This window comes from Lampris incognitus, chromosome 3 (assembly GCF_029633865.1).
Source record: "Lampris incognitus isolate fLamInc1 chromosome 3, fLamInc1.hap2, whole genome shotgun sequence".
Classification (NCBI taxonomy): Eukaryota; Metazoa; Chordata; class Actinopteri; order Lampriformes; family Lampridae; genus Lampris; species Lampris incognitus.
This window is the reverse complement of record NC_079213.1, coordinates 93608272-93752450: the sequence shown is the minus strand read 5'-3', so window position 1 is coordinate 93752450 and position 144179 is coordinate 93608272. Positions and strand designations below refer to the sequence as shown.

The following is a 144179-nucleotide window of genomic DNA, read 5'->3' as shown; positions in this document are numbered from 1 at the left end:
ACAATTTCGGGCAATTTATTTTGGGTCGCCCGCCCCCCTAAAAGGGGCCCGCGAGTCCAAGGTTGTATTTATAATTTTAGAAATATCTTTCCAGCCAAGTGTCTGATCTGTGCAAGCCCCAGGAAAAATGCAACAGATCACTAAATAACGTGATCTTGGGTTCTGGCGACACATGTGCGAATAAAAAGCTTCATTTTCCATAAATGTATGCGGCAGTTCACTTTCATCTGATTCGATACAGTTGTCCCGATGAATCCAGTGAAAAACAAATTAATAATAATAATAATAATAGTAATAATAGTAATAGCCCTCAACTATGAACTAGTGAGGAGGTCCCCGGCGGCGATCCACCGGCTAGGGGCTCATTCCCTGTTCAGCAATGCCCCAAATGAAAGAATATTCCCTGGACGTGGAGGGAAGACCCACTTCAAATACAGCTGCTGGAAGTTCTAATGACAGCGAACTTCTTTTACGTCTCCAACTCTTATTCGTCCCGTTTAGAATCGACCAAGCTGCTGAATATCACCCGAGGATAAAAAAAAAAGGAGAATGGAGCCGGTTGTTCGTCGCTGTTTTCTTTCTTTGCTTCTTTCTTTTTAGTCCACAGGTTTCTGTATTCCGTTTCTTTGCAGTTTCTTCTCGGGGAGCTCACCTTTTTAAGACGCGCAGGGCCAAATAGGAACACATCCCAGGAACTCCTTTGAATACGTGCAGGAAAAACGTGCAGCGATAGCTTTTCCCTACGACCTTCCTCTGAACTCCTTCACCCCCGCTGACCACGCCGCGGTCGAATGAACGCCCATAAACAAAAATTAGAAGAAGAAAAAATGGAAAGAAAAGAGAGAAGAAGAAAAAAACTTGAGGCGAACGTCGCTCCCGTTAGCCGCCGTGCAAACGATTTAAAAAAAGAGAGAGAAAGAAAAAAGAAAAAAGCGGCGGCATTGAAGCACGTTGCTCTGAAGTGAGAAAACTCCACCACGCCGCCCGTTTCTTTTTTTTGCCAGATTAGCTGGAGAATCGGCTAGCAATGCTAATCCAAAACAAACCGAGGTTCCAGGGTCGGCGATTGATTTAAAGTGAGTCTCTCCGCCTCCGGCAACCTAGCTGATTGAGGTATATAGAAACGTAAAAGACGGTCGAGTGTAAAACTTGGATCCCCCGTATAGCGGCACCTCTCCCGCAGGTTCCCCCCGTTTCGTTTCCTCTGTGTGTCTCCACCAGTAAACAAGTCCTGCCAGTCAGCTGGGGCGTACGCGGACTGACGGAAACCACGGAGCGGATCGTTGCTAACGCGCCGCGGCGGCACGGATCCGGACTGGGCGCTTACCGGCAGGCCAACGAGCTTCTGTTAGACCGACGGCCTTTGTCAAGCAGATATAATCGTAAATCAAGAGGTATCCCCTCCGAGATTCAACGCAATTTCATGCGAGGCCGTCTGTGTGTTAAATGGACGGCCTTTGCTCGGAGAGTTTTGCAACGCAAAACTCGATAAAGATCCCTGCCCTCGTTCTCCTATGGCCTTCGGCGCTCGGGCTTGCACACTTATTAATCGCTGGGTGGGAAGGCTCTCCAAATAAACTCAAACCAATTGCTGTCTATGTATTTAATAGCGGAACGACGGGTGAAAAATTGTTTATTGAAATGTTAAAAATTCAGACGTCACAAAACTAAGTAACATCCAAACCAATATTCGGTGGATATTAACCTATACTTATAGAAAATGAAACAAACAGAATAAAATGAATTTTTTTGGGGGGAAACCCTATTCAGTTTCATCCCCGGGATTTTTTTCTCTTTACTGATAGCAGTGAGATTATGGGCATACTATATGTACAGTGAGAAATGTAAATATTACATACCAGCCCAACCTTGCAGCCAGGAAATACCTGCACGCAGCCAGGAAGGTACACATATATAGCTCCCTTAGTTTTGCATAACAAACATCCTTGTATTAAACCTGCCCTATTGATGGGATTTACCTGCACAACTTATTGTCTATGACACTGACGGGTTTGCTTTCTCTTGGTAGCTCACGATAGAAACAGCACAGGGCATTTGGCACATTTGCCCAAAACTGAGAGCTATTAATAAGAATGGAATTCAGGTTTGTGTGTTCAGTAGGTTTCATATTGTGCTATTTTCTCCTTAACTCTATGATCTTCTTAACTTTAACCCCCTCTCGAGTTACTCTTTGGTGCGTTAGACCTGTTTCCTTCCCTTTACTGTAAGTGGTAAGGGTTAGATAAATGGGTGAATGACAGTATCCCACTAACCTACCTAGACACTGCTGTACACAGCACCTGTGTTATAATACTCATACACACTTCCCTGTTGTATTACCAACCTCAATTCAATAGGTGGCGCTGAAAATAATTTGAACCACTTCACTCCCCCTAGATGTCAAATGGGGATAAAAAGGGCACAATGTTGTGAATAAACATGATTAAATCGAAACGTACAGGGGAGAATGAAGCTTGAAAAAAAAGGCCACGTCAAGTAGAATAGCCTAATATGATTCTGTCAGCCGATGCATTGGTTGCAGGAATTCTTTAGCAGAAAATATTTCACGCAGAGTGCATTTAAATAAATTCAAATTAAGGATGGGGTTTCTCTTCCTGTTGCTGTCCTACATGCTTTATTTGCCAAAACACGGACAAGGCCTTTATTTGAAAAGCACATACTTTTATCTCCACAATGTAGCAGAGATACAGTGTAAAGCACCACTGAAGATAACTGCTATTTTTCTGTTGGGCTAATGGTTGTTGTTAGGGGTGAATGGCTCTGTAATGTATATGCTGCTTAAAGAGACTGTAGACAACTTTCACCCCCCCCCCCCAGCGTTTCCAAGCGTTTCTTATTGTTTCTGCCGCTGTTGCAAAGACAACGGGTCGCTTTCCGTTTATAAGCAGCCTGGCTACTGTCCCAAGCGAGAAACAACCGTAAGAACCCCAATTTGAACTAGAAACCCCGATCTCAGTGCTAACACCCGGTAGTATTAAAAAGTAAGGCAGGTTGTGTTATTTACTGATCCAGTAGAAAAATTCCATCTAAATGTCGGTTTGGAACCCTCTCAAGTCCCGGGTGTTGTATCGAACTTTGTTTGCCTGTCGAGATCTGTTTCCCCCTAACCAGAGTTAGATACAACACCGGAATGCTTGATTAAGGTCAACAAAAGCTTATCCTAACGCTTATTTAATCGTAACCGATAGCTAACCTGTTTCCATTGCGAACGCTTTCGCCTGGCTGGGGGAAACATCTCAACAGGGAAACAGAGTTCGGTACTACACCGGAGCCCTCTCCATCCGTCCATTCGTCCGATGTTCACTTTTGTTTTACCTGTTTCTATCACTCTCCCTCTTCGCCTTCTTTGCCTCCTCCGTCAGCGGGGTTCTTTCTCACACTTGGGTTGTTCCACCGTCCACCGTTTCCGCTACTGCGGACAACAAAAGCGATATTCTCTTCCTATTTTGGTTGCGCAATGGTTGACGCACTTCCTTTGTGCCGTAAATAGAGTCTTCATTTTCCCACGAGATCGCACCTAGCTCCATGATACCTTGCGTGAATTATGGGCCCGACTTCCGGCGCGTCCTGTCACTGAACCGGAACCGGCATTTTCCATGGTAACGTACTTTAACCGTTTTAGAGCGAGCTGGAACAAATCTCAACACCGATTGTATCATTATTCTATAGCCATTACACTGTCCAATCAACATCAGTCCATCCATCCATTATCCAAACCGCTTATCCTGCTCTCAGGGATGCTGGAGCCTATCCCAGCATTCACTGGGCGGCAGGCGGGGAGACACCTGGACAGGCCGCCAGGCCATCACAGGGCAAAATGTGATATGTGATATTTTCTCAAAATAATAAAAAGATAGTAAGTGAAAAAAATGTTAAAAACTAGCTAGCAAAAAAAAGGACAAAGAAGGAAAAACATGAGTTTAAACAAATAAAGTGATATTGTTCCACGTGTCAAAACATCAACACATTATTTTACATCTAAGAGTGCTACACACAAGCAGTTGTGTGTGTGTGTGTGTGTGTGTTTGTGTGTATGTGTGTGTGTGTGTGTGTGTGTGTGTGTGTGTGTGTGTGTGTGTGTGTGTGTGTGTTAAAAATTTTAAAGGAGACCTATTATGCAAAACTCACTTTTTCAGTGTTTTTGCATTTGAGTCTCTGATGGGCCTACTAACACACAAACTTTGAAGTAAAACTACCCAGTTATTTTGTTGTGGGCAGCCAAATTGAAAACTTTTGAAAAAAGTTCAGACCCAGCAAGCCGTTCAAATATCCTTTCGTCCATTACGTCATGGAAGGAAACTCATTATAATAATCCCGCCTTCAGTTGAATATCTCCACCCACCTGCCCTTGCATGGCTATATTGGTCGACATTTATTGCAGGTACCGCTAGCTAGCATAATGTCTTCGCAGGGAAAATGCGCTGTTCTTGGCTTTATAACCCGCACAAATCGCTACATCGGCTCCCAACCTCAGAGGGCAGAAGAGCTGAGTGGATAAAGTTTATTTTTGATGGCAACGTTCCCGCTAAAGTTGGCAATTAACACTGTTAGTGTGTGTCGGGTTTCGGCAGGTTTTCAGGAGACTGTCGATTTTCAATGTGAGAGCCAGGGGATGTGTCGGCCGTACCGCGGGTGCTCTGGCGGGGCTGCCTACACCATACCCGGACTCGCTTTGTGTCTTTGTGTCTTGATCAGTGGGCTAACTTCACTTAACACGCCTTCGGAGGGCCTCCGCCGGCCTGCTTTACCGGTGTTCGGGTGGTCGGTTCCTCCGGTCTTGCAGAACTTTTTTTTGTTTTGTTCTTTGCAGTGCTGAGTGGGAGGGGCTCTAGCGCCTATATAGTCCTCTCCGTTGCGGCGCTCGTCAGCTCTTAACGGCGGGGCTCAGCCGGACCGTTTGTCGCAGTTGTTCTTCCACGACTCCCGCCGCGAGGTCCAAGAGCTCGGTGTGTACCTCGCACACTTCGCACTCTGAAGCGCACGCTTAAAAAAATAACTCCCGGGTCTTTTTTTTCTCCTCAAAGCAAGGGCCGAACTCCCAACCGGTGTTTATCGAACACGGCCGCGGGGTCCGTCACCTACCCGTCCCACCACCAACGGGGCTGAGGTTTTCGGGTCCGCCCAGCCCAGTCTGTTCAGCCGGGCTGAGCGACATGAGGCTACCTGGTCGCTGCCAGTAGCATATGCTTGTCTCAAAGATGAAGCCATGCAAGTGTAAGTACACACGGCCCGTACAGTGACACTGCGAATGGCGGTATACACAATGATTGATACAAGTTATTTTTCACACTCAAAGAAGATCCTCAAGTATCAGTCAACTCGGTGGAGCGGATTGAAGAGGTTCTGTTTACATCTCGTTCTCACCTGGGAATGACATCAAGGAGTGGGACGTGGGTGCAGCAGCTCATTTGCATCAAATTAGCATATGCTCAATCCGAGTAATCTGAACAGAACAGGAGGTCAACAGAGGGGTATAGAAGCATGCTAGAACGCTTAATTTGAGTGGTATTTTCAGCAAAAATACTCAAAGACATGTTTTGGAGACCCCATAAGACATATTTAATTGTTGAAAAATAGCATAATAGGTCCCCTTTAAAGGACCTTGAAACCCAATAAGCGGCCCGCGGGTCAGGTGCGGCCCACGAGAGCCAAATGTCTGGCCCGCGCCGCCCCATTGGCACTAACGCACCTGTCATAACGGGAAATAAAGTGCGCGCTGCTCTACTTTATTTTGACCTCATCCCACACCGTACACTCGACCAAATGCTTAATGTAAACAGTTTCTTTTAACTTCTCTAAGGTGCATTGTCAACACTTCACCATTCACAAACCAATTGCATTATATTTCACGCTGTAAGAACACTATGAATTCTGTGAATAAACTTTGAACTTGAACTTACACATGTAGAAATGACATAGCATTACATAGTGCATTGTCTCCGTCCTATCACCATGTTGTTGTTGTTTTTAACAATGAATACGGAGCAGTCCCACAGTCTTTTACTTCATAATGATAAGTTGAAGCAAAACGTTGTCATCTACTGTCACTTTAAGTGTGTTGAAGCTGTATCATTTATCAAGAGCTCCGGGGCACAACTGGGCTGTTTTTGCCTGATCCTGGACTGTTGATTATACAGACTGGAAGTTATGAAGACATTCTGACAAAATAGAGAGGGCTCAAGGTTTACCACCATGAGCAACCCTTCCCATCGGAACTGGCAGAGAAGCAGCAACGCTTTGATTTTAGAGCCAGATGCCTGAGCTCTTAACTTTCCCAGTTAAAATACATTTTATGTTATCTTTTCATCTTTTAATTCTCAAGTTATTTGGCAACCAACAAAATGAGACATAAAATACAAAAGTCATTCTTTTCTGGTCTGCACAAATGGAGGGGGGAAAATAATGCTCAAGGGCAGCACAGAAGTATTGGGGTGATTTCTGTCTGGGTGTGAGTGGTTTTGTTCTAGCCCAAGCACGATGATGATAGGGATTAAGTGCAAAACAGTGTACAAATCACGTTACTTACCTCTCGTCATTGTTGACTAATCTTCCAAAAAAAAAACAACAGTATAATCTGCAAACAATTAACAGAAACACCTCAGAGCGGGTAACAAAGGATCAAACAAGCTATTCCTTTACAACAGGATGCTTAAAGACTTAGGCTCAAACCCAGGTGATCACACAGCTGGTGACTTTTGCATGCCACTACTTATTAATACCTACGAGTCTCACAAGAAGTTTTCTAAATCCTTTCAAACACATTTCTGCACTGACGGAACCCAAGTTGGTTTGTGCTGTGGCTTATGGCCTCCATGGAGCCCAAGTCCATTCAATACCTTGCTGGGCCACCCGTCTGCATCAGCCTACGGGCACTCGGATGACACATTACAGTTTTATAGGGGAAAGGAACATTTTGTCACAATTGGTATGCAGAACAAAACTACAAACATATGGTTGATGGATTCCATTTATGTAGCACTTTTCTCGCTACAACAGCCACTCGAAGCGCTTCACAATCAATGAGTGCTTCACACACACACACACACACACACACACACACCAATGGTGGTGTCAACCATGAAAGACAACAACCAGCTCATCAGAAACAGTTGGGGGGGATAGGTGTCTTGCTCAAGGACACCTTGTCAGTTTTTGAAAGGAGGAGCCCAGGATCAAACCAGCAACCCTCCAGTTACCAGACGACCCGCTCTACCTCCTGAGCCACCGCCGTCCCTTTAAGCACGTATAGGTGCCAGCGTTTCTCCTGCCCCACCCAAAACATATGCACACAAAAGCAAACGGACACACACATGCACACATGCACATACACACACACGCTAAACAAAATGCAATCCTGCTCATTTTGCCTGCAGAGGCTTCTGCTGCAGCCTGTAAATGGGAGGATTAATACATATGAATGGAGGGAGATTCTCTCCTTTGTTGGTGTGGAAGGCTCAGTAATTAGCTGCCTGGGGAGCTGGGAAGCAGGAGCCTCTAGTTAGCTTGTGTGTGTGTGTGTGTGTGTGTGTGTGTGTGTGTGTGTGTGTGTGTGAATATATATGTCCATCGAGGGGGTGGGGTCATGAGCTAAACAGACAAAGTGTTCCTGGATTATCCACTTTAAAAGGCACCCTATGCTAGTGATGTACTCTTTCAGTGCGTGCTGTTCCCGCACTTCAGGCCCCTGCTTGTGGCTAAGGCAAACAGGCAACAAAAAGGGTCCTTCTCTCTTTCTATCTCTCTGTATCTCTCTCTCTCACTCTCTATTCTCCGCTCTCCCATCACATGTCCAACATGCTATATTTGCAATTCGTGCGCCTTCCTTCGCTCATCCTCCTAATGACAGCACTCTTACGATACTTTGATTTCCCTTGTTTGGAAATTCCTTCTAATCTCTCGGTCCTCCAAAGCCAGAAAAGGAGGCAGGACTAGCGACAGAGCAGCCCCCCCCCCCTGCTTCTGTCAGGCATTCAGCGTCTCGCTCCAGGACACCTCAGCTAAGAGGATGCTGCACAGTGGCGACCTGAGCCCAAAATGGACAGAAGGTGTTGAGGAAAAGTGTCACCCGAGTCGTTTTGTCTGCCCTGCATGGCAGTTGGAGGTGAGGGTGCACCTGAGGACACAGAGAGAGAGAGAGCACCGTCTAATACATTCACAGCCCTAAGCTGATTTCAAAGACCAATTTTAATAAGTAAGATTAGTGTGTGTGTGTGTGTGTGTGTGTGTGTGTGTGTGCGCGCGCGCGCGCGCGCGAGTGTGCACATGTGCATGTATTTGATTCAATCCTTAATTACTACAACCAGAACATGATAAGTACTCGTATCGGAAGAACCTTTTTTGGTCAGTGCCAGCAACAATACAGAGAGAGACAGACAGACAGACAGACAGGGTGAGAGTGCTCTGTCTCTTCCTTTCACGTGGCGGTGCGAAACACACGAGTAAAAAAAACACAGCGCTTGTTTTGCGCGGCTTCAGACGGGACATGCGTGATAGTGGGTGTGCGCACACGTGACAAAGGAAAAGGGGAATGGAGCGACGTGCTGCCGGATACACGACTGATCAACTGCAAAAGCTTTATCTGTGACAAGAGGAAGTTCTTGACTACATCTGCACAAAAGAAAAGAAATACTCACATGGAAAAAAACAGCAACTGTGTAATGTATCTTTGACAAGCGACCGTGGTTATGCAATGCATTTTGCAAAAACATATCCCAAGTTCTCGTGCGTCCTTCTTGCAGTCTTCTTGCTTTCACTAAAAGTCTTCCAAAAGACTTTATTAAAGATAATTTATGCTGCAAAAAAAAATCTAACAGCAACAGATTAGAGACAAAAAACCAACAAGCTCTGCAGCTGTACCCTCTATACAAATGTGCCAACCGTCTTTGAACTGAATTGAAATTGATGAGTTTAAAAGACTATGTACTGCAGTATCTTGTTCTAGACTAGACTGATGCTGTCAGATGCTTTGTCAGTGGGGCACACGTACAGCTGCTGTGCATCTCTAATGACGTTTTCAACTAACCCAAACTGAAGTGAATTGGATTGAATCGAGTCGAACGGAATCGAATCGAAGTGAACTGACTGGACTAAACTGATTGGACTGGGTCGAATCACGCCGATGTTGCTCGCGATGATGGAGGTCACGTGGGCCGACCGCGTGTCCGACTGCGTCAAACGATTCAGCCTAGGGACGCGGGAGATGATGAGCGCTGACCACAACGTCGACACATATCAGACTAAGCCATGGAGGAGGAAGGCTAAACACCCTGGAGAGAACATCACGCATGGCTTAACACTGTGATTATGTGCCCTATGATGCATACAGAGACCCAATAACACTCACGCATAAAACACACCACCCGTAATCCACGATGATGACCGTCCCCTTTCAGGTCATCAGATTGATCGGCGGAGCTCCAAATTTCAATCTTTTTTTTTTTTTCATATTCTCACACTTACTCTCTTTTTCTGTTGCTCCGTCTCTCTTTGCCCACTCTCTGATAGGTCAGCCCTGCTCTTAATGGAATTGTTACCAGGGTTATAGTGGGCCAACCATAAAGCGGCTTGATGTGCATCATGGGGGATTTGTGAGTGACAGAGTACATATGTCCATCAGCCTTTCCGCGGATCAGACATTGAGTGTGCGTTCGCCCTCCTCACCTCTCCACGTAAATAGAATATAATATCCTTTATTAGTCATGTTGTACATACATACAAATGAAATGTACCCTCTTCATTTAACCCATCCTAGCTGTGTAGCCAGGAGCAGTGGGCAGCCGCCGTGCAGCGCCCCGAGGTGGGTGGGGGTGGTGGTGGTGGTGGTGGGGCTTTTGCTGATGCGTGAAAGCTGATGTTATGGGATGGATTCTCCGAGAGCGACATCTCGTCGTCCCGCCTTCCGGTGGATGAAGAAACAATCCTTCATCGTGACCTGCAGAACTTTGTCTCTGTGGGGTGAGGATAAAACACAACAGAACCTCTACGTATGCATGTGTATACAAACTCCAATTCCAATGAAGTTGGGACGTTGTGTAAAACATAAATAAAAACAGAATACAATGATTTGCAAATCCTTTTCGACCCATATTCAACTGAATACACTACAAAGACAAGATATTTAATGTTCAAACTGATAAACTTTATTGTTTTTTTTATTGCAAATATTCACTCATTTTGAATTTGATGTCAGCAACTTGTTCCAAAAAAGCTGGGACAGGGGCATGTGCACCACTGTGTTACACCACCTTTCCTTTTAACAACACTCAATAAGCGTTTGGGAACTGAGGACACTAATTGTTGAAGCTTTGTAGGTGGAATTCTTCCCCATTCTTGCTTGATGTACGACTTCAGTTGCTCAACAGTCCGGGGTCTCCATTGTCATATTTTGCGCTTCATAATGCACCACACATTCTCAATGGGAGACAGGTCTGGACTGCAGGCAGGCCAGTCTAGTACCCGCACTCTTTTACTACGAAGCCACGCTGTTGTCACACGTGCAGAATGTGGCTTGGCATTGTCTTGCTGAAATAAGCAGGGACGTCCCTGAAAAAGACGTCGCTTGGATGGATGGCAGCATATGTTGCTCCAACACCTGTATGTACCTTCAGCATTAATGGTGCCTTCACAGATGTGCAAGTTACCCATGATGCCATGGGCACTAACACCCCCCCATACCATCACAGATGCTGGCTTTTGGACTTTGCGCTGATAACAGTCTGGATGGTCCTTTTCCTCTTTAGCCCAGAGGACACAACGTCCATGATTTCCAAAAACAATGTGAAATGTGGACTCGTCAGACCACAGCACACTTGTCCACTTTGCGTCAGTCCATCTCAGATGAGCTCGGGCCCAGAGAAGCCGGCGGCGTTTCTGGGTGTTATTGATATATGGCTTTCGCTTTGCATGGTAGAGTTTTAACTTGCACTTGTAGACGTAGCGACGAACTGTGTTAACTGACGATGGTTTTCCCAAGTGTTCCTGAGCCCACGTGGTAATATCCTTTACAGAATGATGTCGGTTTTTAATGCAGTGCCGCCTGAGGGGTTGAAGGTCACGGGCATTCAATATTGGTTTTTGGCCTTGCCGCTTACGTGTAGAGATTTCTCCGGATCCTCTGAATCTTTTGATGATATTATGGACTGTAAATGATGAAATCCCTAAATTCCTTGCAGTTGTACGTTGAGAAACGTTGTTCTTAAACTGTTGGACTATTTGCTCACGCAGTTGTTCACGAAGTGGTGACCCTCACCCCATCCTTGCTTGTGAACAATTGAGCCTTTCGGGGATGCTCCTTTTATACCCAATCATGACACTCACCTGTTTCCAGTTAACCTGTTCACCTGTGGAATGTCCAAACAGGTGTTTTTTGAGCATCCCTCAACTTCCCCAGTCTTTTGTTGCCCCTGTCCCAGCTTCTTTGGAACGTGCTGCGGGCATCAAATTCAAAATGAGTAAATATTTGCAAAAAACAATAAAGTTTACAGTTTGAACATTGAATATCTTGTCTTTGTAGTGTATTCAATTGAATATGGTGGAAAGGGATTTGCAAATCATTGCATTCTGTTTTCACGTTTTACACAACGTCCCAACTTCATTGGAATTGGGGTTTGTAAATGTATCTCCAAACACAGGGATAAAGGCGCGATTATTGAAAAAGCTCAGAGATAGTTTGTGTGATATGTGGATATGGAAATCAGATTGTAGAGAATTGAGGGGGCCGCTGGGAGACCCGGGTTCGCGTCCCGGCTGCGGCGGTTAGTTTGATGTCATTTTTAGAGATGTTACTTAATTTTCTGCCTTTGAGCAGAAACTACAAGCTCGGTAAGTAACTGGTGTCTAAATGATACGGCTTGTAAACGACGTCTTTTATCCATGTTCCGGTACCAGTGGAGGTAATTCTCCAACTGTCCTGCTGATGGACGGAAACTTAAACAATGTCCTTTGCGAGCAGAAAGGTTACACTTCCTCTTGTAGGGAGCGTTTTGTTAAACCAACATGAAAAGGACCACTCGCTCTTTTAGTTTATCTGTCCATTCAGTTGTGTCCATCCTGAGAACTGGCTATTGTTTTTCCTCGAGGCCCGAGGTGTCACGGGCGCTGCGCTATCCAAAACAAACAGACTGAGAGATGAACACAAGGTTAGATGGAGCTCTGCATCCTTGTCATGAGACTCTGAACTCTGAGACCCTGCACTAAACCAAGCCCCCCGCCCCCATTATAGCCCGGCCCTTTTATAACTTGTGTGTGTGTGTGTGTGTGTGTGTTGGGGGGGTGCATGCGTGCTCTACCTCGGTCGGTGTGTGAGACACTTAACCCCGGGTCACACACACATCCCAGGGAGTCTTGTTTTCCCACACATGGACAACAACACTCTTATCTGTGAACAGATTAGACTGTCAAGGTCACTTCCACTGACCACTCCTCTCTCTCTCTCTCTCTCTCTCTCTCTCTCTCTCTCTCTCTCTCTCTCTCTCTCTCTCTCTCTCTCTCCCCCTCGCATTCCCACACAAACTCTCTTCACACCTGCTCTCCTCCTTCACCCTCGCCAAGGTTGAGTCACCTTCTTTTGTCTGTCCTTGCTTTCCTCACCTCTTTCTCCTCTCCCTGTTTTGGCTCTCCCACCTCTCGCCGCCCCCCTCCATTTTCATTTTCTCTTCCTTCTCTCCTATCCCACCATCCACCCCCCCACACCCCTCAACTCCGCTATATCCTCGGCTCCTTCTTTTTGGCCGGGTCGGACGGCGAGTCAGCCATACAACCGCGAATGTCGCTGAGTGATCGTGTTTAGAATGACTGACTGACTGACTGAGCAATCATGTTTGACATGATTGGGCTGCTGGATCAGGTGACCAACGGCGTCAGTTACACGACTGGTCGACAGATGCTAGATAGTACTACTGAAACCTTCTCCTGGCTCGCCACCTTGTCGTGGTGGAGAAGCTTGCATGTACCAATGATCCCAAGAGCTATGGCGTCCGGAGCTTGGCTCCTGGTAGGGTCACCCAAGGCGGATAGGTCAAGGGGGAGGGTCCAGACGAAGCGCAAGCCAACAAGGACCTCAACGCCGGAACTGGCGGAAGATGTCTCCAGGTCACAGCGGCAGTGAAGGCGGATGGCTGCAACAGAGAGTGGTCCCCAGTCGTCTTGGTTCTCCATGCCATTGGACTCTGGCCGCCCCCTGCCAAGGACCGCGAGGTGGTTGCAGGCGCATCAGCCACTCCACGTAAAAAGCAGTCACGTGCAAGTGTCCTCCCATTACGCGGCTCCAGGATCGGCCTCTACGCCCACCTGAGGACCCAGAGGGGGGACGGTCATACTCAACCCATACGTGACCGCCGATGAATGATGACGACTACTGAAGAGCTAAGAACGAAATATACTGCTGCTCTTTCCACACCTGGTTTCGCTCTGTAACAGTCCAGCATAAAGCGGAGTAGGAGAGAGAAAACAGCTCTCCGTGTGTCGAGAGGCATGCGGGAGAGGCACAGCCAAAGCACCCCTAATAACAATCACTCTGACACTCAATACCGAGTCTTGAGAGTGGGAAAAACGAGAGACATCCGCAGACAGAAACAGATGAAAGAGGAGGGTACGTTAACACACAATTATCTCCACTAGGTGGTAGCCTGGAGGGGGCAGTGCATCTGGTTCTGTGTGTGTGTGTGTGTGTGTGTGTGTGTGTGTGTGTGTGTGTGTGTGTGTCCATGTGTGCGTCTGTCCGCAGCTAATCTCGCATACTACTGGACCCATCAGCCTAATATTTTTTGGTGCACAGTTATGATTGTAGGATCAGAAACCTGTCGTGGTTGTGGTGATACAAAACCTTTGAGAAACGTTTGTTCTCGCTGCCACCGCTCCCTTCACTCTCCAGCTCGCTCGACCAACACACCTCTCCGTCACAGCGAGCTAAATCAACCGTAGATGTGAGTCGCGCATGCGCACGGTTGACTTCGATTAGGCAGCGACAGTGTCAGAACATCCGCGTAGGAGTCCTGAAAGTAAGCGAGAAGTCAGTCGTATTTCGCAAGTCAGCAAATCATCCACGTCTGATCTCAGCACAGGAAAACTGGAAGAACACTGGATGAGCCAAAAATAAGAAACTTCTGTCTTTATTTTCATAAATGCCGGTAAACCGTTGACGTTCGCCCATGGTCGACTCTGATCAGGCGGCGACGTGATCAAAATGTATTAAAAGAATTTTGGATAATTCAAAAAATGCGAAAGTCAGGGTCGTAGCCAGGACTTTTTTAATGGGGGGGGGCAGCTAGGGCCAGCCAATTAATTAGGGTGGCACTTGTCAAAACTACTATTTAGTATCCTAGCTTCCAAGTGCTTGTCAGAGTGCCTGCGCTTGAGTGTCGCGCTGTGTCCCAAGCTGTTGATACACTGAACATTCCGTGCGGCTCAGTGGGTGGTCCCTTAAAAACAGCCCATTGGGCTCATAACTTTAGTGGCAAAGGACAAGACTTAATAATAATAAGCTAATAATAATAATGCATGTATTTCAGCTTCCATTTGACTGTTTCTGTGCAGGCGTTTTTTTTTTGTTTACCCTCTCGGGACAGGGGAAGGGGGGCGGGGGGCCGTGCTCTGACCAATGGGGACCGTGCCCCCCCCTGGCCACGCCCCTGGCGAAAGTTATAAAGGAACAACTTCCTCTAGGTTACAGTCAAAACCAGGAGTGTTGCATATTCTTGTCGCTGCCCGATCTGAGTCAACCGTAGATGTGAGTCGCACATGCATAAGGGCACACGGTTTACCCAGCTTTATTATATTATGACAATAAAGACAGGGTTAGGGTTAGACCAAAATGGTCGCATAGCAAACCTTTTCTTTTTGGAAAGTGCAAGTTCATATTAGACATGGTCGCATTCATGCGAAGGTCCGCCTGCGTGTCCACAGACTGACAAGCAAAATTTTTATAAGGTAGATTTTTTTTTTAGCTTGAGCGCTACATATTTACTTTTTTTAAAATTTCCCGTTCAATCGACTTGAGCACTGTGCAAAAGTCTTATAATGACAGGGAAAATCACAGGTTTGTCTGTCCATGTGTGCGTGTGTCTGCCCGCTGCTAATCTCGCATACCACTGGGCCTGTCAGCCTAATAATTTGTTGTGCACGGTTATGACTGTATGATCAAGGACCTCTCGTGGTTGTGGTGAATCAAAACCTTTGAAAAAGCTGTTTCATACCGCAGTTGAGTACTAACTCCTCGGCTGGTTTTTCATCCAAGTCCAAGCACCAGAGAGGAGATACGCCTGGCGGAGATCTGCACTCCACTGAGTGCACTCTTCTAGCTCGAATAGTTATATTTGCAATTCAGTTAAGTTCTCTTTCCAATCAAACATCCGAGATATGAGTGGAAAGTATTGTTCTTGCAAATTTATAGTCTTTTTTTTTTTTTACTCGGGCGTAGCTTTACCATGTCATGTGATATGCTGCTGGGATCACAACAGGAAATTGCAAGATGAACATTTAATATCCAGGAATTCCCATTATAGACACTACCACTGAGTATCCCTGTAACAAACAGGCCACAATTTTGAACACTGACCAAACACGGTCCAGCCTTAGTCTAGGTTTTGACCTAGTCTTGTGTCTTGCTTTCTCACACGTGATGTCGCTAGTCTGTGCGGGGCCATGCGAGCTGGGGAGGGGGTAAAGGATTAGTCTCATCATTGACATTGACAATGACAAGTTACTGGGGAAAAGGAAAAAGGAGAGAAGGGGGAGCTTGAACCAGTCACCCTTCCTGAGAGGATGTGTCCATGACAGCCTTAGCTGCACACCGAGAGAGAGAGAGAGAGAGAGAGAGAGAGAGAGAGAGAGAGAGAGAGAGAGAGAGAGAGAGAGAGAGAGAGAGAGAGAGAGAGAGAGAGAGAGAGAGAGAGCACAAAAGGGGGGACAAGGCAAGGTCAGGTCAAAGTCACTTGTCTCGGGGGAGCCGCGTGCAGCCAGCAGTGAAGCTTCAGGAAGCCACCGTGCGCTGCACAACATCAAAGTCTGACTCCTACGCGCCCCCCCTCCTCACACTGGGAACACGAGCGCAGTTTTGCTGCATCCTTTTGCACGTAAACGTGTGCACGTGCTCAAGCACATGCAGGACCAGTTCAGCGTAAAGCCGTTCCCGTACTGGCGACAGCAGAGTGAGCCCGCACTCAGGTGGACACGCTCCTCTCTGCGTGCTGCAGGTGGTGCTCTTTGTAAAAGTGGAAAACTTGTTGCAGTGTTGTTGTTGTTATTGTTTTTTTTTAATCTGTCTGTATTCCCGTGACGCTGAAAACTGACAGCGTGTCTTACGTGTCTTTCAGGTCCATTTAACGGTCACGTTCATCCCAGATCTCACCCTAACAAGACTCGTCCTACCCCCCCCCTTTTTTTTTCGCCCCAATTGTATTTGGCGAATTACCCTATTTTTCCGAGCCGTCCCAATCTCTGCTCCACCCCCTCTGACGACCCGGGGAGGGCTGCACCACAAGCCCCCCCACCATATACGTGGAGTCGCTGCTTTTCACCTGACAGTGAGGAGTTTCGCCTGGGGGGATGTAGCACGTGGGAGGATCACGCTATTTCCCCCTGGTTCTCCCTCCCCCTTGAAGAGGCGCCCCGACCGACCAGAGGAGGCGCTAGTGCAGCGACCAGGACACATACCCACATCCGGCTTCCCACCCGCAGACACGGCCAACTGTGTCTGCAGGGACGCCCAACCAAGCCAGGGGTAACACCGGGATTCGAACTGGCGATCCCCGTGTTGATAGGCAACGGAATAGACCACTACGCTACCCGAATGCCCTATCCTATCCTTTATGGGGCAGCAGTGGCTCAGGCGGTAGAGCAGGTCGTCTGGTAACTGGAGGGTTGCTGGTCCGATCCTCGGCTCCTCCTGGCAAAAATGTCGAGGTGTCCTTGAGCAAGACACCTAACCTTTAACTGCTTCTGGTGAGCTGGTTGTTACCTTGCACGGCTGACATCACTATCGGTGTGTGTGTGTATGTGCGTGGGTGAATGTGAGGCATTAATTGTGAAGTGCTCTGAGTGGCTGCTGCAGCTGGAAAAGCGTTATAAAACATGCAGTCACTTCAGAATGACAAAGCATTTGTCCTTGGCATGGAGCAAACACAGGGGACAGCATAAAATGTGTCTTGATGAATTACATTTGCCGAGATTCTGCAAGAGGCTGATATCAAATATACGTAATGAAAATATTGATCGAGATTAAAGTCACTGTTGTTGAGCAATTTTTGCTTTTTGCTGAATTATCAGTGATTTCACATCAAAGCACGTTGTGGTATAACGTCACCATATCTGAGTTAAAGCTGCATTAACTAAGCCACGGGGACAGTCCTACTTAGTAGCTCCAGGAACCTTCTCCAACAATAACTTTGGTAACTGGCAGCAGTCACGCGAATTGGTTGCACCTAAATGAGAGCATGTAGGGGGGACAATGCAGATCATGCTGAAATCAACAGCCATGAACCTTTACAGGGTATGACTTCGTGTGAACCATGCACTACTAAGCAAGTCATCACCGATTAGTGGGGGGGGGGTTATGTTTCCCCTTTTTCTCCCCAATGGCATCCGGCCAATCACCCCACTCTCCCGGGCTGTCCCGGTCTCTGCCAATCCGGAGGCTGCAGACTACTCTGATACACGTGGAGTTGCCAGCTGCTTCTTTTCACCTGACAGTGAGGAGTTTCGCCTGGGGGGACGTAGCGCGTGGGAGGATCACACTATTCCCCCCTAGTTCTCCCTCCCCCTTGAAGAGGCGCCCCAACCGACCAGAGGAGGCGCTAGTGCAGCGACCAGGACACATACCCACATCCGGCTTCCCACCCGCAGACACGGCCAACTGTATCTGTAGGGACGCCCGACCAAGCCGGAGGTAACGTGGGGATTCGACCTGGCGATCCCCATGTTGGCAGGCAACGGAGTAGACCGCCACGCCACCCGGACGCCTCGATTGGTGTTCTCTGACCTCTGACCTCAACTGGAGAATGTGCTTCAAAATATGTGGACTCGGGGGACTTTAACTAAAATTGTGGCGACAAGGCTACAATGGGAATTGAATAACATATGAATAATACAGAACACACGTGTGATGAAAGATAAAAATGAATAAAACTGATCATTCTCTTCCAAATGCAGTCACCTGAACAGACGTAAGCAGCCAATGCGGGTCAGAGTGCAAACCGCGTTGCTCTCTGGCACACCGAGTCCAAAACGGGCGAAACCGGACAGACTTAATTGCTTCCTAAGAGTCAGGCTGGTGCAGGAGAAATGCCACGGCATTGTGTTCGTGTTTACAGAGGAAAGCTGCCCAGCCTCACACCGCCCATCCTGGACGCTGCACACCCCCACGTCCAAGGTGAGAACCTATTTTCTTCTGCGAGGATCAAAGACAAGATGGTGCCATGACACCATCAATTACAGGGCAGCGAGAAACCAAACATGCCTGCTCGTCTTTGCCAGTAACCCTCCACAAAACTACCCCCCTCCCCGAACAACATCAGTAGCGGCGTCGCTGTCAAGCAAAGCAAATCTTTGATTGGTTTCCTCTTCCCTCTGCCTGCTACTATTGTTACTAACCGTTTGAAAGGGAACCTAAGCATTCGTCTACCCCCCCCACCCCCCATCGGTTCATTAACAGTATGCCGTGTGTGTTTTATTTGAGTGTGTGTGTGTGTGGGGGGGGGGGGGGGCTAAAGAAGAGGACGAGAAGGAAAGAAAAGTCGGGCATCGAAGAAGAGCAGAGTGAAGCTAGCGGCCGGACAGACGACTTCCATAACAGCTTCAGACTGTGAAAAGACGAGGCACCATGCATATAATGATTGAAACTTGCAGACGTCTAGTCTTTGCAATCTCAGAGGTTAAAAGCGTTTTTTGTTGTTGTTGGTGACCAGCTCGCACTGCGCGAGCGTGTTAAGACTCGTCTAGATTCGAGTCATAAAAATGAAAGAGGTTTGATATAGTCGTGATGGCTACGGCTGGTCGAAGGCTCGATCGGCAGGGGAGCGATTTGAATCTGCAACTCCCCCACACCGCAAAATAAGGCATGCCCACTACCCAGTGTGGCCTTGCAGACTGGTGCAGTACTCATCGTGATCTTGAAATCAGTCGTCGAGGCCAAATCGGGGTTATAATCAGCCTTTCAAAACCATCTAGTGTGTTCTTAGATAGCTGCTCTGTATTCCCAGGGCCCATTTCCAGCCCCAGCCCCGGGGATATGCTACTACAACATCCTGCACTTAACACGCCTCAGGCCTGGCTGACCACGGCCCTGCTCCTTGACCCCCAGGGGAGGGGGCGGGGCTCCACACGCTGAGAATGGGAGGAACTGGGGACTTTATTGTGTCTCGGACTTCCCAGGACGGCAACAATAAAAAAAAACAACGTTTGTTTATGTTCTCACATGGACAGCGATGGGGAAGTCGGGGATTGAGGAAGTGGGACAACTGTAAAAGTTCAGTGAGGGGTCTGGGAGTCAACAAACAAGCTGCGGCTCAGACTTATGCAAGGAAGAGTAACATGCAATGTCCTTTATTTTGCTGTGCGCTAGTGTGTGTATGCATAGGCCTGCATGTGTGTGCGTGTGCATTTGTGTGTGTCTGTGTTGAATGCATGCCTTAAAGGGGCCTGCCGTGTTAGAGTGCAGCGTGAGTAGTCACTATAAATAACTCCTGTTTGGAAACAAGGGAGAAAAATAGCCCAAATTAGGACATCAGAATTCAGAGTGTGTGTAAAAATAACCAATCACATTAAGCACACTGGCTAAGATTAGATTGGCGATGATTAGGGACATGTGGTATCTATATCAGTGGGAGATCTACTGGCTCTCTTTAAAGGTTTTATGTTTGTTATGCTCAGGTGCTTGTGTGTGTGTGTGTGTGTGCTTCTCCTGGATTGTCACCTTGTCGTGGTGGAGAAGCTTGCATGTGCTAATGATCCCAAGAGCTATGCCGTCTGGAGCCTGGCTCCTGGTAGGGTCCTCCAAGGCGGATAGGTCAAGGGGGAGGTTCCAGACGAAGCACGATTCAACAAAGATCTCAATGGCGGAACTGGCAGAAGACAATGCCAGTGAAGGCGGATGAAGGCTGCAACAGAGGGTGGTTCCCAATCGTCTTGGTTCTCCATGCCATTGGAATCTGGTCACCCCCTGCCAAGGACCGTGTGGTGGCTGCATGCGCATCAGCCATGCCACGTAAAAAGCTGTCACGCTCAGGCATCCTCCCGTAAGGATACCCACAAGGACCTAGGAGGAGGACAGTCATACTCGACCCCGAGTGACTGCCGTGTGTTTAGTCTGGTTGACTGATGGTCATGGGTGAGCACTAGCTGTCCCTCAAAGTGGCAACCACGGTAAGATAAGTCTTCAACTTCCTTCACTCTTGTGTTTTCCTTCCTGGTCAGCAATATGGATATCCTGTGTGTGGTCTCCAACTCGAAATTAGATTAGCATTTGTCTCATTGATAAGGACCATTTCACTAATCTGGACATTCTTGAGTTACGGTCAACAGTTCTGCCACTGCTCCCCCATTTCCACTCAAACAAGAGAGCATCATCAGGCTTCAACCATCCCAAATCAATGCCAACGTGTGCAATCCCAATCATCAGACATCCTGTCCACTTTCAGCAGTCGCGGGTAGATTCTCTCTGTAGATCTTTGGCCGGGTAGTAAATGAAAAACGATCCAGCGCTGGGCTTAACCTGAACCACAGCAGGTCAAGGCTTTTCACAGTGTTCCTCCTGGTCCTGCGATGTTTCATTCAGATGAAGCATTTCTCTTCTTTAAGGGCTTATTGTGTTCCGGCATGAGGGAGACAGAGCGAGGACATGAGCAGAGGGGAGAAGTGAGGGGAGAGAAGAGCAAAAAGAGAAAGTGCCGGAGGAAAGGAGAACAGGTGGGGAGTGACAAAGAAAAGAAGCGAGCGGCTAAATAATAGATAGGTTGAGATCGACGGAGGAGCATGGCCAGAGAGATGAGAGGAGAAAATGGAATATGATCTGATTACAGCGGTGGTGGTGGACTTACATCTGCCTGAGTTGATGAGCGTGATATTTACTGAGAAGTGCAATTTTTATGGGACGCTGACATTTTCTCATCAGGCTGTGTGGGGAAACTCAACCAGGCAGCAGCAATGCAAGCCTCCTCGCCTGGACTCCACCTGGCCCTGATGCCTGGATGGCTTTGGTACCCTGTGGAGGTCAGTGCCATGATACTGGCTTTCAAAAAAATTATAGCGGAGCAGCTTTACTAAAGCTCAGCTGGAGGATTCTGTCTTCAGGCTGTGTGTGTGTGTGTGTGTGTGTGCGTGCGTGCGTGCGTGCGTGCGTGCGTGCGTGCGTGTGTGTGTGTGTGTGTATGTGTGTGTGTGTGTGTGTGTGTGTGTGGTAATAGCAGGTCAGCCAACAAATATGACTGTGGCTTCTACAGCCCATAGTCCACTAAAAGCAGCAGATTAGGTTATATCTCAGTGTACACGGAGACCATTGCTCCCCTCTGTAAACTGCTATTGTGCTCATATCTATTATTCATAATATCAGTTTATAACTTGGTGATTTGCCACTACCCCCCGTGTTTGAGTGTGTGTGTGTGTTTCTGCATGACTGAGAGCACTAAACTAGCCTTTTCCAATGCTAACGCCTCAGCAACAGGAGGTGGTTTATTGCAGCATAGATATGGTAACCATTCTATAGGTTCTCCTGCTGCTACTATGAGCCATTATCAAAGCCCTGGGTGTGAGAGGCTGCAGCTGAATGTCATGCAAATCCAACTGTTCACTGTGCAGGAACAACAGGGCCATTCCCTTCTCTTTGGATTCATATCGAAGTAAAGCAGGTCTGCAAGATGGAGTGCACAAAATAAACGCATAGAGAAGAAACAGCAATCCTCCTGAATTATTAGTCTTTCGCTGTTGCCCTGCTTGCTGCAAGAGCTTAAAGTCAAACCAAAATTGAAACACATATTTTATGACATCTTTCTATTGAAAAAATATAGAAATGATAGAATATACTTTTTTCTATGTCTCTTTTTAAAAGGGCTCAGCTGATCAGCTCAGCGGATCTTTTCTGATGCTCTTGATGTCGTCAGACACGCTCATTGACATAAAGCCTATCAGATCATGCATCCATCCATCCATCCATCCATTATCTGTGCCACTTATCCTGCTCTCAGGGTCATGGGGATGCTGGAGCCTATTCCAGTGTGTGTGTGTGTGTGTGTGTGTGTGGGCCCTGTGATGGCCTGGCGGCCCGTCCAGGGTGTCTCCCCGCCTGCCGCCCCATGACTGCTGGAATAGCCTCCAGCATCCCCGCGACCTATCAGATCAATTCGACAAAATACGAAACCTCGCCCACTCTCACTTATACTTGTCAATCAAAAGTCGGTTCATGAATATTAATTAAGCAACGTTACACCCGAGGGTGTGCTTTACCGTCAATACTGGCACGAGAGTGATGCAGTCAGGGCACAAGGCGCTTGTGCAGTTTCATAAGCGTCACTGAATTGATGCTCGTTGGTTTTTCCTCCACTCCTACAGCGGCAGTTACCATGTTGCCATGGAAATATGTATAGTTCAATTAATGGCAGAGTAATATTTATAGTGATGAGGCAGTTTTCATTTGCGCACGGCTAAGTGTGTTGCCATGGTGATGTTTTATTGTGTCATGTCCACGGTTATGTTGTGTCCACGGTTTTGAGGCATGAAACGTTACACTTGATTTCTGTTTTCAGTCCGATTTCGAATGATTGTCCTTCACAATGCAACTAAGGTAAAAAAAAAAAACTCTTTTACACATCAAGACCCTCACAAGTGGGCTTCCTATCTCCCCCACCCCTTGGTTAGATGAAAACATGACAGACAGTTGCATAACAAAGCACAGGAGACGGAGAAAGAAAAGAATCAATAGTCAAGTATGAAGAGCCGACATCGGTCTGACAGCCAGAGAAGCCACATCACCATTGATTTGGATCAGCTGAAAAACGATAGATTAGAAAGGAAGGCGTCCTACGGTTTATCCCCCCCCCCCCCCAAGTATGGTGCACACAAGAAAGAAAGTGGAGGAGAATATGAGTGTAGGAAGAAAGAAAAATCACACAAAACTACACAGCAATAATGATTACGTTGCTCAGTGTTCATACAGTCCCCGTCATCCACATCGTGGCGTTTCCACATTTATGGCATCCCCCCCCATTAAACTTGTTCCGACAAAGTAAAAACACCGTCAACAACCTCGACTGAAACACAAGCTCTCCCTCAGAATGCCACACTTTTATATTTTCAATAAATCAGAAGGCATCTGGTTGGCCTTGACATACCAACTCCTACGTTCTCCGATGCGGACAAAACATCTGACGGCTGACGTTGGAACTGCCCTTGTACAAATCCTTGGTCCTGTCCTCAAGGACTCAAACCTCGTTGATAACCAGGGTATTTTTCAAGCCATAGTGGCAAATATTTGACAAATTTCTTTTTGCCGTGTCGTTTTTGGTCAATTTACTGAGTTTTGACAGCTTGCTAGAAGAAAACAAAAATCCCCACAAGTGATGACGTTAACACAAACACACACACACACACACACACACACACAAACATCCCTAATCTGTGTGACCCTGAGGAGCCTCCCTAGTTCCAGGAGAAGCCTTGCACCTGCTCTGGACGTCTGGGGCCTCCTGGGGTTAAAGCGTTACGCCCCCCCCCCCCCCCCAAGAGCTGCTCCTGTCCCCAAAACGCCAGTTTTGCTAAATCATACCCCACAGCCCAGCCTCAAGACTGGCCCAGAGCCTCCTCCACCACCTCGCCCGACCCTGGCTTCCTACTGTATTCTGCACATTACACCCCTGACTGGGTCTGGCCCCGAGGCCTCCCGCCCTACCACGGCACCAAGCCCCAGACGGAGGCTCGGCGCCGACACCCAGCCTCCGTCTAAGGCGCTCAGAGAGAGAGAAGATAAACACCAGGATTCAACCCACCTGCAACTATCTCACGCCTTAGCCTTCACACCGCATTGTGTTCTTACCTATCTGGTTTGAGGGGAAATGCCCGGGGTTAGCCGTGTCACCTGTTCGACAAAACTACAAAAAAAAATAACCCTCTGTAAAACTGCCTTTCCCCCTTTCCATTCCCCGCTGGGTTAATGGTGGTATGTGATGCACTTTAATCAAGGAATGTTGGTACATTCATTCATTTATTATCCAAACCCTCATCCTGCTCTCAGGGTCGCGACTGAATGAATGTTAGTACACAGTGTAACGATCACGTACGTGTAGACTCGCTAGCCCAGGGCTAACGGGCCGGACCCTTAGTCGACTCGTTAACGTAGTCGCCCGTGGTGCGGGAGACCCGGGTTCGCGTCCCGGCGGCGGTTCCTGGCTGCCCCCTGAATTCTGCTACATTGTTGTCCCCGTGTCTGTATAGGTTTCCTCCGGGGGCTCCGGTTTCCTCCCCAAGATATGTAGGTCAGGTGAATCAGCTGTACTAAATTGTCCCTAGGTATGAGTGCGTGTGTCTGTCGGCCCTGTGTGATGGCCTTGCAGCCTGTCCAGGGTGTCTCCCCGCCTGCCGCCCAATGACTGTTGGGATAGGCTCCAGCATCCCCGCGACCCTGAGAGCAGGATAAGCGGTTCAGATAATGGATGGATGGATGGATGGTGTCAGAAGTGGGATGGTAAGACCGTGAGGCCATCGGAAGCGCATGCGCCAATAGGCGTGAGGGAGTTGGTATGCTGAAGCGCGGGGATGTGCTTCCCGAAGGAGGGGGGTAGTGTAAAGACCACGAATGTGTAGACTCGCTACCGGTTGGCTAGCGGATCGGATCCTTTAGTCGACTGGATAACGTAGTCACCTGTGGTGCGTGAGACCCGGGTTCGCGTCCTGGCTGCGGCAGTTCCCGGCTGCCCCCTAAATTCACTGCAATATTAAGAAATCTCTCTCTAAATATCTAAATTATCATATTGCAGATTTACACAACAGCTGCTGTGCCCTTGGCTGCAGCAGCACTCAGTCCGAACCACTAAATCCAGAACCCCTCAAATAGGTTTTTAAATACACGTGGTATATAAAAAAAAGAACTTTCACGGTTAAGAATACGCAGCCCAGGCGTCCGGGTAGCGTGACGGTCTATTCCGTTGCCTATCAACACGGGGATCGCTTGTTCGAATCCTCGTGGTACCTCTGGCTTGGTCGGGCGTCTCTACAGACACAATTGGCCGTGTCTGCGGGTAGGAAGCCAGATGTGGATATGTGTCCTGGTCGCTACACTAGCGCCTCCTCTGGTCGGTCGGGGCGCCTGTTCAGGGTGGAGGGGGAACTGGCGGGAATAGCGTGATCCTCCCACGTGCTATGTCCCTCTAGCGAAACTCCTCACTGTCAGGTGAAAAGAAGCGGCTGGATACTCCACATGTATCAGAGGAGACATGTGGTAGTCTGCAGCCCTCCCCGGATCGGCAGAGGGGGGTGGGTGGCCAAGTACAGCGACAAGTACAGCGACCGGGACGGCTCGGAAGAGGGGGATAATTGGCCAAGTTCAACTGGGGAGAAAGGGAGGAAAATCCAACAAAAAAAAAAAGAAGAAAAGAAAAGAAAAAGAAAGAATACACAGCCCTACGGCTATTTCAAAAGTGATTTTTTTTGGAAGCACCCTCGTCCTCCTCCCGCACCCACCCACCGACAGGATGGTTGCCCCCCACCGGACCCCTTCACACACCCCCACCCCACAAACACGCCCTTCATTGAAAATACAACACATGCTCTCTCTCTCCTCCGGCTCCATGCAGCATAACGCAGCTCCAGCCTTCATTCCTGCCCGCTGGGAAATCCTGAGCCACTAAAAGGTGAAAGAGCGAAGCACCAAGAAATGAAAGCTCTCAGCAGCACTACTGGGGCTCTATACATCAAAGGCTAAGCAGGAGCCAGCAGGGAGGTTTGTCTTTCACCGGGGACTCTTTCAGCGCCGCGCTGCCTGACAAATAGGCTGGAGGGTTCAGTGCATTAACCCACATGTTGACACTTGGCCGGGAACTCTGGGGGGGGGGGGGGTAGAGGGCCAACAGGGGGGCCCGCTCTGAATGACGTTAGCTCGGATCTGCTAGGTGCGCGCACGTACATTCACGCATGCGCAGACAACACACGATACCGTTCAACATACGCTGATTATCTGGGATTTTCAGCTTCCCGTTCCACTGAAGGAATTATGGGATGTAATTTTCTCCGGTTAACCAGCCGCAACATTTCACTGCGGCTGTTCCGACTCTAGCGGAGAAGAGGAGACGTGGTCCTTCAAGGAGCTGCCCTCAACAGGTGTGTGTGTTTGTGTGTGCCGGTCTTGTGCTGGCAGCTCTGCAAGAGTACAGCCCTCATTAGGGTGTTGGGTTAAGGAAGAGGCACAGACACAACACAGCCACACGCTCACACAGAGGCGGATTTCTCTCAAGAGAAACAGTAACGACAAAACCAAAACAGAGAGACATCAACAGCACCTGTGCAAACGAGGGAGTTGGAGCTCGACACCAGTTCACCCAAGTTCAGGAAGGGACGACGAGACAGACACACTGGCGGACGTGGGAATCGGCACTTCTAACACAGCTGCCTTCACCTACAACGAGCATGGGAGTAACGTACGGTGTCGTGAACTCTAACATGATAACACATGCAAGTCTTTAGACTGCAGAAAACGAAACACTGTCATGATCATACCAAAACATCCCTGTTATACCTACACGCAAAGACGCTGGTTCTCATGACTGTGATTTTGGCTTGTGTGTGTGTGAGACAGTGACTCACACTAATAACACAATCTTAATGGCAGCAGTCTTTCCCACTTCCGTTAGATCATTTACATTAAGGCACGTACACAAGTTTGGCAGAAAATCACCCCTTTGCGTCGTCAAGGCAGAGCAGGAGAGAGAGACAGAGAGAGAGAGAATCTCCCTCTCTGTAGGCAACCTAAATCCTCACTATGGCTCCAGCCAGAAATGAAATGAACAGGACCGGCGGAGTGTTCTGGTTATTTAAAAGCCGCAGTGCTGCGCCGAGGAGCAATAGAAGATCTCTCCTGCTTAACAACTCGCGCTTCTGCTCCACGCCGAAGGATCAAACCAATTAAAAGGACTCTGCCACACCAACGTGCACATGCACAACACGCGCGCGCGCACTTTCACTCACACGCACTCGCGCGCGCACACACACAATCCATCTTGCACATCTGGAGATACCTGGCTAAGATAAGACAGCAGGGTGTATCCGGGATCCGGAACACGGGGGGGGGGGGAGTCTTAACACATTTGATAAGTATTCAGGTTATTTATTAAAATAAAACCTTTTTCAGTCCAAACATCATTCATGAATGCACAGGGTTCAACGCTAAATCGGAGCCCCGTTCCCACGGGAATGGAGAACATGAAGGGAGTCATTCAGGTTGATTGGGTCAAAGGTCAAACCCAGTGCACCCACTAACGGGCCTCTTCCCTGAGGTGTGTCCATACTGCCTGGGAGATCTCGGGTGACGGCGAGTGAAGACATACTCAGCAAGCTCTGTATAAATGCAATCCATCCATCCATACGTCTGGAACGTAAAATTGCAGAAACACTGACAAGAATACAGCATGAAAAGTGTGTGTATTGTGTATATGTGTGTGTGACTTTTGCAAAAACTCTCATGGTTAACAGTCTGTCTTTTCACAGGTAAAATGAAAATAATGGTAAAACCACAATGAACATGATACATCACACCACCGAGAAGTTTCGAGGGAATTTTGAGTTGAAATGACAATTTCCCCTTCGGTGGCTCTTCAGCCCCAGAGAACTGACCATACGTCTCAGGAACTGGGGGCGACGGGGCCGATGACTGCGCCGCCTTTGACACAACCTCATTTGGTCTCCTGGTGGCCTGCATACCTCAGCTTCCGACAGGCAGAAATACCCTCCGGGGGATACGAAAATACACAAGCGGGCAAGCCAGGCCTTGGCCCAACCAGCAGTGAGGTGAGGCGGCAGCCGGGGAGAGGGGAGAGGGGAAGGGCCAAGGGGCAGAGCGGCAAGCCTGGGCAAGCCAGCAAACTACACAGCACTCAGAATAGATGACAACTTGCACTTTAGCTGACAGCACAGGAGAAACAGCAGATCTATCGTAAAGAAAAGAAGACCCCCTAGAAAACTTGTCTTAAGAACCCAAAATAATGCAAGCACTGACGCCTAACATTTTGAAAGCCACCTTAGGGGCAAACAAGATAAGCTCCCCAGAGCAGATTACCCTGGGTCCCATGCAGTTTTGCGCTGTACCCAGTTCCTTTTAGCCTGATGCCTTTATTTAGCCATACCTCGATCCTCAGATCAGTTCTAAAAGGGTAGTGGGGTTAATTTGGGATTCGTGACTGTTTCAGGTTATTGAGGTCATCGGGGTTATCTGCCACTATGCAAAGGCCACGCCTGACACACACTGGCCACTCAGTGTCATTGCATCAGTGAGTCCCTCATCGACAGGGGGCGCTACACAGCCATTGTTACATGTGTCGAGGGAAGAAAAGGAAATGTCAGTGTTTGCCAGTCTTCCACATCTACAAGAGACACATACAGTACATACACCTTCTTTTCAGTGTTATTTGAACTTTGCGTCAAGGGAAGGAGGGGGATCACTTACAGTCCCCACGGGTTACTTATCATCACAACGACAATCATCGTTACTTATCATCACCAGTGCGACTGTCAGGATAGTCACACCAGGCACCACAAAATAGGCAAATCAGACCACCGTTATCGCATGTACATTTGCACAGACTCACCAAACACACATAATTCAAAGTGACTAGGGGGTGGAAGCTTAAAGGGCAGGTGGACTTAATGTAGTATTGCTTCAATCAATGGGGGACAGACAGACAACATCATGTTAACGTTTAACTTATCAACGCTAAATGTCTACAGGTGTGTACTAAAGGATGAAAAATGCAACTAGGTGATGTTCGCAAATCAATCATTCAACCCACCAAATAACATTTCAACTCAGTGGAACAGTTCAAGTTTTTGCAGATCACCTTGGTTTGCACATGTGATTTCTAAGCCTGTTTTAATATAATTAAGCGATGATAGCGGATTCGCAGAGCTTCCAGTATGATGATTACACGATTCTTTAACGGTGATATTTGGCATTTAACCTGTAGGGAAGGACAGGGGAAGAGAGTATATAGCTTTTAGCCAAAGAAAAGTAGAATTAAGATGATTAAAGGCTCTGATTTCACTTTGTTCGATATTAAGACTACGCTTCAGCTCTCAAAGGCCCACTGTCATTGCCTCTATAAACATCTATAACTTGTGTCTTTATCCATGCTCAACAATCCAGGTAAGAAAATCACAGAAAGTTGATTCAGTTCATCTGGACACAGCATTTATTGAGAGAAATGTTTCATCAGTCATCTAAGTGACCTCTTCAGTCTCAACTGACTGCAGGTATCCCCACCCTTATAAACAATACAGTGGTATAACGATAGAAAACAACGATCCATTTCATATGCAAACTGCTGTGAGCATTAACTAGTTACAATGGCCATGTGTACTATTCAGAGGAATAGTTGCAATCACATCATTGTAAGATGGTGACAGATGTACTCTTAGCCCCCTCAGTTCAGGGACAGTTGTTCCCTCTTCACATAGATGGCCTCTTGGACTCCCCGTTCAAACCAGCATTCCTCCCTATCAAGGATGTGCACAGCCTCATCCTTGAAAGAGTGGCCATTGGCCTGTAGATGGGTGTAGACTGCGGAGTCCCGGCGTACACTATATTGCTCTGTTTGTGCTGGGGGACCCGATCCTAAGGGTGGACAATTTCTGGCACAATGTGTTTTGGGGTTTGAAACCATCTGAGATGCAGTGTTTCGAAAATATGTGTCTCAACTGCTCTGACACTCCCACCACATACAGAATCACCATTGGTTTACACTGTTAAGTGCCAGGAGGATTGCAGTGACTTGCACATTGGGGAAACCAAACAGACGCTGGCCAAGAGGATGGCACAACACAGGAGAGCAGTCTATACCCATCTACAGGCCAATGGCCACTCTTTCAAGGATGAGGATATGCACATGCTCGATAGGGAGGAACGCTGGTTTGAACAGAGAGTGAAAGAGGCCATCTATATGAAGAGGGAACTACCATCCCTGAACCAAGGGGGGGGGGGCTAAGAGTACATCTGTCATCATCTTACAATGCTGTGATTACAACCATTCCTCAATCCTCTGTGAATAGTACACACTGCCATTGAAACTGTAGTTAATGCTCACGGCAATTTGCTTATGAAACCAATCGTTGTTTTCGGTCGTTATGCAACTGTATTGTTTATAAGGGTGGGGACACCTGTAGTCAGGTGAGACTGAAGAGGTCACTTAGATGAGTGATGAAACGTTTCTCTCAATAAACGTTGTGTCCAGATGAACTGATTCAACTTTCTGTGATCTATAACGTATTGCTCCATAAATGAGCATTATTATCAAGGGTCAATTCTGGTCCATTTTCAGAAGGGATACTGATGTTTGCAAAGACTGCCTGCATTTTTAACAATTTAACTTTAGCTTGTTAAAATGTATAATATCTAAAATTCCAAACCTCTTCAACAAGCGGCTCGTAACCGATTTTGAACTGGCTGCTACCAAACTGTAATGAAACACATACAGGCACATTGGACAGACACGTGGGCTGCCAAAGTTGTTACTGCTCTGTTAACAGTGGAGGAGATAGAAGCAAGTGTTTGGGATTGTGTGCAGTCATCATCTGAGCTTGGGGAAGATTCGGATGAAGAGGATCATACTGATGAAGGTGAAGGAGACCAGGATGAGCATCAGCCACAGGACCCAGTTGACAGACTTTTTGGTGTGCTGCTCGAGTCGCTCCGACTCCGTCTTGAGCTTCTCAAAGTTCAGGTCAGCCTGACGCATAGACTGGCTCAGTGTCTGTGAGTAACAGCAGGCATGAGCGAGAAAGAGAGAAAAAGAAATGGGGATGGGATAATGACAATGCACAAGACAACTATCAACATAAAGTCTACATAAAAAACACTTGTTTTAGGCTTTCAGATAAAAGCTGATGTAAGGAATTTTGGATTTTTATTGCCTTTGCATGCCACTGGACAAAAGTGGTAGTATTTCACTGGAGGAGGGACTCCATTCTGTATTAGTGTTGCCTCTTGTTGTAAATATCTACATTCACCCTCCGGTGGCTCGTGCGCTTGTTATGAAGCCAAGAGACAGAGATGCAGTAGTATTTTGGAAAAACAGGTGTTTTTAAGATATACAGCAATGAGATAATGCATCTCTAACTGCAGCTATGTATCCCATCTGTGTGCCATGAATCAATTTGCCAGATTTTGCTGGGAATCTGACACAGACAAACATTTGAAATCATTTCACAGCAATATTTAATGTTCTCACTGATAATCTCATTTGAATAATTCCATCAAATAGATGTGCCAAAATTAAATTGAGACAGCAGGCGTCCGGGTGGTGTGGCAGTCTATTCCATTGCCTACCAACACGGAGAACACTGGATCGAATCCCCGTGTTACCTCCGGCTTGGTCGGGCGTCCCAACAGACACAATTGGACGTGTCTGTGGGTAGGAAGCCGGATGTGGGTATGTGTCCTGGTCGCTGCACTAGCACCTCCTCTGGTCGGTTGGGGAGCCTGTTCGAGGGGGAGGGCGAACTGGGGGGAATAGCATGAACCTCCCACGCACTACGCCCCCCTGGCGAAACTCCTTACTGTCAGGTGAAAAGAAGCGGCTGGCGACTCCACAAGTATCGGAGGAGACATGGTAGTCTGCAGCCCTCCCCACATCGGCAGAGGGGGTGGAGCAGCAACCGGGATGGCTCGGAAGAGTGGGGTAATTAGCCAAGTACAATTGGGGAGAAAAAGGGCATGGGGGAATCCAAAAAAAAAAAAATTAAATTGAGACTGATAAATAGTCAGTGAGTAACTCCATGTGGCAGCTTTAATTTAATTTGCCTTTTACTGCCAGCTGGTGGATAGAATCAGGTGAGACACGTCACACTTCCAGAGGAGCAAAGAAGTATTTTGGAACTGGAAAGCAGTGCCAAAAGCAAATTAAGCTAACGTTATCCCTGCCCCTGATTTTTCAGTACTCTAAAAGAGTGAAAATATCCAGTGTTCAATGCACATACATAAATGTGAAGTCAAAAATTCCAAGGTGGAAAAACAGCTACAACCATACAATTTTGGGAATTTTTCTTTGCTAAACAAAAAAAAAAAAAAAAAGGTGCATCCATCCAGTTGGTGGTTACCTGGTTGTCCTGTTTGATGATGTTCTGGGCAGCCAGCGTGTTGTTCTTCAGGTTCCTGGCCAGATTGAGCATGTCCTCAGCCAGCTTCTCCTGCAGGTTGTGGTGGCGCTGCAGGACAGCGTCCAGCTCTGCAGCAGACTGCCGCTCGTCCCGAGGCAGCCCTCTATAGAGGGCCCAATAGTGAGATTGTGATTTTTTGGGGGGGGGGGGGGGGCATATACCTAATGCATAGTGACTTTCCATAAGTGCAATAGTAGAATACGTGTCAATTCTTACATAAATGACATTAAAAAGGGTTTATGTGTCATCTTTCAGCTTTCCTGAAGCATAAAGTAACTAGCTGATATTTGTGGGGGCTGCCGGGTGGTAGTGTATGAAACAATAGAAATAACTCTCACCACCCCCACTTACCAGATTTCTGCGTTCAAAAACAGCAGAACTGGTCCAAGTTCGTTTTTGTTTTTTTGTTCTCATTTGAAAGCCCAGCCCCTCCCCCCAAAATGACTTTGCTCACACTCGTAGTCCTCAGAAAACTATGTAGTGATCATAGAGAACTAAGATCACCTGAAGGTATATGAAAACGGCAGATGTCAGAAAATGTGCAAGGTATCAGCCACCTTTTGCTATTTGAATTTCTTTCAAGTGGTAGCTGTTATTACTTGTTATTGTAGCTGTTGCTCTACAATAGAGATCAGCACACAGGTAGAAATTATACATAGCCAGTTTAAAAGTAAGCTACTGTAAGAAGGGACCATGTTAATTGAGGTAAAAAAAAACAACCTCTGTGCCATTAAAATGATTATGATGGAGTGCCCTCAATTATCATTCTTGTATTATTCCTACTATCATAGACATTCATTTCAACAAAATATTTTCTAAGCCAGAAGTCAGAGAGCAAAGGGTTAAATATGTGACGTCAACTGCAGATAAAATCGTGGAACCACTGCGCAACAAATCGGGAACCCAGTCAAGTCTGATGAACTGAGACCAGCTGACTGGCACACCGCCTGAATGAGGCAGATTTAATAACGTTAACAGGGAGTGTGTATTTGGCTCTGAAATATTCTGAGGGTTTCTACAAATAGTAGACACCTCAACTCTGTCTACGTGCTGATGTCACACTTTCACATAACTATGCGTAAAATATTGAAGATGTCATAACAACACCGGTAGATATCGACAAGAGATAATGCTGTAAGTTTTTACCTTCTGTTTCGTAAGTCTGTTTCCGAGATGCCTAGAGAGGAAAGGAGAAAATTACCCTCTTAAAATTGATTCTTAAAAAAAAATTAATAAAAATAGTTCTCTACAGAGATATAGTTTTCAACGGCCATACATAATTATGGAAATCATTGAATAGTGAAGAGCATTCTTACCTGTGCCTGAAAGCCCCTGAGGACACACACACAAAAGGATGAGTACTGATCGGTTTACTTGATATCAAATTAAAAATAAACCAAGGTATATGCAAAAATACCCAGTTTTCTAGCTTTAGCTTGTTACAAGTACAGTACCAAACCAGTACAAAACAAAGAATAGTAGTACAAAAAAAAAATCAGACTCACCATTTTTTATTAAAAAGTACAATCTACAATTGATGCACACAGTGGCTGACACTGTTTTGGTCCGACTTCATAAACGTTTGTTTTAGTTGTGAACAAGTTTCTCAGACAAATACACTACGGTGAACTGATGGCGAGATGTATCATGTTTCTTGTGCATGCTTCTTTTCATCCAATTGGCAATGACTTCTCCTAGTATGAAGCTTTGGTGGATAAAGCTTGCACCTTATCTAGATTTACTTAAAGACCAGTATTGTGGCCCATGTGCAGGGGTCTTCACCCTACCGTGCTGAGTAGCTCATTCCTCATCTCCCCTGTACACCTGGCCTTGGTTTGCATGTGGACCGTCTTTGTGGCAGGCATTCTCTCACTGGCTATCGTGGGTGTTCGCCCAGGAGCAAGGAACTGATTGGCTAAGGCTTTTTCTGTTGAGGAAGACTGCACAAAGGAGAAATGCGATAGGAAAACTGTCTGGGAAGACATGGATCACGGGAGAGTCAAAGGACTTATATAATTTTATTTTTTAAATGGGTTATAGGATGAATAATTTGAGTAATGACTAGGAGATACAGCGTACAGCAATACTGTTCATAAGACATTTTCAAATAATGATGTGGCAGTAAAAAAATTCACTTTATAATATCAAATCAAACGAAGAGAAATACAAATGTAATTGAGCGATAACCATTTCCAACTGACCAGCTTCTCTGCCTCTAGTAGTCCCTTTAGAAATTCAACCTTTCTTGTGTAATCTGTCAGCGCTTCTTGTGTGGGTTTGCTGAGAAAAGAAATAACAGTGATACCACCACTGAGTGACAGTACCATTAAAGACCTGCATTGATTCAAATGGGCAAACATGATCAACAAAACCTATTTCTGGTCACAAAATACTGAAAATATTTGTGAAAAACAAAATACTCTATTTGCAAGAGTCTCATTTTGCCTTTGAGCTGTAGACCTAAAGATTGTTAACATAGGAGAGGGAAAGGTAAGACTGTCAATCTCCGTTAATAACTTGTGTGGATTACCTTGGGTTCTTCCTCAAAGCCGCCAGCATCTCCTCCAGTGCACCGACATACTAGATGGAAGGAATGAAAACCACTGTGTGATCATTGCTACTCATTCCTCTACACTTTGACTCATGTTCAATCATTTTCCTAATTTGTGTTAAGCATGTCTCTAATCAAGACTAGATTTTTTTCTTCTTAGTGTATGGCAGCATTGTTTATATCAAAGGGAGCTTGCAAAAACAAAGTCTCTTTGAGAGCAACCCTTTGTCACAGCTGTTAATCATCACAAACAGCTAAGATACCAAATGAGAGGGGGGGGGGAACAGCCTCCAAATCTAAATTCAGATATAATACAATTGTTATGATGTCCAAGCACATCGTCCCTGACCCTGAGCCGTTTCCTCTCATCACGTAATCTTTTCGGTAAAATAAACGGAGTTAACAAATATTACCGACTAAAACTTCACCACTGAGGTACATAGTGGGAACATTTTGCCAGATAAGGGCGTACTAAAACGCAACACAGTTTAATTTAGCTAGCCAGGTTTCGTGACGTGGCTCGTTTACGCTGCAGAACTGACAACAAGGCTTTTTGACAGTCATGCCGGGTTTGCTTATGAGAGGTTAGCACCCGCATGCTTCGGATAATGTCATTTATTACATTTACATCGTTACCTTGTCTAGTCTCCATTCCGTCTCTCCGCGTTTCTCGGACGCTATGGATTCGCAACGAGACAGCAATCTGATAAAATTGATCTCTAACCGAGACGAAGCCATGTTTGAAAACGACTTCCGTCGTAGGGGAATGACGTTATCAAACAGGACTGGCCGCGGAAGTGGGCGGGATCAAACCAAAGCCCGCCTGCAGAATTTAAATCCCTTATTTCTAGCGATCACAAATGCGTCGACAGCAGCCCTGGATGAAATAATGAAAATGTTTATCGTTGAAATGACCGATAACCGATGAACGCCGATGGTATTAAGAAGTATTCATTAATTATTGTGAAGTTATGCTAACAAAACAACTTACACGCCAGTTTACTATTAAAAGCTCATTCGATTACAGGTCCCCCCCCCTGCAAAAAATGTAAAATTCTGTAACGAAAGTTGGCTTTTCGTCTTTTTTTAATAATTATTATTTTGACACGTGCAATCTGGGAAAAAAATTATATGTACGCAGCCAATCTGAAAATTTTACAAAATATCCAGTGACGAAAAGCTAACTAAAGACAAACCAATGAGATGATTTCTGCTTTAATCCATTTTCCAAGGAATATTCTTTTTTATTTTTCATTTTGTTTTAATCAAACCTGTGCTGTCAGCAGGCTTGTCATACGAAACAGGAAAATGTATGTCAGTGTGTGCTAGACAGAGTTCCTGCCTCCTGGTCTCCCAGTGGGCTCGGCGTTTCTCTGGGGTTACGGTGTTTTGCGCCAGGGCTGTTCTTAGGCAGGTCACATGTCAAGCTCAGCCCACAGTCCCAGCTACATCAGCTGATAGCAGCTGATCTCAAAGAGAGCCTACAGCAGCTGATGGCTCAGCTGATTCCCTTCTATGCATCCAATCGGCAAATCTCATTTATACATACATGCCTTATTAAAACTGCTTTAAACTGCCTACTCTTCCTGCTTCTTCTGCAAGCTACTTTGCAACCTGCCTCCACCCCAGCTCCTCCTTTTCATGCTGTGTCTGACTTGATCAATGTCATTACTGTTGTCTACTCTGTTCTGTACAATACGGTGGGGGGGGGGGGGGCTTTGCTGCTGATCTCCCTGCAGGTAGATCCCAGAATAGTCATACCGCAAAATATAACTTACTGCAGATGACAATAAAAGTTTTCTTTGACCAAGTGGTCCTGACTGAAATTCGCCATTTTGAGCATTTAAAAAAAATTTTTTTTAAGTCTGACTAAATACCTTTTGGCAGTGTAAACTACTAATAAGACACGTTAGTCCCTAGCTAACTAGTCTGACCTTTTAGCCGAACGGTTAGTGATGTCGTCTTGTGGTGCAGTACACCTCGTGTCGAATCCCGCGCCGGGCAGGAAAATAACCGGTTACAGCAGCAATATATTCGTGTTGGCACACAAATGTTTTTTTTTATGGTGCGGAGGATGCAACCTTTGACCAGAGAGCTTGTAAAGTTAGGAAAAATTAAATATAATGATCACCTGACTGATGACACAATGAAAAAAAACCCCCAAAACATTAAAATGGCCATGTGAAAGGACAGCGGTGAGATACTGAGGAGCAAATAGACCTTACTTACAGCAGCTATATGATGAAATCAAACATTGTTGGTACTCTTCACAACCCAGCTATGACGCTTACCTGCATGTGAGATACCGGTCTTCTGCAGGGATTGGGTGATACTGTCAGTCAGCATGACAGCATGGAATAAGGGGCTCTTACACTGGCTCCTACTCTTACTACACAGATGTTGCCATTATTTGTTTAAGAAACAACGGAATCGAGGACAACACACAAACTTGGCGTTTATGTTATCAACAGAGAAGGAACTGGATTTGTAAGTCCTGAATGAATCCTGATTCAAATGTTACTGGCCTGCTGGGTGAAGCAATGCCCTCCCAACACCCTTTCAGATTTGTGCAGATTCTGTGGACAAAGTGAAACACAAGACAACCAAACCTGCAGTCCATGTCAGCATCACGATAACTGCACCTCTATTTGCATGGAAAATACTGTAATGTCAGACATTTTGATCTTTTACACGGGATGTACGATGGCTAAACCAGTAAAACCCGTAGATTCCCAGCCGAGATGAAGATCTCAAGAGGCAGCAGCAAAGCTCTTAGCATGAACTATCGTTTGGAACTGTATTGGTATAACTTGCTTTTTGTCTACGATTTAATGACTTTTATGTGACCTCACTGCTGATGTCATTAAGTCAGCTTGTTGTCCCAGCTGGTCATGACCACAGATCTCCTGTTTTTATAGCGGAAAGGAAAGACAATCAACACACTGTGAACATGGTTCATAAAAACAAAACGGTGTGTGTTGATTGTGTTTCGTGGCAAACATGGCAACTTGTAACAGTGAAATCCCTGAGGAGAGGTGCTTGTTTCCCCTCGCATCATTCAAAACGGATCCCCTCTGGTGTCCGGGTAGCGTGGCTGTCTATTCCATTGCCTACCAACACTGGGATCCCGGTTCGAATCCCCGTGTTACCTGCGGCTTGATCAGGCGTCCCTACAGACACAATTGGCCGTGTCTGCAGGTGGGAAGCCGGATTGTGGGTATGTGTCCTGGTCGCTGCACTAGCGCCTCCTCTGGTCAGTCTGGGGCGCCTGTTCAGGGGGGAGGGGGAACTAGGGGGAATAGCGTGATCCTCCCACGTTCTACATCCTCCCGGTGAAACTACTCACTGTCAGGTGAAAAGAAGCAGCTGGCGACTCCATATGTATCGCAGGAGGCATGAGGTAGTCTGCAGCCCTCCCCGAATCATCAGAGGTGGTGGAGCAGCGACCGGGAAGGTTTGGAAGAGTGGGGTAATTGGCCGGGTACAATTGGGGTGGAAAAAAAGGGGGGGGGTTGAGAACTGAGATATAACAAAACGTTCAAGCAAACTGAATTTTAAAGATAAAAACAGCATCGCAGGTGATGCAAAGTCAAAAACACACGACACAGTGGTTACAAGCATCATGTACTTTATTGTCCTGTTAATAGTAACTGTTACAACATACATCATTCAGTCCCAACCACTCGCTCCCTGTTAAACATCTACACAATATCGTCCTCATACTCCAAACAGACAAACAGCATTCAACAGCAGTGTGAGAGGAACGTTAGTATTATGTATCATACACAGTGGGCCAAAAAACACCATGTGTCAGCAGAGTCTGCAAATTATGGCAAGTTGCGGAAACTGCCATCCCCTTGAAAATGGCAGGTACAGTACAGCAGGGCGAAGCGATGGTCATAATAAGAGAGAGAAAGTAAGGTCAAGGCATTTTGGGCTTTACAAGACATTTCGTTGCAGCCCTTGTTCCTTGGTCAGGCAGGTGTACTCTTCAATCCTAGGGAAAAGTGGCATGTGCTGCTCCCATTTCCCTTTGCTATGTAAAAGCAAATTCGTTTTGTTCCATTCTATACTGTGTTGTGCAGCGGGTTAAAGTTGAAGGAGTGAGACCGTTATGATTAAGGCAACCAGAACAACATTCACAATGTGTGCTTGTGTGGGTGTGTTAGGTCCTTGTTGTTCCAAACTTGAGCCGGTTCGGTATGAGAAATACTAAATGAGCATACAAAACTTTCATCCCCAAACCCCGGTTCCAAAAAGATTACAGGTAAAAAGAACCAATAAGTCTGGACACTGTCAACTTACAGTACAAAGTCAAGGCACTAGTCTACATTTCAATGAGCACACTGGCTTGACTTGCTCATTTGGAGAGCTAAAGGGATGGGAAGGTGCAATTATGATCTGCAATGATTCCTTGAATTAGGACAAATATGTCTGTGGGAAAAAATAAAAAACAAAAAACAGAGAACAAAAATACAGGTCCATCAGGTCCATTATGAGGCCGACATAAATACGGCCCACATCCAACTTAATTTCTTGATAGTAACACAATATATTAATAATGATAGAAAAAAAAGTGCTTGGAGACATCATGTCCTGCTATGTTCATTGTCAAAGGACAACAAGAGTTTTAACAAATGCACAGTTCCTCGATTAGCTCCCGTGATGACAGCGACTATAAAAGCCTCCATTTTGTCTCTTTACAGTTCTCCTTTGCTGACCCAATATAGATACAGTGTACCTTATGTTTACTCACGTCCATTCAATACCATGAAATCTCTACTGTGGTCCCTTTGTCCTATTCCCTCCTGGCTCTCTAAAAGCCATCTACTTCACTCGTCATATGTGATATTTAGACATGCTGTTTTGTTGCATTGTTTTTAATTTTTTTTATTCAAGTTCCTTTTCTGTTGGGCTGTCTACTGGGAGACATTTGCCAGCCAGTCTCTTCATTTCTGTGAGATAGGCCTTTCCAATCCTTCCCTCGTCAGACCTCATCCTCCGGTATGTCTGGCTCAGAAAACAGTCTCTGGCCTCTGTTGGGGGAAGTTTGTCTCTGTGATTGCTACGACTGAGGAGAAGGTGTAACCATGGAGATGGACGAGGAGGAGGTGGAGGGGGGACAGGAGGAATAGGGTGACATGTCACAGTCTGGATTTTCAATGTACAGGGACTGAGTGCCGTCTTTATGGCATCCAGGCCGGCGCCTAACCAACTGTTTAAATCCTCGACTTTCAGGATGCGTAAGGGCACGTGCCGGGCGTGAGGCAGGAGATTGGGAGCGGGTGCTCGGGAAGAATTTGGCTGTGCCCGGGCTGATGGGGATGCGACGCTGCAGTGGATGCCTGGAGGAGGCACTGGAGAACACTGAGGTGGAAGAGGAGCAGCTGGACACAGAGGAGGAGGAGCCAACAGGGCTGAAGTTTGGCAGGCAGTCACGCCCATCGGGGGGTTTAATTCGTAGCACCAGGTCTGAGGGTTTAGGAGGGCAGGCTGGCTTGGATCTCTTCAGCTGGGGGCAAATTCGTCCTGGAAGAAGACAGAGGAAGAGTGGAGACGAGAAGAAGAGTCAGGAGGAAGGCAGGACAACTATGCTCTTCTCGCATAAACTCAAAAGAGTTAAGCAAAGCCATCCTGAAAGGGCGAATATTTACAGAAGACCATGCAACCATGTAAACCACCAAAAGCCGTGTTCACTGATCAAAATAAAGCCAAGCATTTTACTTTTTGTTGAGAAACACTCCAGTCTGTTGGCCCGATAATTAAGGAAAGGTTCCATGAAACTGCTTTATTGCTTTGCTATGGTGTTTCTAGTGTTCAATTAGTTCACTTTGGACAAAGATTTGGCATGCTGCTTTGTGACGGACATGCATAATTAGACGGCGTTACACACACACAGACAGACTGACACAAACACACGGCCGCTGTTCCTCCAACCTACTTCGCTAAAGAGTAGACAGCCACCGCCACCATCACCATCACTGGTCCAGACCTGCACCACAAAAGACAGGAAGGGCCCAAGCCAGCGGACCCATGGACTGGTCAGAAACCCACAGGTGAGTGAGAGAAACGGTTAGAAGGAAGTGAAGGCCAAACTGGACCTTAATACTGACCTTCGGTCTCTGAGCCATGAGCAGAACAGCGCTGTTGCTCCTCCAGAAGGCTCTCTGAGCTCAACGAGGCCTCGGAATCAAGGTTCTCCTGGTCGGAGCCAGGCTGCTCCAGCTCCGGCAGTCGGTACGCCAGGTCCTCCCTAGATGAGGGGATCAGAGAAATATTAGCAGATAAACAAGCTGAATGACAGATATAGATATACTGGAATGAGATTGAGATATTTGTGTGTGAGTGTGGGGGGAGGCAATGACAGTACATGTTCACGCCACAAACAGACAAAATGAGACCATCCTTACTTCTTCTGCTTAAAAGACTTAATGCTTTCCACCAGGTTCTTCTCAGCTTCTGTGTCAGAGTCCAGAGGCTCCTTCTTCGGTACCACACTCAGATCCGAACGTGCCTTCTCATGCATCTGCAGAAATAGACAGACCATCACACAAACTTGTACCCTGGACTAGAGCTGGTAACAGCAGAGCTAGGTCAAAACACAGTTTACTTTCTTATAAGAAACCTTCCTCCCTGAATGTTCACCTCACTGGATGGGGTACTTTATGATAGATCTGAAAAAGTCCATTAGTTATAATTAAATAATTAAGAAATCAAACGTGATTTTGACCCAGGCCTGAGCTCTGTACCCTTTGTTAGTTAACCAAGAGGAAAAGAGGGGGGAGCAAGGTGGATGGTGCCTGTGTCAAGTCATGCAATTGCAGCATGTCATTCTAGCAGCCCTTCTGTGACACACGATAACATTTCCAAGAGAAAAGGGGAATAGAGATACAATGACATGAAACTACTGAACGGCATCATTCACATCCTCCCATTCAGCGTACAGAAAACCTTCAAATCCAGTGCAAGTTTAGATGGACAAACTGCCAGTTTTGAATCATTTCAAAGAGCTGTTTCAAGACTCAAGGTTAGGAAAAACAAGTTAAGACTCCCGCAAAAACTTTGCTGCTCTACAGCAGAACCTTCTATGTGACTAGCATGGCATTCAAAGCGCTACATTTGTCTTACCACAAACTACCCATTTTGTGTCAAGTCCCACAGTATGAACCCAACAGCGTCTCCCGCTAGGTGATGCTATGAGAGTCATGCTGTGGTCTCCGAAATGTCAAGGCAACTACCAAAGAAGTCAACCGAGAGTCACCTTTTAATTACAGCCTTGCATTTAAAAAGGATAACAGAAGAAAACAGATTAAACCATCACATTACAAACAGAACCTGAACCACAATAGGATAGTCATGCACAACTACCAGTTAGTAAGAAAAAGGAGTCAGCAAAGGGGGAGGACAACAGAAGGGGGGGAGGGGAGGACACAGGTCACCCATTTCTACATGCCATGCACAGACACTGCAGCATGGCACACACACAAAAATACACACCACTACATCTACTGGAACTACTGGGAGTGCTTGATGCTGAATGATACATACCACCACTCCTTTGTAAGGAGCTGAGAACCTGAGAGGTAAATGCCAGTAGTGCTAAAGAGAGACAAGGAACATTGGCCATGTTACCCATGTGACCACAACAGCAGCAAATACCTAATACTAGGATGGACATGTTGATCTGATCATGATCCTCACAGTGACTACACAAGGAAGGAGAGTTGGGACAAGGACATGGTTAAATAAATCAGTTTTGTATGAAATGAAACTTGATGAGTTTCAGTTCCATCCTCAAATGAGGCTGCCTCTTGTAACCTGAGGCAAACCTCTCATCAGCTTTTCACTGTTACTTTATGCCCTGAAGCATCCAGACCACACTGGAGCAAGCGAGGCAGGTCCAGTATAGGTCTTGGGACTCTTCCTTACCGTGTTCTGTCTCTTGAGTTTGAGCTGGTTGAAAGCCAGAGTCTCGGCATACTCAAGCTGCTCTATCTCCTCCATCTTCTCATTGTAGCGTCTGATCTGCTCATTAATCAGAATCTCCACACACCTGCAGAAGGACAAGACAACACCTCACGTCACAGCAGCAAACAGTATACAGTGATTATGCACATGTTGTATTGTGTTATGTGATACAGTGCAACATGTGCACTGAAGTACAGTGGACAAAAAAAAAAGACAAAAAAAAAAAGACAAAAACTGAGCATTAAAAAAATTAATCTGCAATTTATATGAATTTAATACTGAGCTCAGCTCATCCCTGGCTAAGATTTATAAGACATATCTTAAGTCTATGTGGCTATGGCGGCCTTACGTGGTGGTTTTGGCAACGTCCTTCATGCTCATCAGTGGGTCAGCACTGTCTGGGCAGCGCAGGATACAGGGGGCAAAGACTATGGCTAGAGAGTTAGGAGACATGCGATTGTGAGCCTCCTCTTTAGACACTCTGCAAGAAAAAAGCGTAAATAAATAAATAAATTAAAAAAAAAAAAAAAAACCACATCTTTAGACAAAAGAAAAACAAGTTAATGATAATCATTATAGCCGTTATAATCTTTATTTTGAAGAGCACTTCTCAAAAACACAAAGTATACAATTCTTATAATACAATGTAAGCACAGATGGCCTCACTGGAGTGAAAACTCCACAATCTTACAGTGCACTGAGATAAATGAGACAGCACTGACAGAGTCCCTACCTAACAAGATGGAAGATGAGTCTCTCCAAAGTGTTAAAGTTTGGTGTCGGGAGCTCCTCCAGCACCTTGTAGATAGCATGAAGCTGTTCTTGCTTCTCTGGAAGCTCTACACAGGAGAAAATAGGGCATAGTTTGTAATTTCTTACAATTTATAATAAATAGCAGTCTACCAACTGTCAAATTTTTTTGATTTAAAAAAAAAATTCTTGTTAAATAAAAAATATTTTTACAGTCACTTCCAAAGTTTGGCTTCTTTTATCGACTACCTAACACTATAGTTAACAAAACACTTGAATAATTACTCATAAATCACAGAAAGGCAAATTTTTAGGAGAAAAGCCCACATTCTCTTTATTAATAAACACTGCAACCTAGTGGACACAGATGTCCTTACCAACAGCACGCAGGAAGTCATTGTAATGTGTGAAAGTCATGAGGGGGTCAGGCAGCTCTCTCAACCACTGTTTTACCAGGCCTGTCACCGTGTGGATGGGGTAGTCCTCTAGGCAAATTGTATGGGGATCTAAACAATAACAATGACATCACTGACACAAAATCAGCAAAGAAACCCACACATAATTTAATATGTGCATTTAGGAGTTAAAGTACGGAGGTTATCTTTAATTAAACAAATTAAATGGGATGGAGCCGTTCATTTGAAATTTTGTCCAGAAAAAAATTTTTTTTTTTTTGGGACACTGTCAGTCATTATTATGTCAATGGGACTAACCAGTCTCCAGGCGCTGGTGTAGCTCCTTCATTCGGTTGGCAGAGCCAGACTTGCGGTAGATGCCCTCGGTGTAGAGGCCATTCATCTCCACGTGCTCCAGCATCATCTCCAGTACCATGGGCAATGGGTTCTTGTCGCTGATCAAGTGGCACACACGCACACCAAAGTGCTGGCCCCCGGACTCCTCGTCGCTCTGGAGACAGAACCGGACAGTACTTATCAGCCACTTACAATCGCTGATACTGTAAAATACAATTATGTTCAAATCAAAGACACTTGAATCGAGAATGTTAGCTACACCCTTCTAACTCAGAATACAGATATAGAATAAACCTTTACAATTTAAGTTCTATTTAAAGTATGACATCAACGGGCACATCAACCCACACCTTGATTCAAATGTGTGTCTTCCCTACTTTTCCCGATAACTGACATTTACCTTTTTGACACAGAAGGTGGAACAGTCAGTGACGATTTTGCAAAGGCACTTCTTGTGGCATACCATTTTGCAATCTAGAAAACAACAAGTGCATAAAGAAAAAATCACTAAATTAGAACAGATGTATGACATTTTCAGGTTTTGGGGGCGGATTTGAACACAGATGAAAAGAACAAAAGCCATATTTGAAAGTAAAACTCACAGCTACACATGTAGGCCTTTTCCATGCCCCAGATGTAGGAACTGCACTGGTCACATGACTGCATGATGTTGACCTGATAGTTGCTAAATACATGGTCCAAAGGGCTCTCCATCTATTGAGACAATCAAGTCAATTAATTATGATGCCTGATCTATGATAAGTTGCCATTTTGTAGTTGGCGTTTCTATAAGTAGAGGAAGAGAAATCAAACAGGTCACACTCAAAGCCACTCTCAATGTGGCATACTTACACTCTTATCTTTTTTCCGCCTCTTTTTCCTAGCTTTAGCAGGCTGAAACACAGAAAGCAGGAGCGTAAACACACTGGTTATTCAATTTATTTGTGAACTACTTAACTAATTAAGAGTAACTGTAAATCTGAGTGATTGTGTCTGGACTGTGTTGCCTCACCTTGGCGGGTTCAGCCTCTTCCTTCTTTATTTCTCCTCTGATGAAACCATCTAACACTGACTGGAACAGGTTGACCACCAGCTGGACCTCGCCTTTCTGCGTGTCCCCCGCAAGATGAATCACTCTATTCTGGTAACCTTTCATCAGACCCTTGTAGCCAATAGTGAGTTTCTGGTTAAGGTTAAGCGAGAAGAGGATATGAAGAGGAAGAGGGAGTGGAGAGGAGAGGAGAGGAGAAGCAAATGAGAGCAGAACATGGAGAAGACAACAGGTGTGTGTGTGTGTGTGTGTGTGTGTGTGTGTGTGTGTGTGTGTGTGTGTGTGTGTGTGTGTGTGTGTGTGTGTGTGTGTGTCTCTCTCTCTTTGCATGGACTCACTGGAAGCGAGTACATGGCCTTGACGGTCTCTCTGAACTGCATGGTGGCTGTAACAAAGATGGCTTCTGTGGCAGACAGCTGCTTTCCTCTTGAGCGGAAGTCATTCACCTGCACAGACAAAGGCAGAGACCCATTGACAAAACGCACACACTCACTGAACTGCTGAACCAAGAGCTGTTTATTCCAACAATACTGAAGCCATGGTTCCATCTAAAGATTAAACAAACCTTATGAGTCTGGTTGAAAAGATGAAAATATTCAAATGAGACTCAAAACATATTTCTATTAGCGCCTGCATTATCTGGTTTGGATTTAAATGATCTCCCTGTGTTCAGGAAAAAAATCGTAAAAGATAAGGTTTGACAACATTTATTTGCCACTGGAGAAATTGAAATGACTCATTGTTGTTGTTTGATGGGAAAGTTAACTTTTCCCACCTTAAGTAAATGTAAAAATATCCCCAAATTCTGGATTTTTTATTTTGTTGCCCTATATTTTGGTGTTTACAGCCAGCTTTTGTTGTTCCCAACTTCAAATTAAATGAAGAATAGTTTGATGGAAATCTAAGAGATGTAGCTTTTCAATTTTTCATTTATCTTTTTTTTTTGGAACATACCATTCCCAGTGATATCTCAGAGGATGTCAAATTTTTTTCGTGCTTCAGCCTTTCTTATCACCTCCATTACTACTACTAGAGGCCCCACACAGTGCAGTGCTCAGTGTACCTGGTTGCCCAGAAACTCATCAAGGTGCCGTAGCTCATTGGTGTTTGTGATCTCTCGGTCCAACGAGGCATTCCACTGTTCAGACACCCGCGTGGCTCGGCTGATCTTTATGGTGGGGTTGCGGCTCAAACCTTTACCGGGGGGGTCCCCGTGTGACTGAGAGTGGGAGCGAGATGGGTGTCCAGGAGCGGGGGCTGAAAGGCAGGTCATCACAAAATGAGACAAATTCTTATGTACTTTTCAATGGTTTTATTCATTCGCTTTCCACTTCTCCTCTCAATCTAAACTCGAACCAACGCAGAATGTTCTGTATGTGTTGACAGCGTAATGGAAACAGAATCCTGAGCACCTCCAAGTGCTGTTGCCATTGAGTGTGATCCAGCACAGGGTCACTGTTTACCCAGAAAACAAACAGCATGATTAGTTAAGCCTTTGGAATAATAATAATACACCTGTGTTTTCTTTTCATGTCTCACTCCTACAGGCGTAGTGCGGCAGTTTGCTGAAGGCTCTACAGTGAATTACACAAGTAATGCACCTTTGATTCCAGAGTAGGTGGGTTTAAATAAAGCTGGAGTCGCAGTTTTGACAATTTCCTCCTTTACAGTGAAAAGGGTTTCCATGTCAAGAACAAGTCATTCCCCCAAAGACTCACATCCCTGTATCAACATCCTGTAAAAGAGTCTACACAAAAAAACGACACTCTGACATTTCTAAATGGTGTCTCCTCCCCGAGCCCCAGATGCGCAAATCTCAAATCTTTGACAGGGGGAGAGCAGCACATATGGACACCAGCACAGTTTCCCTCTGTGGAATAATTACCTTCCCCTCCGACTGGCTTTTCATTTAGGGCCTGAGCCATGGTCAAATCTCCATCGTCCGGAGTCTGGGCCTCCTTGTGAGGTCGCTTTTTCAAGATCCTGCTCAGGAAACCTGATGACCTGCATGACACACAAACACAAACCACGCTTTTAAGAATTGAACAGAGGAAAGCAAAAACAGAGTTCAAGTTTAATAGCATGATCTCATAACATTTGTGGACTTGTGTTCAAGCCACGTGCAGGGACACATTTGATTTTCAGAGTAGACTCAATTTCTAAAGGCAGATAAAGTTTTCTTGTCTTAATTGTACAGTATTTTCTTGGTGAGAGTATGACAAAACAGATAGTGTACATCTAACCATAACTGAGAGGGTAGGTATATGGTCTAACCCATGCATTGAGTATTATTCCATTATTCTAGTCTATATTATTGAGAGAGACTCTGTCCTTACAGTGCCCCATATTCACACTCTGCTCCAACTGAATCACCATGGCTACAAAAACAAATTAAAACAAAGCATTCCAGTTGATTCCTCCGTCTGATAAATCTCTGGGCCCATCGAGTGAACCTCACGCACTCATGCATTTCTGGAGCACGAGCCAATCCATTCAAAGTAAATTCAGTTATCAGGAATTTCCGCAATCATGTCTCTTTCCCAAAACAAACCGTCTATGTAGCTACATATATGGTTAAGGGAGAGTGTGCGTAACGCCACATGATGGAGCCAGGGCATGTTTGATTACACAAGAAAAACTGTTTTCCCATGAGCCATCTGGCTGAGACAGACCTCCTAGCAGGTTAAGATGCGACAGTCAAGGATTTATCATGCATGGGTTTCCCTCACAATGCCATCCTTCTACAACATAAACGTGCCCCAGTAACTTGCTATAGTGCCCAATAACCACAGTATAGACACAGCAATGACGAAATAAGGCTTCAGTTGACTCCATTATCTTAGAGTTACGATATTTCCAAAACAGTACAACAGCCTATATGTCAATGGATGTGTAACACTTGCTGCTGCCTCTTGTAACTCTCCACAACAACTATATGTAGTGCCATCACCAGCATTGGTGAGTCCAGTTTAGGGCCAAGGCAAGAGTACCTCTCAGGGGTGGATGGGACGGCAGGGTCCTGGTGACTTGAGCCATCTTGGTGCCTCCTTCTGAAGGAGCCGCCCTTCGACCTGTCAGGTTGGCTCTCTGTAGGGCAGAACACCTGTATAGCAAAGAACAGGGCCTTGTTAAGGAGGCGCTGAATTAGATAAGAATTAGATCTGGAAATGAGAAATTCTTAAAGACACCAATAAAAAGCTGATTTCTGGGAACACTTTGGCTTAACAAGAATTTACATTTGAACATAAAAAGACTAAATGGTTAATTAAAATGCATTTACAGTATTACCTCTCTAGTTGATATGGCACCAGCGCCCTCAGATCCTGGAGACAAGCTGTCTAGGGATGAGGAAGCGGTGAAACTCCTGCAGATAGAGGTACGGAGATAAGATTCAAATCCACTGATGATGAAGAGGTGGAAACACTGGTGTCAGTTACATTAGCAATTTTCTACACACAAAAATTACACACAAATGTTTGTAACTGGAGATCTAGCACATCTCCTCTAGCAATGGTCAAACACAAAAAAGTATCTGGAGCTTAAAATAGAGGTACATGTGATGATGTGACAGACAGAGAAGGCCTACTGTGAATGTTTTTTCTTGCGATGTTCAGTGGAGTGTGGCGGTGGGGGGCTGATGTTCTCCATGCGTCCGCCATCATTCTTCCAGTCCCTCCACTTCTCTGGCTTCTCCTTTATCCCTCCAGGACGGCGCTGCAGGGTTGGTGCACCTGCGGCTTCCCCGTGGCCATTCCTCTCAGCACCCGAGTCGGATGGCTGCAACGCCAGCGTAGACGGACGAACAGGACCGACAGGAGAAGGAGGAGAAGGAGAATTAGCGCCATTCTTCTTCTTGTGCACAAATTCGTAGTGATCCAGCTGTTTGCTTTCTGTCCGCTCCTTCTGCCTGGCGGCCTGTTGGCTTTTGCCTCTTGGCGGAGAAGATTCCTCCTTGTCGATAGCTGAGGTGGAGGCGGCTCGTGCAGTCTCCCTCTGGTTGTGCTCCAGCCCCCTCCGTCTCCTCTGTTCTCTCTTTTCCTGGCTCCTGGAGGCTTGACCCTTGTGGACCGGGACAGGTCGTGTCCTTTTTTGCTGCTGCTGGGGAGGCATGGGGATAGAGCCTGGAGTGGCGTGGTGGGTAACTAAGCTCTTTTCTGGAGATGGGGGAAGCACAGCTACCTCGGAGTTCACCCAATCATCAGGAGTGGCTGGGTTCAATTCTGACTCTCTCAGTACCTGATTCTCCACATCTTCCTCCTCCTCCTCTTCCTCATCCAGCTGGTTTTCGGTGCCAGTCAGAGTACCGTTGGTCTCCATGTCAGATCTAGGGGATGAAGAGTCGCCGCCATCCTCCTCCTCTCCCAGCCCTTCATCCTCCTCATCCAAGTCTTCTCTTTTCATTTCTTCCTCCTCTGGTAAACTGGCTGCAGCCTCTCCATCCTCTGCTCCTTTCTCCTCCTCTGTCCCCAAGGCAGGGGTGCTATTCTCTTGTTGGCGTTCATCCAATGTCTCTTCTGTGACTAGTTCGATATCTGGATCCTCCCTGGTTTGAGGTTCTACCTCCACGCTGTCTGCTTGCTTTAGCCTTGCTATCTCATCTTCCACTGCTTTCTCCCTTGCTTTCCTCTCCTCCTCCTGCCGTAGTCTCTCCTCTTCTTCCTCTCTCACTGCCTCTTCTTCGGCCTCCCTTGCTAGCCTGGCTGCCTCCTCTTCAGCTCTCCTCCTTGCTTCCTCCTCTTCTGCTCTCATACAAGCCTCCACTTCCTCCTCCTTTTTCCTTCTCTCCTCACGCATGGAATGGCACCTGTGCAAAAAGATAGTAGAGAAAGGACTGTCATACATCCTTATCTTGATATGAATATTAACACTGAGCAATACAAAAATCCTTTGGCCAGGGTTTCTTACATTACATTTCAGGTATCTATGATTCATTATCTATGACAATTCTGTAAACAGAAATTCATCACTCATCTGATTTATAGATGTTTCAGACATACTTTTAACACTATACCGAATATAAAAAATCTGTGCTGGAAACAATCTGAACACAATCTGCACAAGTGTCTGGGTGTTGTTACCTCCTGCGTGCCGAGTGCCCTCTGACTAGGGCTTGTATCTTAGTGATGCCTTGTCTATGGTGCTGGTAATGTGCCCTCTGCCTGGATCCCCTCCACATGGCCTGGATCAGAATGGCTGCTCGCTGCCTCCGATCCTCTTCGTAGTACCTTCGCCATGAGCGCTTAAGGGGGGAGCAAGAGTGGCTGTTAAGAGCACAGTACATGCCCATTCTTCTAAAGAAACAACATACATTGAAACATAAACAAAATTAATATACTGATTTAAGTATTACTAAAAGGGGGCAAGCAGTGATTGTGGAGATTATAGAAGTGGATTTGTGAGCCCATGACGGCTTGTTTGAATCTGCTGGCAGTCCGAGAAAATCTGGTTGGGTAAAGCGAATGGAAAATGCTAATCGCCTTCTGCCATAAGACATAGCTAAAATAAAGGGAAATTGTTAAGAGGTGTTGCTGGGGAGACTGTTCAATAGATTCACACTATCCTGAGTGTGTTCACCATGTTGGTGTGAAAACTGAGGTTAAAATGGACCCCCCCCTTTTATCCCCAATTGTACTTGGCCAATTACCCTATTTCCCGAGCAGTCCCAGTTGCTGCTCGACCCCCTCTGCTGATTCGGGGGGACTGCAGGCTACCACATGCCTTCTCCGATACATGTGGAGTTGCCAGCTGCTTCTTTTCACCTGACAGTGAGGAGTTTTGCCAGGGGGACGTAGCGTGTGGGAGGCTCACAGTATTTCCCCCAGTTCCCCCTCCCCCCTGAACAGGCATCCCGGCCGACCAGAGGAGGCGCGAGTGCAGTCACCAAGACACATACCCACATCCGGCTTCCCACCCGCAGACACGGCCAATTGTGTTTGTAGGGACGCCCGACCAAGCCGGAGGCAACACGGGGATTCGAACCAGCGAGCCCTGTGTTGGTAGGCAACGAAATAGACCACCATGCTACCCAGACGCCCTTCTCAAAAGTTTATTGGCCATAGCAAAACTACTAAAGGAGGTGGGACGTTTTACAGTTTTGCAAATTAAAGTGGGTTGGTGGCCACCAGTATTTGGTTGCATTGGGAAGCTCAATACAATGCAATTTACAATAAATTAAAAATTCCCCAGACAGAAACGTTAAAAACAAGCCCTATATTGTTGATTGTTATGTATCGCTACCTGGATTAAGGTGGCTGCCAGCTTCATGTCTAAGAAATCCTTCCTTTGCAGGTGGGCTCTAAACCACCGCTGTAGAAAGATGATTTTACGCATCACATCCTTGTGCAGTGTGTCCTGTAGCTTCTGCCGCTCCGGCTCTTTCAGGTAGACCTGTATAGAAAGTCGCAACAGGGAGGGGACAGTATGAGCTGCTATGCACCAATAATGCTGCAACAAAAACACATCTCACATCATGGCACATTTTACAACTCACAACCACGAGTATTAGCAGGAGTTTGTTGCCAACCTTAGTTTTGCCTATTTGGTAGGTGGTGGGGTCAAGGCCCATCTTCACAAACAGCAATGAGATATCCTCTTTGGAGACTTTAGAGTTCTGGGGCAGCAGGACCCTGAACTGCTCTATGAACTCCTGGAGGGACAAGACAACAAAATTATATTTAAAAAAAAAACCCAAACTAAACAGGCTGGTGAAGGGAGTTCTTTAAATCTCAATGAATCATTTGTGGCAGAGATGAATAATAAAATGAACAGTATGAGGATGGACATCACTGTTGAAAATGAGGTGCAACATAATTTTCAAGAGTACAATGCATCATTGCTACATGGGGTGTCTGGTAGGCCAACCTTACCTGGAATGTGAACTTGGCTCCGTAGCCTGACCTCCTGATGCGTACCGTCTCCAGCATGCCTGTGTAACGCAGCTGCTGAAGCACCAAGGCCTCATCCAGAAACATCTCCTTCTGCTCATATAGAATGGCATGGGAAGCATATTTGTTATGTTCTTACCAGCTGTTAAAATTTCCTTTATTGCTCAAAATCATCACTATGATTGAGAAGGACTGAGCATTTACAAGATGTCCTTTTATATCAGCATTACATTGTTAGGGCCGAGTACTGTTTAACATTTTGTGTTAACTGTCTTTGATTTTATACTTTGATTGATACTTTGTATGATTTTGTGTACTTTGTGTGTGTACTTTGGTGATACTTAATAGCAGTTCTAATACTAAACTCTTGTCACAAACTTTCGTTGTTGAATGACAGTACATTTTATGACATACTACAGTAAAATTACTCCGTTTAACATTTGCATCGCCGTATGATTTCCGTCACAGAAATCCTTCCTTCAGTAAAATTGTAATTAACTAGAGAAAACAGACTTTTACTCTGATAGTTAAACTCCAGAATTTGTCCTTTTTGATGCCTTTTGATAGCTTGTGCAGTCTCTAACATAGTAAAAACATAACTGGTACAGTATTTATAAATCAGTTTTTCCAATTACCAGTTATTGACACTGGCAAGTCCTTACCTTTTCAGCATTGGAGCGAATGCAGCGGATGAAGAAAGGCTCTGCTCTTCCCAGTGTTTCCAAGAGTTTGGTCAGAGAGGCCTGAGGAATACAAAAGAGGTCTCATTGAATGTGTGAGATCTGTTGGAAGATACAGTTGATGAAAAAGAGTAAGGTTTTTACCGTATATTGGGAAAAAAAAGGGATAGTGGTCTGCACTCAAATTGTCTAAAAGAAGTGTGTGTGTGTTTTGTTTTTTTTTAAGGATAGAGCTCCATCCTTTATTCCTCATTCTGTTTGATATACTATGTGACTAACTGTTTTCAAATAACCAGACAAAGTACAAGGTGGTTCTCTTCATATCTTCCATCCATCTGTCCAAGTCGCTTATCCCAACCGGGGTCACGGGATGCTGGAGCCTGTTCCCATTGGGCGGCAGGCGGAGAGACACCCTGTACAGGCCACCTGTCCATCACAGGGCCGACACACACACACACACACATTCACACCTAGGGACAATTTAGTATGGCCGATTCACCTGACCTACATGTCATTGGACTGTGAGAGGAAACCGGAGCACCCGGAGGAAACCCACGCAGACACGGGGAGAACACAGGATGACCCGTGACAACCCCCAAGATTGGACTACCCCGGGGCTCGAACTCAGGACCTTCTTGCTGTGAGTGACCACGCTAACAACTGCGCCACCATGTCGCCTCTCTTTATATCTTTATTAAAATTTATACTGCAAATAACATTGTGGGGTTTTATTGTAAGGTCACCTGAAACTGGGCGCTGATGCTGGGAGTTTTCTTCTTCTTGTGCAGGTGGAGAAGAGACTTGGTGGTGCGATCATGTAGCGTCAGGCCCACAATGAACTTCAGAGACCGGGAGTCAAGCAAGTGCTGCAGGGAGAAGTTTAAACACCACGTCATTTGTGTTCAGTCATCGCTTTACATAATACTTTGTGTTCACTAGGCCACCACCAAGGTGTTTTACACTGTCATGGATGATCGTAACAGTGTGAAATCTTCAATTGAAAAGAACTGTCAAAGTATACCAAAACCTGAAAAACATTTTAATTATCATAGTAAGGGCAAGTTAATGTGATTATAACTGTAATATCAAAGTATCATTAGTTTGTCTCTCTCTGAATAAGAGCTTGTCTCACAGTTACCAGGTTTACCTTAGGGATGATCTGCTTCTGTTTGGTGTTCTTGTTTTTTCTGTGGAGGAGGGGGGGGAGTAGATGAGTGCTGAGTTAAAAAAAATGACAGAAGTAATATGCCTGAGGTTGGAGGATTTGGGAGGTGGTTAGTAAGGTGGGTGAGACTTCATCATGCGCCGTCGGTCAGTCAGGAGATGAAGGTTTGGACCTAGAATGATGGGATGAATGATGGAGAGAAGCATTGTTTGAATAAAGGAGAGAGGAAGGATGGTGGGGATGGGGGAGCCAGTGGGGAGGTGGGATGTGGAATACAGCCAGCCAATCACTTCCACCTCCATACAAACAACCGATTCCTGTTTTCATGCGCTGGCTTTCATGACTAGATGAGGGGCTTTCCATTACAGTGTGGTTTATGATTCCACTGTTGCCATGTCTCAAACTGCACATCTTACAGTACACTGCGACATGCTTAATCACCACTCAGGCCAACTTCAGACAGATGCTCTCGGCCCCACATGCCAACACATTCCCGATGTGGACTATTTTGTTCATGCAATAGCTAAGACATGCAGCTAAGACAGGCGTTATACCTTCAGCCTTCAAAATGGTCAAAATATTTAAAAAACACAACTAACTAGGTAGAATATTTTATGGTATTCTTGCAATAGCAACAAACTAAACCCACAAGCAACAACATTAACTTTTTTCATACGCTAATGCTACCACTGACTGTTAACCACCCTTGGTTATAGTCTTGGCTTCACTTCCTGGTTTGTAAGTTTTTGTCTTTCATTTTATGACTATAGCCTGGGTTCCTCTGTTGGACCTTTTTTCCAGCTGACCTTGCAAGGTTCAGTTGTGCTGCTGTTTATGAACATGTGGTCATCAACACTGCTGATCTTTTGCCTGTCATCTATACAAAGGGTGCATCTAAAACCCTTCAATAAGTCTTAGCATTACATGAAATGACACTTGACTTCAATTGAAGCTTTTAATATGCAACGGTAACTTTTAAAAATATTCTGAGGGCTGGGCTGAACTAAACTGGTCTGTTCTAGGTCAAGATGGACAAGGAAAGTCTGCAATAGCCTACACAGATGCAAACAAGCCACACTGGGCTCAATTGAGCCACGTCAGAAGGTCATAAGAGCACTAGACTAGACTAGACTGGACTGGAAAGGAGGTTGGGGTAGTGGTGGTGGTGGGGTATGCCTGGTCTGTCTGCTGGCAGACTCACTGGAGGATGTGTCGAGGGAAGCGGAGGCGACCCAAGGACTGCAGCAGTCTGCGAGGATCCTCACCATCCAGCTGCAAGTCCTTTATGGAGCTGATGATCTGAGCATGCATGTCCCTAATCACACATATACAGCAATAGAGAGGAAGGGGGGGAAAGGGTGGTGCGGAGGGCAGGAGTAGGAGAGAGAGAGAGAGTGAGAGAGAGAGAGAGAGATAGAGATGGAAGGGGAAGGGATGATGGGATGTTTTAAAAAAGGCAAAAAGAAGAAAGGAAAAAAATATAAAGCAGGTGTGAAACACCAATGTTAAGACAACCTGGAAGTGAAAACATAGATCGCCACCAAAGAGCCCCGTTACACAGGTGAGGAGCAAATGCTACAGGATGGTTGAGAGTCTAGAGCATTGAGAGGAACTTCAACTCCAACAAACTCAGGTCTGCTCCTCAGGGAGAATAATCCACTTTGGGTTCTCTCGCTATTCACGTTTAAACATAGAAATGACACCAACACAACAGACCACTCAACCATGCTACCTTGTCCTCTCTAAGAAGAGTAAAAGTGAATGAGAGAGTGAAAGTGAGAGAAAGACAGACGTAGGAAGTAAGACTGGTACATGGTGGTTGTTGAGGAGTATTCACACAGACAGCCTTGCCAGTGTCATGGTGAGCATGCAGAACCGAGCTGAAGCTCAGTGTGGTGGGCCATCTTGTCTCCATGCTGGGGTTGTTACTGGCTGTATGTTTGCTATCTGTTACCGGGGGAAGCTGTTTTCACTTGTGGTACTTCAGTAGGGACTGGTGTTATTGGAAGTCAGGGTTCCTTGATTGGGAGTGGGGTTACATTGGAAACTGGGCCTGGTGAAGTTAATGTGGAGCGGCTTTGAGGTCTCAGACCCAAGTCCATGCAATGCTGGTCTATACTTACCCCATTACTGATCATTAACAAAGGGGAGGTCAGGCAGGAGAGGAATGGGTAATATGTGAATGGCCACATGAAAGAAACCAGACCTCAATATTTGTCTCAGTGTTTGCAGATCTGAAAGCGACTGGAAGCATTTAAGCTGATATACAGTGGCTTCAGAAAGTATTCAAACCTTTCCCTTTTTACACACTTTATTGTGTTGTAAATTTAATTTTAAATGGATAAAATTGGCATTTTTGCCCATTAATCTACACTCAATAACCCATAATGACAAAGTGAAACCATGTTTTCAGACATTTTTGTAAATTTATTAAAAATCAAAAACGGAAATCTCTCATTTACATAAGTATTCAGACCCTTTACTGTGGGACTCCAAATTGTGGTCAGGTGCATCCTGTTTGCTTTAATTATCCTTTAGATGTGACTAGAACTTGACTGGAGTCCACCTGTGGCAAATTGAATGGACACACCTATGTACAGTGCATCCGGAAAGTATTCACACCCCTTCACTTTCCCCACATTTTGTTATGTTACAGCCTTATTCCAAAATGGATTAAATTCCTTTTTTTTCTCATCAATCTACATACAATACCCCATAATGACAAAGTGAAAAAGGTTTTGTAGAAATTTTTACAAATTTATTAAAAATAAAAAACTGAAATATTGCATGTACGTAAGTATTCACACCCTTTACTCAGTACTTGGTTGAGGCACCCTTGGCAGCGATTACAGCCTCAAGTCTTCTTGGGTATGAAGCTACAAGCTTGGCACACCTATATTTGGGGTATTTCTCCCATTCTTCTCTGCACATCCTCTCGAGCTCTGTAAGGTTAGATGGGGAGCATCGCTGCACAGCTATTTTCAGGTCTTTCCAGAGATGTTCAATGGGGTTCAAGTCTGGGCTCTGGCTGGGCCACTCAAGGACATTCACAGACTTGTCCCAAAGCCACTCCTTCATTGTCTTGGCTGTGTGCTTAGGGTCATTGTCGTGTAGAAAGGTAAACCTTTGCCCCAGTTTGAGGTCCTGAGCGCTGTGGAGCAGGTTTTCATCAAGGATCTCTCTGTACTTTGCTCCATTCATCTTTCCCTCGATCCTGACTAGTCTCCCAATTCCTACCGCTGAAAAACATCCCCACAGCATGATGCTGCCACCACCATGCTTCACTGTAGGGATGGTATTAGCAAGGAGATGAGAGGTGCCTGGTTTCCTCCAGACGTGACGTTTGGCATTCAGGCCAAAGAGTTCAATCTTGGTTCCATCAGACCAGAGAATCTTGTTTCTCATGCACTGTCAACAGTGGGACCTTATATAGACAGGTGTATGCCTTTCCAAATCATGTCCAATAAATTGAATTTACTACAGGCGGACTCCAATCAAGATGTAGAAACATCTCAAGGATGATCAGTGGAAACATGATGAACCTGAGCTTAATTTTGAGTGTCATAGCAAAGGGTGTGAATACTTATGGATATGCAATATTTCAGTTTTTTATCTTTAATAAATTTGCAAAAATTCCTACAAAACCTTTTTCACTTTGTCATTATGGGGTATTGTGTGTAGATTGATGAGAAAAAAAGGAATTTAATCCATTTTGGAATAAGGCTGTAACATAACAAAATGTGGGGAAAGTGAAGGGGTGTGAATACTTTCCGGATGCACTGTATATAAGGCCCCACAATTCACACTGCACGTCAGGCCAAAACTAAGCCATGAAGTCCAAGGAACTCCTATAAATCTCCGTGATAAACTTGTGGTGAGGCATAGATCAGGGAATGGGTATAACATCATTTCTAAAGCTTTGCGTGTTCCCAGGAGCACAGTGGAAACAGAAAATGTTTGGAATCACCAGGACTTTTCCTACAGTTGGCTGTCTGGCCAAACTGAGTAACCAGGCAAGAAGGTCCTTGGGTCAGGGAGGCGGCCAAGAACTCAACAGTCACTCTAACAGAGCTTTGGAAGTCTTCTGCAGAGATGGGAGAACCTGCCAGAAGGACAACATCTCAGCACTCCATCATTCAGGCCTTTATGGTAGAGTGGCTAGACCTAGACGGATGCCACTCTTGAGTGAAAGGCATGCTAAACAGCATTTAAAGGATTCTGAGAACATGAAAAAGATTCTCTGGTCTGATGAGACAAAAGTGAACTCAAGGAAGAACTCCAAGCACCACGTCTGGCGAACACCTGGCACTGTTCATCATCTGGCTAATACCATCCCTACGGTGAAACATGGTGGTGGCAGCGTCATGCTATGGGGGTGTTTCTCAGTGGCAGGGACAGGGAGACTGGTCAGAACTGAGGGAGGGATGAATGCAGCAACATACAGAGGCCCTTGAAGAAAACTTGCTCCAGAGTGCATGTGACGGTTCACCTTTTAGCATGACAATGACTGCAGCATACAGCCAAGACAATGCTGGACTGGCCTGGGGACAAGTTTCTGACTGTCCTTGAGTGACACAGTCAAAACTCAAGACTTAAACCCCACAGAATATCTGTGGAGAGACCTGAAGATGGCGGTTCACAGACACTTCCTATCCAATCTGACGGAGCTTGAGAGGATCAACCAGAAAGAAGGGGATAAACTGTGGAAATCCAGGTGTGCAAAGCTTGTAGAGACTGACCCAAAAAGACTTGAAGCTGTAATTGCTGCCAAAGGGGCTTCTACAAAGTACTGTTATCCTCTTTCAATGTTGTATTTTCTAAATTGTGTACACACAACATCCATTGCACGTCTGTCCGTCTTGGGAAAGAGATCCCTCCTGTGTTGCTCTCCCTGAGGCTTCTTCCTATTTTTTCTCTCCGTTAAAGGCTTTTTTTTTTTTAGGGAGTTTTTCCTTATCGAGGGTCTAAGGACAGGATTTTGTACTGCTGTAAAGCCCACTGAGGCAAATTTGTGATATTGGGCTATACAAATAAAACTGACTTGACTTACTAAATTAAGGGTGTGAATATTTAAATAGAGATTTCCATTTTTAATTAATAAATTTGCAAAAAATTCTAAAAACAGCTTTCACTTTGTCATTATGGCTTATTGAGTAAAGATTGATGGGCAAAAATGGCAATTCTATCCATTTAGAATTAAATCTACAACATTAAATGTGGAAAAAAGTGAAAGGGTCGGAACACTTTCTGAAGCCACTGTCACCCCAGGGTGCCTAGACTGGAGGTGTTTGACTTATGATGCAAGTATTCATCAAGATCAATCCAACAAAGGCATTTCAGATCTGAAAATGAGACGGGAGGCTATGTTTCTGAAAGGCCATCATTTGGTACATTCTGCCTGGCTTGGTTCAATTCTGAGAAGGCTCACATATTGTTCTATTTTACTAGAGGCCTCTGTGTGTGTATGTAGATGAGGGTGCATTTCCAACACTCCTTGTCAGTAATCTGGGTGGCTAATGAGACCAGGCCAATGCAAACACTTTCCTTCGCTCTATAGTAAGAATAATATATGTGGGTAAAGAGAGATTATTGTGGCTCCAAGTAACAGAGTTTTGCAGTGATTACAGTGATAGAAGCCACTGTTCCAGGGGCTTAGATAAGCCCCTGTTCCAGGGGCTTAGATACAACAAGCATATACGTATACTTCTATACAACTCACTTGCAGTAAAACAAAATACTACCCATTATCTGTTACATTTACAGAAGCGCATTTGTGTATTGACTATCTGAAACTCTTAAAAAAAAAAGAAGAGAGATTAATGAACATCTGTTTGACAGACAACTCATCAGTTTCAAAGCCGCTGAGCTATGATTATGTGCCTTTTTTTAATGTGAGCAAACTCAAAATAGGAACAAATCAGTATCTACCACCCATAAAAAACTACATCCCTCCTGCTTGACCTCATGCCTTTAGTCCCTTCTCCTGTCCTCCAGTTCACTTACTTCTTACTCTCATAGCTAGCAAAGATGTCTTCCAAGGCCTCTAGAGGGCGCTCCTCTGAATGATCAAAGTAGAAATCGAGCACAGAGGCTCGTCTGTGGAGGGTAGAGGAGAGAACCGCACACCAGGGTCACAGAAAGATGGAGAAAAACAATGACTATGGGCAGACTGGATAAGGTGGGAGAGGATTCACATGTCAGGATGGTGTCACGAAGGTTCACAAAACGCAGGACGCAATTACTGTATTTGGTGTGTCAATCACAGTTGAATCCCCTCTCACCTCTTCCTGTGCCACAGGGTGAAAGGCCCAAAGTCCACCTTTCAAGTAGAAAATTTTCTCATGGATAGAGAGCACCAATAGTGGAAAGGTGCATGCTATAGTTGGAAACATCACCAGTTCAAGATGGCAGAATGTTTGTTAATCCCTATGAAAACGATATTCCTTTTGTACTACAGTGCCGAGCATTATGGTAATAAAATATTGAGTGAATAGGCCAGGTTCTTGAGCTTTATCTCCATAGGTGCTGTGGGAGCCAGACAGTGATCTAAGGGAAACTGGCAGTTTGCCTTCAGGGCAAAGACACCTGCCAAATTCGTGTCACAAGTAGAAAAACAACAAGAAAGTGAGAAGACCATATTAAAGTGTTTTTCTTCACACACACACACACGCACGCACGCACGCACGCACGCACGCACACGCACACACACACACACACATATATATATATATATATATATATATATATATACATACATACACACACACACACACACACACACACACATATATATAAAACTTTGTTAAAAGAAACACTCAATGGTAGGGAAAGTGCTCAATAAATAAGGAGCGCCAGCTGATGATTGCTTATGGCATGAAACATGCTTGTATTGTCTCAAAGAATTTACTTGACTCACTGAATTTTATTTATATATATATAGCGTTTTTTCTTTTTGGAAATCATCAATGGTGTTGATAAAAGTGCTCAACAAATGAGGAGCGGAATATCAAGATATATATCCAGTGATTCGAATAAATTCTTTAACAGACAGTACAAGCCTGTTTCATGCCCTAAGCAATCATCAGCTGTGTCAATGTGATAAAACAACAATGTTTTATCACATTGGCAGCTGATGAGTGCATCATGCACGAAACAGGCTTGTACTGAAATGTATTAGTTTTTTCCTACATCTATCTTAATATTCCGCTCCTTATTTGTCATTTTTTGAGCACTTTTATCAACACCATTGATGGTTTCCGTAAAAAAGCACTATGTATATCCATCTATATCTATCTATCTATATATATATATCTATATATATATAAACACACACACACACACCCATCCATCCATTATCTGAACTGCTTATCCTGCTCTCAAGGTCGCGGGGACGCTGGAGCCTATTCCAGCAGTCATTGGGCGGCAAACATCAGACGCCTTATGCCTCCGTTTCCCAGCTAATTAGTCCCTCTGAATTACTGGTGTGTGTGTGTGTGTGTGTGTGTGTGTGTGTGTGTGTGTGTGTGTGTGTGTGTGTGTGTGTGTGTGTGTCTAGTCTTACTTGTAAATTCTCTCTACAGGGGCATTGGACCTTTGAAGCTCTCCTAATGGAGTCCTTGAGGTACGGCGGACAACACCTACAGAACACACAAACAGAAATGCAACTAACTGTTGACAGAAACAACAACACACTTCTCAAAAGTAGGTTTTCTGTCAGGAAAAAGGCTAACTAGGGACACATGACTACAATCATTTTTCTTGTTTTGTTTTCTGTCTTTTTGTTTAATCTTGCTAATCCACATTAAAATAGTTGCCTACGTCAATGGGCCACTTCTGACAGTACCAAAATAGTCTGAAAGAATGAGGCTTGCAGGAAGAAAAAAAAAAGACAAAAAAAAAGACAAAATCTCCTAAAAGCCCTGGGTTTCAGGCCTGTATGACCCTCAGTGCCCTGGTGTAAAAGACTAATTACCAAGGAAAGAAATTTGCAAACTGTAATTCTCTGAAGCCATGGCATACGCTGCACTCTGAAAGCCTTAGCCATCTATGGTCTTAACACATACTTTATATCACATTCCACAGTGATTTTCTAAAACTGACTTGCAAAAACTATGAGCAGTGCAACAAAAGTCAGAGTCAGACTCGGGTTGAAGTGACTTGTGTGAAAGGGATTGTTTGTGTTTTTTTGACCAGCTGTAGTAGGACAATTCAGACGAGTTGTCAATCACAGCAAAAGTTATGAGACAATATAAATCTTCAGCACCCTTTCAATGCATTCTTTGCATTGTGTTGGTAAAAGCCACCCATCTGGTTATAGCAAATGCCAAGGCTTACTTGCCAATATTATTAGATGCAGATTTGGGATGATTACACTACACTGACAGTGTACCTGCAGTTTTGGAAGCCCAGCGGCGGCCAGCCTCGTTGAAGGCAGCCATGCCCCTAACAGTGGCACGCAGGATGCCCCACCGAAACATGGCCACCGGGTCCATGCCGATGAGCTGGCGTACGTATGCTCGGTCACTGCTCCGCAAAAGGGCCACAATGTCTGGACGCATGTGGTCTGTGTTCTTCTCCCGGAAATCCTGATGGATTCAAAAAACATGTGGGATGTTCACAGACACCAAACACAGACACACACACAAATAAAATGGACCAACAAAAGTTCTTAGATCTATTTTAGGGCAAGATGTCTAAGTAGATGTAGTTACAGCCAATGGTTGTTAAATATCCCACAGGTTTCCCACAATTCCTTGACCCAGGCACAGTCTCAAGTGTTCCTCCTTACCTTGAGCTGATACTTGACCTTCCCAGCAAAGTGGCGGATGACAAAGGCAGGCTCCATGACCGGTGTGGGAACAAAGTACTTGTTCCCTTGGTGCTGCTGCTTGAACTTGGCCAGTAGGGTTTTATCTGTGGCATGGGGAAAACTGGAAAATAAAAGAAACAAAGAGAAGGGAAGAGAAAGAGGTGGTTGAGGGTACAGGTGGAACGTAGGAAAAGGGAGGCCGGGGGGAGATCAACAAAAGTGCTCTTATTGTTTTCAATCTGGTTCAATAAACAATTCACTAATCTTTGTTTCTCCCCTCACTGCAATTTCCAGGCATAAATCATTCCATAAAAAAGACACCAACACTAAAATGTCAAACAAAAACCGCAATTATGCTAACCTCTGGAGACACGGTCCCCATACTGCAGCCAGTAACAAAAGGAGAACCCTCATTATGACGTTCCCACTCTTACTCAAAAAAAATTTTTTTTTTTTAAAATGAAGTCTACAAATGAAGACGAGACGACAAAAACTATATGATGTAAAAAATAAAGCTTTTGTCTTGCTTACTTGCTCTCCTCATCCAGCAGGTAGAGCAGTCCAGTGGGCTTCTTGCTGATTAGGTGAATACAGCCAACGTTGTCTGTGTAGTCAATGTTGTGCCAGGTAATGCCCTCTGCCTGGTATTCTTCCTAGAGAACAGGATAGAACATTCTGGTAAAAAAAAAAAGCTAGGGATATCATAGAGATTAATGCTACATTCACAATAAAACTATGGTTTAAAAATAAACTGACTTTTTTTTCGACAAAAAGTCTATCAGACCAATAGAGCTCACCTGCTCCAGTTTGAATATGTGCTGGTTAAAGTAATACTGCAGCTGCTCATTAGCATAGTTGATACAGAACTGCTCAAAGCTGTTGGTCTCAAAGTCCTCAAAGCCGAAGATGTCCAGGACGCCAATGGACAAGCACTGGAAAACAAAAAGAGGACTTAAAAAGCACTAAAAACCAACCATATAAGGAATACATGACAATTTTCACCTCAAAGATGTAAGCAGTACAATGTGCAACTGCCATGTCAAGGGAGTTGTGTTCAAGGGTAAGGTTGGTTCATTATTGCATCTTAATTTGGATATTCATGTTTCAATCCACTGCTTAGGGCTTAGAGAGCACGCAGGTTCCATATAGAACAGGAAAAGTTGTGTCCTGAAAGGGTAACTCTTATTACTAATTACTTTCAGGATTGTTTTGTATGTGTGCATGTGTGTATCTCTCACTGGAACAGATTCCTCCATGTCTTTCTTGTTGAGGAGTGCGTGATTGATGCGCAGGACGATCCAGTCAAACAAGGCGCTGTACAGAGATTTGGCCATGGAGTCTCTGGCTGTGATAGCCTATGATAACAGACGAGAGGGAGAGAGTCAGAGAGAGAGGGAGAGAGAGAGAGGCGGAGAGAGAGAGAATGGTAGTTACAACGTGATCTATAATCTTAGAGAATAAAGCTTAATTATTGACTTTACAGGATAGAGACAGAGGAGCTGGTATATGATATGAAGCTGAATAAGACTGCACTGAAAAAATGTAGGAAAAATGTGGAGGCAGTTGTAGGATGAGGAATCAAGATAAAGAGAAATGGCCAGTGCCTTACCTCAGTGTGGCTGTAAGGGAGAATCAGCTTGTCATTGACTGTCACTGTTTTCCTCTTTGTCAGCGCCTCCACCAGCAACTCTTCCTTGACCTGAGATGGATTGTGCACGTTAATACGACAGACACATCAAGTCAGACAAGCAGGGAGGGATAGGCATGCTCATGTACACTGAGGAATGCATGCAAGCACGCACGGTTAACACACACAAGCACATTACCTTTAGCAGATCAGAGAGGGTAGCCAGAACCTCTGGGGGGCCCACGTCCAACCCCTCGTCCCGGCCTGTTGACTTCCTGCTGTAGGTGACATTTCCCAGGTACAGAATGGCCGACAGCACAGAGAAGATCCTGCATTATGGACGCAGAAGTTTGATAAATATGCTGATGGAAAATAAAGTTATGTATTCGCATGAGGTATGCAGAAACTATGCTATATAAATGCTTTCACTGCCCACTTTGTCTTTTTTTTGGGATCCCCCCCTGCTTTTCTCCCCAATTGCACCCAGCCAATTACTTCACTCTTCCGAGCCATCCCGGTCGCTGTTCCAACCCCTCTGCTGATCCGGGGAGAGCTGCAGATTATCACATGCTTCCTCCGAGACATGTGGAGTTGCCAGCCGCTTCTTTTCACCTGACAGCGAGGAGTTTCGCCAGGGGGACATGGCGCGTGGGAGGATCACACTATTTCCCCCCAGTTCCCCCTACCCCCTGAACAGGCACCCCAACCAACCAGAGGAGGCGCTAGTGCAGCGACCAAGACACACAGCCACACCCGACTTCCCACCCGCAGACATGGCCAATTGTGTCTGTAGGGATGCCCGACCAAGCCGGAGGCAACACGGGGATTTGAACCGTCAATCCCCGCGTTGGTAGGCAACGGAATAAACTGCCACGGCCCCACTTTGTCTTTTTTATGCCTCACTTGAATATCCCATTATCCACAGCACATGCCTTTAAATGAACCATATTTGATCTGGCTCATTTGCTAAATGTGCAGTAAACTCAATGGAATAATTATTATTATTGTATTAAGGGTATATCTGTAAAATAATTTTTAATCTGACCACTAGGTCCTTTTTCATAAAATCATTATTTCTGGTCATGTGACTAATTAACCAAGTAATCTGAATGTAATGTATTGACTGGAAAAAAAAGGTATCAGGTCAGATTTTCTAGCATGTTACTTTCTTTCCAGTCAAAAGAGATTTTCTGTACAATCATGCTCATGTTACACACTGCATTTTGAGTGTGTGTGTGTGTGTGTGTGTGTGTGTGTGTGTGTATATGTGGGTTGGTCTGCTCACTGTCTCTTGGTGGCAGGGAGGAAGCCAACCATCTCCATGGCCTGCTGCAGCCTCTCAAAGTCATGGCGCAGGTCCTCCTCATCTTCTATCTTGAAGTTTTGCTGCAAAGGCAGTGGGCAGAACAGCGACATAGGGAGAAGAAACCGAGGTGTTGAAAGGGGCGAGTGCAAGTTAAAGAGAAAGAAGAGGGAATCAGAAACCCAGGCAGGAAAAAAAAAGAAAGAAAAGAAAACGTAAGAATTTAAGGCCATAGAAGGATGGGGAAAAAAAGAGTGATGAGGAACATGGGGTGGGGTGTGGGGGGTAGCAAAAGAGGAGACACAAAGGGTGCTTGATTAATATGCAGCGCACACATGAGCAGGAAAAGGGAAGCTGGGAGCATATGCAGTCCATTCAGCGGCAAGACAGTCACCCTGAATACTAAGCCCTCTCACACTGAACAACACGTTCACCTTCAAGGTCATATCGCACATACACACAAACACAACAACAAATTCAGAGAGAACACAATCCAATCAGGTTTGCAAGAGTCTCAAGAATGTTGTGCTAATCCAATTTGAATAAATGGCTTTAGTAAGCTCAATTTTGTTTTAGTGGACACATTCAGATGGGCATTTACTGGCGCGCTGGACACAGTGAATGGGATTCAATGAATATAAATGAGATGAAAAGCGGCAACCAAAGTCAGGCGACACAGAGACGAGATGTGCAGCGGTTGGATTTTTTAGCCTTTATGCTAAAATGGCCTTGGTCCTGTAAATAAGTTTTAATGGGACAGTGCCATACCTGCTTGAGGTAGAGGTAGTCTTCGGGTGGCAGCAACTTAAACTCCTTCCGTTCCTCCTCGGACGCTCCCAACAACAGGTAGTAAAACACGTGGTAGTTCCTGAAAATGCACAATGCACATCTTCTTAGGATACTTCACATGTATTGTATTCACACCAAGTTAAAACAACTGCAAAGTGTTCCTGACGCTGATGAACCCATGCCCTTCAAACACTTCAAATAACAGAACATCAGTGCTAGTTTGCATCACTAGCTGGTGAACAGCAATCAATGGATGCCCTGTGTTTTGTTTTTGTTTTTTTTATTTTTCCCCCTTTTTCCCCCAATTGTATCTGGCCAATTACCGCACTCTTCCAAGCTGTCCTGGTCGCTGCTCCACCCCCTCTGCTGATCCAGGGAGGGCTGAAGACTACCACGTCTCCTCTGATACATGTGGAGTCGCCAGCTGCTTCTTTTCACCCGACAGTGAGGAGTTTCACTCGGGGGACGTAGCACGTGGGAGGATCATGCTATTCCCCTCAGTTCCCCCTCCCCCCTGAACAGGCGCCCCGACCAACCGGGAGGCGCTAGTGCAGTGACCAGGACACATACCCACATCTGGCTTGCCTTCCCGAAGACACGGTCAATTGTGTCTGTAGGGATGCCCGACCAAGCCGGAGGTAACACAGGGATTCGAACCGGAGATCCCTGTGTTGGTAGGCAACGGAATAGACCGCTACGCTACCTGGAAGCCCCCGGATGCCCCGTGTTTATAGTAACCAAGTCCAATAAAGACGTCTCAATTGGTTAATAATAAAGTATGTGAAGTCAAAATCCTGCCTGACAGCATTGCACAACCAGCAAAGCTACCTGGAAGCAGACAAGGTAGATGACTTTTTATAACGCTGACATCCGTTTTTCCAGACCTGCTATCAGTAAGCTGGTAGGTAGCTGGCGGGGGAGCCTTTGTTGTAAAAGCACATAACAGTAATGAGTTTCCATGTTTAACGCTGACACACAATGACATCATATGGTGGACTCACTCCTGAACCAGGCTGGCAAGAGTCACTGTCAACAGTGAGTATATGATGTCATTTACTTTAGGCTGTGCACGTTATCGATGGCCCCCAGGTTAGATGAGTAGGTCTTTCAATCGAAGAAAAGATCTATGGGAGAAACATGTAGTGACACACTCCTCTCCCTGAGAAGCTACATTTGTAATGCCCATGAGCAAGGCACTTCAAGCATATCTGCTGCAGTGAATCTGCTCAGTTGTCAAAGGAAGCAGCTTTTGGTTGTACTCCTTGGCTCCCAGGTGTGCATGTGTGTGACTGTGTGAACGAGGTAGCAGGGTGGTGTTGTAGGAGAGCATGTGTGCTCAGCAAACCCCTCCCTGGATAAATAGTGGTTGAAAAAACATACGAGTTTCTCATATACATGTACATGTCATGTTTGACATTTTATCATTTCTGTGTACAGAGTGAGATCAGAGAGGCTTAGAGTAAGGAATAGCACCAATATATTGGTTTATTGATCCCAACAGGTAAATTCATACTTTGCTCCACTCCTCCACAGGGAGCAGTATGGATTCAGCGTCTTGCTCAGGGACACTTCAGCAGGGCGGATGCTTATCAACTGAAGGGTTAAAATCTGACAAATGTTTTGTCTCACTCATTGATATCACATACTGAAATATCGATTAATAATGTTCCGGGACACTTGTTCATGACCCCATTCATCCTGACTCACACCATTGCCTTATGATCATGCACCTATTAGTCACACTGGCAGCAACATCATCAATCAAGCCTTTTCAAAATATCAGTATTGGGTTCTTTTTTTTTTTTTGGATCCCCCCCCTTTTTTTCCCTCCCCAATTGTATCCAGCCAATTACCAAACTTTTCCGAGCTGTCCCAATCTCTGCTCCTCCCCCTCTGCTGATCCGAGGAGGGCTGCAGACTACCACATGCCTCCTCCAATATATGTGGAGTCGCCAGCCGCTTCTTTTCACCAGGGGGACATAGTGTGTGGTTGGAGCACACTAATCCGCCCAGTTCCCCCTCCCCCCCACACAGGCGCCCCAACCGACCAGAGGAGGCGCTAGTGCAACCACCAGGACACATACCCACATCTAGCTCCCCACCCGCAGACAGCCAATTGTGTCTGTAGGGAAGCCCGACCAAGCTGGAGGTAACACGGGGTTTCGAACCGGCAATCCCCATGTTGGTAGGCAACAGAATAGGCCGCCATGCCACCCGGATGCCCCAAAATGTCAGTATTAAACGCGAGTTAAAAAAAAAGCTCACATGAAGTGGATGTGACTGACAACACTACCAATGGAAATATTGCAGAACAGAAAATTTTTTTTTTTTTGTAGTGACACACTTGATGCTCACATCTCACACAAGCAGGAGATTATGCTGCATAAAAATAGGGCAGACCAAAAGCATGTGACCTTCTGAACCCACAAAGTGACATTCCTCATGTGACGATGACTCTTGTTACTCCACACAATGCACGTTTCCAGCTGCTGAGTGATCAGCATCGCATTGGTGTGACGATAACCTCCTCTCCGAGATGCTAACTGCCATAACATTAAAGGCACCAAAGACAGTCTGCTGTCTATGTAAACATGGTGTAGTTTGGCAATGTGGTTTATTCAGGCTATAGTGTACAGGAAGCACTAACTGTAGCAAGGAGACCACCATCTGTTTTAATCCATGTACACAACAAGCAGCGTCATTCACTGTCAGTCTGTCAGTGTGCAGCAAATCATTGAGCGAGACTCTGAACTCCAACCCGCTTACACCTAAACCAGTGTCTTTGCCTCTCACAACCCAGTATCGGCTAATGAAAACAAACTGTCCTAATAGAAATGCCTCCCGCTTGGTTTTGTGTGTGTGTATTTAGGGTGGACATCAATAGTCCAAGGCTAGACTAGGCTGTAACCTTCAGTCAGATTTGATATCTGAGCATCAAAGGCTCCCAGGGGAACCTTCCCTTGTTTGCTCAGAGGGCCCCCTGAAGGTCAATGCAGGGTAAGGGGTCATGACCCCTGCAGTTGCTCCTTACCTCTCATTCTTCTCTCTAGAGACTAGACGAGACTTCTCCAGGAGATACTTCTCCACCACAGCCCTGAGAGAGAAAGACAGACAGAGACAGAGAATAATGGGGCCAAGGTAAGGGGGTGGGTTGCATAAAAAAAATTTAAGTGAAGAGAGCAAAGAGCAAATGAGCATCAATCATTCAACTTTTTTTTTGTAAATATATTTTATTGATTTTCAAAATTTTATCCCACAAGAATTACAAAACATGTATGACGTCAAATCAACTACTCATCCCGCAGATACAAAGTATTATTCATCACATGTATTAACAAATTGAAAACCCCATTCTCACCCCTACCATCCTACCCCCCCATATGGGGGTTATATTTTCCGTTTCCCTTCTTCCTTGTCCTACATACTTGGACTGGTTTTCATTGAGAAATGACTGGAGGCGTGGTTAAGCAATGTTTATAAGAGGACGTCACTGTGAGGTGCAGGTGCATCCCCTGGAGTTAGATAATGGCAGCAGTTTGTACAATACGCCTCAGGATACGCCATTTTGAACATGCTGTTCAGGACACTACAGGTTCACACCTTTCCAGCTCAAGGACTTTGAAGAAAACCAACTTTTTTTTTATTTTTGAGGTTCTGTCCACCATCAACCTAAACTTAACTAAAATATCAAGACGGAGTCTGCCGCTTACGGGAGCTGAAACCCACGCTGGGGCCTTGTCGGAGGGACCTACTAGCTGCTAGCCCGCTACCTTGGTAAACTAGCCCACCACCTGGCTATTTCCCTAATCTTGGAAATCAGTCCTTCTTTCTGTTTCTTCCCATGTTTCTCGTCTTTTCTACACACTCCAGGTTAGGACTAGTATTGCATGCGTAACACTTAATCCCCTAGACCCGACTAGTCTGTAACAGTGTGTGTGTGTGTGTGTGTGTGTGGGCGCATATATGAGAAAGTGAGCTGCTAATGAAACAATGGGGAAGGGACATGAGGGCAGATGGTCTGGGCAATAAACAAGTGAATAAGTAAACAGAAGTGGTCAAATGAATGGTGTAGCAATAAAACAACATCACATATCACCACACACACACACACAACTGCAGACACAAGTCTGAATATGATATGGAGCTAATTTGATTCGTTTTCATGAGGACAGGAAATTCTGTGTTTTCAGCAATTCGTGACACATGATTCAGCATTCATTCAGCATTTTTTATTGGTCAAATGAGAGAAATGAGGGAATGGATTACTACGGTCAGAGCGTCACAGAATTGTATATAGACCTGGTTTTAAACCACATCCAGTAAATACCTGCAAAACTGTATGTAAACTCATGTCCATATGAGTGCAATTTATCTTGTGGGAAAAAAAAAGAGAAGAAGACTTTGTAGTGTCCAGGTTGGAAGTAATTTTAGTCAAATTCCAGGATAATTTCCAGCAGGTTTAACAGGAAAAAGACAAAGACAACAACAGAAATAGAAGAAAAAACAACCAGTTTGGAAGGAGAAAATTGAGAAGGAGATTAAGAAACTGCGGAGACAACTACCACTCCTGAGTGAAGTTGAGAAAAACTCCAACTTCAAAGAAAAAAAAAGGAAACTAATGGAACAAAAGCTCAACATCAAACAGAAGAATGATATACCAATAGTCAAAGAGATGCTAAAACAACAGATTCAAACAAAGGCACAGAAACTGAGGGGATTCAATAAAAGGAGCAAGTTCTTTTGGCAAAACAAGATCTTCAAAGAAGACGCAAAAAAATTATATCATGAGCTGAGCAAGAAGAAGATAGGTGTCAATGAACCACCTACAATCAAAGCAGTTGAGGAGTTCTGGAGTAAGATTTGGGAGAACAACAAAAGACACAATGAGGTAGCCACATGGATCCAGCAACAACAGGATCAATACAAACACATACAGCACCAAGAATGGTCAGACATCAACACCACCAAGACCACTGCTGCCATCAACAAGACCAACAACTGGAAGGCACCAGGGATAGACAGAATTGCCAACTTCTGGATCAAGAACGTGCCCAGCATCCACGAAGACCTCGCATGGGCTTACAATGATATCATCAAGAATCCGAAGAAATGTCCCAAATGGCTCACATGGGGAACCACGTACCTGCTCCAGAAGACAGAGGAGACACAGAACCCAAAGAATTACAGACCCATCACCTGCCTACCAACAACGTACAAGATCATCACCTCCATCATTACAGAGAGGACCTATAGCTTCCTCAACAAAAACAACTTGTTACCAGCAGAACAGAAGGGATGTAAGAAAGGTAGCTATGGATGCAAGGACCAGCTACTCATCAATAAAGCCATATTGCAAGAGGTCAAATCGAAGAAAAAGAACTTGTCAACAGCATGGATTGACTACAGGAAGGCATTTGACAGCATGCCACACTCCTGGATAGAGAAGAGCCTCAAGATCTACAGAGTCTGCCCAACAACTGTCAAATTCATCATGGAGAGCATGAAGACCACCCTGAATCTCCATCATGCAGAGGGGTTGTTAACATCGAGACTGATCAACATCAGAAGCGGAATCTTCCAAGGGGACTCACTATCACCACTGCTCTTTTGCCTTGCACAAGCACCCCTCAGCAATCTACTGAACAACAGCAGCTATGGGTACAAATCACAGAATGGCAAACTGACCCACCTATTCTACATTGATGACCTCAAGACATTTAGCAAGGATGACAATCAGCAGAAGGGTCTACTCACCATTGTCAAGACCTTCAGCGACGACATCAAGATGGAATCTGGAATCGACAAGTGTGCCAAAGCCACTTTCAAAAAAGGAAGACTTACCACGACTGCAGACTTAGACCTTGACACTGACACCATAATCAAAGAGCTAGACCAAGATAGCACATACAAGTACCTAGGAGTGAACGAAGCAAACGGCATACAACACTCAACCATGAAGGAGAAGATCCAGAAAGAGTACCACAGGAGAGTGCGTATGGTACTGAAGAGCGAACTCAATGCGACTAACAGAATTGAAGCTATCAACAACCTAGTGATACCTGTAGCGACGTACAGCTTCAACATCATCGATTGGAAACTGAACGACATCAAGAGACTAGACACCAAGACAAGAAAGATGCTGACCATGGAGAAGACGCACCACCCAAAAGCAGATGTCGACAGGCTGTACCTACCAAGAGCTTCAGGAGGACGAGGCCTAGTCCAACTCGAACTGACCTTCAAGACTACCACTATCGAGCTGGATGCATACCTGACAAAAACAGATGACCCACTCTTCTGAATAGTAAAACATCAGATCTACTCCATCAATAAAGAAGCTGCACAATTCAAGAAAGAGCTTGATGTCCCAGAAACCCCACCAACAGAAAATGAGGCAACTACCATCTATACCAAACGAGTGAAGCAGAAGGCAAAACACCATGGCCAGCGGCAACTGCAAAAAACCTGGGAGGACAAAGCAATGCACGGGAAATACCCAAAAAGAATGAAAGATGCAGACGTCGACCAACAAAAGACACACCAGTGGCTGAGGAGCACCAGACTGAAAGCAGAGACGGAGGGCCTGATAATCGCTGCACAAGACCAGAGCCTGGCAACCAGATCCTATCACCATCGCATCATCAAAGATAGAAAAGACCCAAAATGCAGAATCTGTGGAATGTATGAAGAAACCATCAACCACATTGTCTCAGGCTGCCCAGAACTGGCAAAGACCGAGTACATGTACAGGCACAACAAGGCAGCAGCATACCTGCACTGGAAGATCTGCAGGAGTTACAAGATCAAGACGACTGAGAAGTGGTACGAACATCAGACAAAAACGGTCACTGAAACAATGATGTCACCATCCTCTGGGACATGCCCATCCACACTGACTGAGAGATAAAAGCCAACAAGCTCGACATAGTTATCAAGGACAGGAAGCAAAAGAGCTGTATGCTCATTGACATGGCAATACCATCCGAAAAAAAAACACCTCAGTGAAAGTCACAGAGAAGCTGACCAAGTACAAAGACCTGGAGATTGAAATCAACAGGATGTGGGGAATGAAGACCGAAACAACACCAGTGGTCATTGGAGCTCTAGGACTCATGAAGAAGGGAATGGAAAAGTTCACCAACCGTATCCCAGGAAACATCAACATCAGTGCAGTCCAGAAGATCGCCCTACTCGGAACAGCCCACATATTACGACGAGTACTGTCAATCAAGTGACATCTACCCTATAGTTCCTCAGGTCCATAGTTTGGACCCGGCTCTACAGGATGTAAAACAGGAAATGTGAAAGAAATAATAATAATAATAACCCTTAGAAAAACAACAGGGTTCCTGCAGCTAACGCTGCTTGGACCCCTCATAAATGACACTGTGGACACTGTAGACACTGTGATTGTAAAAGTGCCCTAACAAGGAAAGCGGGTCATTGTCATGGTCCATTGCTGGAAGCTGATCTAATAGAAAACAGTACCTGTTTAGAGGAATGTGAGCAGCAGCCTAATTTCAGCCAAGACCAGAGGAGCCTACTGACCTGCTGGCTATGTATCTGTCAGCAAGTACTACAGTGGGCAAGAAAGGTCTCACAACAGGCACAAACACACAGGCACACACGCACACACACCATGTGCTTCCTATCCATGTTAAATCAGACTTCAAGGTGCTTCTGCTGACTTACAAAATACTAAATGGGCTTGCCCCTTCATACTTGTCTGATCTCCTTAAACCGTACAGTCCATCTCGAGCTCTCCGCTCTCATAATACAGGTCTCCTGTGTGTACCTGAAGTTAAAAGAAGTCAGCTGGTGGCAGGGCCTTTTCCTATCGGGCCCCGTTCTTGTGGAATAACCTGCCTGCTGCCATCAGACAATCAGAGTCTGTTGAGTCCTTTAAATCCAAACTTAAAACTCATCTTTTTGCCTTAGCCTACAATTAGTTGCCTTTAAATTGAGTACTTCACAACCTGTATCGCATGGTAGGTACGTTTCTGTTTCAATGAATTTACCAACCACTGTTCTGCTGACAAGATTATAGAGCATATAGATTGACTGTTGCAAACTGTTCTCTTCTCTCACGTCTTTTCTCTCTCTGAATATCTTCTCCTTTCTCTTCTTCTGTGTGAATGGTGTGATGTGAGTCTCCCCTGTGTGCAAGTGTAGTCTATCCTTAATTTATATATCTTATAAATTCATATAATTTTTTTTATCTTGTTTCAGTGTTGTATCCTTCTCTCACTACAATGTATGACTAATGGCTTTTCTCCCGTGTATGTGAATGGTGTGGTGTGATTCTCCCGTGTGCATGTGTAGTCTGTCCTCCTGTCAGGTCTACATGGTGATGCTGGTCCTGTGGCTCGGGTCCTGGGCTGTTCCAGTGGCATCTGGACACTTCTTGGCATCCTCCTCATCATATTCTTCATCTCTCTTACGAGTCCATTATAATTCTGTTATCCGGTTTCAGTGTTGTATTGTGTAAATTGTGTAAACACAACATCCATTGCACGTCTGTCCGTCTTGGGAGAGAGATCCCTCCTCTGTTGCTCTCCCTGAGGTTTCTTCCTATTTTTTCTCCCTGTTAAAGTTTTTTTTTAGGGAGTTGTTCCTTATCCGATGCAAAGGTCTAATGACAGGATGTTGTGTTGCTGTAAAGCCCACTGAGGCAAATTTGTAATTAGTGATAATGGGCTATACAAATAAAATTGACTTGACTTAAATTGGCGCACACACACACACACACATCAAACTAAAGTAACTGGAGAGTTAACAACATAATGTCAACTCTAAAGTACAATTACAGACAAGCTATTGCACAATTTCAGCATGCACAAAAATACACATGCACCCCCTCAGTCCTCACACTAACACACAAACTGTTTCACACCGCTTCCAAAGTGTGTGCCATGTCCCATTTTCTCTTAAATCATTCAACTGAAGCTTGCACCATCCCCAGTGAACAAGGATTAACTGGACAGAGAGCCACAGTGAGAGCGAACAGGAAAAACATCCTGTCTGTCAGTCCTTCGGTCCACTCAGAGAGCAGAGCAGAACGCTGGTCAGTGCCAGTCTCCCCTGTGTTAATCTCCTCTATAGACTCTCTGAATGGCTGCCACCAGAGATAGAGAGATAGACAGGCAGCTTTTGTTGAGTCCGCACAGCAGTGCTACAAGACCAGAACGGAGAGTGTCCTTTTGCTTTGATGCAGTGTGCAGGACGCTTCACCAGAGGACGAGAAGCCAGCCCCGGCACTTAAAATGGTAGAGGACTGGGTGAGGTGTGTAGTGTCCGATTGTGTGCACGTGCTCGTGTGCACACATGGTTGTCTGCCTCAATCAGCCTAAGGGGGTTCACTTAATAGCACAGAAACGCATCAGCCAAGTAAATTCAACTATCCTTATTGGATTATGGACCCCTCTCAGGTAGTTCAATTCAATAGAGGATGATGAAAACTGGTGCTATTAAGGCCTAATCAGGTTGGGGCCGCCCGCTTACCATGAACTCATGCTGAGTAGCTGTCGCCACTGGCATGTAGATGCTTCGATTAGAGTTGAAGTGTGGGCTTAAATTTCTGGTATGGCATGTGTAACTCATGCTTATAAATTCAAGTAGTAAAAAGTGCTTTGTTAAAGCAATCTCACTCTGTCAGTCTTCATAAATCAAGACGGAATAGTTCTTTTTTTTGCATGTTTTCCTTTGCGCTGTACCTATGGACTATTCTAAACCTAACCGTGTAACATGTTTTTTTTCAATATATTATATTGTGCAGCTGTTCTCTTCTCTTCCTATGCTAAGGAGGAAGTAAGGAAGTAACACAGCTGACGTAGCTTCTAACGAGAGACTGACTGCTGAGAAAAGAGAAGAACACATCAATGGCTATAGGCTATAGCCCACACACACACATACACACACATACACACACACATGTGCACGCGCGCATGCACGCACACACACCGCAGTGTATATGTGTAGAAGGAACACAATAATGACCTTAAACAGAGAATAGAGGAAGAAATTAGACTATAGAGAGGAAGTACGCCCCCATGACAGGAAGCGCAGCGCTCAGGACAAAAACAAGCGGCTCAATGAAATGGCCATGTATGATATAAGAGTGAAGATCAGTCCAGTCTATGTGTGAGGGTACACAGGAGGTTGTTGAGGATGAGACCCTGGTTTGTACACACACAAATGCACATGCAAAGAAACAAATGCCCCTTCACATTTATACAGTTCACACACGCTGTTCATTACTCACCCTCGAACCACCCCGCTCTCAAGGTAGTTGACTTGGATGAATTTACCAAAACGGCTGGAGTTGTTGTTGTGGGCCGTCTTGGCGTTCCCAAACGCCTGGTTGAGGCAGCAGCACAGACAGAGACAGAGAAAGAGACAAGGAGAAAGATTAGAAAGGTTAGTTTCTCAAAGCAAAATGTCATAGGTAAATTCAAACAATCATTATTTATTTATTTGTTTATTTTATTCCCCCCCCTTCCCTCCGAATTGTACTTGGCCAATTACCCCACCCCTCCAAGCCGTCCTGGTCACTGCTTCATCCTCTCTGCCGATCCAGGGAGGGTTGCAGACTACCACATACCTCCTTCTATACATGTGGCTAGCTGCTTCTTTTCACCTGACAGTGAGGAGTTTCACCAGGGGGACGTAGTACGTGGGAGGATCACGCTATTACCCCCAGTTCCCCCTCCCCCCTGAACTGACCAGAAGAGGTGCTAGTGCGACGACCAGGACACATACCCACATCCGGCTTCCCACCCGCAGACACGGCCAATTGTGTCTGTAGGGACGCCCAACCAAGCCGGAGGTAACACGGCAATTTGAACCTGCGGTAGACAACGGAATAGACTGCTATGCCACCTGGACGCCCCACACAATCGTATTCTAAAATCACCCACCAATTCGACTTTAAATATTTTGGTGTGGAGGGGGAATGTTTTTGTACAGCTTGTCCCTCTCCACAGAAAACTCAGAATGAGAAAGGTTGGCTGAAGGACCGCACTTGTGATGTTGACAAGAATCAAGTGTCTTGCTTCAGGAAAAAAAGCTCGCTGTGACAGGGGCTTGAACCCAGCCCTCCTCGGTGAAGGATGGTCTCCTTGATGGTGCTTAATATAATGTCCTGCTGCCCAAAACCAAAGACTAAATGTCTCCACTTGGTCAATCTTATCCCAATATAAAGCTGCATTCTAACATTAACATCTGCAAACAAGTATTCAAACCCAGGTTTTCTCTGTCACCTGTCACTGAGTTCGGGTTAATGAGTACGAGGTGATGTAACCAAGTCCATCCAATAGCTTTGTTTTTCACATATCAGACCCCGGCATGAAAATTCAACAGTACCACAGCAATGCCTGGCACTCAACAAAAAAACTGATTACCTCACCTCCCTATTCTTTTTATCCCTCGCGCTTTCCTCTTTTCATTTATCTTTTACCAAGTGGCTCACGGAGGTAATGGATTATGGTTTGAATGCAAGTGTGACAGCGCTTCAGACAAAGAGGAAAAAAAGTGCAGTGCGAAAAGCTTGACCATGCAAAGCTTTCAGTGCAGTGCTGTCTAGAGTGCTGCACTGAAGAACACAACATACTTGCATTTAAAAAAAAAACCTTCTATCAACGTCCTTTCTGAAGCCAACAAACAACAACAACAACAACAAATCACCATGACAAGAAAAAGCCCCTTCAGTTCAGGGGTCAACACTAGATGAAAGCAGAAGCCGGGACTGATTGCAGCAGGGGGCAGATAATGAGTGTATGCGAGTGTGTGTGTGTGTGTGTGTGTGTGTGTGTGTGTGTGTGTGTGTGTGTGTGTGTGCGTGCGCGCGCGCACGTTTAGGAGTCTAAGAAAAGGCCGAGCATCTGTAACTCGTTGTCCCCTCTTGCCCTCCTCTCATCGTTCTTCCATCCATCTCCTCCCACTTTGTTTTTCTCTGTGCCTTTATTTTCCTCTTTCAAACCAACTCATTCTCCACTCTCTCTCTCCCCCGGTGTGTGTGTGTGGTGAGAGAGAGAGAGACAGAGAGAAGGACATTAGGTCAGTGATGATAAATGAGGTATGGAGAGCCTATCATTAAAGCAGTGTCAGACCAAAAGAAATGGAGACGACCAGGGTCTCTCCCCAGGGCCCATGCAAACACCAAGCCCAACCACCAGGACTCAATGAGGGGCCCTGTTTACTGCACCGACACTGTTGGAATGGCTCTTTTTTTTCTGATACACACGCTCGCAAAGGGTAAAGACAGACACACATGCGCGCGCGCACACACACACACACACACACACACACACACACACACAAACAAACAAACAAAAGGCCATCACGGAGGAAGTTGGTGCATGTTAAATAGGAGCCACATTGTGTGCTCAAAAGCAGTTGCAGGGTGAATTTGATACAGTGGAGTGTTAGGGAGATCAGAGGCATGCAACCATGCAAAAGCATGCACACACACATACACATGCACACACTCACATACACATACAAAGAATCTGATTTGGATTCCTTGGAATGAACCGTTGACCTATTTCCATTTCTGCTGATCCACTAGACCTGCAACTTTTGTGTTAGCTGTGTAGCTCTTTTCTTCCCCCTTTTTACTAGGTTTTTTTTTGTTCTCTTTGTACTTAACACATTTTTCAGTTCCCTAAAAAAATTACTCAGCACTGACTTTTACCTTGGGATACATACAGCACTAATGGTACTGTATATCTAACAGTGAGTGAGAGTGAATCACAGCAGTTCATTATCCAGGGATTATGCATGTGTGTGTGTGTGTGTGTGTGTATGTATATATATATATATAGTATATATGTGTGTGTGTGTGTACATACACACAGGGTGTTGTGATGCGTCTAGTGCAGCAGTGTGTAGTTGGAGGGAAGGTGCATGTGTTCTTCCAACCCGCTTGTGTCCTTCCTGCCCTTAGCTTGCTGCCGCTGGCTAGCCTTTGTGGCGAATAGGGAAGCATCATAGCGTGTAAGCCTTCCCTTGCCAGTACATAGCCTCTCCTTTACCAAGACTCCTGCCAGGCCTCCCCGTGGCCACACGTGGTAACTGGGGTCTTGCGGCCCCAGGCTAACTTGGCAGGGGATCTCGGAGCAGCAGTGGGCCCCAGAGATATGGTGTTCAGGCCCACTCTGGTGGACACGCCCTGGCACCTATCAACCACTGCCCCGCTGCCTTGTGGGTGAGTCTGGAAGACATAAGGCTAAGGGAGCTTACCCCAACAGAAAAGCAAGCTGTGGCGGCACGCTTCGAGGCGGTTTCCGAAAAACTGGATTTCCGGCAGCCCCCTGCAGTTGTGTGGAGGTACCGGTCGTCTAGGGATCGCCCTTGCCATTGGAACCATCTCCTCTACAATCAAGTCATGTGGCGTTGGGAGAAGCGCACCCCCCATGCCACTTTAAAAACCATCTCTGCGCAGGTATCTTCTGCTATCTGAGTCCTCAAAGGACCCACAAATAGAAGAAGATGGTCATCATCGGGCACGATGGACAACCAGCAAAATATATATATATATATATATCTCAATAATTATCAATAATATATTGATATTCCGCTCCTCATTAGTTGAGCACTCTTATCAACACCATTGACGGTTTCCGGGACCCCCCCCGCTATATATATATATACATACACACACACACACACACACACACACACACACATACATGCATATACATACATACATATACATATATGTGTATGTGTGTGTCTGTGGCTAATCTCGCAAACTATAAGACCTGTCATCATAAATTTTTTTGTGCACAGTGACGAGTGTATGATGAAGACCCTTTCAAAACCTTCAAAAAATGTTGGTTCTCACTACTGCCGCTCCCTCTCTTCATTCACTCTTTGGCTTGCTTGACCAACGCTGCTCTCGTCACTGCCTGATCTGAGTCAACCGTGCGCATGCATGACTCACGTCCATGGTTGACTCGGATTGGGCAGCGACATGATCAAAAGAGGGGTCCTCCCTATAGTCCCCGGGTCCTATGTTCCCCGCTTTGTATGAGACCGGGGAATATCGGACCTTTTTGTATACAGAGGGCCCTATATTCCCCACTTTTCCCCAAAAGGGTCCTATGTTCCCCGTTTTGTATGTGCAGGGGAACATAGGACCTTTCTTTATAAAAAGGGTCCTATGTTCCCCTAGGGCACCCGGGGAACATAGGACCCTTTTTATAAAGAAAGGTCCTATGTTCCCCGGTCAGCAGGTTTGACGCTGTTTGGCGCAAAAAGTGCATTTTAAATAATGCATTTTTTAGGGCAGATTATTAAGAAGACAATGAATCATACGATTTCTATTTTTATATCACAAAAACGAATTCACAAAGTCCAGGTTGGCTAAAGTATGTGGAAACTTTCGACACTAAACCAATTTCAACTTATTAGGCTATAGCCTATATTTGGGCGCATAACCCACCCCGGTAGTTCTCTGATATTTATGCGTGAAATGTGTCACTTATCGAGGAAAATGCGCCTTGCCGAGTAGGTGAGCTGGCTCGTCTGTGTCTGAATGTAATATAGTAAGCCTGTGCTCCTTGGGCAATTGTACCCGGGCGTAGCTCAGTCGGTAGAGCTCTCGCCTATGGATCGCAAGGTTGTGAGTTCGATCCCGGGTGCCGCCAACTCAGCGTATGAGTAGCACATTGTGCGAGAAGTGCTGGGAGCTGAGGATAGGTGTTGTGTTCCGTCCTCAGCAGTCCATCTCCCAGAGGTCTAGTGCATTTGTACCAGGGATAGACTCCTGCGAAAGCTGGCTGATACCGACAATAGGCCAATTCCGACCCACTTCTTCTATGTTCCCTAGAAAGCCGTCGTTCCCATCATAACCACACCAGCTTATTGGGAAAAGCATCTGACAGATATTAGATAGAAACCATCTGCTCAGTAAGGCCCTTTAAGCATCATAATTGTAATGATAATAATAATAATAATAACATAATAATAATGACAACAATAATAATAATAATAGCCTAATAATAATAATAATAATAATAATAATGATGATGATGATGATGATGATGATAATAATAATAATAACAATATAGCCTTATATTAGAAATGCTAAAAATTGGATAATTGAAATATTTATAATTATAAAGTAGGCTAATATAGCATGGTAATAACAAAATAATAATATCTGCCTGGTCTCTTAAGATTCTAAGATGCTGTCTGCTACAGAAATAACGGGACATAGGCCTAGGCTAATGAATACGCCTTTTTGACAAAATATGAATGAAAGGCTAATCAATAACGCTAAAGCTGAATCACAAAACACATATTGCTCGAAAAATAATTTATAAATAGCCAAATGCACACATGATTTCGAGTTTGGAAATATTTAAAACTTGTCGTGGATGTGTGGTCATCTGCACGCAAGTTTCCTGGCGTTCTAAACCACATGATCAAAATTCACCAATGTCTAAACCGCCTGCCAACTTGCAACAATTTGCAATAATCGGTTGTTATCGGTGATAACTCGTGGACTCACTGTCATGTGCTTACTAGCCTACAAGAAGACAAACAATGGCGATAGTTATTGATGGTGATCGAGGGGGCAAAGTGTTGGTACATGAGAACTTCAGATATCAGAAGCACCGCACCAATCAAGACACCATTAGATGGAGGTGCTGGAGGTGGAACTGTAGAGTGCCACTGATCACAAATAGATTTGAAGTGGAGGACGTGGATGCTAACATTATTGTGCACGATGTTGGGGAACACGTGCATCCCCCTGACGGAGAAATGGTGCACCGTGCAGAATTCCGACAGGGGGTGATTGCAGAAGTTGCGAGGGAGCCAACAGTCCCAATCAGAAGGATCTATAATGCGCAAAGGGTCCTGCAGCATCGGCAACGTCAAATCCAAGGTGGCGGCGACAGACCACCACCACAAGGATTCCAGTCTGTAAGGACTGTTATGGCCAGAGCACGCGCAGCAGTCACGCCCCCGATTCCAGCTACACTTGAGGATGTCGTCATCGAAGGTGCATGGGCTGAAACATGGGACAGGGAACAGTTCCTCCTGCACCAAGACAATGAGTGGGCTATCGCTGTGTTTGCCACAGAGGGAAACATCAGGAAGCTGCGAGGCTGTGGAACCATATATATGGATGCAACGTTCAGAACGTGCCCCCGCCCCTTCAGCCAAGTTTTTACAGTACTTGGAAACATGCATGGCTTCGTTATCCCTCTTGTGCATGCGCTGATGGGCCAGCACACAATTGGGCACTACCGGCAGGTGCTCGATTGCATCAAACGGGAAACCAGGAGGATTACGCAGCACCACTGGGCACCTCAAAAGGTCATATGCGACTTTGAACAGGCGCTTATCAATGCGCTGGAAACAGAACTTCCAAAGGCACAAGTGAGTGGATGCTACTTCCATTTCAGTCAAGCCCTGTGGAAGAGGGTGCAAAGACTTGGACTGACTACTGCATTCCGGGATGACCTTCAGTTGGCAGCAGTCATCCGCAAGGTGATGGCACTCAGCCACCTACCACTGGACACAGTTCAAGGCAACTTCGCCCTGCTCGTTCACCACCCAGACACGAGGCGCGTCCAGCGGGACCATCCAGAGCTGCAAGACTTCCTGCAGTATGTCGGGAACACATACGTCCACGATGGAGCCCTCTTCCCACACCCAATGTGGAACGTCTATGCACGCAACATGGAGCAAAGGACCAACAACCACGTTGAGTGTAAGTGACTAAGACTTATTTTCTGATTTATTGAATAATCAGCGAACAGACTTTATTTTTGATGTGTGGCCCATAACACGCTTAACATTTTCATGCGACACCACAGAAGCGTGCAGGCTATGATAACGTAGGCCAATTGTATGATTATGGTTGTGTAAATTAGGCTATACTGTTTTTAGTTGATTATTTGTATCATTATTTAAAAAAATAATATAGCATCGGTGTAGGACTCACAGTCAACCATTGCTTTGGATACTCTTAAAGCTTGATGAATCTACATTGTTTCCATCAATTAGCTGTGGAATTCACCATAGGCTATGTGTTTAACTTTCATTTTAAAAATCAATTTAACACAATCCAGCATAATTTTTGGAGGTCTACATCACACAAAGGCCTACACTCCTAAAGCTGTATTATGCATTCATGTTTATCAAGCCACTGTCAACATGTTCAGCATATTCACATTTCTTTAACAGTTTACATGATTAACCTCTTGCTTTTGTAGCTTATCATCGCACTCTAAATGATGCGGTCCAAGTGCGCCACCCATCCCTTTGGATGTTTCTGCGCCACATTAAGGACCAGCAAACCCTGGCAGAGGAAAGGCTGGAGATGGCGGAGCGAGGAGATGCTCCCCCAAGGCGGAAGCCCAAGTGGAGGAGGTTGGAGGCCCGTTTCCTGCGGCTCAAGGGTCAACTGGATGCTGGTCACAGAGATTTGGAATCATATTGGAGGGCTGTAAGCCATCACATTTTCAGATAGGCTGAGTAGAGGTTTTAGCCCCTCTTTGTTGAGTAGCCTAATGGGCTAGGACTACTCATTTTGCTTTTTTGAAGAAGAAAAAAGCCTTAACGTTAGGCTAGTTAGGCCTTGGAGATTTTTGTTTTAGACCATGCCTTTTCTGGGGGGCTTCTGCCATAGACCAACCCTTTTTCAGCCAAGCTTTTACTAGAAGCATTTTGTTATTAATAGCCTATTATCAGTGTTACTATTGATAGTATTATGCCTGTAATTGTTATTTGTTATTAGGCCTCTTTTATAATTAGGCTATTATTATTATTATTATCATTAAAGAAGAACATCAAAGGATGTAAGGTAGCACTCATCAAATGAAAGACACAATTCTCTATTTTACCATTTCATTGTTTGGCATCAGTCAATAACTTGGCCGGGTGGTCTTCTTCAGAAACCTTAATGACTGATGCCAAACAATAAAATGGTGAAATAGAGGACTGCCTCTGTTATTTTTTTACCATTTGGTGAGTGTTACCTTACATCCTTTGATGTTCGTCTTTGATTCATGTTTTTGGTTTAGCACCTCCACAAGCCTTTAGTTTTTTGAGAAGCACATATTATTATTATTAGGCAATTAGCCTATTGTGTAAGGTAGGCGGCCCCCGTTGATGGATACTTTGTGCTGGTCCTAAATTCCCAAGTCCTGGTCTAAGTTCTCTGCCTAAAAAGTTCATCATTAAAGTCTTTTTGAAAGAAAGTCTGCCAAGTGATTTAATATGGAAAACGAACTGCAAAGTAACAAGAAAGTGGCTGAAGTGTCCAGTGCTGTGCAAATGGAACTCTGAGCGAAGGTGGAAATGGCTAGGTTATACTGGTAGGTGGGCCTACTGCAAGACAAACTTGCGTTGATTGCCGACTGTCCATGCGGAGCCGGAGAGCCAACTAACTAGGCCTACTGCAGTAAATATCGGTAAGAAATAACAATAAAGCAAATTACAGCCTCCTCTATAGGCCGAATTTGGATACGCACTCAAGGTGGCCTGCGATATACAACAGCCAACAATGGTAATACGGCCTAATTTAATCAGCGGAGGAATAGATTGTCGTAGCCTACATCTCAGCCATGACCCCAGTTTTTATTATTTTGGACCCGTTAAGGAAATAATTTGCAAAAAGGGTTCTAAGTTCCCCGGTTTGTTCCTCGATTGGCAATAGCGGGGAATATAGGACCCTTTATTTGGAAAAAGGTCCTATGTTCCCCTGGAAACAGCGGGGAATATAGGACCCTTTTTCCAAAAGAGGGTTCTATGTTCCCCGGTGTCTATTGTAACGGGGATTATAGGACCTTTTTAGGGGAAAACGGGGAATATGGGACCCTTTTTTTTCGAAAGGGTCCTATAGGACCCGGGGACTATAGGCACGGCCCCTCAAAAGATATTAATAGAATTTTGATAACCCAAAAAAATGTGAGAGTTATAAAAGGAACAACTTCCTCAAGGTTTTAGTCAAAAACAGGAAGTTTTGCATTTTCTTGTAGCTGCCCAATCTGAGTCAACTGTGGACATGAGTCGCGCATGCGTGAGCGTAAACAGTTTAGCCAGCTTTATTATATTCTGGAAATAAAGGCAGGGTAAACCAAAATGGTTGCATAGCAAACCTTTTCTTTTTGGAAAGTGCAAGTTAATATTAGAACTGGTCGCATTCGTGCGAGGGTCCGCCTGTGCATCCATAGACTGACAGGCAAGACGCTTTTATAAGGTATATTAGCTTGAGTGCTGCATATTAAAAACTCCTTTTTCCATATTTCCCATTCAATAGACTTGAGAGCTGCGCAACAGTCTTACAACGGCAGGAAAAACACTTTTTTTTCTCTCCGTGTGTGCATGTATCTGTCCGCTGCTAATCTCGCATACCACTGGGCTTGCCAGCCTAATCATTTTTGTGCACAGTTATGACTGTATGATCAAGGAGCTCTCATGGGTGCAGTGATTCAAAACCTTTGACAAACCTGTTTTATACTGCATTTGATTGCCAACTGCTCAGCTGGGTTTTTTGTCTAACTCCAAACACTGGAGAAGGGGAGATACGCAAGCAGTGCCTCCGTATTTCCCCTCCTCCCGTTAGGCGGAAAAAGGGGTGGTTTGTTGCCAAGTCCAAGCACTGGAGAAGGGGCGATATGCACGGTGGAGATCTGCAGCATGCAGATCACCAGTCTGAAATGATAAAGTGTGGGACTAATTCTTATTCTTAATTGTTAATTTAATTCATAATTAATTCTTAGTGCTTTAGTGCACCGGAAGGGGAAGAAGGATACGAGGCAGCTCCAGCTGCCTGTTAGCAGATAATGAAAGATGGTCCAAGTTGTTTGGAGATTTTCTTTATCTGTAACTAGAATCAGCACTCTTGCGTCTACTTTGGACCTGTTCAAACAAGGCTTCTCACTCAGCCTGAACTCTCCCTTCGCCCGTCTGTCTACCTGTACGCGCGCGTTTGTGTGTGTTAGGTTGTATATAACCTAAATATCTGCAAGTTGAGATTCCTCCGGCATTTATTTATTCAGTTGAGGTCCCCCATTAACATGACCAACACTACTGCAATTGTTCCAGTTTTCAGGGACAGTGTGTGTCTGTTTGGCATTGACTCTTAACATACCCCTGGCCCTCCGTTACCTAAAATGACCAAAGCCTAGGAATTATACTCTGCACAGCCTTGGCCCCTCAGCCGCTACGGGAATGCTGAACATACCAGAGCATCATCCACATTTGAACATGCCCCTCAACAGGCATTTTAAATGGCTGGAAGGCTCACAGGGTATGAGGAAGGAGATTGGTAGAGAACCCAACCACGGTTGCCATGGAAACCCGAAGTCTAATCTGTATAATGTTGAAATAGGGGTTATTCTCAAAGTGTTCGGGGAGAGAGTGAGAGACACAGACAGAGAGAGAGAGCATGGTGGGAGTGATAAAGGTGTAGGGGGGGGACAATAGGAAAGTGAGAGAAGAACAAGGAATTGCATGTATTTTTTGTGTCTGTCTGGTGTAGCTTATTTAGTAGTGTGCAATGTGCATTGTGGACACAAGCCTGTACTCAGTGGGAGTATGATGATGTACTCGGTTGTCTTGACCGATTCCTTTCTGTGGTTGGCCTGCTTCTCTTAAAAGTCCGCTGTGCATTTCCACTAACATGAAGTCAGACCTACCAGAATGCATTCTCACATCCTTATTCAGCCCCACTCTCATACACACACACACACACACACACACACACACACACACACACACACACACACTCCTCCTTACAAACCAAACCAGGGGAACATCTCCAACGCAGTGAAGTTGTTTGTCTATGTCTATGGGTTGTTTGTCTCAACAAATATGCAGGAAAGACATGAGAAAGTAAATAGTTACACACTTCTACAAAGGATGTTCTCTCCTGTTTTGTACAAACTTATGCAAACATCAATGAGCCAACCTTATGAAATGAATCGAGTTTTCGGAAAGGGGCTAAAGGAGACAACAAACTTCGGTTGTTACAGTGACTTTGGAAAACCATCCTGAGCATGGGGCTCTGGTTTAAGTATTTTCAGCTATGTGTAACGTCCAATAGAGAATGACCTACGACCTCCCTGGTGATCGGGAAAAGATTTACACAGTGGTCAGAGACATGTTACCTAACAGCGCTTAAGCTAACTACAACAGACCCGAATTTGCAAAAGAAGGGAAAAAAATAAAACTTTGCCCTGCGAAATGGTTGTTGACCGCTAAAACAGTCCCTTAACCAGTAAAAGGTTAGAGTTGTTGCCTGGGGTCTTGGCCCACTTACTATAACACAGAGGCAAGTCTAGTAGCCTTAAAGAGCCTCCAGTAAATGTTTCCACTGGTCCTGCCAAGGCACTGGCACTGAGATCTTGCCACAGTATACACTCGCAAAAAGGACTCTGAATAGTCCAACCACACCACTGAAACGAGAATTCCCACATTCATGCGGGCTGACAGTAGGGCGCGCACACAGGCGTGTACCACAAACACTCGATCGGACGTGCCCCTCATAACACTTACATGCACAACAATAACAATCATGTTCTTTATGCCCAACTTACGTCTACCTACAGCTGGATATAACCTTTAATTAAAGGGTGGAATTGGAGAACCGAGCACATGGCTAATAAACCATATCATCACTGGCACTTACAATACTGAGGCGAAACACTGATGGTACCGAGTGACAAAGTAAACACTGTTTGTTGGTGTCCCGAATGTGAAAAGGGCTCTGGTGAGTCATCACATGATAACCGAATGCAGCCACATGTGCAGACAGTTTTCCCTGTATATTTGGCCTTGCTTTAAGCCAGCTTTATAACTCGCCAACTACACTTTGACCCCTTGGGCTTAATTAAACATTCAGAAAAACCTGGTCCTTTCAGGTAACGACAGCTTCAGTAGCAGTCGGAAAGGCTGACGCTCCAATTTAAAAAAACTGTAGGTTACAATGAGCCCTGTTACGCTGTCGTTTTATTCATGTTCTGCATGAATATCAGAGCTGAGCAATAGCTGCTGTGATCTCTTTTTTCGTGGTGTGTTGTATAACAGAATGACATGGCAGCAATCAATGCTCAAAGGGGAATGAACGCTGATTCAATCAAGTGCAGCATCAGATGACGGTTTTACCCCAAGTTGCTAATCCATATGAAGGGGGGGGGGGGGAGTAAAAGGGTGAAACGAAATGCCATAAATTGTGGAAGAACAAAGCATCTTTGAACCAACATTAGGCTAGTTATCATATGACAGCCAAACTCAGTTAGCTACAGTGGAAAATAAACTTGTATCTGATGTCAGTGTAGTGGAAACGAGAAAAGGAAAAGGGGGCTGGTCTGGAGCAAAATCCACAGTAATTGCTTTAGTATGCAACTGCTGATTGAACAGTAGTACATGCTGGCTACACGGCGGTAAAGGCTGTAAAGCACAGCAATGACCTATATTGTCTTATAGATTGTGCATTGAAAATCTGTTGGCTTAAGAGTCCTGATGTAAGCACAGCATATAGTGCCTTAATTTACATCAATGTGTTAGTCCAGACAGGCTCAGCAAGCGAGGTAGCTGTGACGATGGTGGCAGTAGTACCATTAAAAGTTTTAAAGCACGTGTCTTGCTTCAGTGGCATGGCATTTTACCAGTTCTGAGCCATTTCAAGCAGCCCCACCCAGGCTTAGGAGGGTACCACGTCAAACACCAGCCTGCGGTGTGGTGGCGGTACCATGAATAGGCCCATAAGCGGCCTGCCGCTACATGTAGGCTACATTCTTGTTGCGAAGGGCAGCACATTCTGCCATGAAATATGATTCTTATCAAACTAGTTAAGTATGACTGCATAATTTGTAATCGTCTGTGTGGGTGCATGTCGATGTGTGTATGTGTGTATGTGTGTGTGCATTTGTTCTTCTGCTCAATGATTTGTGCATTAGTTGCAAGGAGTAAAAATATGCTATATTTTGCCATAGTCTTGCACTATGCCACCACATTGGGCAAACAGCCTGACCAAATATAGCCAAGGAAAAAAGCAGAGCAACCTAGACCTAACAGATAAACAATGGATCAGCAGACAAAATAGCCAGCTACTCCTCTAGACTTCCTGAACAACAGTACAATACACTGGCCTGTCCACCCCTCCTGAGGCCACTAACCCAATGGGAAAGGAGAACAACTGCTGTGACTTCCTGTGGCGTAGCCGATCTGCTTCCTGTTAAGGAGAGTTCTGCATGATATGGACTTCCTGCCTCTGAAGTAGTGAGACATGGAGGGGGCTGGGAAATCACCAGAGGGCTAAACTAAGGGGGCATGTAACCCATCAGTCATATGATGCATGTTTGTCTTAATTGTGGGCAGAGTAAAATATCGGCAACTTGACATTTACTGAATTAACATTTTTTCACCAGGTTGCAAGAAGAGTGAGTAGATAAATACACAAGAATGCTGTACATTGCACATGCTCACACACTTCCTCAAATACACACACACGCGCACACACACACACACAAGCTACTCTCACACATCCACCCTCCTCTGCAAAAAGCTGTGTACTATGCAATGATGTCATACAATTGGTGTTGTGGTGAGCGGAAGATGCAGAGCAGCTCTCTCTCCCTTCATTTACAAACCAAACCATAATAAATAGAACCAACATGGAAAACTGCCCTATTAACCTGATTCTTCCTGATTGACTTATTTTTGCATGTCATTATACTGTTTACCAAGACAATTTCACCACTGTTCATGTAAGAAAAGACTTTTACAGGCCCAAAATGTAGGCGAGACTCTTTCAGACCTTGGTTTCACTTCCCACAGATCACCAAAGTCTTTCCAATGAGGATCAACTTTGGTTCTGGTGAGTGGAACAAAGTGAAATTTGTTGAGTGCCAGATATGAAACAGAGGTGAATTCCTTTTGTGTGTGCGTTTTCTTGATACACATTTAATTTGTGCGGCCATGATGTGTGCATTTCCTGTGCAAAGAGAACAGCTCAGAGCACATTTTATCAGCAGCAGCTGACTACCCTATCATATTCACTACAGTCACAATTCAGCAATAGTGCTGCAGTGCAAGCTACATACACATGTAGGATTAACTGAGTTTACCACAACAGTAATGAGTGCTAGCATGCCGGGTGAACAGAAGCAGATATGCATAATGTAACCACAGTAGCAAGATGTAGAAATGGTGACATCAACTCACAGCCCTCACCTCCATGGAAAAAAATCTTTTGAGCATCTGGAGTAAAGATAAGGAAATATATCTGGCTCATTTTGCAGTTCCCACTCCTCTCCAAATTAAAATCAGTAATTCAATTTGCATCAGATACAGTTAAGTATCAATGACCTCAAGTGACTGACTGATAGGATGGTTCCCTCTTGCAGTCAAAAGCTTCTGTGTTGAAGGGCTGGTCTTGGCCGTAATGCCGGCTAAGCAGGCTGAGGCTCATACCAGATACATTAGACATTGTGGTTTTGAATCTTGCTCATGATTGGTGTGGCTCGTCCACACGTCTCTCTGCTATACAGTCATTAAAAAGCACAAATGACAAAGTTTTCTCAAAATCAAAATGATCAAAAATTTTGCTCATCTGCATGACTTAAATAAATGCTAGAGACTTTAACTTCAAGTCCGCAGTTAGGGCCAGGCAATATATCCAATATATCGATATTATATCGATATCACGATACAAGACTAGATATCATCTGGGATTTTGGATAACGTAATATCGTGAAACGACATATGAGTTGTCTTTTCCTGGCTTTAAAGGCTGCATTACAGTAAAGAGATGCAATTTCCTGAACTTAGACTGTTCTTGCTGTTATATTAATTGTCTCTGTTTGGACATCATATCAACATTACTAACGAGTGTTCATCAAAAATGTCATTGTGTAAATATTTTGTGAAGGGATCATAGTCATCTCTACAATATTGTCAAAATATCAGTAGAGGTATTCAGTCAAAAATATCATGATATTTGATTTTGCCGATATAGGCCAGCCCTAGCTGCACTATCGCACGAAGAATACCGAACCTTAAAAAAAAACAAACAAACAAACAAAAAAAAACAAAACACAGGGATCCAGATAGTTGTATTGACTGACACACAACCCCAGTGCATTTTACAATGCATCAGTCTTTTCTCTACAACAGAAGGAGGGCTGTGTTGCCATCAGGAAGAAAGGGCTTTAAAAAAAAAAAAAGAAAGAAAGAAAAGAAAAAAAACCCACACCAACTAGTCAGACCGGTTGAGTAGTGAAATAACCCATTTTGAGCAGGTTAGCTTTCAGGCAAGCACAGGGCCTATTTGATGTGACCCAGTTCAGGCTAAAATGCCTAATTCAGAGTGACTGGGTAATCCCTAATTTATCTGATCAACTGTGCTCTGTTGTCCAAAGAGTGTAATACAGTAAGGAAAACGTTCAGATTCCAGGCAATAGAACAGAAAAGAAAAGGTGGCGCCTTGCAGGCCACAATCTTTTCTAAGTGCTTTCAGAGCACGAACATTCAGTCTGCCAACAACACAACACACAGGAGGCTACAGAGTCCACAGTCAGTCAGACCCCCACAAACAGTGATCTCATCTCCTCAAAATGTGACCCAAGCCTGGAGAGCTCCTCTACAACAGTGGTTCTCAAGCACCCCCCAGAATTATCGGGCTGGTGTTCACTAACCCCCCCCCCCCCCCCATAGCACTGGGACATTTAACTCACAACACCCCGATGCAAACACACTGATCGCTCATAAACTGTCTGCCCGAGACTGTTCAGGGATTACTGTAATACAGTACACATGAAAGCTACCAAACTCACACAGGAAGACCATTGCTTTGCACACAGACAGAGCAACCAATTCAATTTTGGCTTTAATTAGCGTTTTTAGATTTATTGAAATAACGGCATCTCATGTGCACACACACTTTGACTCTGACAAACACAGTCAATAAAATCTATTCTAAGGCAAATCATATCACTGGTATAAGTGATGTAATGTAAAAACCATTCCCCCACTCTAAAGTATGCTATTTTAATGCATAGCCCACAGTGCTGCAGAACTGCCACCGTGGGCTATGTGCCGCAAATTGTGGTCACTCACCCATGGATGATCGGAGAGGGATGCTTGAATAGGAACGTTTAGTAGGGACATTAGTCTTTGATATATTAACTGTATAAATTATCCTTATGGCGGCAGGGTGGTGCAGTGGTTAGCATGGCCATCTCACAGCAAGAAGGTCCTGGGTTCAAACCCCAGGTTTGTCCAGCCTTGGGGGTCATTCCAGGTCATCCTCCGTGTGGAGTTTGCATGTACTCCCCATGTCTGCGTGGGTTTCCTCTGGGTGCTCCGGTTTCCTCCCACAGTCCAAAGACACGTAGGTCAGATGAATCGGCTATACTAAATTGTCCATAGGTGTGAATGTGTTGTCCCTGTGATGGACTGGCAGCCTGTCCAGGATGTCTCCCCGCAGGCCGCCCAGTGACTGCTGGGATAGGCTCCAGCATCCTGCAACCCTGACTGGGATAAGCAGCTTGGATAATGGATGGATGGACATTAACCCTGTTGTTCTGGACTGCACCTGCTATTATTCTGCTGTTGTCTTCGCTGTCGTTTTGGTTTTCTCGACAACTGTTCTTCCATGCACAATAGCCACCGAGACTGCTGGATCCCAGCGTTGGCTCTTAAGAAGCTGCCACTTCTTACGAGCCGACCCTCAGGTTTAGAACCAATGTTTTATAACACCAGAACACACACACACACACACACACGAAAAAGCTTACATTTTGACCAATGTAATGTGATTAGTTTTGAGGATAAAAAAAAACGAAATCTAAATAATGCCCAGTGAAAGTATCATGAAAGTGAAAGTAGAAAGTAAAGCATTTCCATGTCAGTATTTTAATAAGCCATTCACTTTTTAAAAGTCACTCCGTGGAACTTGCCAATAGGGAACCAAAGAGGTCGACCACTCAAACAGAGAAAAGTGCAAAGATCAGAATTTCAGAGAAAATATTACTTCCTCTGTGAAACAACTTTTGTATCATCTCAGCCATCTTGTGCTCAAGTGCGGCCAAAGCTGTCCGGTTAAAAAAAAAAAAGTTTATATGACTTTTCATAGGACTGAGCAAACTCCAACTGAACTGAGATGAACCTAGGCATAGACATATGCGAGAAGATAAGAGGTGTACCCAGGCCTTCCAGTATAGCCCAATAACCTGCTTAAAAAGCATTCCCAGGGCTGGTAATTTGGCGGGGGGCATTTTGCCATTTTAGATAGAAAGCTACGACTGAATGATTGACTGCTTCCCAATTAGATTTCAATGTCTGCTTGCTGCACAGACCCAGGCCAGAGCACACCAAACTTGTCTCCCTGTCTGTCCCTCTGACCACAGGTCTGGATGGGAGGAACCAACCCAACACTGCATTTTGGGGTGTAACGACAGAGTGGCCATCATGTCTGCCAATGGCACCAGAACTCTGCTGACGGAAGGGGAAAAAATCCCTCCATCTTCCGCTAGCTCCAAAATCCAATTCAGTTTCCAAAGACTGACAGACTGACACGCGTCAAGGGATCGGCGCTGCACACATCCAGCTGCAGCTCTCCCAAGCGGAGGCTCTCCTGTGCCGAGTCAGTGGGTTTGGACGAGAACGGAGACCAGGCACTGTTTATAGACAGACATATTGAAGGGTAGATACGCCCAGCAGGGAGGGTACTGTAGCCATTCGGCAGAAAAGTAGAAAAAGGCATTTTACCAATTCCTGTTAACTCATTTCTACTTTCTATTCTATACCGAGTCAATGAATTTGAGCGGATGTTGTTTGACTAGCCATAGTGGTCCGAGGAACAAACTTTTGCAAATCAGAGAGGTTGCAGCACTGCATTGTATGTCTAATAAACTACATTCCTAATGTGGCTTTGCAGGCTAAAGTCCTATTTTTAGCCACATTACAGAGGAATAAAACAGAACTCTGCTAGGAGGATTTACTGCCAGATTAGGACTACTGTCTTTTAGTTCCAAATACCATGGAAAATGTTTTAATTGTAACCAGTAATGAAATTTCACCTCTCACATGATTGGTTATAGTAAGACTGTATTGAGTTAGGTATGCTTCCCAGGTGGCAACAGCAAGCAAAACAAATGCACGTACACAGACTCAAAATGATGGACTTAAAACATTGTGGGAATGGAGACCTGTGCTCCACTGCATATTGAAAATCAGCACACAGCATTGTTGTGTGAGCACAAGTGTGGGCCCGAGGGGCACGTTAAACATTACGTCAGAATAATAACCCCGCTTCAGGTATAGCAGAGGTAAATTCTTCCATTACAGGGCTGAAAAACCAAAAATGAACAAAATTGAAGTCATCTCTGTTCTTAGCCGCATAACTCTGAGATTTGACCAACAAACACAAAATAAGAATATTGTAAGGGTATGGGTCTGTAGTTGAGTCATTAAGCCGTTTTCTCTTTCTTGCAATGATATGTCCAAACGGTCCTCTACTCTTTCAGGGTGTACAACCTACTACTTTATGTTGTCCTCCCTCTGTACCAGTGAGAGACTGATGATCTGGTCCACCAGCTACAATTGCCATTTCCTGACCTTTGTCTTATCTTCTATGGTGGGTTCCTTCCATCTGGAAGGAACCCACCATGCAGCAACTTCATCTTCCTTTTTCCTTTTTTCCCAGTCAGCCGCCTGTCTAAGTAGGTTTGATGTTATACTTCCTACTCTTGAAAAGTCATCAGACATGTTTTCACTTGGCACTCCCCCAAGACTGTAAACAGACAGGGAACAATTCACTTTAGGTAGGATGTGCTCATTGGGTGTTGATGTATATTGGTTGAATGGGTTCACTTGAATTTGGCCTTGCAGGTTGCCTTCAAACTGAAGGGTTGACCTAGACATCACACGTACCATCTTCTGTATTACAGGTGAGTCTTTTGTTTTTATACCATAGTCTCTTTGTGGAGTAGCCAAATTTGGATATGTCTCTGTATATATGCTGGAGGCATTACCGGGGGAAAGATGGGTATCACAGTGCATTCAACTAACTATAGTAACTAAGTAATATGCATAAACCGATCTTCAAATACTGCACAGTTACATGGAATCCTTGATGTGGCCTTGCGTTGTCAATTTATGAAAAAGTCAACAGATTCTTGGTTGTTCGCACGAGTGTGTGCATGCAACTGTGAGTGTCTCTTAAGACTACTACTACTACTTTCAGCTGCTCTCATTAGGGGTCACCACAGCAGATCATCCATTTCCATTTCTTCCTGTCCTCTGCATCTTCCTCTGTCACACCAGCCATCTGCATGTCCTCCCTCACCACATCCATAAACCTCCTCTTTGGCCTTCCTCTTTTCCTCTTCCCTGGCAGCTCCATATTCAGCATCCTTCTCCCAATATACCCAGCATCTCTCCTCCACACGTCTAAGCCATCTCAATTTTGCCTCTCTTGCTTTGTCTCCAAACTGTCCAACCTGAACTGTCCCTCTAATATACTCATTCCTAATCCTGTCCTTCACCACTCCCAATGAAATTCTTAGCATCTTCAACCTTGCCACCTCCAGCCCCGCCTCCTGTCTTTTCATCAGTGCCACTGTCTCCAAACCATATAACATAGCTGGTCTCACAACCATCTTGTAAACCTTCCCTTTAACTCTTGCTGGTACCCTTCTGTCGCAAATTACTCCTGACACTCTTCTCCACCCACTCCACCCTGCCTGCACTCTGTTCTTCACCACTCTTCTGCACTCCCTGTTACTTTGGACAGTTGACCCCAAGTATTTAAATTCATACACCTTCATCACCTCTACTCCTTGCATCCTCACCATTCTGTTGTCCTCCCTCTCATTGACGCATAGGTATTCCGTCTTGCTCCTACTGACTTTCATTCCTCTTCTCTCCAGTGCATACGTCCACCTCTCCGGGCTCTCCTCAACCTGCGCCCTACACTCGCTACAGATCACAATTTCATCCGCAAACATCACAGTCCATGGAGACTCCTGCCTGATCTCATCCGTCAACCTGTCCATCACCATTGCAAACAAGAAAGGGCTCAGAGCCGATCCTTGATGTAATCCCACCTCCACCTTGAACCCATCTGTCATTCCAACCGCACACCTCACCACTGTCACACTTCCCTCATACATATTCTTCACCACTCCGACATACATCTCTGCAGCTCCTGACTTCCTGATACAATACCACACCCCCTCTCTCGGCACCCTGTCATATGCTTTCCCTAGATCCACAAAGACACAATATGACTCCTTCTGACCTTCTCTATACTTCTCAATCAACAGTCTCAAAGCAAACATCACATCTGTAGTGCTCTTTCGTGGCATGAAACCATACTGCTGCTTGCTGATCATCACCTCTCCTCTTAACCTAGCTTTTATTACTCTTTCCCATATCGTCAAGCTGTGGCTGATCAACTTTATACCTCTGTAGTTGCTACAGTTCTGAAACATCGCCCTTATTCTTGAAAATCGGTACCAGTGTGCTTCTTCTCCACTCCTCAGGCATCCTCTCACTTTCCAAGATTGTGTTAAACAATCTAGTAATAACGAGTGCCTCGTAATACGACAAACAAAAAGAGCTATAGTTGGCTATGAGGCCTGGTTGTAAGTTACCCTGACTTGTCAACTGTAGAAATACACATGCTGTGGCCATCCAGGTACTTGTGGACACAGTCAACTCGCTAACTATGCTATGAGTCACTATCTTTATGCAATCGCGCGAGTCATACTGATTCTTACCATTTCTCAGTTGACAGCAGAGACAAGTACATACCAAAATGTATGGATGGCACCACAGCTGAAATCATTACCGGCGAATTAACAAACAAAACAGATATTTTCATTTGGTTCACTGACAACTGCAAAACATGTAGTTTGAATGAGAACGTACATCCGGGGGAGCAGTGTGTTTTACCCTGATTTGTGCAGTTTCTCCATGTGTATTAACAGTACAGTCACTCAGTCTAGTCAGAAAGACTATCTAAGAAAGACTACTGTCTAGACTCCATCTGACTGTCAGTCAGCCTCTCTATCTAGTGATGAGTTTGACTAGTATTGATGCGCTGATAACATCAACCATAGTGATAGACCAACACCATCACATTCTATTGACAATGCACTGATATTATAATATATATACAATACTAACAACAAAGTAGATTATCCAACTGGTATTAATACACTGCACTAGTCTTACATTAAGAGTAGTCAGTCAGTCTGTATGCTTGAAGCATTTCAGCACAACCATCTTGTCTTTCAGAGAGCACAGAGAGGGAAGCGGAACAAAGTCACCTGACTGAAATGTTGATCACAAAGAGATGGCGGCGGTTGGTCGACATTTTTCCCCTCAAAGTTTTTTTTTTTATTCTATTTACTAGTATGTGAACTCTGATTCAAGTAATAGTTACAACCCAAAGAATGTTGCTGCACAATAGGTTCACCCTAGAGACAAACGTTAGTACATGCATTGTAATCACAATCAGCCCGATCAGAAGTTCCTCAGAGGATGAAAGGCATCCATGTCCTTCACAAAATCAGGTTTACTCAGCAGTCCCAGATAACAAATAAACAAACAGCCTTATCACCATTCTCACCAAACTCAAGCAGCACTTTTACAAGCAAGACACAGTAAAATGGAGTTAACTAACAGTGTGAATCTCAAACCTTCCCATCTCCTTTTTCATTTCTTCTTTCTGAGGAGACGACAATCTTTCTATTTAACTATCCACAATTCACTGCATGCCCTCTCAGTTGAACGTGGGTGAAAAAGAGAAAGGGCTCTCTAGTTCCTCAGTGAAGGAAAAGTTAAATCAGCAGTTCATGCATTCGGATTCTTTCATGCAATGCTATCCTTTCAATTAATGTAAAAAAAAACCCAAATTTTGTACATTGTATCTAATGTGCATGGTTGTGAGTGTGCGCTCTTATATGTCATAGCAAGTTGAGTCATTCCTGAAGAAGAATCATCATCACTGTCTGTGTGGGCTATGACTAATCAGCAGAGCCATGTATTTCATACCTTATTATGAAGCAGACTTGACAGGGTGTGACTGTGAGCATGGCAGCTTAGATTGTATGGGCCTCTTTTTATATTTTCACCTGTTGCCACCTCACAATCTCCTTTTTCTTCTCTTTCTTGGGCTTATGCCCTAGACAGGCACTAGCTTTTCTAGTACTTTAACTTATCACATCTGCAGACCACACGTTCTCACACTAGCCCCTCTTGTAACATAACACATTTCAAACCAGGGAAACTAGCCTTTTTTTCTGCTGGATACAGGGACTTGTAGAAATCACTCATTATTTTTCAAGCCAAGTACATTTTTAGAATTTGAATTATTATAACTGTGTGATAGTTAATCTATCCTCATGGGAAAATTCTATTTTTATTTGTCCCTCTCTATGGAGGTCAGAGCGGATTGTTAGCTACAGAACCGCACCCCTGCAGCTGGTAGGGATTCAGTGACTTGCACAAGACCAAGTTAGCAGGGTTGCTGTCTGCTGTTGCTGGACAAAAACCTAATTTGTCTAGAAGAAGTATGGCCCCTATCGGGCGCATTGGCCAACCTAGAACCACTCTAGAATAGCATGAAGGTCTCCAAATGGTGCTTGGTTACTTGCTTAAGTGTACCTGTTAAGTAATGGCTGTGGCTGGTGACTTTCCCTACAGCCCTAACCCCACCTATGTCCTGTCTCACCTCCAGTACTGGTCCTGCCCCCAAAATGGTCCTCTCCACTCCACTGGCATAGCCCTTCTGGCTGAGTGCAGTCAGACAGTGAATCAGGAAGTTGGTGCTCTGAGTCTTCCCTGAGCCACTCTCACCGGAGATGACGATGCACTGGTTTACTCTCTTCCTGAGCATGGCATAATAAGCCACATCAGCGATGGCAAAGATATGAGGCTCCAGCTTGCCTAGCTGGTGGTTCTCATACATCTTGACATATTTGGGGTTGTAGATAGGCAGGAACTTGAAAGGGTTGATTGCTATGAGGATGCTGCCTGCATAAGTGTAGATCTTCTTCTTGAAGAAGCGATTACGTAGGTTGTCCAAGATGCTGTCCTCATTGAGAATGGGGAGGTTACAGAGGTCTGCAAAGTCATCTTGCGGGGGAGGGAGGAAGCCCCTGGCAGCTAGCCGCTGGGCCTCCTGTTCCTTGGACAAGGCTGGGAGGTGAACATACTGGATGGAGCCATCATTGTTCCTCTCCTGAAACAAAGGAAACCAAGTTTTAAAGGCTTTTTCCATTTTTAGATTTAGTACTTGAAATAAGGTAAAAGAAACATGCAAAATTAAATTAGCAGCAACTGCAAATTAATCACTTATTGTTCATAAAGCCTATAAAGTGATTGTTTTTGCTTACTGTGCAGCATTTCACTGTTCAAAGACACACAGCTAATGAACAAACTTGAACTAAATTGAGGTGATTAAAGGGCCCAATATAGTGTACCTGTAACAAAAAGTAAAAGCCCAGGCTCTGAGGGTGTTGCTCCTGGGCTTTCCGGGGCCACAGCAGTACCCTCTGCACTGGCAGGTCCCCGGCCTCCAGAACCCACTCCTCCCCACCACATTCCTTCACCTCTGCCAGCACATACAAACGGCCAGGGTCCAGCCCCAGCGCCAAGGCAGCATCCAAGATCACCGTGGCTGCTGTCACATCCTTCTGCACCCTGACAGGGGAAAAAAAACTGAGTGTTAAATGTAATCAATTCAATATTTCAGTAGCTCCTCTTATCATAAATTACAAGCAGAAGGAAAATATATTGAAACTGAGGCTACAGAGAAATACATCCTATTGAATAGATGGACAGTGTAAACGCTACGTAAGATTTTGTTCCATTATACACTCCAGATCAGGGTCCACTCATTATGTGTTGCTGCATCTACCTTAGGCAGCAGCAGGCAGAGGATTCAGCAGCCAGCCGTGGGTATATCTGGAGCAGGTAGGAGCGGCAATCTTGGAGGCTAGCTGCCCCTCCTCCCTCCCCTTCTCCACCTGCTCTCGTTGCCATGGTGGCAGCGCCATCTCTGACACTCATTCTGAGCCCGGGGGAGTGGCCTCAGCATGCCGCACTCACCGCCTCACTCTCACCACACAGCACCTGGAGCAGACATTCAGTGAGAGATTAGCAATAATTAAATTTACATTTGCAGGTCGATTGATGATAAATACTAACCCAACGTTGTTGTTGGCTTATGGCAAAGAGCAGACACAAGTAGGTTTACAGTTTAACTTTCAACATTGGAGAAAGGACCAATGAACTCATTCACTGCTTCCATGACAGCAACAAAACCACCAAACCTTTTACACTGAAATCTCAGCAAAGGTTTTGTTGAACTGGAAACACAATGAACGAGTCTGGACAGTGAACTGTTTCTAATATAGCAAATTACAGTTTACTAAAAGCCCAAACAATCTGCCATGGTGGCACTATGATGGCATATTGAAATGCAAACAAAAATGTCAGTTTTCAAACAAAATCCAACAAAATCCAGGCAAAGCAAGGCCCTGGCATTTCACCATGGGAATTTTTAATACTCCACGTATGTGAACTCTGCTTGGATGTTTGTGTTGAATTAAGCCTCGACTGACGCCTGGGAGTGGAAACGTGACTTGCTTCATACAACACAGGTTCGACAAATGGCCTGCAGATTTGTCATTAGTGGATTATCAGAAAGGGATGTTAAAACCATGTAGGCTAAGTTGATCCATGTATACAAAAGAAGGAAATATAAATCATTTCCTTACCACTGTGTGATGTTCAGAAGATATCAGCCCTCATCTTTGTTACAACAGTGCCTCATGTCATGTATCAGTTATCCCATTAAATCTAACTAATAGACTCAATAGATTACTAGGAAACAATCACATAAGTGTTAATCATACACAGTTGTAAAAGGCCTCACACTTCGGTCCCAATCTGTCAATCTCTTATTGGAAAGATTCTTGCATCAAAGACAGTCTAACCACAGACCGTCTTCAAAAACAGGATGTGATTAATCACACAGAATACCTCTATGTTCATCTGCCATCTAGAATTTGCTTATAAACAAAGCAAATAGCTGAAAAATCTAGTTAAAGAGTTGAGATGTGCTGGAGTCAGTGGTATTGTAAAGCTGCAAATCATTAGTATGATGTGGGTCACTTAAAAAGATGTGACGCAATGTGCCAATCTCTGTGGGTGACCAATCCAAAGACATAAGGATGTAGGCAGCATCACCGTAGAAACAACATCAACATCAAACCAACATCACAACAGATCTAGCAGGATAATGACAAGAGACATCTGAGAGAGGGCCTAACTACAAACTCTGCAGCTTGGCCAGGCTTTAAACCACAAAATGTTTAAAAGGGACACTTTGGAATTTAAATTCTCAGCTTATTATTTTTCTTTACCAGCTACTTGTCAAATTATGGGGAGAGGTTTCGGTATTTGAGGTATATTTCAGATTTTCAGTATTTAATCTTAGGAGAGTCTGTTGGCACTGCTTTCATTCCTCATTTAAACAGATGTCCATCTCAACTTGCAAGCTAGATTATGGCAATGAACCTCATCTTCTTCAGTAAGGCACAGAGACATAAATTTTTTAGGTAAAAAAAAAAGAAAAGCAAATAAGCCAAAACATTAACTATCTCTCTCCATCACGCAAAGTTAGGAGTACATAATTTCACAAATCTGAATGTCAATCTTAAACAGTGCAATATATAGCACAGTAAGGGCATTTCACTGCTGTGGAACAGGGCACATTACTTTTGACCGAGGAAAAATCCAAAGTGAATGAAACCAGAAACTGGATTTCCCCATATCCAAAAATAAACCACAGTCATCGGTGTAGCTGTAATTACACTAAAATGCATGTATTTTAACAAATGAAAGATCTATTGCTTTCAAAACCTAAAGAGCCCAGCTTGGTGACAGAAACATTAGACATATCAGGCATTTTGCTAAAAGAAATGCATTTGTTGTTGATTTGGGCGATAATGATGGCCAAGTTAGTGATGTTGCGGTGGACCACATGGTTGTCACATGGAAATATAAATAGCTTTGCCACTGAATCTTTACTCTTAACTCACAGCTCAGAGCTTCCACTCAATGACAGTGAGAGTCAGCAAAATGACAATGAAAGCAACAAAAACAGAGGACACAAAGAATGAGGAGGAGAAGGAGAAGAAGAAGGAGGAGGAGGAGGAAGAGGAGTTGTCATGGTACAGTTGTTCGGCTACAATGGAATTTGTTCTCTGCATTTAACCCATCCTATTGTACAGGAGCAGGAGACAGCTGCAGTGCCCGGGGACCAACTCCAGTTCTTTCCATTGCCTTGGTCAGGGACACAGACAGGAGTATTAATCCTAACACGCATGTCTTTTTGATGGTAGGGGAAAACTGGAATACCCGGAGGAAACCCACACAGACACTGGGAGAACATGCAAACTCCACGCAGAAAGGACCTGGGATGGCCTGGGGTTCAAACCCAGGACCTTCTTGCTGTCAGGTAACAATGCTAACCACTGGGCCACCGTGTCGCCCAACAGGCTTAAGACTGCATATTATGTATGTACCAACCTGTTCACTAACCTACACACGAAGATACAGCTGTTGGTCTCCCACAAATGTAATGAATGGCATAGTACTCATCAACAAGATGAAGAGCTTCACAGCCCAGGCCTTAACCACAGCTACTACTACTCATCTCTCCAATGGAGGATAACTCAATATTGTCTCCCTGGCAAGGTCTCAACACCAGGATCCCTCGACATCATAAGAGCCTAAAACAGCCCATTGGCAAAAAACAAAAACAAAAACACAGGACAGGGTTGTTCAGTCGTAACCAAGGACATCCCTGATTTCCTGACAGAGGTGAATCAAATTGACTCAAAGAAACACTAGGTACCTCATGAATTGAACCACAAAATAACCAAGGAGGACAGGAAATCTTCTAGTGATAAATCACATCTGATATCTGCGACAAATAGTCCATGGGCCAGAGCCCAAAATTTCCTATTTCGGTACACTCAAGGTGGCAAAACTTGCTTATAATTTTTGAAAGGATCCATGTCTGTAGATGATATTTTGGTATGATAACCATTCCTGAGTGGCAGCTGTATCACATTTATCAGCTCATGAAGTTAACCACCCCCTAAAGTAAATTGCATTTTAGACGCTGGTGCATATCCTGGTTTAGCCTCATGGTCAGGACATTTTTCAATGTTCTATAATATTGTCTTTGGTATCATTTTAAAGGGGACCTTCTTAGCTTTCATTCAAGCCCTGTTGTGGATATTTCTCACAAATATAGAGGTCACTTGAGCTCTTCAACCCGTCAATAACACACATCTTTCTGCAATGTTCGCCTAAACTATATACTTTCTTTTAGCCCTGTGGCATCTAGGAATATCAGGGACACAAAACACAAAAACTGGAATACTCACAGGACTGTAAAGATTCAGGAAATGTATAATATACCCATACTATTTCATTGTGTGAGGTGATTGTGAACCTTAAATTAGAAGGGCATTATTACTAAGAAACTAACTAGACCAAAGCCAGTTAGTCCATGGGTCAGACCAGATATCGATATCACCCAAGGTGACACAACTTCACTGGTGCCATTTTATTTGGTACACTAACAGAAGTAAAATAATACACGATAACCTTTCCAAATGAGCAGCTATTTCATTTTTCTTTCAGGAAACCTGTTTCTGTGCCTCTCACGATTGTGTATTTGCCCAGATTTTTACAAATATAGCATTTCAACACCCCTGGTACTGATTAGCCTAGCTTAAACTCTGGGACAGTTCTTAGTTGGCCAACAACCAAGGATAACCAGTACTGTGTACTTCCATTCATTGTGCTAAGCTAGGCTAACGTGCAGCCAGATAGCTTTCTACTAAACACATATAGAGGAAACTGGTATCTATCTTCTTGTCTCACTCTGGAGAAGATTGTAAGCTAATTTCCCATAATGTTAGCATGTTCTTTTAATGTATATGTTAATATGATTAGTTAAAGTGGCTACGAGGAACTTTCCTCTTGTGTTGATTTTAGCGGCCTCATGTGGACAAAATACAGCTGTTGCATAGCAACTAGGTAATGTATCTATTTGTGGCTATGTAAGATAAATAATGGTAATATGACGCTGGTGAAGCAAAGTAAACTTTGTTTTAGTAGTGTTCATACACCTAAGTTACATGTATTTGTTTGTATGTGGCAGGTGAAAACTGACTGAATATGGCCACTGGTGAACAAGCAAGTTTTTACCCAATACCAAAGCGCCCACGGGTGGAGTGCATTATCCACTGTTCTGATGATACAGATAAGCTGGTTTCACTACAAAGTGTCGACTCATGGAGAACTCTGCTCAGGGCAGCTCAGATACGAAATCATGCACCAGTTTTGAAACTGGCAAAAGACATTCCTGAGGGACAGATTCCAGCAATCTACTACCACAGAAAGTGTCGCAGTATCTTCACTATGAAACAAATTCTTGATGGCCTCCTTGCAAAAGAAAAGAAAAGTTGTGTCTCCGCTGAAGAGAAACAATCTAAGAGAGTAGCTCGACATGCTCCAAGTACATCTAGGACTTATGATGCAGAGTGCATATTTTGTCAGAAAAACAGCAAATATTCCAAGAGACAGAATACGAGAGAAGTACTGGTGCAGTGTCGAGAACTGCGAGCTGATGCAAAGATCAGGAGTGCAGCCACAAAGAAAAGGGACAGCAGAATCCTTGCCATTGTGAGTAGAGACCTTGTAGCAGCTGAAGGGCACTACCACAGGTCCTGCTATAGACTTTACACCAAAGAAGAGGTTTCCAAAGGAGAGGTTGCCAGCAATGAAGATGATGATGCTGCAGCCCAGTATGAAGCTGCTGTGAATAAGGCATACAATGAGCTGTTCCTCTTCATCAGGATGGAGCTTTTTGGCAATCCTCAAGTGATGACAATGACTGATCTCTCTTCTAGACTGGTAGCTTCAATGAACTCCCAAGGCATTGCCCAAGTCAAGGAATCAACCAAGAAGCACATAAGGCAAAACCTGGAGAGTGAGTTTGCTGGAGCCTTGCAGATATTCCCTGATGAGAAAGGAAAATTCCTCCTCTATCCCGATAACTTGTCCATGAGGGAACTTGCCAAAGAAAATCAGTCTCTCAAGAGGGAGCTGCAGACCCTGAAAAGTGTCAGTGCACAAGATGTTATAGCCAAAGCAGCCATCAAATTGAGAGCAGACATTAAAAGTCAAGATGTTCCTCAAACCTGGCCGCCTGAAGTCAAACCAGAAGCAGAATGTCCTACCATTCCAGAGTCGCTCATTATCTTCCTGTACTCTCTACTCACAGGCTCAGATGATCCTGATCATGCATCCCAGAGAGTGCAGTGCCTTCTGCAGTCATTTGGCCATGACATAGTATATGCAGTGACATGTGGAAATACCAAGCCTTCCAAGCACATTGTTCTGCCATTCAGTGTCAAATCGTTGACAGGAAATGTAGAGTTGATAAACATCCTCAACCGACTTGGTCACAGTGTGTCCTATTCACAGATGGAAGAGATCAACACTGCCCTGTGTCTCCAGAAACTCTCATCATCAGGGAGTGGCATTGCCCTTCCAGCTAACATCCATCCTGGCATATTCACAACTTTAGCCTGGGACAATATCGACCGTCTTGAAGAAACTGTCAGTGAGGGAACATCTCACAGTGTCAATGGGATTGCTGTGCAAGCAAAGCCAGTCAACCCACTTCCTGTCCAACCCATGCCCACTGTTCCCAAAACAAAGAAGAGAAGCATTGATGGACCCCCACCAATGTTACCAACTTACAATGCTGGACAACGGGTAGGGCCACCACAAAGCAAAAAGTCAGATGCCGATACTGCAGCCAATACTAAGCTTGCCAGAGAGAAAAACCTTCTTTGGGTCCTAGCACGCATGTCACAACAAGAAGAACAGTCAGTCAGCAGCTGGACAGGCTTCAACATCCTGACTCGAGGAGAGATGACGGTCATCCCCGACAATATAGGCTATCTGCCTACCATCAATGCTCCAGCGACACAAATGTCTACTGTCAACGAGGTGCTTAACCAGTCACTGAGCATCATGCAGTGCTTAGGCCTGAGGAAGATTGTCTGTGTCTTTGACCAAGCCCTGTATGCGAAGGCTGTCGAGATCACATGGAAACACCATGACAAGTTCCATGATATCATCGTTAGGCTTGGGGTATTCCACACCATCTGCACACTGCTGGCAATAATAGGAAAGCATTTCCAAGATGCTGGACTCAAAGACCTCTGCATTGAGTCTGGCATGATTGCAGAAGGCTCAATTGCTGGTGTTATGGATGGCCGCAAGTACAACAGGGCAGTGCGACTACACAAGCTCCTGTATGAGGCTCTCATGCGACTGACCTTGAATGGTTTCCTGTCCTGGTTGGAAGAAACTCACAGGAATGACATGGTTCACCTGAATGAGACACTGAAGACCATTGACAGCCTTGGGAAAGAAGTCTCACAACATGCTTTGAAGGAGGTCCTCGAGAACAGCTCTTGTACACGCATCATGGATCTATTTGAAGTCTACCGTGAGTTCCTTAGAGGTGGAAACGGCAGCCTCTCGAACTTCTGGATGTCCTATTTGGACATGGTTGAAATCTTGTTGGGGCTCATCCGAGCATCCAGAGAGGGAGACTGGATGCTACACTTGGCTAGCATTCGAGCAATGATCCCATGGTGCTTTGCTTATGACAGGATGAATTATGCACGCTACCTCCCCTACTACTACACCCAGATGTCTGAGCTGCCCATCACACACCCAGATGTGTACACAGAATTCATGGAAGGAGGCTTCTCAGTCCAACTGGGCTCCACCAATCCCTTTGGCCGAATCCCTGTTGACCAAGCTATAGAAGAAACGGTGAACAAAGACACCCAAACAGCTGGAGGGACAAAGGGATTCAGCTTGAAGCCAGGAGCTGTGACCAAATATTATCTCACAGCTGAGTATAGAAGCATGTACCTCAGACAGCTGAGAGACCTGACAGGTCAAGGCAGGTGCAAATGGTCTCATCCAGATCTACAGAGTCCAAGGATCAAGAGAGATGAAGCAGATGTCCAGTCTCTCATGGACCTTATGGAGAATAACTGGCTCAATCCTATGTCCCCTGATGAGATTGATTTGGTTAGCCTCTCCACTGGCAACATGGCTCCACCTGATGTGACCATAGATCTCTTGAGAGCTCTTGAGAAAGGAGAAGAGGCCTACCAAGCATTCCAGCAAACAAGGTTAGATGCAGACCCACCACCTGTGAAATTCCACGACAAGATGACCAAGCAAAGTCTGAAAACATTCTCCAATGTCAGCACAAAACAAGCTCATGGAAAGAAAGCACAGGATGTGGTTCTGAAGGCAGATAGAAACCTTTTCAGTCACATGATCCTGGTGGCTGAAAGCAGGAAGGTGAATCTGAAGGATGTCCTTGCCTACCCATTGGGCCCACTACCATGGGCACTGGCAAATGCTGATGGGTCCTTACGAAAAACAAACAAGGCTGCACTTGCCAGAGAGCTTGAAAAGAATGTATCTCCTGCAGAAGACATCCCAATCCCATCTACTTCCATCATTGATGGGATGAGCCTGGTCCAAAAAATGAATGGCAACAACAAAACCTTTGCACAGGTGGCAGAGTCAGCCTTGACCCAGGTCCTCCATGAGGGAGCACAGAGTGGGAGGATTGATGTTGTTTTTGATGTCTATCACCAGACTTCGATCAAAGATGCTGAACGACTGAACCGGGGTGGAGACATCACTCTCCAGTACAAGAATCTTGCAGGGGGACACCACGTCCAGCAGTGGAGAAAATTTCTGTGCAGTTCCTCCAACAAGACCAGTCTCATCAAGTTTCTGGTGGAAGAGTGGAAACTCCCACGATACAGAGCTATGCTGCATGGCAAGGTGTTGTACATGACCTGTGAGGAAACCTGCTACAAGTTGACAGAAGATGGGTGTGAGGAAGCAGCAGAACTGCACTCCACACATGAAGAAGCTGACACCCGTCTGCTCCTGCATGCATTGCATGCAGCAAATGCGGGCTCAAAGTCAGTTATCATCACAGCTGAGGACACTGATGTCATGGTGCTTTGTCTTGGCTTCCAGAAGGACATCACCTGTCCCATCTACCAGAAGTGTGGGACTCAGAACCGCACACGGTTTGTCGACATCACCAAACTGGCAAGTTCACTTGGAGACAGCGTCTGTGACAGCCTAATTGGCTTACATGCCTTCACAGGCTGCGACACTGTCAGTGCATTCGCTGGTCGAGAGAAGCTGAATGCCCTGAAGATAGTGAGAAAGCACACTTCCTGCCAAGAGACTTTTAGTCAACTGGGACAGACATGGAATGTGAGTGATGAGCTGTTCCAGAAAATTGAGCAGTTCACCTGTCGGATGTATGTTGCTAATAGCAGCACTGCTGAGGTGAACAAACTGCGTTACCAGCTCTTCTGCACCAAAAGGGGAGAGGTTGAGTCCAGCCAGCTGCCACCATGTAGAGACTGTCTCTTTATGCATGTTCAACGAGCCAACTATCAGGCAGCAATATGGAAGTGCTGTCTGCAGGCTAACCCTGTGGTGCCAAGCCCTACTGAGTATGGATGGACAGACGATGAAGGCAAGCTGGCCATTTACTGGATGCGCTCCCCACCTGCACCAGATGTGGTCTTGGAAATGCTAACATGCAAGTGTGTGCATTCATGCAAAATGCCAAGCTGCATGTGCCTGTCAAATGGACTTCCATGCACAGACATGTGCAGGTTACAGACCTGCAGTAACCAAAAACAGCAGGATGGTCCAGAACTGGACTGTGAACTTGGGGAGTCAGATGATGAGAGAAACGAGCAGTTTGATGAATGACAATGTGATGATTCTGATGGTATTACTGTGGTAGTAGTCTATTGATGCACAGGATGTTGATTCTGGACTTGGTTACCCAGAGCTTGATAACAATAATGTAACCATATTCACATATACCCATTACCCTACCCATTACCATTACATATACCCACTAATGATATGGGATTACATGTATCATTGACTAAGTATATGTAAATGTCAATGTTGTTTAAAATATTAAAATAGTTCATTACCTCACTATGGTATTCCTTTTTATCATGTATTTTGATTGTGTATTTAAACAAATGTATAGAGACCAGTTTGTGACCTAACTGGCTTTGGTCTAGTTCTCATTTAAGGCTCACAATCACCTCACACAATGAAATAGTATGGGTATATTATACATTTCCTGAATCTTTACAGTCCTGTGAGTATTCCAGTTTTTTTGTTTTGTGTCCCTGATATTCCTAGATGCCACAGGGCTAAAAGAAAGTATATAGTTTAGGCGAAAATTGCAGAAAGATGTGTGTTATTGACGGGTTGAAGAGCTCAAGTGACCTCTATATTTGTGAGAAATATCCACAACAGGGCTTGAATGAAAGCTAAGAAGGTCCCCTTTAAAATGATACCAAAGACAATATTATAGAACATTGAAAAATGTCCTGACCATGAGGCTAAACCAGGATATGCACCAGCGTCTAAAATGCAATTTAGTTTAGCGGGTGGTTAACTTCATGAGCTGATAACTGTGATACAGCTGCCACTCAGGAATGGTTATCATACCAAAATATCATCTACAGACATGGATCCTTTCAAAAATTATAAGTAAGTTTTGCCACCTTGAGTGTACCGAAATATCGTCTGGCCCATGGACTAAAAAAAGTACTCTGAGATCACAAAGTCTGAACTAATTTGTCTTCATTTTTAGTACCACCATCATAAACTAATTTGTCTTCATTTTTAGTACCACTATCATGGCTTCAAGGGACTGACTCTCAATACTTTATCAGCATAACATTTTTTTGCAGGCCAGGCCAAGCTTTAATGGAAAAGGATTTAAAACTTTTACTATTATACATCAAGTTAAAAGTTCAATACGAGTTCAATGTCCTGTTATGCCAAAGGGAACTTCCAGTGGCATCTTTTTATCATACTTCAGGGCGCCATTAGTTAATTTGACCAATCAGGAAGTTCCACAAGGCAGAAACCACGTGATCTTAGAGCAGTGGCTTTCCAAACAACACTGCACAGTAGTTAGCATCGTTAGATAACCCTTCAGACTAAATATGACACTGTAGCCTCTCAGTCAAGACCACCCAAGGCAAGACCAAGTACACACCAAGTCTTTAGGGGGGAGAGTCTGAGTCAGGACTGAGACCGAAGCTTCCTGTATCCAAGTCAACTTCAAGACTTTAACTTTGCAAATCCAACTTAAAACTGAGGGGGCTAAAACCTATGTAAAGACTGACACCAGAGCAGCGTCAGTCCAATTAAATACCATGAAAATAACTACAACAGTCTACAATCATAGCTAAAGTCGAAATTTCATGACACTGTAATATTTATGTGGGCTGTGTTTTCCCTTCGCCAAGGAAGGACTGCTTCAGATTCCAATTTCCAAATGTTTTAGACACTTAATTGATCTTCTCTGGGAAAGTTTGATATTTCTTTCAAATAAAAAAGTAACTAATACTCGAACAGTACTCAAAAAAAGTCCACAGTCAAGTCTGGGTCATTATGCTATGAAGTCCAGGACATGGACCTGAGACTGGACTCAAGACTGAGTCCATACTCAAATACTACAACACTGCAATTAGCCTTCAGGGTTACGTTTGTTGTTCATCATACTATGTCTACATACCCAAATGCGCAGGCTCACATGAGCCTCTTTTTCCTCGTCCCTATAGTATATTTCCCCATACTCAAGCTAGCAGACTGTGGCAAACAGTGGTTGCTGTGTCAGACTGGCAGCTTGGACTTGCCATTAGGTGACCAAGACAGTGACATTGAGGCTTACGAGGCTGTTACCATCTTCTCTGGCTCTGAATCAAGCCAGTCTTAGGAAGAGCCCTGAATTATTTTGGGACTGGTTCGGTAGAGCATCCCAAATGGAGCACAGCCAAAGCAACAAGGGCCAAGTTACATTGTCTGTAACCAATATTGGTGTACAACAATGATAAATAGCGTAGTTTAAGCACCATAGACAGCTGCTGGTTAAAGTTCAGGCTGATGTAGGATCACGTATTCTGACTTTGCATCAGGAATCCATGCTGTGTAAACCTTAAATCTCCCTTAGGGAAATAGGAACCTGGCCTAAATCACTGTATGGCAGGCAGACAGCACTGCTTAAGTAACCCGATCCAGAGGTCTAATTCTGTAAGCATGGGGCCGATACTCTATCATTTTTGTCATTCAAGCAGAGATGGTTTATTTTCTCTGTGTAAAATAAATATTACAGTCTGAAATATGCCAAGAACAAGAAGACCAAGGGAAAACACTAACCTCTCACAGAAGTTATTGTTACCTTTTTGTACACTTGAAGGCAAAAGGTTCTCTTTCCATATATATGTAAAACATTGTTTTAACTGGCACTTTGTAATGTTAGTTTTCTAACTATGTTTTGGAGCATTTGTATAAAATGAGGTTCTTTATAAAGCGTGTAACACGTCTTTTACAAGGTGCAAGGCAGCTAATTTAGGTCACTAGGCTATCAGGTCAAAGTATACAGTTATACCTCCTGGGTGAAAATAACCAGTTTCCCAGTCTTGAAAAAGACAGTTTTTCCCCCCCTTGACCATATCTTTTTCCTAGCATTGCATCTTGGGCCAGCACAACAAATAATCAGAACCAAGTAATCATCAAACATGTAATGGACAATCCCCCCCTCGTAATTTATGTCTGTTTTTATTGCTTACCATCGTTAGCACTCCTAAATCAAATTACCACAGGAAAACATAGATACAGACTCTTCCCCAGTTCACAGACTACCTCAACTCTATTTTCATATAATGAGGTAGATCTAGATATCTGTGTGCTTTCATTAGCGTGGTGTGATGCTAGCTAGCACAAACTGGACATTTTCCTGCTGTCAACAGACCAAAACCCCCCCCCCAAAAAAAACAAAAACAAAAAACAAAAGCACTTGATTTCTTTGAAAAGCAAAATGTAGAGATGCAGCAAAAGTAATTGGCTAGCTGCTCCCCAAAGGTAGTCTGATGCGCTCCATTTATCTATTGCTTCAAAAGTGAAGGTCATACATGCATTGAAACTAGTAAAATCCAGCGTTCTCCAGTGCTACTAATCACTGTTCTCCCATTTCTACTTATTTTTCAGTTCTCAAGCACTAGCTTCCTTTTCGCATTTCCTTGCTGATGACATAAGCTTCCTCAGCGGCTGGTCCAACTGTTCCAAGTGGTGATAATTTTCCATGCGTACATATTCAGGAAATGTGTTCAATTATTTAGCAAATGGAAATAGAAAATAAACTTTCAAGTGAAAGGTAAAAACAGAGCTGCGGCATTGCGCCTGAGAAATCCCAGCTCTGGAATCATTTAGGTCGCACTTGAGAGCAGAGAGAGAGAGAGAGAGAGAGAGAGAGAGAGAGAGAGAGAGAGAGAGAGAGAGAGAGAGAGAGAGAGAGAGAGAGAGAGAGAGAGAGAGAGAGAGAGAGAGAGAGAGAGAGAGAGAGAGAGAGAGAGAGAGAGAGAGAGAGAGAAAAAGAGAGAGAGAGAGAGAGAGAAAAAAAGAGAGAGAGAGAGAGAGAGAAAATGGAGCGACTATGGGGCTTGTCAGCTTGAGCCTTCGCCAGGCTAGCTGACCACAGTGCCCAGAAACATGCAAGCTTATAAAATGCCAAGACATGCAAAACTACAGAGACCACAGAAGACAGCATCATCATTATCCTCCATCATGAGTTCTGTCTGGTTTAAATCCATCACTCTAACTCCTCTACCGCTGATACCCCCTTAACCAGCTTCAAAAGAACAAACATAGAAATTATCTGTGCATGTGTGTGCGTGTGCATGTGTGTGTGTATGTAGGTGAGTGATTGGGTGAGGGAAACCATATGTTGCAAGAAAGAAACAGGGAAAGAGAGGGATGAAATGAGAGAAAGAAAAGTCAATATTTGAAATGAGAGATGGGGGGGGGGGGTCCCAGGAGACAATCAAGGGGATATGAAAGATAGTAAAGCTCCCTTGCCCAAGAGGAGATCCACCAGGAGGATGCCCAGCATTCCACAGATAAGAGTGGTGAATCCCTGGGTCATCTGCTCTAGAGAGGCTTAGCCTGGCTCTTTAGCCTCTCCCTGGGGGTCGACCGGTGATACTAGAGAACAGGATCACAGCTGATGGCAGAGAGAGGCCTCCTTACCAGCTTATTGTGGACAGGAGGAGGCTTTAACAGCTAACAACCTCCTTAAACCACTTATTTCCTTCAGCGAGGTACCACTCACCCACGATTGGACCCCAACTTACCCTTCTTTATCTAGTAAAGGAGGAGAGGCTTGTAAAAACGTAATCCCACGACCGCCACAAGGGTATGCGATAGGCCTATTTTCAGAATGTTGTCCAAACTGACTAGGCTTGAGCTGGCTTAATTTATAGTTGGCAAAAACACAAATGAAAAAGGATTCATAGCCTTTTTTTTTCTTCTTCTCCCAATTCAAGTCTCTCGTTTGTAGTTGTTGCCCTCAGACCACACATGTCCATCTATGAAATGCTGCAGAGATTTTCAATCCTCTGCCTCACGGGAGCTATTAGAGACAGTGCTCTGTTGGCCAATATTTCTCTCTCAGCTCACACTCAGCACTAAAAGGTAATGGACCGTTTATAATGACATCATTCATAACTGCACAGACATGCACATGTTCAAGTGCAACAGTGTGCATGATGAAATTGTGAGACGATACGCACACATGCACACATGCACGAACACAGCCAAACTGATTTCAACCAAGAACAGGCGTTACAAAAACTAAATTTTCCATTGCTAAAACTGGAGCTGTGTCACAGAAGGAAACATTTCGGGAAAAGGTGTCACGCATTGAAGAAGCACTGTTAAACTGAGGCAGAGAGTAGCTTCATTCTAACTGAAGTTGAAACAGGCAGTGGGAGAAGGGCAACTGGTGATTTCAACAGTTAGCTAGGTTTGGGAGAAGTGTTATAAGGCAACTGGGTCTTGCTCACTCTCTCCCTGCTCCATACACACCCACTAACTCACTCCTCACTTCAAATAAATAGCAATAGGCCCCACCCTGAGTAGAGGGAGGAGGACTGGGAGGTTTAAAATACCCTACTGTTGAGACAGAAAAGAAAGCCTTTGAATCTTCAGTGAGTTTCCTCAATACAGGCAATTGTTGTGATCTTTATGGCCTCCCTTTGAACAGTGTGAAAATCTGGAGTGTTGAGCTCTTTGCCAGAGTAATAGAAGCTAATTTTCCTCCTGATGAAGTTCCAGAGAAATGCATGTGTGCACACACATTAAATATATAAGCAAAAAACAGTCAGTGCTGAGACAACATTGGGCGACAGGAAGTGAATGAGCCAATGACACAGAGGCCAAAGAACTCCAACATTCATTCATTCTTTCTCTCTCTCTCTCACTCTCTCTCTCTCTCACCACAGGAAGTGAGTTATGATGTCAGCAGTGTGTCTGGACCCATGATACATTCACTCCCAGCATTCCACTTCAGCGACACCAAAGGATGCCTTGTAACCCCAGATGTTTCAGGGTGGCAAGCAACTCCTATCATGGTTATAGCTAGTTTATGAAGCTATGATGACGGCATTGTGAGTAAGCGAAGTGACTTACCAAGTGATAGTCCAACACAATCTAATACAAACAACACTGAGAAGACAGTACTTGAATTCATTAGCTTTTAAATTTTGACCAGACATATTTTCCACTTCAACGCCTAACTATCCATTATGGTTGATCTGTTATTAGCTCAGTAGTTTTCTCAATCTGACCCAGTCTGTGAAGATGATGAAGTCAGATTTAACCTTTGGGAAGAATTCTCATGAATTCAAGCAATGGAGGCTTCTTTGAAAAAAAAACCTCTGCAAAATACACCAAAGTAATGACTGTTTGAATATGTTTTACAAATTATAAACAAAACAAAAAAAAAATTCGAACAAGCTGCTGGGCAGAGTTTTTTTTTCACATTTAACTTGGAGGGAAAAGGTTTGTTGTCATTTGTTGCTTAGAAGTACATACGACCAATGCTTTTCACAACATCTGTGCAAAATCTCAATGGCCACCTGTGAGTTTCTACCATGGTGGGTTAGTGTGCCTTTCCACACTTGTCACAAACTTCTGCTGTAGACCCAACTCTGTTCACCTCCCTAAGAGAAATGGAGCTAGGGACTATTGAGGTATCCATCACCACTTCTCTCTCTCAGCCTGACCTAATGGAGATGAGAGAGGCTGGCCTGCCACCAAGGATGGCTGCATTGTCCTTCGGGGGACAGAGAGAGACAGACGGGAAATACAAATTCACTCTTTATGCATGTGTGTACATGCATTCATTCAAAGTGTACGTTCCAAGCTGTTCTCTTCCTTTGTGTCTATATGCTCTAAATAAGTGTGTTTGTGTGTATGCTCTTAGTTTCTCTGCCCTGCATGATGTCTGCATGCTTATGGATGCACATTTGTACATAAGATTGGGTGTTTATGTGCATTTGAGAGCAAGCTCCTGGTGCTGCTGAGTGGTGGTAAATCAGCCTCAGGGTCGAGGTTCTTTATGGAGAGCAGATGCATCCAAACTGACTGTTAATGGACCAGAGCCCTCCCACCAGAGCCATGTGGACCAAACAGAGACTCTTGCCTTTTGTTTAAAAAAAAAATAAAAAAACAAAAAACGCACCACCACCTCAATCATGGACTTAACTCATCGAGCAGACGCCTGCCGGGCCAGTCAGAGAAGCAGAGAAGGGGAGATGTGGAGAGAACGTAAAGGGGGGGGGGGTGAGTTGGAAAAAAAAGCAAAAGGCCCCTGAAAGCTCTTCTCCTCCCCCCAACCCTTTGAGTCAGCTCCCTGGCTGGCCAGCCATGAACAATAAAGCCAGAGCTGAGGAGCATCTGCTGCTTCTTCTTAAAGAGGGGTATAAATGGACAGAGAATCCACAGGGGACCCCCTTTTGACTTGTTGATATTGCCGTCTTCTTTCATAATATAGCCCAGGCACATGGTATAATTCCTCTTCCCAGCCACAAATAAGCTGATGGAAAAAGAACTTGAAGAGCAAGAGACATTATCAACATTCATAAACATGTTATTCAACCGGAACTCAATGCAGATAAAGACCAATGGCCTTTAAACTCATTTAGTTTCCCTTAGTGTTACTGCCTGTTTCCTCAAATACCCAAATTATAAATTAATCAAGCTAACGAACATGAATTTCACTAAAGATTAGCATGACCCTTCATAATGACTCCGAATCGATAACTTGTGCGTCATCCGGGCTGACGGCATTGATATGTCACTTTTAATAACATGCGCCTGAGTTATGTATTGACAAGCTGAGCTGGTCAGGCGTTGTTCATTTGACATCCCTTGGAGGTAGGTACGACCCTGAGTGTGCACAGATTTGTTTTAGGTCAAGCGTGGAGAGGGGCAGGGAGAGAAGGGCAGAATATAACAGTGTATTCACACTAGGTGATCCGTACCGTGCCAGTGCACGTTTGACCTCCAAAGTCCAGTTCGTTTGACTAATATGATCGCTCTGTACCGTGCTCGGGCATGGTTCAGTATACCATTCCCTGACCTGCTTCAACTGGACTCAGGCACAGTACGCATCTTGTGTGATCGCAAACCAAGCCCGAGCACCGAACTCGAGCACCATGACATCAATTATGCGACTGTCCTGTTTAAAAAAAAAAATGGCGGCACGGGCATCCGGGTGGCGTAGTGGTCTATTTCATTGCCTACCAACACGGGGATCACCGGTTCGAATCCCTGTAGCACCTCCGGCTTGGTCGGGTGTCCCTACAGAAACAATTGGTTGTGTCTGCGGGTAGGAAGCCAGATGTGGGTATGTGTCTTGGTCGCCGCACTAGCACCTCCTCTGGTTGGTTGAGGAGCCTGTTTGAGGGGGAGGGGGAACTGGGAGGAATAGTGTGATCCTCCCACGTGCTACGTCCCCCCTGGCGAAACTACTCACTGTCAGGTGAAAAGAAGCAGCTGGTGACCTCCACATGTATTGGAGGAGCCATGTGGTAGTCTGCAGTCCTCCCCGGATTGGCAAAGGGGGTGGAGCAGCAACTGGGACAGCTCAGAAAATAATGTAATTGGTCAAGTACAACGGGGGAGAAAAAGAGGGGGGAAAAAAGTAACATAAAAAAAAAGGCAGCACGATTTACTGAAAATCGCTGCTAAAAAATCTAAAAGGCATGTGAGAGGGTTGTGTGTCATCGTGCCCAAAATGACTCCAAATAAGCCACAAGGTAAATAAAATCATAAACTCCATTGTGCTATGCGAGTGTGCTTCTCTTCAACACAAAAGTCGTATCGTGATGTCGTAAGCGTGCTCGGGCCCGGAACGTTAAACGCTATGTGAGCGCAGGCCAGCGGGGGAGTGAGGAGGGGGGGCAATCTTGCTCAGGCATGGTACAAGGCAAATGTGCCTAGTGTGGGTATGCCCTCAGTAAACAGTTTGGCAAAACAGAGCTGGGGCGGTGACAAAACACACTTGTATCATGTTATCACAGTATTGTTTAAAACAAGCAGCCTAGATTATGGCCCTTTTATGAAGCTCCAAGGCTGCTTCATCCGTCAGAACTCGCCACTGATGCTTAGAGGGAATTCAACACCAATTTTAGTTGCAGCTCAATAAACTACGCCTTTATGTGTTTTTCACAGCAGGTCAGTAATCCTACACGCCTGGGTACAGCCTTCAACCCCCCCATGTCTCCACCCTTCTCCCTCAAATTTGTCACCATCTTCGCCTCGTGTGTTCTCAAACTGTACTCTCCGCTGTCCCCCCCCTCTTACCTCCTGTCATGGCACCGTCTTAGAAACACACTCCCCCATACTACTCCTGGAGGCTAAGCTGCTCCCCCACAGTGTCTCCCTTCTGACCCCCTACTTTCCGCTCCCCATTTGGCACAACTACCTTAACTCAGTCCAGATGCTGGGTTACACTGGGAGAAGACAATGATTAAAATCTCCTGAAGCCTTCGCCCTGGTATCTCAAATCTCCTTGATATTTCCATCACCCAGTCAAACCCTTCTACTTTGTTGGACCTGAAGGCAGACCCCACAGGAGGGAAACTAGTAGGGCTACCCCCTAATAGTCGTCCAAACGTTGGTCGATGAGAAAAGTCTCGGTCGATCAGGTTTTCATTGGTTGCTTAGTTGCAGAAAAAAAATCTCTGTATGAAACGCTAAAAAGGGCGTCCGGGTAGCATGGCAGTCTATTCTACTGCCCACCAACACAGGGATCGTTGGTTTGAATCTCTGTGTTACCTCCGGCTTGGTCGGGCATCCCTACAGACACAATTGGCCATGTCTGCGGGTGGGGAGCCGGATGTGGGTATGTGTCCTGGTCACTGTTGAAATAAATTAACGAAATATTCAGTTTCCTTGCTGGTTTTTCCGACACATTCAGAATCATTATTCATTACCTCTTTTGTCGGTGTTGTTAACAGGCGGCTCGCTTCATGCGTGTGCTTGTAAAATTTATATTTTAAAGATTCACTGTTATGGTTTTCTATTTCTCTGTAATGTAGCACAGTGTTAACAATGTTACTTATAACCCGATGTGAGGGTCTAAGGACAGGATGTTGTGTTGCTGTAAAGCCCCTTGAGGCAAATTTGTAATTTGTGATATTGGGCTATACAAATAAAATTGACTTGACTTGACTTCTTTCTCAGCCCTGGAACTCAAACCATTTTCTGATGCCCCCAAAAACATGTATTTAAATAATTAAATTTATATCATAAACATGCAATGACTAGTCGACAAATGGCTTGAACAAATGACTACCAGTCGAGTGGGAAAATCTTTGGTCAGGGGCAGCCCTAGAAACTAGAGAAGCTTATAACCTGGTTCTAACTGAAGCCATTAATCTTTCAATTGTCGTGGAGATCACATCCAACCACTCAAAACCAGTTGGAGGGCCCTGCAACACAGTATAACTGAAGGCTTAATGCAAATACACATGCAAAGTCTTCACAATGTGCCAGCCCTGGATGTCTACGTCATACAGGCTCTCTCCCGTGGTTGTTTCATCCAGATCTTAATAACAGGACGGATGATGCATAGTGACCATCATGGTGAAGAGAAATGCATGTCTCCAATTAATGTGATGAACTCAAACTGTAGACTCAAAGCAGCAGCATCCACATGAAATACACCAGACCAGTTGAGGCCATAGCATGTTTGCCCTAATGGAATCCAGAGGGCTGCATCCAATTGGCTACCCTAGGATTCCATGCTGACAAGCTGCGATCTGGTTGGCCATCAAGGGGTTCCATGCAGAATGTTGATGACAAGGGGTTCCGGAGTTTTCCACACCAGCCATTTCAGTCCTGGCTGATTAGCTGGAGGGGGTTGTTTTATCATGCTGGACTAATAGACTTGATTTATTTAAAACCAGGGGTGGGCAATATGCAAACAATTAAAATCCAGCATTAGAAACAGAGGATATTGAAAACAGAAGCTTCACCTCAAACCAAGACTGAAGACAGCTTTTCAGCCAAATCAATGCAAATGATAAAACCAGTTTGACTCGGGTGTGCTTTTTGTAAGCCAGACAGAAAAAAAACTGCACACTGAGCTGTGGTGGTTGCCCAGGTTGGTCTCGAGCTAAGGAAACACTTCCTCCCTTTGAGCATGAGCGTGTGCATGCACAAACACACACACACAGACAATCACACAGACACACATACAAACGCCGTATCATTTGAAGATGTGGGGCAGCTGCAGGCAGGAATCAGGAACAGAAAAACGGGAAGTGAGGAAAAGAAGGCTTGACAGAGGGAATATTGTACATGCTTGCTCATGTGGGTTATACTGCTCTAAAAACACATCCCCAACACACGACTCCATTGTCGCACTAGAACAGTTACTCTGCTACACATGCTGCACTGCACCAAGCTCATTCTCTGTACACAGCATACATGCCTTTATTGTTCCTTAAAATGAAAAATCTGTTTTTTGTTTTTGTTACAGCCTGGGTCATATTTTTGCAATTTTTCCTCATTGTACATATCAGTTATGGTATCATTTTACTGATCAATTTCATTTAGGAGCTTTTGGACACAGGAGCACTGCGAGACAGCTTTACAACGGTGTCTTATGGCACAACCAAACATGAGCATTATTTCCCATTATCATGAGCATTATTTTCCATTACATTATTTCCCATTATCTATGACTTCTCAATTGTGCTGGCCGGGGAAGTTAGTCTATGGTTACTACTACCTACAGTAAGTATAAGCTGGTCATTCCTGCAGGTTGAACCAGGAAGTAGTTCAGTAACACGACTGACCATTGTCGATAATTTCAGATATTTCAGGTAATGACCTGAAACCAAACCTGTCCTTTCAACAACATCAACAACAAACAAACAAATTAGTGCCTCAGACTGTGTAAATGAGTTTTCATTATCTATGATTTCTCAATTGCTTTGACCAGTTAGTTATACGATGAGTACTACTACCTAAGGTAAGTATAGGCTGATCATTCCTGCAAGTTGAACCAGGAAGTAGTTCAGCAATGCAATCAACCAATGAAAATATTGGATATTTTGGGTGATAACTTTTAGCTTGTACTTTAATTTTCACTTGCAAATATATGGGTTAAATTAAACAATCATGTTCAACTGCAAAAGATAACTGGGGTAAATTGGACTTGTTGAAACATGTCTGACGTTCATATTCTACTGCCCTATAAAGACACCATTGTAAAGTGGAGTCCAGCAGTAGTGCTATTTTCAAGATCTCCAAAATTATGCTGGCGAGTACAACTATATCATGACCGATATGCATGATGGCAAAAACCAAGAAATAAGACCCATGCTGCCGGGAAAAAAAAGATGTTTCCTTTAAAACTCTTGTCCCCGAAAAAGCCTGAGACAGGGGCCCATAAGACTAACCCCTTGACCTCATCACATCAGACTGATCCCTTTGGTTCAATGTGCAACTTAAGATGAAATCTGACAAAAGATCAAGCTGCAAGAACATTCAACTCAAACATTCAACTCTTTTTTTTTTAAATCAGGTATAATCCAATATACTATGCTTACCTAAAACCCTTTCAGCACCAGGGGTACATACATTTGCTTTAATGTGAGTGTCTCCAGCGGGAATTATGCCCATAACCAGTGTCAGGTTCATGTTCTTACTTCTTGAGCTACAAGACATCACTGATGTTAGTGGTGCTTAAAATCTTCAACCTGCATGGCCTAGTCTCTGTGTTGAGCTGGAGTTGACATGCAAGACCGACATGGGACAAATAGCAGCAGGAGACCTTTCCGTAAGGAGCTTGTCTTTTTGGAGCAATGACGAAGAGAGAACATAATCTCAGACCTACTCTAGATGTGCTGACATGTTTTAGATTATATCTACTGTAATCTACTGCAAAACAACTTTCCTGGGGCATGTCCTGATGATGTTTGGGTGGCGTGGCAGATTCACACATTGAGGTGTGGGCATTAAGCATCTTAGATTCAGTAGTCCTTGATGCTTTAGGTTAAAACCATGCTCCTCAAACCTCTTTTTTTTTTTTATTAAATGGCTTGATAAGAAACAGCTTTGGTGAAAGTGGGAAAACTGACGTATTGAGAATTTGTCCAGACATGCAATGAAATGAATCATGTTTAAAAATAAACAAAATTTTTATGAAAAAAAAGTCCAAATTAATAAGCCAATATGAAGATCGTATCACTAACAAGAAACTGGATTTTTTTTTTATTCTAGTTTAGTCCAAAGCTAATCAATCATACATTTTCAATCTACTGCCATCATTGTTTTGTGCGGACAATAATATCAGACATTGGGCCTCATTCATCAACTGCTTGTATGTACAAATTTGTTCTTACACACTCATGGGATTTTTTAGCCCTGAGGTTTGTCTCACAGACCACTGAAGAACCTGGGTGACCCCTGAATTTAGACACCAATTGGCTAACCCTGATGTCTTTGTAAGCCTGGGTGACTGCTGATTGCAAGAAGTAGACAATAGATGTTAGGGGGAAGGTATTACAAATAACCATCAGGCTTTGCTTCAACCATCAGGCTTTGCTTCGGTTGTCAAACAATCTCGAGAGCTAAACAAATTTCATGGGTGTGTAAGAACAAATTTGTATGTACGTACGTACGAACAATTGATGAATGAGGCCAAACGTCTCTTCATATCCCCTTTTCTCCCACCTCCACCAGACAGACACATTTGAATGATTTCCCTCAGATGAAAATGCAACTTACATATGGAGTCATTCAGCAGTGACCAGAGTCAGACTGGAAGGTAAAAATAGAGCAAAAACAAACAGAACAGCGCTGGGCCCGGCCAATAGAGGACACACAGCCAAGGTCTACTATTCCTGCCCCGCCTCCCTCTCCTTCTGCACTGTGCTCGTCTCTCTCTCTTTCCATCTGTAGCCCCCTGCCATCTCCTTCCCTCTGTGTCTCTCTTTTCTTTATTGCTGTCCCATGCTGTTTTCCTCTCTCTCTCCATCCCTCCTCTCTCTCTCTCTCTCTCTCTCTCTCTCTCTCTCTCTCTCTCTCTCTCTCTCTCTCTCTCTCTCTCTCTCTCTCTCTCTCTCTCTCTCTCTCTCTCTCTCTCTCTCTCTCTCTCTCTCTCTCTCTCTCTCTCTCTCTCTCTCTCTCTCTCTCTCTCTCTCTCTCTCTCTCTCTCTCTCATCAAATTCAGCCGCAGTCTGCAGACTTTGACTCAAACAACGTCCAGGCCAGACACAGAACACAAAGTCCACTCATAAGGCAGTGTGTCCCTATCACAATGTTCTTTACTGCTACTTTCTGGCGGAACAGTCTATCTAAAATGCAAGTAGCTGTAGCCGAGTAGACACACACACACACACACACACACACACACACACACACACACACACACACACACACACACACACACACATATAGCTAATGACACAAAGACAAAAAGGCAAACCACACACCGCACAAAGCATTTTCTGTCCTGTGAGCCAACTGGCGAACGTTGGTTAAGAGTGTTGGAGCATGCTCCAAAAATCTGTCGTGATGCTCCAGTCGTTTTAATAAGATAGTCCGGACAAAGGTCCCTGGACTCACACAAAAAGAGGCAGGCACTTTTCATTTTGTCTGAACCACTGTACTGGCATAGCATAATAACTGTGCCAGCCCTTTATTGTCACTGTGCTGCTGACTACAGCAGCTAGCCTCTAACCTGGCGTGCTCAATGGGAGCGCTTCGTCACTCCTGCCACTCCGCCTGGCTGAGTCCCCCCCCCCCCCCCCAGAGCTCTCCTTGTTGTTGTTGGACACAACACAGGGCAGGGAGGGAGGACTGCAGTGTCAACTAGTTCCTTAGATCTGTCTGCATCCCTCCACCCCAAACACAAACAAGTCAAGGCTCATTTGTCTTGATTTGTCTTGATGCTGGTAAATTTGGAGGATTGCATGAGTGACAATGTACACTGTAAGATCCTCAAAATCTCTCAGAGAAAAGGTAAAGGTTAAGACTATCGAGTCTTTTTAAAAGCTAGTCCCTTAAGACAAGTGTGCGGAACACGCCAATGGGTTGGGGATGCCTCTACCAAGTACACAAATCAAGGATCCTTTTCCTAAGATTGATCTGCACTACCTTTCACACAATAGGTATACCTCCCATCTACCTCAAGGTTTAAAATGTTATGCAACAGGTTAAATAAAAAAAAATTGAGCATGGATTTCATCGTTATTAACCTGGTAAGTGTATTTCAGCAAAACCACAGTTACTGCTAACATGTCATATACAAAATACATGTTTCTAGAGGCTGCAAAGGGTTAAATATTATGGGCCTTTTGCTAAACAAGAACCCTTGAGAAAGCATGCAGCAGTATCTAGGCTACTATTTATCTTTGTCACAAACTTTTCAGGTTTAGTTTAATAATAGAGGTCTATAACAAGGAAAACGAGTGCACAGCTCTCATGTGCCAGCAACAAGGACAAAAAGGACCAGAAAAAAAGGCTATTTGGGAATGCACACAGCATCTTAGTTCTGCGCCTTCAAAGCCTTGCCTTGTAGGCGGGAAGGCTGTGGGGTGAGGCGGCAGTGTCAGGGGTCGATTCAAATCTACTTAGTTGTGTTTCACATTCTGGAAAGTATGGCAATGCAGTCACTGTGTAGACACAAGGTTGTTACCACTATGGCTGATACAGGACTTTTTGGATTCGAAAGCAATAATGATATTTAGGAAACAAAGCTGCCAATTTAACCTGCAGATGACTTTGATGCCAATGTAATTTTCTCTCTTTATATACTGAAATTTATCTTCAAAAAAAAAAAAAAAAGGTCACTGAAAAATGTCTTGTGGGTGATTTTTTTCTGTGACCTAAAACATTTTTGGGTTTCTGTGCATAATTAAAATCAAGCTGAATACTTTTTAGTGATTTATCATAATCTGCAGCTGCCAACAGTGTTTGCACAGCCTGACAGAAAGATCTAAAAGCCAGCCAGACCTGGGAGTGCCCTCGCTTTGTACGTAATCCAGAGCCAAGGGACAGGATCACTGACCACGGAGAGGATGGAGGGGGTAGTTAAAGCACTCACCATAGCAATCAGCTTGCCATCTTGCAAACACACAGATGCACAGACACAGACACACGCCCTCTTCCTGAAGTTTACCACTCAGAGAGAGAGAGAGAGAGAGAGAGAGAGAGAGAGAGAGAGAGAGAGAGAGAGAGAGAGAGAGAGAGAGAGAGAGAGAGAGAGAGAGAGAGAACAATGCTTCAATACATTTTTTTTGCACTTTCCATAATCAGAGCAAAACAGAAAAGCCAAAGAGCCTAAAGCTCAACTTGACCACTGGGTCACCTGCTACTGGGCTCAGTAAGCAGTCATGTGGGGGGCTTATCGAAAGTCAGGCTATCTGTTGACCTAAGTGTGCTGCAGATGGTAAAACTTGGTTATGGGGGTTGTCCGGGTGGTGTAGCAGTCTATTTCCGTTGCCTATCAATACGGGGATCGGCGATTCAAATGCCTGTGTTACCTCCGGCTTGATCGGGCGTCCCTACAGACACAATTGGCCGTGTCTGCGGGTGGGAAGCCGGATGTGGGTATGTGTCCTGGTCGCCGCACTAGCGCCTCCTCTGGTTGGTCAGGACACCTGTTCGGGGGGAGGGGGAACTGGGGGGGAATAGTGTGATCCTCCCATGCGCTACATCCCCCTGGCAAAACTCCTCACTGTCAGGTGAAAAGAAGCGGCTGGTGACTCCACATGTATTGGAGGAGGCATGTGGTAGTCTGCAGCCCTCCCTGGATCGGCAGAGGGGGTGGAGCAGTGACCAAAACGGCTTGGAAGAATGGGGTAATTGGTCAAGTACAATTGGGGAGAAAAAAAAAGGGGGGGGGGGGTTTAAAAAAAACTTGGTGATGGTTTGATCAATATATCAATCTCAGGCATCCATTATTTAGAGAAATGTCACACCTACTATAAAGCCCCCTATGGGCCCACCAAAACTAGAATTGAGATGGGTGACTGCAACGTGATTTGTAAAGAAACATGCACTGAGCCACAAGATGAATCAAATGACTAGGTCTTTATTTCAACCAGTCTTCGCCTCGCGTGAGGATCCTTCCGTGATGGCACATACGTCAGACATGAGGAAAATTTGATGTGTACATTTTACCCCAACTGGCATTTGAAATCTCTAACTGTGTTCTTTAGGCGGAGAGAAAGTGGTTTGAATTGGTCTTCCATGACGCTAAAAGACCATTTTGCACATCACTGTGGAAAATTCAATAGCTTTATGTTGTGGCTGAACCTTTGATTGGCTTATTACCAAGCCTATAATCAAAAATCAAAACACCTAAATTTGGCATAATCACAATCGGGCTTGAATCAGAAACCTGATTATATTTGGACTTTGTCATAAGGCTGAATGAAGAATAGCATACAACAAACAAATGTATGTAGGCCATCCTTAAACAGCCAGTCTGCCTATTGCACACTTATACCCTATAATTATAGCAGGGCCTATTTATAAAACCCATAAACCCAGCTTTCCCACATTGAAGGAACCGAATTGCAAGGATTGTGGACCCGCAGACTTTCAAACTCCACAACGTGTCTCTCTCTCCTCATTTCTTTAATCTCTGTCTTTCTCCATCTACTTGAAGAACTGTCCTGTTTCCAGGCCATACTTCCCTGCTCCCTCACTTCTTCCAATCACTCCATGCTTCTCCTTTGCTTGCTCTCTCCGGACATCGTTACCCAACACGTCACTTCAAGTCCACACCACAGAGCTCGGCTGGGAGCTGTCATGAGAATTCAAAGCTATTTTTTCCCCTCTTCTCAGTCTTACAAAGAGACGTACCCGGGAGCATTCCGGTCACACCACTGGACTATAGTGCACATAAGTGCATTATAAGAATGTGCACATACACACACAGGCATACAGACGATACATACAATAAGTCTTGGTAGCCCTACAGCTGCATCCCATTTTTTTGTTGACCTCCTTCTCTCCATTCATGACTTCCTCTTCCCTCCCCCTTCCTACCCAGCCTGCTTTGCTAGATGCCGACGGTTGGCGAAACTGATGAGAATCGTTGCTGACTGTTTTCGCTAGTCATATGCTATTCAAATCAGATGTCAGGGTCCTGATGATGAGATAAGGAGGTGATCCTCTTTCAATGGTTAAGTGCTCTGCAAGTGTGGATTCCTCTTTCCCGAAGGGATGTTAACAACACCTGCGCTTAAACCCACCCAGAGGTTAAAAAAGACAGTATAATCGCTAAATCAGCCCATCCCAATATTCTTGGATAGTACTCTAAATAACGGCAAAGTACAAAAACACACACACACACACACACACACACACACACACACACACACACACACACACACACACACACACACAGAGGTAAGATCGAAACACAGGCCTCTACACGTCTTAGACTTCCTTGCCAAGCTGTTGGCAACGAGGCCTTCACTACACCTCAAACAATGGTAAACTTCATTCAACGCTTTGTCAAGACTTATTTCTCAACCATTGGGGTTGTTTATCTTTAGTTCACTTCAACCTGCCAAGCAAAATATGCCATAACTCAGTCCTAAAGTATCCAGACAGTTAATAAGAGGGGCCAATTTCTCCTTTTTGTCTGTGCACAAAATTACGGTCGTCCTCAGTGATGACAATAACAAATTGAATTCACAGTATCTATGCCATTTGAAGAACCCATCCACTGTTAAGGATGCATCAGAAGATGACTGTGTCAAGAGAGCGGAGATAGATAACTAATCTCCCTCAACTGCTGAGGCTGTGTTTTGCAGTGCTAAGGGAAAGCAGGTGCCTGCACAACTCCACAGGTAACCTATATTGTACAAATCCAGTGCACCAGCTGTACATGAACAGACAACACATGCTGCTAGGGGACCCATTACGGCTCACTATGGTATCTATACTCCATAGTTCAACTTGCTCAGCTGTCCTTGTTCTGTCAAATTCCAAGGCCTACCATTACATAGATTCTAAGACAGTACATCACAAAACAATGCATAAAATCTCCACTTTTCTTCTCCACAGGCCTTTTTGTGCAATTTTACTAAACGTAATAGGACACCGTCAGTCAATACTGTAACATCTGCACTTCATACAAATTTTTTTTGGATTTCTCTCCCCAATTGTTCTTGGCATATTACTCCACTCTTCCTAGCCATCCTGGTCGCTGCTCCACCCCCTCTGCCGATCCAGGGAGGGCTGCAGACTACCATGTGCCTCCTCCGATACATGTGGAGTCGCCAGCCGTTTTTTTTCACCTGACAGTAGGGAGTTTCCCAAGGGGACATAGCATGTGGGAGGATCACATTATTCCCCCCAGTTCCCCCTCCCCCTGAACAGACAGACCAGAGGAGGCGCTAGTGCAGCGACCAGAACACATACCCACAGCTGGCTTCCCACCTGCAGACATGGCCAATTGTGTCTGTAGGGATGCCCGACCAAGCTGGATGTAACACAGAGATTCGAACCGGCAATCCCCGTGTTGGTAGCCAACGAAACAGACTGCTATGCTACCCGGACGCCAACAATTTCATAACACTAAAAACAACTTTTAATTAAAGGCATCGACGCAACAATGCTTTGGTTAGCAACCACTTCCAACCCAATTTTTCATACATTAGCAGTGAGTCATTTAACAGTTGTTGTGGAAAGCAAGGCAGTTTCCATCTTATTTTAGAAACTGCCAAGACATTTGACCTGCACACACGCGATAAGATACAAGCCTAGGCTAGCCAGAGATGGTTGACTGACACTGCAACCTTCAATGTTACATGTGCTATCTCTAATGAATATAGCATCCACTCACACACACTTCTTCAATAATCTAAAAATAAACTATTCAGTGTAGTCTGAGTAAAATGCAAGACAATTCAGTGCTATGAAACTTCATGCATGACAGTCTTGACGCATGCTCAATAATCCAGGTAAGGAAATCACAGAAAGTTGAATCAGTTCATCTGGACAGAACGTTTATTGAGATACGTTTCATCACTCATCTAAGTGACGTCTCCAGTCTCAACTGACTGCGGGTATCCCCACCCTTATAAACAATACAATGGCATAACAACCAAACCAACTATTGGTTTCATATTCAAATTAACGTGACCATTAACCAGCGTGTACACTGTTAAGTGCTGGGAGGATTGCCGTGTTTTATACAATGGGGACACCAAACAGACACTGGCCAAGAGGATGGCACAACACAGAAGAGCTAACGCGTCAGGCCAGGACTCTGCAGTCTACACCCATCTACAGGCCAGTGGCCACTCTTTCAAGGATGAGGATGTGCACACCCTTGATAGGGAGGAACACTGAATTGAACGGGGAGTCAAAGAGGCCATCTATGTGAAGAGGGAACAACCATCCCTGAACCAAGGGGGGGGGGGGGTTTAAGAGTAAATCTGTCACCTTCTTACAATGCTGTGATTGCAAACATTCCCAAATCCTCTGTGAATAGTACACATGGCCATTGTAACTCCAGTTAATGGCCACGCCCATATTTACATATGAAACTGATTGTTGGTTTCGGTCGTTATTCCACTGTATTGTTTATAAGGGTGGGGATACCTGCGGTCAGTTGAGACAGAGGAAGTTGATTAGATGAGTGATGAAACGTATCTGTCAATAAATGTTATAGCCAGATGAACTGATTCAACTTTCTTTGATCTGGTTAATGGTCATGGCAATTTGCATATGACACCGATCATTGTTTTCGGTCGTTATGCCACTGTATTGTTTATAAGGGTGGGGATACCTGCAGTCAGTTGAGACAGAAGAGGTTGATTAGATGAGTGATGAAACGTTTCTCCCAATAAACGTTGTGTCCAGATGAACTGATTCAACTTTCTGTGATTCATACATGACATCAATGTGATTCTCAACTGATGTCATATCATAAACTCCTTGTCAACCAGGCCTAAATAAAATACCCTTGAAATTAGCGTTTTCATCACCTAGCTAGCTGACAGGGATTGCTGTGACAAGGAGAACCCAGTTTACTTGATAAACCTCACAGCAGGGGTCATCAGTTCCTCTAACAGGGTTTAAGTTGGTTATCCAACAACAGCTGGACATAATGTCATAAACATTGGCATATCAAGGTGAGCTGGCCATTGCTTTAACAAATACAGATAATGAAGCCCAATTTTTTTCCCCATCCAGGAAGTCACTTAAAGCCAAGAACCAAAAAGCTCTGTCCATTGTGGTTATGATGGTTCTAATAAATACACCATCGCCTTGTGATCCTCCCAATATGTCAGTGGTTGAAAAGTGAATATAATAGTGCAGAACAGGATGGAGCAGTCTGCGTCTAACCTAGAATTATCCAGTCTCTTGAGAGCTATCAGGGGTACTGGCACAGCTACGATTGAGACAATTATCCATTCACCCTCAGTTTCATGCAATTGCATCCGCCAGGATGTGCTGAACCAATTATGACTCAAGGTTGAGCTTCTAAAATTGGAGTAACTCCTGCCCCCCCCCCATTTCCCCCCCTAAATCCCCCTTCTCCCCCATACCCTCAACCACTGACATCTCTGTCTGTCAGTGTGCTGTGGGACTGCTAAGAAGAGTCCACCCGCCAAAGGCCATATGGCCCTCTTCTTTTAATGACGTCAGACAGGCTGTCTGTGGTTTGACTGAGTGTCGGCCCTGCCTTGGTGCCCCTCTGCTTAGAATCAAAAACCAGCAGCAGTGTATTCAAAAAAATAACAACCCTCATCTTCACCTGCTCGATTAACATTCAAAGACTTTAGACATACCTTATGAGACAAATGTCTATTTATTATATTCTCCTCCTGTCTCACAGTCACATTTACTATGGTAGTTATCGGGGACTAAAAGGGGAAAAAAAACAAGGGTATTCTATAGCTAAAAAGTAGGAACAATTTGGAGGTAAATTGCTATGTCTAACGCAGGTACTGGTTATCATTTGCCACACTCTGTCTAGTACCAAAATTCAAACCATTCCTGTGCTAAGCCACAATCACAACAACATATGGCTAACAGAGCCACTGAATCGCCTGTGTGACAGGGGGAAGTGTAAATAGATTATTTCATCAAGAGGAAATGACTTGCCACATTAGGCACAGCACTGCCACCACTGGAAAGCATAGACACAGTACTTAAACCAAAGGGATTCAAAGAAACAGAGCTGGAACTGAGAGGGCGAGGTACTTAAAAGTGAAATCCATAAACATACACAAGTTACAGTTCCTATTTGCAATTTTACTGTGCGATTAGTTTTTTCCACCACACAGACATTAGTCACGTTGCTAGAGCCGCCCCTTGCAGCTCCACTTCTGCGTGTGTGAAGAACTTGGACAAGCATGCTGCTTGTATGGAGGTGGCAGCTAGAGGCCTGCATTTTGACCACAGCTCAGCCCATCAATTCGTATAAGCCTAAGATAATGTCACCTTCCTATAAAGAATCTAACAACTTGAGTTATAGTGTCACTGCATTGAGATATTTCTGTAACTTTAAGGCGTCAGTGAAATTCAAGAGAAAGGCTCTACAGAGTATCTACTATGAATAGAAATAAAGCATTGTTGATGAATACAACTGCTGATTGTTGATTTAATCATTGCCGTTTTCGCCTAACCTACTCTTGGCATCCACAGGTGAGCAGCTCATCATTTTTATCTTTACAAGTGTTAGCATGATAATAGATAGCATGATAAAGGTCAGACGTTGTCATGGTCGTTAACTACCTAGTCGGACTGCTTTCTTAAAAGGATAGGAAGAAGTCCACGTCGAACGCAACATTTTGGAGCTTTCGCTGGATTCCAGGTGTACTGTGCGTATTTATTAGTAAAACAACTATCCACCGACACTGAAAACATCGGTATACTGACATGTACTCACATTGCACACTGGGCCCCTGGGGGCCATCACCCTTGTAACGTCACTACAGCAAACGAGGCGTCTTTCACAGCGGATGCAAATACATATATCACTGGCCAAATGGGCGACGTGGTAAACTCTCCATTGCTTTTCAACGTTTCTGTAAAAGCCTCAACTGTCACACAATTGGGTTGATATCAAACTAATTCGCAACAACGAGGTTAAAGCAGTCTGAAGCGCAAGTATGCAATGACTGACTGCCAATTCAATGCCTGATAGCTAACTAAAAACTTTCTTCAGCTGGGGGGGAAGTTGTTTTTTTTTTTTTTTTTACAACAACAGACGAAAACATTGACAAGTTTATGTGGCTGCTTTTTCCCCCCTTTTCAAACTTGTTGCTTATGAAACAAGCGTAAAGCATGACACGTTACCTTGCACGGTTGTCTCTCTCTCTTTGTCATGGAATAATCCCGTATTGCATTCCCAGCGATACTACCGAAAGAAGAAAATGGGGGGGGGGTCCAGATCGCAGCTTTTGAAACGCTCCGCTTGCTGTCTGTTGATGAAACCAACACTAAAAGGACACAAGCTCAAAAACTCTTAGCGAATAGGCTAACGACGACGGCGCCTTTTCAGAATAAGCCCAACGCCGTGCGTATTTGGAGCGTACAGCCGGACGGGAGACGAGGAGACGACCTGAAGAAAAACTGTATCGGACTCGCCATCATCTCTGCGGCTGAACGAGATAGATTAAAAGTTTTAAAAAAAAACAAGGTGGTGGGGGCACTCGTTCAGATGAGAAACGTTCAAAAATGCATCCCTTTATCAGAGAGGACTGAAAGCCTCTGGAGCAGCTAACTGGCTAGCCTGTCGCTACTTCCTCCCTGTAGTCAGATAACAGCCTGGTTAAAAAAAAAAAAGTTGAGGAAAAAGCCCTGGGTCTAATGCGGTACGGCGGATGCGCCCTGTTGCGCTGCTGCGTCGATGACATCGCGGCGCCCCCTACCGGAATACAGCAGCGGCACATTTTTTTGGTTTTTATTTTTTGAACGAGCTTGGTAATGATTACGTGTTGCGCTCAGTGACGGAAGCAGGAAACCAGCTCGACCGCCACTAAAGTGAAATATAGTCTAGAACTGATGTGCTGCCGATTTTATTTTTTATTTATCGATGTTGAAGAGGCCAAATAAGAGGCAAATCGCGATTATGTTGGTGTCAAGGCCTCCTCAAAGGAAATGGGTTCAACGTGGCTTTTTAAAAAAAATAAAATCAGAGTCAACGCATTTCTGTGATGTGGTTATAAACGCTGCATATTACACACAAAAGGGGAAATCAGAATAAATCATCGTTTGCTGGCTTTATGTGTCTTAATACATCAAAAAGGTTGATGATCAAAATATACGCAGTTCATATAAACCAATATTACAATGCAAAAAAACCCACAAAAATGCTTTATGGTACTTAAGACTGGGGCATTTTGCAGTAATCAGATGGGAACGCTGCTACTTCTCTGCAAGTAATGATGCAATGCTATTACATTGCCACTAGATGTTGACGGTTCACTAAGCAAGGCAGTTATGAGTGGTTTTATTTTCTCAACTGATGATTGATCAGGTGGCACGGTGGCGCGGTTGCCTCACAGCAAGAAGGTCCTGGGTTCGAGCCCCGGGGTAGTCCCACCTTGGTGTCATCCCGGGTCGTCCACTGCTCTGTGTGGGGTTTGCATGTTCTCCCCGTGTCTGCGTGGGTTTCTTCCGGGTGCACCGGTTTCCTCCTACAGTCCAAAGACATGTAAGTCAGGTGAATTGGCCATACTAAATTGTCCCTAGGTATGAATGTGTGTGTGCGTGTGTGTGGGCCCTGTGATGGTCTGGCGGCCTGTCCAGGGTGTCTCCCCGCCTGCTGCCCGATGACTGCTGGAATAGGCTCCAGGATTCCCGTGACCCTGAGAGCAGCATAAGCAGTTCAGATAATGGATGGATGGATGGATGATTGATCAAGGGTGGCACGGTGGCACAGTGGTTAAGCGTGGTCACCTCACAGCAAGAAGGTCCTGGGTTCGAGCGGCGGGGTAGTCCAACCTTGGGGTGTCGTCCCGGGAATTCCTCTGTGGAGTTTGCATGTTCTCCCCGTGTCCGCGTGGGTTTCCTCCAGGTGCTCCGGTTTCCTCCTACAGTCCAAAGACATGTAAGTCAGGTGAATTGGCCATACTAAATTGTCCCTAGGTATGAATGTGTGTGTGCGTGTGTGTGGGCCCTGTGATGGTCTGGCGGCCTGTCCAGGGTGTCTCCCCGCCTGCTGCCCGATGACTGCTGGAATAGGCTCCAGGATTCCCGTGACCCTGAGAGCAGCATAAGCAGTTCAGATAATGGATGGATGGATGGATGATTGATCAAGGGTGGCACGGTGGCACAGTGGTTAAGCGTGGTCACCTCACAGCAAGAAGGTCCTGGGTTCGAGCGGCGGGGTAGTCCAACCTTGGGGTGTCGTCCCGGGAATTCCTCTGTGGAGTTTGCATGTTCTCCCCGTGTCCGCGTGGGTTTCCTCCAGGTGCTCCGGTTTCCTCTCACAGTCCAAAGACATGCAGGTCAGGTGAATCGGCCATACTAAATTGTCCCTAGGTGTGTGTGTGTGTGGGCCCTGTGATGGCCTGGCGACCTTCCAGGGTGTCTCCCCACCTGCTGGCCAATGACTGCTGGGATAGGCTCCAGCACCCCCGCGACCCTGAGAGCAGGATAAGCCGTTTGGATAATGGATGGATGGATCAAGCTTTGTGTTAAAGCGTAAGCAAGCACTTAATTTTAACCTGTCTCTGCCCACCCATATTTTGAAAAAGGTGCAAAAATGGGTGGAGAGCGAGAGAACAGTAATGGTGTGTCAAAGAAGGTCGAATCAGTTCATCTGAATAGGTTTCATCACTCAAGTGACCTCTTCAGTCTAAACTGACTGCAGGTATCCCCACCTCTTGTAAACAATACAGTGGAATCTTGTCTGTGAATGTTCTCATTCATCCAGGTCATGGTTATCCAAAGGAGTTGAATCAAGTCCAACTGGACTTGGTATATATCCGTGAAGACGTTTCGCCTCTCCTCCAAGAGGCTTCCTCAGTTTGTGCCTTTCTGACTAGATCAAGCTAGTCTGGGACTCCAAACTAGCTTGGTCCAGTTGCACTTGATTCAACTCCTTTGAATACAGTGGAATCACGACCGAAACCAACAACCAGTTTCATATGCAAATCATTGACTAGAGTTACAATGGCCATATGTACTATTCACAGAGGATTTGGGAATGTTTGCAATCACAGCATTGTAAGATGGTGACAGATGTACTTGGTTCAGGGATGGTTGTTCCCTCTTCACATAGATGCCTTTTTGACTCCCCGTTCAAACCAACATTCCTCCTTATCAAGGATGTGCACATCCTCATCCTTGAAAGAGTGGCCACTGGCCTGTAGATGGATGTAGACCACAGAGTCCTGGCCTGACATGTTAGCTCTTCTGTGTTGTGCCATCCTCTTGGCCAGTGTCTGTTTGATTTCCCTGATGTACAAGTCATGGCAATCCTCTCGGCACTTAACAGCGTACACTATATTGCTCTGTTTGTGCCAGGGGACCCGATCCTGAGGGTGGACCAATTTCTGGCACAGCATGTTTTGGGGTTTGAAAGCAACTGAGGCACGGTGTTTGGAAAATACACATCTCAACTGTTCCGACACTCCCGTCACATACAGAATCACCTCATGTTTACGCTTAGGCAGCTGTTGTCCTCCTCATTCCTTCGATCAGCTGGTGCACTGTTTGGTTGTCTTCCTGGTTTTGACAAATGTCCAGTTAGGATAACCACACTTAACCAGGGCCTGTTTAATGTGGGATTTCTCCCATTCCCCAGCTGCTGTGTCAGTGGGGACGTTATCAGCTTGGTGGTACAGCGTCCTGATGACTCCTAGTTTGTGCTCCAGTGGATGATGAGAGTCAAACCTTAAGTAGTGATCAGTATGTGTTGGTTTATGGTAAACATCAGCAGTCAAATGTCCCCCATCACCAACTGCAATTTCACAGTCTAAGAAGGCTAACCTGTCATTTTTCACATCCTCTCTGGTGAACTTGATGTGGTTGTCCACAGAGTTAATGTGGTTGGTGAAATGTGGTACATCCTGAGATTTAACTTTAACAGAGGTGTCCACAAATCCGAACCAATGGCTAGGTGGTTTCCCTGGATAGGACATCAGAGCCCTCTTTTCCACTCCCTCCATGTACAAGTTGGCCATTATAGGTGAGACTGGGGAACCCATAGCATGCTTCTGCCTATCGTACTGCTCCCTGTATGTAAAGTATGTGGACTGAAGACACAGCTTCAGGAGCAGACACACTTGTTCAGTGTTAAGGGTGATCCTGTTGGTGAAGGTGGAGTTGTTTTGTAATTTCATATTGACTACCTCCACTGCTTCACCAACAGGAACGCACGTGAAGAGAGACTTAACATCATAAGAGACCATTGTTTCATCCGCCTCCATAATGATGTCCCTCACTTTATCCACAAAATGCATAGTGTTCTGAATGTGATGTTCATTACTGCCTACCAGCGGGTTAAGAATAGTGCCAGAAACTTAGAGATGGTATAGTTAGGTCACTGAATTAATCCTATAAACAATAGGCTGCAACGGCACATCCTGTTTATGTGTCTTAGGTAAACCATACAGGTCCCCTGGGTATAAAATTCTGTCAATAGCATTGTCCTGTTCTAACAGCTTCAGACAAGCTATCCCTTGTTAAGGGGTGGTGATGCCTGCAGTCAGTTTAGACTGACGATGTCACTTAGTTGAGTGATGAAACGCATCTGTCAATAAACGTGTCCGGATGAACTGATTCAACCTTCTTAGATTTTCTTACCTGGATTATTGAGCATGCATCAAGGCAGTAATTGTGTGTGTGTGTGTGTGTGTGTGTGTGTGTGTGTGTGTGTGTGTGTGTGTGTGTGTGTGTGTGTGTGTGTGTGTGTGTGTGTGTGTGTGCATATGTACTACATACACATGTGTGTTGGGGGGGGGGACATCAATGTGGGTCCTCCCCTGATGAAATAACACATACCAACACATCAACAATTCTATCTCTTTAACAGCAATATTAAGGCATTGTACATATTTGGGGAAAAAAAACATTTTCTACCATACCTATTTTTTTTCTCGAACAATTTTTTTTTTTAAAAACAACTTCAATTTTCCCCGCGCAGGTCAAACAAATGGCTAATGGAATGATTGAAAATATACATCTAATAACATAACTCAATATTCATCGGCGATCACTTGGGGTCGAGTATGACCGTCCCCCCTCTGGGTCCCTGTGGGTCCTCAGGTGGACGTAGAGGCCGATGCTGGAGCCGCATAATGGGAGGATGCCAATTTAGACATTTTCATGATCTTTTTCCCTTTTTTGTCAACTTTTATTTTCTTCCTAGAGTCTGTTGTATTGCTTCTCCTCACCCTTAATTGACTTTTCTATTTTTTGATTGGTTTTTTTCATAGCCCTTTTTCATCCACTCTTCATTATCATCATCATCATCATCATTGGCGGACACTCGGGATTGAGTATGACCGTCCCCGCTCTGGGTCTCTCTGGGTCCTCAGGTGGGTGTAGAGGCTGATCCTGGAGCAGCATAATGGGAGGACGCCTGTGTGTGACAGCTTTTCACGTGGAGTGGCTGATGCACCTGCAGCCACCACACAGTCCTTAGTAGGGGGTGGCCAGAGTCCAATGGCATGGAGAACTAAGACAATTGGGGGGGGGGGCACCCTCTGTTACAGCCTTCATCCACTTTCACTGCTGTTGTGACCTGGAGACATCTTCTGCCATTTCCACCATTGGAGCAGGGATGGGCAACATGATCCAGAAAGGGCCGGTGTGGGTGCAGGTCTTTGTTCCAACCAAGCAGTTACACACCTGATTCTATTAGTCAACCAATAGTCTTTGCTAAGGACCATGAGTTGTAGAATCGGGTGTGTAACTGCTTAGTTGGAACAAAGACCTGCACCCACACCGGCCCTTTCTGGATCATGTTGCCCATCCCTGCACCCTCCTCCTTGACCTATCTGCCTTGGGTGACCCTACCAGAAGCCAAGCTCTGGACAACATAGCTCTTGGGATCATTGGTACATACGAGTTCTCCACCATGGCAAGGTGGCGATCCAGGAGAAGAACTCAATGTTAGATATCTAATCGCTTGTCTATTGTGACGACCTCTCAAAAATATTACGTTTTCGATTTCTGCAAACGCATTTGGTTCAAAGTCAAATCTTCCTTTTAAAGTCAGATCTTAAACAAAGTCACTGCCCATGTTTGACCGATCTGAGTCTATACTATGGCATGGTGGCACAGTGGTTAGTGTGGTCGCCTCACAGCAAGAAGGTCCTGGGTTTGAGCTCCGGGGTAGTCCAACCTTAAGGGTCGTCCTGGTTCGTCCTCTGTGTGGAGTTTGCATGTTCTCCCCGTGTCTCTGTGGGTTTCCTCTGGGTGCTCCGGTTTCCTACCACAGTCCAAAGACATGTAGGTCAGGTGAATCCGTCATACTAAATTGTCCCTAGGTGTGAATATGTGTGCGTATGTGTGTGTGTTGGCCCTGTGATGGCCTGATGGTCTGTCCACGGTGTCTCCCCGCCTGCCGCCCAATGACTGCTGGGATAGGCTCCAGCATCTCCATGACCCTGAGTAAGGATAAGTGATTTGGATAATGGATGGATGGAAGTCTATACTAAGCCTAGACTACAAACATCCATCATCCAAACAGTTTATCCTGCTCTCAGGGTGGCGGGGATGCTGGAGCCTATCCCAGCAGTCACTGGGCGGCAGGCGGGGAGACACCGTGGACAGGCCATCACAGGGCCCACACACACACACAACACACACACACACACACACACACACACACACACACACACACACACACACACACACACACACACACACACACACACACACACACACACACACAGACACACACACACACACACATTCACACCTAGGGACCTAGGGACAATTTAGTATGGCCGATTCACCTGACCTACATGTCTTTGGACTGTGGGAGGAAACCGGAGCACCTGGAGGAAACCCACACAGACACGGGGAGAACATGCAAACACTACACAGAGGATGACCCCCAAGGTTGGACAACCCCGGGGCTCGAACCCAGGACCTTCTTGCTGTGAGGCGACCGTGCTAACCACGGCGCCACCACAAACAGTGGTCCATTTATTATTGAGCTCATCCACCGGTGAACAGTGGCAAACTGTTTGTCTCAGAGGATACGCACAAATTAACTTGGTTCCTTTTTCTCTTTGAAACGCCCAGATTAAAATAAGATAACCAGCCCGACCTCGCCTGTCCTCAGTTAATCATTCTGTCTCAGTCTCGGTTGCGTATCTGTCTGTCGTTAGATAAAAGCCGCAGGTTTGACGTTAGTTTGCATGTGCAGAGTAAGAAATTTTGAGGTTATGGTTACGTTTGAAGTTTTACTTGTGGAGGATGTTTTCAACAGTTGTTGGGTGTAGTTAACACCTCAGATGCAGAGGCACAATGGTGTTTTTTTTTCCTTCATTTTTAAAACCGTAAGAAAAATTGCACGGCTTGGTTTTTCCATCCAAGCTGTTGAGGTGTATGTGGGGTTTTACAGTTCTTGGGCAGATTCTACGCGAAAGGAGAAGTTGTTGCAGAAATTACCTTCATTTGTTTCATCTTTGTGGGGGGGGGGGGTCCCTTAATGCCATGGCTCATTAGTCTGTAACAGAATGTGGGTCAGAATTATAATTGCATTGGCTGTGTATTGTTTCTGCCATTTAATAATTTATTGGGACAAATCTTTACTCATACTGCAAATCTTAGTTCACGGGCTCCGCAGGACAGGGGTTCTTGCCCTATGCAAGGACACTTGAATCATGTAATAGAAGTTTAGCTGAGAGAAATATAAGAAGACGATAATGAATAGTCATTCAATTTGCTTTTCTTTTTTTCTAATCACCGCAAATCCTGAAACGAGCCGAGGTTGTAAGGACAGTAATATCCTAATTGCAGTATCGGTTGGTTTAATTGTCCGTTTATCTTTCCTGGCCCTTTAGGAACGACATGTTCAGCTCTATGTGCAGGTACTTATATCTATAAGGGGGTTGCTAAATTTTTGGGTAACAGAATGTGGCATCAAATCCTAGTATCTGAAGGATGCTTTGGCCCGGTGCGCTCATGCTGAACAGGTTATGGTTGAGTTGAGTCGAAAGTCTTGCAGGCATCATTGCCAGTGCATGTGGCATCATGTGTGGCAAGGGTTAATTGCTGCATCATACGCAGTTTGTGTAGCTGTTTTGTGAGTAAGGCAGGGCGATATTGTGGACACAGAAGTTTGTGTGACGTGGTCTAGTATCTACCACAGCTGGCAATGTGGTGTGAAATGTGGGTCTCTCTTCACGGTGCACTTCAGGGAGGGGCCCCTTTCCATCTCAGTTCCTGTTTTTCTCTTGCGCTTGCTGAGAAATATTGAGAAAAAGAAAATCTAATTTGCAAACTGTTGTAATAATGCTCGATTCTGCGCAGAACTCTAGTAAATATGAATATTTTGCAACATCCGCAACGCCATCCTGATATCACATTACTCTGAAAACATGCTCTGTCTGGTTAAAGGTGGCACTCGAGTGTTTTGAAAGGGCCCTTCCCGTCATCACAGGGCATCTTAAGCAATAGGGTTTAATCTAAGGATATTGCAGTGGTGGTAAACATTGCATGGTGTGCACATTATTGTGTTTTGGTTCTGGAAAAGTTGTTTATTATATATAAATGTTGTTATTATTGAGTATTTGAAAGTAGCAGTAAATAATAGTTTGCCTGTCAAATACAAAATATTATTTTGTTATCTTTTGATTGTCAAGATCTACGTTTCAAAATGTATTCTCACTGCATGCTGATGAAACTTGTGTGCGTGTGTGTGCGTGTGCGTGTGCGTGTGTGTGTGTGATATAGGGTGTGGTGGCCACCTAGACTTCGTACTTCCCCAAATGCGATACAAACATCTGTATTTAGTGCTGCGTGCTGGCAATAACACCTACTCACACAGTGAGCATCACTACCATCAGCTGGTCTTCTGCAGAGTAAGTACTGTGTATCATCACTAAGTACCATGTATCATCACTGAGTGCATTAAGCACAGATTTGTTTATAGGGAATTCACCTTTCTCTATCATGTTCTGCAAATTTACGCATTACAGGGTTTTTTTTCACGAGACTATCTTAAATTGTTAAAAAAAACTGCTGAGCAAAAATTAGGTTTTCTTTTTCTTTTTTTGATATCACTCGCATGGGACATTTTGAATATCTATCATACAAAAAAAGGTCTAATAACCTTTGTGTGACAAAAAATTTCACCAGAAACTGATTTCATAGGAAAAAACAAAACTGTGGATTTTTTTTAATGTTTATGCTTTTGTTGCTTGAGAAAACTATGCTACAACAGTATACACTTAATTTTTTTGTTGTTTTTTTGTGTGGCTGATTTGGACGTTTTAAAATAGCTGTTTTCATTACTCTTTGATGAAGCGATATGTTTCCCCTCCATGGTGAGTTAAATGCCCTCCTCAGCTATTTACGGCTCATATCTTAACCACAGATTACTCAGACACGTGGCAGTAGACAACTGAATAATATGGGTTTTTTTTTGTTTTTTTTATTCAAGGAGGAGATAAAACGAGCTTGATAATAGCGAGTCGGGGGGGGGGTTGTTTTGCTTTGATTTTGAATTATGGGGAGATTTGTGTCCATTGGTGCATATTGTGGAAACCTAGGGTATTAACAGAACTTTTCCCACTTTCTTATTTTTCAGGCGTGTGTTTGAACAAGCAGAGCTTCAGTGGTGGGAGTGCAATAGCCTGTTTCTGTTTGAGAACAGGAGTATTGCACTGATTCCGGTGGAGCTCACACCAGCCAAGCTTCGTTCAGCCTCCTCTTGCTGCAATTTTTTTCCCCTCCAAATTCCTGAGGGCAAGGCCAGTCTGTATTTCCAACACCAGCCCGGCCCTGCCAACGTCCAATCCAGTCAGGTCCAGCCCAGTCCGGGCTGGTCCAATCTAGATTAGTCCTGTCAAGTCCGGTCTGGTCTGGCCTGGTCCGGTCCAATCCAGTCCAGTCCAGTCTGGTCCAGTCCACACTCATCCTACTGGTATCCAAACCCTTTTTTGACAATTCTAGCTATGGATGGCTTCTTCTCTCTCAGCTCCTCCTCCTCCTGCCCCCACTTGTATCATTTCCCCAGCCATTTCACCAACACAACTGTGTTTAACCACACCAGCATCACTGACACTGGCCATCTGATTCTGCAGCACTACAACTACACTGGCCGCTTAAAGAAGAGGACCATGTCAAGCGACCAGAGCCACGTGGATGCTACCACAGTCATCTCCCTCTTCATCAGTGTCTTCATCATCATGGAGAACCTCCTGGTGTTGGTCGCTGTTCTCACTGTTCTTTCCCGTAAACGTCGCAACTGGTGCTGGGTGTATATCTGTATTGCTAACATAACCCTCAGTGACCTCCTCACCGGCGTTGCCTATGTGGTCAACATCTGTATGTCTGGCGCCCAGACGTTCAGCCTCAGCCCTGAGCTCTGGCTTTTCAGGGAAGGTATGCTCTTTGTGGCCCTGGCAGCGTCCATATTCAGTTTGTTGCTGATTGCCATGGAGCGTTACACCACCATGATAAAGCTGCTGCCCCAGAAGTCAGCCAAAAAAACCTATTATCGAATCTATGGCTTGGTAGCGCTCTGTTGGCTCCTGGCACTGGTGATTGGCTTCCTTCCTTTGCTTGGATGGAACTGTGTGTGCAGCCTGGAGACGTGCTCCACCCTCCTGCCTCTCTACTCCAAGAGCTACATCCTTTTCTCCCTCATAATCTTCTTCATCATCCTTCTGGCTATCGGGGTGCTGTATGGCGCCATCTACTGCCACGTGCACGACAGCCAGGAGCTTGGGTCCCAGCGCAGCCGCAAGCGCTCCCTGGCGCTCCTCAGAACCGTGATCTCCATCGTAGGAGTTTTCATGGTCTGCTGGGGACCTCTATTCCTCCTCCTGCTGGTGGACTTTTTCTGCACCTCTCGTCAATGCGGGCCCCTTTTCAGCGCCGACTGGTTCATTTCCCTGGCGGTCCTTAACTCCGGCATGAACCCCGTCATCTACACGCTGGGCAGCAGCGAGCTGAGGAAGGCCATCACCAAGCTCCTGTGCTGCTTCTGCCTGAAGGTGGGCCTGTGTCACCCAGACGCCTTCCGGTCCAGGGACAGCAACAGCACATCAGAGAGCCGGAGGGACAGTCTGAGGACCAGCTTTAACAAGGTCAGGAGTCTGAGCGTGGCTACCCCGCCATCAACGCCACGTAAGGCGCGCAAGAAAAACAGGCTGAGCTCCACCACCAGCTGCCTATCGGTTTCAAGCGATTAGACCACAGCAACGTCTCCACCCAAGCGAGCGGAGGTTGAGGTCGATGGTACACAACTGACAGTTTACTCTGACTTTCGGATTGACTAGTTCATGCGCTGCCGTCTTATATCAGCACTGATGCGTAAACACAAATTGACGCGGAGTGCTCTCATAGAATTTCCTTTTTTGGTTTGGCGCAGCTTCATTATTCAGCAGAAAGTGAACACGGATTTATCCCTGAAGATTGCAATGATTATCATGGAGTAGATAAATATATGTATATATATATATATTTTTTATTTTGCAGCCTAGACGTTAGTTTCCTAATGTTCCCCACTTTATATTGTACAGGTGATGTACAAATTTGTGTTGAACTGTTGAATGGCATTGCAGTCCTGTTGTTATATGATTAGGTCGCAAAACTGTAAATTTATAAAGCATGTTACATTTTCTAACAGATTTTGAACTTTTTTTTAATCGTGTGTGTAAAAAGACGTTTACAATGTATAGATGGTAGATGGATACTTTATTGTCCTGCAAGAGGATATTTGTTTTCAGCTTTTGTAGAGCCTGACATACAGTAAATACATGTACACATAGTATTTACATACCGCACGACGT

At 44.8% G+C, this 144179-nt stretch overlaps 3 protein-coding genes across 3 annotated transcripts; 1 reads left to right on the top strand and 2 right to left on the bottom strand.

The window, feature by feature from the left end:
* Nucleotides 1-30484: 30484 nt before the first annotated feature.
* use1 (unconventional SNARE in the ER 1 homolog (S. cerevisiae)) lies at nt 30485-35647 on the bottom strand. The gene is made up of 8 exons (XM_056277906.1): nt 35546-35647; nt 34889-34938; nt 34560-34638; nt 34146-34298; nt 33675-33690; nt 33505-33535; nt 32299-32461; nt 30485-30953 (listed from the first exon to the last, which is right to left on the bottom strand). The coding sequence occupies exons 1-8, from the start codon at nt 35645-35647 to the stop codon at nt 30771-30773; spliced, it is 777 nt and encodes a 258-aa protein (XP_056133881.1). The 3' UTR covers nt 30485-30770.
* Nucleotides 35648-39896: 4249 nt separating this feature from the next.
* On the bottom strand, nt 39897-100764 carry LOC130109900 (unconventional myosin-IXb). The gene is given in 42 exon segments (XM_056276865.1): nt 39897-40421; nt 41006-41162; nt 41320-41435; nt 42458-42508; nt 42839-42962; nt 43227-43358; nt 43611-43716; nt 44005-44133; nt 44341-44533; nt 44780-44853; nt 44982-45093; nt 45232-45273; nt 45392-45562; nt 45769-45876; nt 46494-46687; nt 47316-47434; nt 48421-48533; nt 48719-48794; nt 49017-50234; nt 50509-50669; nt 51668-51817; nt 51954-52076; nt 52297-52407; nt 52977-53057; nt 53738-53860; nt 54142-54181; nt 55361-55474; nt 61721-61796; nt 62549-62744; nt 62948-63089; nt 63500-63621; nt 63766-63900; nt 64207-64323; nt 64578-64667; nt 64795-64924; nt 65881-65981; nt 66667-66766; nt 69719-69781; nt 76949-77043; nt 99392-99901; nt 100143-100362; nt 100580-100764. Coding segments are annotated over 42 exon segments (6912 nt in total). The 5' UTR covers nt 100732-100764.
* Nucleotides 100765-142318: 41554 nt separating this feature from the next.
* Nucleotides 142319-143685, top strand: s1pr4 (sphingosine-1-phosphate receptor 4). The gene has a single exon (XM_056277851.1). The coding sequence runs from the start codon at nt 142338-142340 to the stop codon at nt 143577-143579; it is 1242 nt and encodes a 413-aa protein (XP_056133826.1). The 5' UTR covers nt 142319-142337; the 3' UTR covers nt 143580-143685.
* Nucleotides 143686-144179: the final 494 nt, after the last annotated feature.

Bases quoted from the DNA above. Each gene is read 5' to 3' on its own strand.
- use1 (XM_056277906.1), bottom strand. From the start codon at position 35,647: ATGGCTTCGTCTCGGTTAGAGATCAATTTTATCAGATTGCTGTCTCGT. The intron at 34,299-34,559 runs GTCAGTTGGAAA...TCCTTTGTGCAG, and splicing joins TACTAGAGGCAGAGAAGCTG to TCTTCCTCAACAGAAAAAGC. The intron at 30,954-32,298 runs GTAACCACCAAC...TGTTACTCACAG, and splicing joins TCATCAAACAGGACAACCAG to ACACTGAGCCAGTCTATGCG.
- s1pr4 (XM_056277851.1), top strand. From the start codon at position 142,338: ATGGATGGCTTCTTCTCTCTCAGCTCCTCCTCCTCCTGCCCCCACTTG.